Source organism: Falco biarmicus, chromosome 9 (assembly GCF_023638135.1).
Source record: "Falco biarmicus isolate bFalBia1 chromosome 9, bFalBia1.pri, whole genome shotgun sequence".
NCBI lineage: Eukaryota > Metazoa > Chordata > Aves > Falconiformes > Falconidae > Falco > Falco biarmicus.
This window is the reverse complement of record NC_079296.1, coordinates 45,757,809-45,901,987: the sequence shown is the minus strand read 5'-3', so window position 1 is coordinate 45,901,987 and position 144,179 is coordinate 45,757,809. Positions and strand designations below refer to the sequence as shown.

General features: G+C 40.2%; 1 protein-coding gene across 1 annotated transcript; it reads left to right on the top strand.

Annotated features, from left to right (window-relative positions):
- The first annotated feature begins 45,015 nt into the window (after positions 1–45,015).
- On the top strand, positions 45,016–133,238 carry RET (ret proto-oncogene). Its single transcript, XM_056352661.1, has 20 exons — positions 45,016–45,438; positions 90,232–90,483; positions 92,124–92,417; positions 92,901–93,142; positions 94,851–95,052; positions 95,489–95,688; positions 99,980–100,238; positions 101,410–101,535; positions 102,405–102,515; positions 106,318–106,437; positions 108,024–108,280; positions 109,435–109,582; positions 113,054–113,161; positions 114,757–114,971; positions 115,079–115,201; positions 118,124–118,194; positions 122,210–122,347; positions 124,288–124,387; positions 126,525–126,672; positions 128,591–133,238. Exons 1-20 carry the CDS (start codon positions 45,393–45,395, stop codon positions 128,746–128,748), a joined length of 3,318 nt encoding a protein of 1,105 aa, XP_056208636.1. The 5' UTR covers positions 45,016–45,392; the 3' UTR covers positions 128,749–133,238.
- Positions 133,239–144,179: the final 10,941 nt, after the last annotated feature.

Below are 144,179 nucleotides of genomic sequence, written 5' to 3'. Positions count from 1 at the left end.
TTGTAAACAAAGTGTTCATGGAAGTGGACCCAAATAGTCCATCTCCCGTTCCTTGGTAGTTTCTTTTCATGCCATAAGTATCTGCTCTGCTCCTTCAGGGTTTGCCTGATAGCTACCTAGCTCTGTGTGTCTCCATCGTTCTGATATACCTCTGTGAAGGTGGCATTGCTGCTTTATGCATGCAGTGCTAAAAGCAAAAGCAGAATTACTCCATACTTAGACTGCCTTGCTCTCATGTCTTAACAGTGTCCAAAGCAGGGATTTCACAGCTTCTAAGAGAGCAACAAAAATGTGCTTGTTCATATTGTTGGCATATTTTTTTATTGAGGCTGCCTATTAGAAGGCTCTGCAGTGGTCCTCTTCTTCCCACCCATTAATACAGATAGATGAATTCTGCTATGGTTAAGGATAGTTGTTTTTCCTTTCTGCAGGGATTTGGGAACTGGTTAATCACCCAGTAGCAGTTTCCATAGGATGCACTTTCCAGGATGATAACATGGTTCTAGTTCAAACATTCATGACTCAGGAGTACTCAAGATCTCTATATCTGTTCTAATTTATGACAGCAATAGAAGGCTTACCTCCACTATATTTTTCCTAAGCACATGTGTTTGTGAGTGGATGTTTGCCCACATGTTTATGTGTGTGTGTGTTTGTATATATAAATCAGAAGCCTTTCTTTGGGAGCAAAGAAAAGATGAGATTAGTGGGAGAAGTCTAATTCTGCTAATTCTGTTGCCTGTGTATGGAAGTAATTTTGACCAGCGAGGTCAGTAAGGGCACGCTCTGTACTGCATCTTTCCAAAGAATTCTGTTGTAGTTTAATTGATGTGACCCTAGGGCCATATTTTGCATTTAAAAATAATTCTAATCCTTAGCCCATTTACTTGTGTATTGTAACTAGTCATCCAAACATTCCTTTTAGCAATGGGCATATAAACTAACAACCAAACCTAGCCTGACTCTGGTCTCCTAACATGTAGGTTCTGTGTTTTTCACTCTGACAGGCTATTTTGTCTGATTCGAGTCCCATTCCTCCTCCAGCGTATACTCTGAAGTCAGCTGCAGTTGTCAGTAATACTTTTATCATTAGGGATATTTAAAAGCATAAAACCAAAATGACCATTACCCTAACGGGAACTGAAGTGCAAGTAACTATATCAAAATGTTGTTATGCTTAGTTCTGTGCCAGTCCTATGTGTGGTCAGTATACATGTGTGGAGTGCAAAGGAGAAAGTAGTTTTAGAACTGAAAAAGGCAGAATCTCTAAATGTTTCAAAGCACATTCAATTCTTTCTTCACAGAGTTTCTCCATTCCCTTTCTTCCTAGGAGACTGTAGAACCTAACATACCCACGGCCTAAATTAGGCAGGTCTTGTGGAAGAAAATGTATGGAAAAGCCATATAATTAAAGAGTGGCGCACAATATATTTCTACACAGAACCAAATCTGAGTTACAAGTCACAAAAGTTCTGGCATTTCCTAACTTTTTAACACACAACTCGGCATATTTGTATTTTTTTTCTGGGTTTTGTATGTCTAACTGTGACTAGCTGTCATTTATATGGAATATATGTACTGTATGTGTATATAAGGGCACAGCAATGTAAGTTTTCTGTACGTGGATAGAGAGAGTACTTGACTGCTAATGAGCGCTTTGCAGGCAGCTCTTCAGTTTGAAGCAGACTGCTGCTCGTGGGAGATCAGCAACATGACCAGCTTCACCTCTCTGGTGTCTCTTTGTGTGCCTCTTCTACCATTTCCCATGGCCAAGACGAGAAACATTTGAGAGATATATTGTGTTTTCATTAGCAAAAGTGAGCTTCATATCCTAATGGGCTGAACTCCTTTAGACACCGGTGAAATGCACTAGGGAGATAATAATCTTTTGTAGTAGATTTCTAAATATATGCTGAAATAGATCTGTTAGAGTTAAGAATAATTTTATTCACATATGTATTCAAATACGTGTACTTTTTCATCCAACTGTGTTATACTCTTCCTAGGATAAAACGTGGAAGTCAATATTGAATATTAATTCTGTCACACGAGTCTTGTGAGTCTCAGAACTAAATTATTCTGCAGATGGTGAAACTGATGCCATGGAATATTATGGTTGAGACTTTTGAAATGTAAAGAAGTGAGATGCTCTTTTGTCAGAGAATTTCGCTGGAATTTCCCTGTGGAATTCCTTTAGGCTCTGTTACAAATCCCATCTCAATAATAGGCCAATGATGACAGAAAACTTAATGGAGAAGCTGGAAGCAGAATCAGGTGTCTTTCCATCCAGATATCTTAATCTGAGATATAATTACTTGATAAGTTAATCTGAGGATATAACAAGCTTCACAAGCTGAAGTCAGGCAGATGGATAGTATGCACGGTAAAGCATGTGAAAACTTTTCACATTATATTTGAAGGTACCTGATTCTGTGCCTACCACCACCACTTGTTTTAAAGGCTTTATGAGGTTATCAATTAAGAGTGCTTCTCTATGTGTTATAAAACATTCCTTGCAATAACTTCTGTTTAGGAGTGGCTACATTTACTCTGGTATCGTAAATGTTGCAGACATTTAAGACTGAGGTCTGTGATAAGAGTTTTAGTATTGTATGAGTTTCAGAGCATTTTCTTCATCCATAGACATGAAATATGGCACTTTCTCATGTGGTAGTACTCTGTAATTTTGAAAATTATAGTTAGTTGGGTGTGAATTAATCTTAACACTCAGTACTCTAAACTGAGAATAAAGTGCTAAGCTAAACATCTCCTCTGTAAAAGTCGATCATGATTTTCTCTAAGTCATGTAAACACTATTCTGCATATTTCCAACATATTCCTTGTACTGTTCTGTGTATATTAACTGAGCAGTTGTTGATTTATTGTGTACACACGAGAAGTGATCAAAACCTATCAAGATCCCCCCAGTATTTTGTCCTCTGTGAGGACTGAATGAGTGTATTCCACATAATTGAAGAGATAATGGGTACCAGAGTGCTCAAGCTTTAACCTCTTAATCCTGATATCGATATTATTGCACAGACTTGAACTCCCCCTTGCTTGTTCCTCCCAACTACTCTGCTGATGTGATGTGAGAAGACTTTGATGACAGAGGAAAGCTATGAGGTTTCTGATAAGTGTAACAACAGTGTCTTCTCTGTAGTGATATCCTAGTAGAGTAGCACATTGCTTGTAGGTCAAAAACAGCGTGGCAGCTGGTAGTGTTTTCTGCCACAGCTTATCCCTTTGACTCTTGGCCCTCCATCCGGGGGGTCCTTAGCCCATATAATACAGGTCACTGAATCAAATGCAGTCAACATAAAAGGTAGTATTTACCCACTGGTTTTCTTTCTTCTTTTTTTTTTTTTTTTTTTTTTTCATGAGAAGCTGTTTGTATTGTAGCTGTGCAAGATAAATCCTTATTTTTATTTTTTAAAAAGTATACGGATATTAAAGCACACTCAGAAGAAGAGTCGATATAACTTCCTGACATAGCTGCAGAGGTCATGGCATTGGGCAGATGTGGCGATGAAGACAGCAGTATAAGCACCTTTAAACAGTAGGTTTAGCATAGGACAAAAGACATTTGGTGAATCAATCTTTGTTCAGTTAAGCATGTGCTAAATCTGGTGGCCTGTTGATGTACTTGTCACAGTATTCAAGAATAGATATGTCATTAGCTGTCACACACTTCACAGTGCACAGGCATGCTACTGTGGGCACAATTGAAATCCTGCATTTGTAAGAAAGCTTGGTGATACGTAATATGGACCGGAGTTCATTTACATGGTAGAGGGAGAAATAGGGAGAGCAGATGAAGTTTTAGTGCCTCGTGTGACACACATTTCTGGGAAAATAGCATCGTAGTCAGCTCTGTAGCATTCCCATGTCATGTCACAGCTGAATACAACCGAGCCAAGGTGGGTGAAGTTTTATAAAGTTTCATTCTGTATTGTAACTTGAATAATGCTGGAACCAGCATAAAGACAGAAATATAATGTATACTATTCAGAAAAAAGTTGCTGCAGTACGTGAACATTCACTCATTCCTTTGTTTCTGCAGTACTTCTTCCAGGCTTTGGGATGTTGGGGCAATTTTAAGAGCATCTTTATTTCAGAAGAAAGCGATATAAATACAGTTTTACATGTTTATTTGTGGCTTGGGTTAATTAAAGGTCAGTATTTTGGGAGGGATTAAGCAATACATGTCGTTTCCATGGGGTAAACCTCAAAAAGATTTCAGTGATGTATCCATTCATGTGCATTTGTGTGTGCATACAAGGTATGGTGCTTAAATGTCTATTACAGAAAACAGCACGCTGGGGATTTGGGTAATAGATCATTTTAATGTATGAATAGGTTACATTCCTAACTACTAGTTGGGAAGGGTTAGCTCGTATGGGAAGGGGAATAAAGTAAATGGACAAGAAAATTTATAGTGTTACAATTCAACAAAAATATTGATTAGAAGATGAGGAACTCCATTTTTATAAACTTAATCAACACTGATTGTTTGATATTCAGCTAGTAGTCTGTCAGGGAGAAATAAGAGCTATGAGCCTAAAGCGGGGGCAGGGGAGTGGTGGTGTGGGGAGGAAAGCAAGCTGGAAATATTTTAGGAAAGAACCTAACCATACAAAAAAACCCAAATCTAAACACACTAATGTATTTTTCCAGCAGATCCAAATGTTAAATATGCAAAAAGGAATAGAGACTGCCTATGTTTTGTTTTGTTTGTATTGCTATATAGTTGCCTGACTGGAAAGTATATTTCCAGAAGGAACTGCTGTATTTATTGGTTTATATTGTATTATGCTAATATTCTGCTAGTGTCCTGTATATTTCCATAGTAATCATCTAATAATACATTTCACAAAATAGTAGGTTGCTGAGATGCATTGAGAGCCGTGAGCGCCATGGCTAAAGGTCAGTGCTGGGGGAGCTGTGCCCCGCGGTGTGCAGGTGCCGCTTGCGTCACAGCCATTAAGCATGAACCTAAAATCAATTTTGCTGCATCTTTGCAAGCTGGCAAACGTAGTAGTCACCTCAGCAGAAAAAAAGACTCGCACACACGGTGTGCCCTTATAAAGAGCTGGGCAGAGTCTGAAAGACGTTTTCAAGAGCCTGTAAGTGGTTGTATCTCTAAACCCAGCTGTTGTGTTGTCTCTGCTGCCACCATTCAGGACCTTGCTGCTGCATTTGTGTGCCGTACCTTCAGTGACTTGCCGGTGACAGTCTGTTTGATAGATTAGCTTAATGCAGTAAGGTTTACAGTGGTGTCAGGGACAAAGTGTTTTAGACTGTGGACTCTTATTCTGGATTTAAAATTACCAATTGTGGCTGTTCCTCAGTATGTAATCCATCATGAATACATGCTTCCAGGTATTTGCATGCTAGAGATTTTGCTCCACCTCCTCTTTTGGAAAATTGCCTTTCCTTCTCTCATTGATGTCACAGAGAAGATGAACTCCTGAAAGCTTTTCCTCTTGAACTTGAGATGATTCATCAGAAGGAAAGTGATGACAATGTCTTTCAGGTCATTTAGTGAAAGGACACCCAAATAATTTATGTACCAATTTTAAAAAATCAGTTGAATGCCAATCAGTTGCCATGACAGTCTTGGTTACTTTAAAGTCAAAGTCTAATTCATGGTGAATTGAACAAAAGGGAAAAAAATCCTAAACGTGTTTGGCCCATGAGTGCAGTTCAGGTTAGAGGTATATGATATAGTTTTATTCGGTTCTTTATATGAGCTGGTTTTTATTTATTTCTTCAGAGTTTGTACCTTATTTTATCCTTATTTCTTTTATTTATCGGTGATTTGCACACATGGTGGTATAAGGCACTGAAGCACCAGTGACAAGGAGCCACCTACCTGGGTTATGTCACACATGTTACAAGTACTCATCTTTTACCTCAAAGCCTCATGCGCTTTCAGGATCCCAGTCCGAGGCTTCCTGCTTCGGCACAGCTATCTGGAGCAAGAAAGAAGCTGTAATTTTCCCCCGAGATCCTCTCAGTTTAAATAATCTTTGGGTTGGGGAGTGATCCGTGGCTCCAAGGAGGGGTGAGGTGTTGCTCCTGTGGTGCACCTCATAGGACCTGAGCTCTGTAGGATGCATGTTGGCTGCTGGGAAAGCGTTCCTCTTTTCTCTCAGGTGCTTGCTGGGTTATGGATTGACCGCTGGATCACTTTGGTTTCTAGTTCCTTCTGTCAAACCAGTTTTGGGCAAGATGGCCTCTACCGAGTTCTCTTAATTTGGCATTTTCTTTAGAAGCTATCAGCATCCCTGGAAATAACATCTGTCAGGGAAGTGGCAAGCTGGGAATTGGGTGCCTGCCCAGCCATAGCATCACAAGACTGCAGGGCACAATTGACTAGAGTGAACAGGAAAATTTCTGAGCTATTGATCCACAAGCTCACATAATGTGTGAAATTGAAAAAGTAGCCTGTCAGAGGAAGCTAGCCATGTATTTTTAGATTATCTTCCAAAAAATTACCCTTAACCATTGTTAAATTGAAAGCATTCTTTGGTTTTTTGCTGGGTACTGTTTTGTATTTGAGATTTATTTTTTTTAAAAAAAAACATATTTCCTACTGGTGAAGGGTAGTTTTACCTTTTAAAATAATTTTAGTAGTTTCTCTTTCGTGTCATGCAGTGCTATGTGTGAGCATGTATACATATGCAGTTGTTTACATAAATGCTTTTCAGAGGCTAGCACCAAGAAGTATTTTGCATTATAATTCTGGATGGTAGAAATGAACACTTGGCAAGACAAGAAAGAGCGCCGAGACCTATTTAACGTGCATTGTTACCAAGATAAAGGAACATGCAACTACATCCTTAGGAGAAGTCTAATGCTCTCCCCATTTACTTTTATATTATGCTTATAAATATCAATTGACTTCATAGCACATACATGAAACAGCCCCAGAGACTGTCATATATTGCTCTTTCGTCATTCTTCCCTCTTTTTGAAGGGTATTCCTGTGCTAGTATTATATTTCCTACTGGGAGGTTTCCTAGTGGCTCTGACCAGTTTGTCAGAGCCTGCAGCATGACTGCTTGAAGTAGTTTCTCCTCCTCTGACTGGATTATTCTGCCTCATTTGCCACAAGAATGTATGAAATAAGGCGGCTGGGCTGGGACAGCACAACCTTTCAGCACAGCTACCTTCTTGTTTAGTCCATCCGCTCCTGCTGAGCACTAGCCATGAACTCTTGCATGAAGCTTCTTGTCTTGAGTATGAAGCGAACATTAGCCGTTCAGAAAGGGTGATATTACCATCTCTGCTTACAGAGGGGGAAGTGATGGCTTGTTGGACGCTGACTGCATTTTTATGTTTGCAATCCTCTTTAATTTTGGGAGATTGTCTTTTGTACTACACACCGGTCTTCTACCAAAACCTTTTAGCATACGAAGTTCAGCATTTTTGTTCTTTTTCAGCATAAAATTGAATTAAAAAATCTTAATGATAGGTTTTCTTTTTTAAGCTATACATATTTTGAGAAATAGATGTTTCGATAGGTATAGATATGTACATACATTTCACAGACTGCTGTTTAGTGGTGTCTGTCTCTCAAGGAAAATAAAACAGGTTTACTACATGTTTAGTGTTAGTAATGGTTATTACACAGGCTATTTAAAATGAGAGGTTTTCTATCAACCTCACTAAAGATATCGCAGATCATTCCTGTTAACTTTTACACAGATTTGAGAATAAAGAACAGTTAAAGACTTTACAGTTGCCTCTGAGACTATGAGAAACAAACTAGAACTCTAACTTACCTGGTGGTTTGAAGAGTCTGTTGATGTAGAAGGAAACTAATTAACTGTGGTGTTATTTTGGTAAGAATTAAACAGTGAATCAGACCATAATAAGCACACATGGCTTTTCCTACCGTCTCTTATGAATTCCCCTACTTTTGAATACTTGAGCACATGTGTTTTGAAACTGTTAGTCCTGTAAATATTCTGCATTCTCAGCAGCAATTACCTAGAAAAATCTAGAAATTCTTTAAAACTTTTTTTTAAACTTTTTTTAATATGCAACTAAACTGAAACTTATCTGTGCATATCTCTACCCTATAGCCTTCAGTGCTTCTAAAAAGATTAGTTTTATTATTGTCTCAGTGTTTCCAATATTGCTGGTTCACATAGAAATTTATGCTATTTATAAATGACATAATTTTTGTTATTGCAGTGTCACATAGATAAGTAGATTTGCTGGATTTTAAAATGTTCAAATTTTGCTTGAGAAGTTAAGAAATGATACTAATTGTTATTATTTACCCGTTTTCCAGGACTTTATTGGTCATTTTGCAGATGCAGAAGAAAACTGCTTCTTGCCTCAAATATTTTGTAACTTAGGAAACTTTATTTTCAGGTGTAAGCTTTTCAGAAAATGTTGAAATTGTTTTCTGAAATAAAGCATTTTAAACTTGTATTGCAAATTCAGCTAAGGTCGTTCTCAGAGCTAGCTGCTTTCCAAAAGAAGAATTATTGCTAGCAGGAGTTCAAAGAAATGGAGAGGCACAGGACCATATGCAAGTTTTTTTGCCTGTTTTTAGGTTTTATCATATTATCCATCCAGGTAGCACTTCTATTCACGTGGCCAACAGGGCCAGCTGAGCCTTTGCTGATGGTTGACTACATGTGTTTAGTGTATCATCCTTGTGTTCCCTATGTTACTGCCTTGAAGGGCAGAGAGAGTCAAATTCCAGCAGTATTTACATGAAGACCATCTAATGTATGTGAGAAGTCAGCTAGAGGAGAGAGGCGTGTGGACTCTAAGATACTCATTTTTTGTTGTTGTAATGATTCATGGATCTGTCTGATCTCGCCCTTTTAGAGTACATGTCGTTAATGAACACTGTCATGACACAAAATCAAAACTAATTTCATTTTGTAAGGGACACCCACAGCTGTGACTCTTGCTGTAAATATGATCATGTTGTTTTTCTGTCATAATGATGAGTAGACGTATGTAATGTTAATAAGATAGTGTTTCTAGCAATGATAGGTGAGGAGTTCAAGCTGTATTGTGTAAAGCTTAGAGCACTTATGTATATATATATCTCTACTCATCGTATTAAGACAGTTCACGAATCCGATGCAGTGTTCTTTGCTTAATTCATAACTGTTGGATTAGGTATTTAAAAACCCTAAAATCAATATTATGAATGATGACAGAAGCCTACTATAAAGCTTTCCTACACCAGAGTAGGAGGGCTGCTCTGGAACAAGAGCAACGCACAGGATTTATCAGTTCACTGTGGTTATTTTTTCAGTACTCTTGTAAAATGAAGACACAGTGCTCTATGATTACCAGGTGTCACAATGGCAGCATAAGCAACTGAAAGGTTTAGAGGAAAAGATCTTGTATCACCTACTGATCTTGGATAAAATCACCATTGAAACATGATAAAAGGAATTTATCCCCCCTGTTCTCTAGGTAGTTTATCCATTTCTGAAATCTGCTGTCATCGATGGATGTATTATTATGTCGTAGTATAGACTAGAGAGGGACAGAAAGTTAAAAATGAGCAACTGCTCCTGGGATCCTACAGTCACAGCTGGCCGTGAATTTTTCTTTTTCTTTTTTTTTTTTCCTGTGATAAATCTACGTGGGAAAGTAATGTTTTTTGTGTGCAAAACTTTCTCTCACATGCTGAATGGCAGTTGTTAACAACATAATTTAGAGATTACTATAACCCAGACAGTCAAATCTGAATCTCCTTGTTCTTTCACTGGTGCTTTTTGAGGACTAGTCTTGACCATATACCTAAGTTAGGCTGCTTGGACTCATCTCTAATGGCAGCACATCTATTTTTGTTGCTTTTTTTTTTTTTTTCCTTTTCTTGAAGGTGATGACTTTATTAATCATATGTGGTATTATTTTTATTGTTCTTTTGGGTTTTATTATTATGATCTCTACTTCTGACCCCACAAATCAATGTGAAATGGCTTGGCACATAGATAGGTCAGCTATTAACTGCGTTGTTTTGAATGTGCGCGCATTGTTGGCATATCCACACAGCACTCACCCGAGTCAGATTATTTTTTTTTGCTTCACTCAAGCACCTTAAGGCTTTGTGCCATGATACTGTAATTTATTGAATAACAATATCAGCACACGCTGAGCTATTCCATATTGTGTCTCCAGAGTAATGTAGTCTGTACCAATGGTGTGATCTCAAGTTTAATTTTAGGAGGCCAAGATCAGAAGTCTGCTCTGTATTTAAATATTTAATTTTTTAACCAAATTGTGAGCTGGACACTAAGAGCATATTGCATTGAGGACCACATTTGACCTATTTGAATATTATATGCTTGTACTAAGAATAAGGGTATTTTGAAAAAGTTGCGGGGGTTTTCCAAACACATAATCAACATTTTAATTGACATTTTAAAATAGAGAATAGTAGAAAAAACCAACCAAAACCCCCAAAACAAAACAAACTCCTCCACACCATGCCTAAACCCCCCCATCCTAAACCCAACCCAACAGCAACAAAACCCCACTTCATTAAATTCGTCACCTCCTTAGTCCATGCCTGTGTGCCTTCCTACTCGCTGGTTAGTGGCTGAAAAGGAGAACTCTTGGAAACAACTGTTTCTGTTCATTCTCTAATTACAGAACATCTGTCCTCTTCCCTCTCAGTCATACCTCACCCCAAAGGTTTCATTTCAAAACCTTTGTAATCACTCTCAGAACATGAAAGTGTATTATTTCAACACGTCGGTGTGAATCATTTCAATCACAACCCTTATTTTCATGTTGTTGCTTCAAATAAAAACTAGCATTAGTCTCCACTCCCCATTAAAAAAAAAAAAAAAAAAGACCAGAAAGGAAATTTGTTATTGCATTTTTCAAAACAGATACAGATTAAAATTCTCTTATAGAAGCAATTACTAAAGTCTTTTATCTAGACCACATAACAGATGGTTTTGTTAAGCAGATTCACTTTCTCTTGAATGTACTATGATCTTCGCAAATGGGATGTTGACTACCACAACTAAAGAGAAACAAAATAACTATTCACCTTCCAATACAAATAGGTTGCAATTATCTAGCAGGTTTATGAGATCTGAAAATTAAAGTCAAAGCAAATGTTCTAGATCTGGGGTTTGTAGTTCTGAGGTTGTAATGTTAGTGTTAGTTAAAATTCATTCTTATCTTTAAGAGCTGAAGCATTGGTTTTATAAGTCTAAGATTTCAAACATGCCTAACAAATAACAGAGAAGGAAGAAAGGATGATAAGCTAATGAGTGGCAGGTATAAGGATGTACAGAATCTTTAATCTTTCAGAATTAAGTTTAAAAGTATGGTAGATGATGAAATGTGAAGGTAGAGTAACATCACATAACTTTTTCACCTCTGTACTGACCCTGTTTTATGAGGCCGGCTTCTGGAAACTCTTAAATTTTAATAGTGGCTCTGATTGTAATTAGTGTTCACCTCAGGACAGATGCATAACCTCTCTTTGCATGTTTCTGTCTATAAACAGAGGACGCAGACTGGGAAACTGGGAGGCACAGTATAGTTTCTGTGGTCAGGTACCTCGGAAAAAGAAATGCCCGTCTCTCCTTGCTGCAGCCTGAGCTCTGTCCATGCATACCATGCCATCAAGCAGTGCTCTCAGTAAAATGAGCGGGTTTCTTTGTCTTTTATTGTCTTTAGTTGTTTGTGTTTGCACAGATACTCGTGAGAACATTTAATATGTTACCACTGTTAATCCTCATTTCTAAGGGCAGCTTTAAGTGAGAAGTGGAGATGAGTCCCAATCTTCTAGAGCCTCAGCCTGTACTCTGCAGGAATCATTCCCGTTTGTCAGAGCATGGCACCTAGATATGGGCGTTTTCCAGATTCCCTAGTTCTCCTTTTCCTCCTGACTGATATTTTGGATGTTACCTTTCAATGCTTATCAGAGCTTGATGCTGATTTTGAGGGAGAATTGAAAAAAAACCCCACAAACTCAAGCCCAGCAAAGTGTGTGTGGAAGGATTTGTGTTGCCTTTGGTACACTTTTTTGGGTGAGACAAGAAGTTGCTGCAAACCAACCCTGTTTGATTCTTCAGCATTACTGTCCCTCCCAGGCCAGGGAGCAGCATCCACACTGGTTTCCCATGTGGAGGACAATGCACATCGCTCTGCGTTGTGCCATTTTTTTCCCCCTGGGAATCTGAAAATAGACCAAGAGCTGCCTATCACCCACCCGTTCTCCCACCTCACTGTCATGACTTAAAGAATGAAGCGCAGAGCAAAGCAGCTCTGGCAGTTTCCAGCAAGCTGCCAGGGCTACTGCGAGCAGTACTGTGTGCAGTAAATCCCTTGCACAGGCTCCTGCTCCCGGGAGCCTGGCTGGCAGCTTCACCTTATGCACAGCTATAAATTGTGCCAGAAACGATTTCCAAGCCCCTTCCATTTCCATTTGCGACATACTTGACTATTCAAAATGATTTTTATTTAGTATTTTCTGTTCCTCCTTGTTCACTTTGTGTGGTGTAAAGTTGAATTAAAACATTTCAGTTCTAGCTAGCCTTAAAGCCTGTAGTTTTCTGTTTGGGGCGCCACCTGTGCTGAGCCAAATCCAAATTGCTTGTTCGTACTGAAGCCTGAACTTCAGAGGATACAATTTCCCTTATTAAAAGAACTCTGTTTAATGTACAATGCATAATGAGAGGACAACAGGGAGGATCATTTAACTTCTTAATGGACTACATTTACACTTAAAGCCAACTTTTGTCCTCACTTCCACCAGTGTAACACAGGTGTTAGTGAACGAAATGTGAAAGGTACAAGTTCTGCAGCTGCTTTGTTTTCATGGAAGGTTTCCTGACAGTGAAGTACTGTACAAGAAGCAGCTGCAGAATCAGGCCCTTTGTACACATGTGCTTGTAGTAATCTTAAAAGAAATAGAATGGGACCAGCAAAATGGCACTTCAGCTCAAAGAAAAATCCAGTGTCTTCCATCTGCTCCCTGCTCTTGCAGCTGCAGTGAATTATGATGTGCTGTCACATTTATAGGGTGATTTCATCAACTGATTTATTTAATTAATTTAGCTTTAACATTGTACAAAGGGTATGTGATAAAGTGGTGTAACTCTTTCCTCAGCCACCGCACCAGGCAAGATTTATCTTAAGTATCCTCTGCCTCACTGTGTCCTCCCTTGTTCTTTTCAAGCAGCAGCCAAGAGAAAGTTCAAAATAGCTGATCGGATCTAAAGCTGCTTAACTAACAGTGCTGCCATGGAGCAGAACTGGCAACTTCAAATTTGTGTTATGATTCTAGAGTTAAAACAGCCATACATTCTCTCCACCAAAAAAAAATATCTGTCACACTGATACAACCCTAGTAACTCCTGAATCTACATGATGTTTCATGTAGAAGTATGGATGCACCTGTGGTCAGATTGTTACTTAGGGTGTTAACAATTGTAAGAATATGCTTCTTGAATGCTGCCTTGGAGATAGGATCTTGAAAGAGCATACACCACCCTCTTATTTTGTTTGCATGGAACAATGAAGTCTATGGGTGCTAACAGATAAAATCAGTAGCAATACAAATTGATGCTTGTCTTGAGATTTGGTTGCAAAAATAAGAGACTCTTTCCTTGTGATGGTTTCAATAATAATAGTGCATTTATATTATGCCAATATATAATGCATGATTTTTGGCAGCAGCCATATGCAGGCATAAGAAGCCATGATTCCTGTGCTGAAAAAGTTCATATCAAATAGATAAAGCAAGTTAATAGAAGCATTTTAAACTGAATATATTCTAATATACATATATATGTGTTTGTGCATGAGAAAAAAGGCAAGAGAGATGTGTAATTATGCTTTTTGGCTTGGTGGACATAACTGAGAACCCAGAGGAAGTCGCAGTTTCAAAATCTTTTCACTTAATGTTTCTCCAGTGCTTGCTTAAAATGGGGGCAAGGGTTATGCGGAGTATATTCCAGTAAAATACCAAGCATAGTTTAACTAAGTCAATGTAAAATGTCTACATTTATGACACTTATATTGTAGTATTGATCAAGCTGCAGTTATGAACCATAAGAATTTGGTGATTCTCATTTATGATGAAATAAAAACTGTTTACATGGAAGAGAGAATGCAAGCAGTCAAAAAGGACTGAATATTTACTGTAATGTGTACGTAGAAGTGGTCTCAGCGTCTTCTGTGTGCCTCTGAATAATGGACTAGGCTTTATGAAGCCAGAGACAGTAGAAATATTTTCCTTGTTTCATTTGTCTTGCAGTGTTTTTCATAGTCCTGAAAAGTATTCAATCTTCTGAACTGCATTTTGTTTTTTATTTTTCCATAAATGAATATTTACTAAAAAGTTAGCTTATCTCTATGGGGTGACACCACAGAAATACAAGGTTTTTCACTAGTAGCAAAACTGTAAAATAAAAGCTCTGTTAAAAATGTGTGTGCTTCATCTGAAACGCTTCAGTGCTCTTAATTGTTGGCAGTTCTGATTTCACAATATTGGATAAAATCAGTACAAAGGGAAAAAATGTTATTACAGAAACTAGGCTTGTTTCCACAGTGATAGAATTATGATTGTGACCCTAGAATTCTAGGCAAAATTAAAAAAATAAAATTGAAGCAAGCCCCAATAATTTAATGTGTGAGGTAATCATAAAAGGAGTCATCACGTGGTAGTTTGGAAAAAACATGAGTCAAAAAAAGTGAAGGAACTGTATCTTCATTTCAAAGTGACCTGTGTAATTTTAAGCTGAGAATGTCCTTGAGATACAGGGTCTCTTGGATTTTTGGAAGTTTATTAAGTTCATAATCAAAAGGTAGAGATGAGAGGGAAAAACAGCATAAGACTGTTCAGTGTACAGAATCATGAGCTAAGATTAAATTACCCAGAAGATCTATTTTTGTAATAATACCCATTTCTAAATAATTTTTACCTAATATCTAAAGCTAAATTTATGTATTTGTGCCACAATCAAATTAGGTTTGCTTTCTACATCAGTGTAGTTTGTTTATCTGAGTTAATAGAACTCCCCCCCCCCCCAAAAGAGTATCTGTAATTTTCATGTCGCAACAGAACCATGCCTAAAATCAGACTTAGTTCCCTGTCACTGCTGTATAGATTAACTGCTGTTCTTACTGAGCAATTCACCTTTTGATTATCCAGTCAATAAGAACACTTACAGCTTGGTATGGATGCTGATGCCTACTGCCTTCTTTACTATTTTCTGTGATTTCTACACTAGATATTGCTTGTCATGGACCCGTGTCCTGGTAGTTCTGGCTAAAGGGATTATTTTGGCTGCCCTAGCTGAGTGCATGCAAAGTCAAGGATTCATTCTTGTAAAAAAAGTAGTCACTGGTAAGTGCTTTCAAATCCAAAGCAACATGCACACGAGTTGGTAGTTACGGGGAATATAGTAGAAAATATTATGTTTAGAAATTAGTGTTGAATGGGGGGTTGCCTTTTATGATCATATCATGTTTGGCATATGCCTTCAGGGCTCTGTTTAGTCTTTTTTTTTTTTTTTTTCCAGTTTTACTTGCTTTTTCTTTTTCTCTTCTTTCTGCTAATGTTGAAGTTGAAAACTAGCACCACCCACATCACTTCCAGAGCAAACTCTGGTTCGCCTAGAAAGTGAAAAACAAAATGCTTCTGGGTCAGAAGTCTGATCTCCAGATGGATTCTCTCCACATTACTAAGAAGTTAACAAAGAATTATACCCTGCTGACAAACTTGGAACGTTTGACTTGCATATCCACCTTTAAACAGAGAAACATTTATGAACCTGTGAGATCAAACAATTCATAGAAATTAAGCTAATCCATTAAAGTCTAACAAAACAACCTTTAAAAATAACCTCAATACTATCTTTTAGTCCTTAACAAACATTATATTATTATTACTTTTATTTATGTGCTTTTACTAGTAGCAATAGTAGTCATCTGAGATGTCTTCATCAAACCAGACATGATTTGGCTAATGAAGTAATGGTGGGAAATACATTATTGCCCCTACTTAACAGAAGAGAGAAGTAGCTAAGAAAAAACGGATTGGTTTGTCTTTACTTATACTATGCAAAGCGACCATGAGACTTTTTGTGGACAAATCAAAATGTTCTCTATTAGACATGTTTACAGATTCCCAGTTTTTTACACTAAACCATTGGAGGAGCTTATAGAGAAAAAACTGCTTCAAAGATTTATCTATAAGGTTTGCTACTTTGAGGGAAAAGGAATAGTAAATTGCTTCCACTTTGAAACAGGATATTAGTGTAGCTATTCCAGCAGAAGACTAGACATAAACATAGCTGAGAAAAATATCTAGTATCACTGCAGTGAATATTACTGAGAATCAGAAAATATTTGAAACCATTGCTCATTCATGAGAGCTAGCATCTAATTAGTTGGCACATTAAGACCTTGGTCACAGTATAAGATCTAAGTTGATGTAAATGACACTATGTGCGCACACTACGCAACTTCTTGCCAGCCACCTCTAAAGTACATGTTGAAGACAAGATTCTTGTGGATCACCCTTTGAGCCTTCTAGTTTGCCTTTTCCAGCAGTACTTATCTCTTCACAATCATCAGCTGTGATGATCCTCACCACCCTGATTAGACTCCTTTTTCTACTCCTAGAGTTTTCCTGCCTCATGTACTCTTTATGGCTGTCTTCCTACTCCTCCTGCATTTTATGCCCCATAGCTTTTCTCTTCAGTGTTTGCCTCCACAATGTGTGATCACTCCATTCTCTTTCTGCCCTCAAAAATCTCATCTCCCGTGTCATGCATTTTAATTCCATGGCTGGTTATACATCAGTGGCGAAGGGGCCTGGGAAAAGTGCAGCTTTAATGCTCTGTAGCTATCTGAAATAGTAATACCCTTCTGTGCGCTTGCCTAGGCTGTAAGCACGCTGCACTTAAGCAAAAGGAATCTGTGCATCGCATTGATAACAGAAGCATGCAGTGACTGTTTAGGTCATTTGAAGCAGATGAACAGGAGACCGTGAGCAAAAATACCCTTTAACCAAAATCAAAAGTAAATGCTGTGAAAATTGCAAACTGCATAGTATTGGCAACTCTTGAGCATTCCAGCTGTGTAAATCCTTCTCCTGTTTGTCAGGAAAAGCAAAAATGCCACTTTGTGTCCAGACATTCATGCGGTCTTTTGTCTCTTTTTACTTTCCCTGGCCTTCCTTTGACTTTCATGTTAAAACCTTCGGAAGAGTACAGAATAAAAGTCATCCAAAATTGCTAAGATTTGCCTGGTTTCACAGTAAATGATACAAAGCCTCTGAGTTTCAGCATCATTTCTACCCAAAAAATCATAAATCTGCTCACAGTCACTCAGCCTGGGATCATGGAGAAAGTTTTTAAAGGGCCCAAATGTAGGTTCCATAATAAAACCTGTCAGCAGCTTTGGATTTCATTACAAACAAATTGTACAGTTCTTTTTCAGAAGCATGCAAGAAACTGAAAAACTAGCCAAAAGAGAAATCACAACAGAATCATGCAGTCACCAGAATATAGGACCTTAATTTTGCCCGCTGATGATGGGAAAAAAATGCTAGTAACGTTCACCACTGGTCTTTTTTTGGATAGAGCTAGTCACCTGGTGGTGCTCAAGATTAGAATTTTGGCAGTTTATCTAGTCTTCCAACAGAAACAAGCAACCAGATTAAAAGCTTTCAGAAAGTTACCAAACACAGCGCGTATCCTATAATGTGAAAAGGTGTCTAGTATACCAGAAGGTAATAAATGTGCTGTAAGATATCAAATCAGGAGCAGTTGTCCCATAACTGAAAAAAGACAGTAGGTTAATGTCGTATGCTGGAAAAATGCCCACCTACAGAATTCTCAGAAGCCATAAAGACTGGAGTTCCTCTGTCTGAACGTTCATGTCTTTTTGATCAGTTTTGAGATGAGCATTAAAAGAAAGCGTAATTCTAGATATTTCTGTCTGCTAAGAGCCATGCTGCCATTTTTAAAAATTAACTTTTTAATAAATCGACAGCACTCTGAAGGCCAAAATAGCTGATATCTTATAAAAATGGGGAAATTATTAAACCCATGAATAGAATTTGAGAAATTGTCATGAAACTACAGCATACTTGCAGACATATCTTCCATGCTCAAGATATATGACAGGACTCTGGGCACCTATGTGTAATATATCTTAGATGGCTTGCTAGAAAGGTCTTGCTAAAAATACTGCCGTCTGTCTTCATAATTGAATGGTTCTAATATGTGCCTTTTAAAATGCTTGTGTCCAGAAATTGTAGTAAGGCTACTGTACTTCTACAAGTTCCTTAAATGTGAAAAAAAAAAAAAAAAATCAACTATTTTTATGTGTTATTGATTAAAGTGTGATATATTAATTCACAATGTCCTGAATTTTTATTCCTTTAACGAATGAAGGGGATTTCGTTTAAGATACTGGTTTTGTTTTATATTCTTCATGAAACACGAGGAAATGTATTTCTCTTAATGAAGAATTAACTAGTCTTAAGACTATGAGTTTCTTTGAAAAACTACATACTGTCTTCCAGTCCTCTTCATTGGGTGTTGAAGAAAAATATTGGAAGAAGCCATGATGCTTTTAAAGGAGAAGCAAAAATCAATAGGCGGCTACTTAGAGTATTGCAGTATGCAGATAAGCAGCTTTGCTAAGTCTGAACTTTGCACAGCAACATCAATACAACTTGTAGAACAATGAACTTCAATACAAATGCTGTGGAGGGAAAGAGGAAAAATGCCTCTTATAAACGAAGCAGTAAAAGGTGTTAATGCATGTTGACAAGAGCCTGCTTGAGTTATTTACTGTGTTCAAATACTTTGCAAACGAATTCTTAGCAATAACTGCTTCAGAGAAAAAGGCATGGAACTGATGTGGCCTGTTTGTGTGAAATGCAACCTGCTACCAAAACAAAACTAACATGTTAAGAAAGGCTTCATTTCCACAGGGTGTATCAAGAGAATAATACACTTTTTTGTATCTGTGTAGAATTTAAATGCCTGTATAGAGAGAAGTATTTTATATGTGATAAACAATATTTCAGTGTAACAGATTTGAAATATTTTGTGCATCATAGCTTCTTAAGTGCATTCAATAAGTATTATATTGGCATGTGTCCTGGATAACTGCATTACACTTATGAGTGCTGAAGGCATGAATGAGTTATTGGTTATACTGAAGAAGGGATGTGGTGAGGTGTAAGAGTTTTAAGCACCCACTCTCTATGCCTCAAGAAAATAATTCATTGCATACCTGGCTATTTATTCAGCTTCCTAAAACGGAGTAGGGATAATGATGTAGCTTTCAGACTTTCCAAGCACCGAGTGGGGCTGAAATAGTAATTCCAGATGCAAAAGATAAATGCTTCTGTAAAAATGCTAGCTTTGCTGGGAAGGGTGGTTTCTAGGAAGTTCTTGGGCAATCCTTTGGAGAAGTTCAAGTGTTTATCTATCCTCATGCAAGGGTCTGGAAGGCCTAAGAGTTTGCTAAACTTCTGGATTCTTATTTTTGGGAAGCATTTGATGTCTGAGTTTTTCCTGTCTCTTAATATGTAAGGATAAGAATAATGCTGGAGACTGGTTTGGGTCAATCAACACAGTTGTTAAAATGACTGCTGCCCCCTGAACTAGTTGTTAGAAATCGCCATCAGAAAGCTCTTAAGGTCTTTGTAGCTGCTGCCCCGCTTCTCCATAACTTCATCTGCATGTATGTTGAGGTGAGCAGTTGCTCTTTCCCTGCCATTGCACCCCAAAGCCTTTGAACCTTGGTCCCATGGATCCCACCCCATGCTGGAACTGGTCTGGACAGCACTCCAGGAGCTGGTGGTTTGACCTTCCCTAAGGCGTACATTAAGGATTTTTAAAAATTAGTTTGTTTGTTTATGTTTTAGTAAAAACTGCCTACAAAAGTTTAGGTCCAGAAACTGAATTATCTCTGAATAACAAGATTTGTCCTTGTCCTCCAGTTCTCCCGCTGCTTTATAATATATGAGTAAACACTAGTGCTTCCCTACTCTTCAAGTCCACTGTCAAAATTAGATGAGAAATCAGCCACTGCTTAACATGCCATAAAATTCATTTGCATCACAGGAAGTCTTGGAGGTTTTGGTAATTACAGCATTTAAGTTTAAAATGGATAGCTAGAAAATCCAAGGAAAAAGGTTAGAATTAGAGTCATTAAACAAACAGTATAAGCATGGGAATCAGTGATCTGGAGACTACGTATCTTGGTTTGATTCCCAAAGTATTACAGATCCTAACAGAGAAAATGTACCTTCTCCCCCTGTTACCTAGATCAATTATAAGCAGAGAAACTAAATGTGTTTACTTTTATGAAAACGTAACAGCTAACGTTTCTACAGTAAATCTATTTTTACGTTTTAAAACTGTGAATATTGCGGCAGCGGGGAAAAAAGTGGAATCGAATGCTGTTCTAATTAAAAACAATGAAAAGTGACACTTCATTATGGAACAAGCAATTTCAGCTGCTCTCATTTAAATGTTCAGAACAATTTAATCTAATATCTCATTTTTATAGAATTGTAACTTTCTAAAGATTGCAGGATTTCACACATTGATCTTGACCCAGAAAAGAAAAAAAAAAAATCTTTTAGCAAGCAGTCTTCAGTGCACGAGGGAAAGCAAAGGGCTGTGTTGCTGTAAGACGCCTGAGATCAGATCCAGGGATACACCTTGGCACCTTTGTCAGTCTTGCGGATCCCTTAATGCCCGTGGCCTCGGAGAGCACTACAGGCTGAAGTCTTTCTGTCCTGATGCCTTCTGAATGTCAGCCAAAAGCTGTGCTTTCTCCACAGTACTTTTATTATGTAAGACCCGATCCAAAATGTTGTTGGGTCTTTTTTATTGCTCAGAACAATTAAGCATAAAACATTTAAGGTAAAATGACAGTATTACAAAATGGCCAGCTACAATTTCAGGTACGTATTTTTGGAAATGATTCTGACACTGCAATACTTCTGAATCAAACATTAATTCTGCGTGAAAGTCAGTAAGAATCAAACTGTTCTTGCTGTCCTGCCTTTGCTGGATACCCAAGTCTATTCAAACTTTAATGCATTGAAGCTTTCATTGTTTTGTGAGTCTGTATAATATTGTAAGATGTTTTTTGAAACTTTCTTGGAACACTTTCTATCGCTTTCTTTCAGAAATCTGAATTAAGCACTTTAGGATTATTTAAAAATGTTTTTCTGCTTCTAGTAGTGTGAATTAGTTTTGCTCATGGTGTCCCTGTTAGCATGGAATATTTTTAACTCCTGTTGTCTGGTGACAATCAGCTACAAACCTGCTGTTTTCACCTAGCTGCCTGATTTTTGGAACTTACACTTGCCTCACACGTAAGAAAGCTTGACTGGCCTTTGTTAATGGCGTATGTTAAAGCTAGCTGCATCTTTTCCTAAAGCTGAGGTATTCAGCTCCAAGGACAACTCCTTAGCAAGCCTGAAGACAACACAACTCTATCTGCTTAACCGCAGCAATGCTGTGGTACAGCCACTTGAAGGTCCAGGTCCGTGGATTTTGCTGATCATCTTAATGCCAATGCAGCAAGATACTGCTACCGTGTGCTTTGTTTTCTACACTTTTCTCTCCTGTAGCGGGAAAAGTAAATCTAAATGTTCACTGTTAATGGTGGTGGCTTATCAGCATTCCCTGCTATCAATCTGATGGGGTCTTTTTGTCTGTCACATCTCAACCCTCTGTGACTACAGTCATTTGTTTCTTGTCTGTCCTTCTGAGACTAATGTTCTGTGATGCTGATTTGGAAAACTGGTAGAGTGGCCAGCCTTTCATTTATCTGGGGGAGGATGCTGGAACTAAATCATCACTTTTTTGGTCAAGTAAAGGAATTATGCAGGAGCTGCTCAGCAGTGAGGACGTTAAGCTTGTTCTCAGGCCAGACTGGCCTACTGAAAAAATTACTGCTGTGTGAGTAACACCCCTGTTCCTCATCTAGTATGCCACAGTATCCATATAAATAAGTGAAAAGGCTGTTCTTTGATGTATTTTAAGTGTTGTTAACATGAACCACTTAGAAAATAGTGTGTGTATTTCCAAGGGAAGTCAGAGACAAATCACTCATCATTTTTGCTTAATCCAAAATCTCCTCTGAACTCATTTGGAAAAACTCTACTTAATTGTATATTTGTTCAGGGATGCCAATTTGTAACGTATGAAGTTGTGATGCCAAATGTACTATTTCTGCAGTAGGTCATAATTCAACACTCCAAGCACACAGCAGCTTACTGCTGGTGCTCAGCCCCCAGGAGAGGGGGTGGGCAAAACATTTGATAATCTGCTTTCCAGGACTGATTTCAGTAAAGAGAAATTTAAATAATCTATCAGTTTTCATGTCTTTCACAAGAATTGCTTCCCTTTAAACTCCTGTTTTCCTATATGGGAAGTGGGGCTTTATCTACAAATTGCTGCATGCCATGATTCGTGTTTCAGTTTCTGAAGATTCTTTTTTTTTCTTTCAGATTTTTCATCTATGGTGTTTCTATATGCTGTATTATTTAACCCTAAGGAAGAGCAAGTGGTTGATTTTCATAGTTACAAGGTACGAACGCTGTTATTTCGGGGCATCTACTTCCTTTTTGAAATTTCCAAACTTTACGTGCTCGGCTCCTCTTTCCCAACCTACTGGGCACATCTCCGTCAGATGTAGTTATATTTTGAAGAACTACTTCTTCCTATAGAGGGACAGGTACAAACTGCAAAACAGGCAGTTCCTTCTCTGTTTGAGGAAAAACTTTGTTACTCCAAGGGTGACGGAGCCCTGGAACAGGCTGCCCAGAGAGGCTGTGGGGTCTCCTTCTCTGGAGACACTCAAGCCCGCCTGGACACCACCCTGTGCAGCCTGCTCCAGGTGAGCCTGCTTTGGCAGGGGGGTGGGCTAGATGATCTCCAGAGGTCCCTTCCAGCCCTGACCATGCTGTGATCCTGTGAGAGATTAAACAGCAAACACCCAATGGTTCATTTTGCCTCTTAGGCTTCAGTGTTTGAAAACATTTGTTATATGGAAATAATGACTCAGGAAATGTCACGGAATTATTAATGGGTTATGGATGATATTCAGCTCTTTTTATTCTATATTAATAAGAAATCAAATGACCTATGAGGCCTTTAACAAACGTATAAGAACACATTTAATGCTCTGAACTTTGTGGGAGTGGTCATTCGCATTTAACATATGAGGAAAACATTGAAATTGAGGTTTCCAGTTTCAGAAGATTAAAAATACTGCTTTAAATAATGGAATATTTCCTCAGCTCTTTGGAAAATAGAAATGTAAACATGTTAAACATCTTTAAAAGGTGTGGTTCATGTGTTTAAAAAACGTGGCACACAAAATGTTGTAATGAAATGCAAACCTAATAGACAGGCTTGGTTCACCATTATTGGTTTTTGCATGCATCAACAAGCTGAGTCAGATTTTGGAGAGATTTAACTCATATATATGCTTTCTCGTTTGAGGTTATGATGGTAGGTTTGGGGGAAAGAGTCAGAATATACTATCTGTTTATTCTTTTAAGATGTGGTCTGAATACTTTAATTTTTTTAGGACATAGAGCAAGTAATTTTAATTTTACTGTCCGGGTTGCACTAAATAGCCTTTTCCATGCTGTATTTGCTAAGCAAATTGTATCTGTGATGAATGTAAGCAATGCGGAATGGAAAAATGCTCAGAATTTGAAACTTGCTCTGCAATGATATCCCACCTAATCACCATTATGGGTTTTTTTTGAGAAATGTCTCTGAAATGGAACTCCCTATACAGACAGTCGCTGACATGCATTACTAACTCATACGTTACTCAGTTTCTGCGATTTTCCCAAGATAAGCAATTGGGGCAGGGACATTGCTGTTTGAATTTTATTTAAATTAATCAATCAGGACAGAAAATGAAGGCATTATTAACATTCAAACTGCATTTTTCACTTCCCACAAAAATGTTTTTTATTATTATGGCTAACTGTGTCAGCAGTCAGACTAGACATAAACTCATTGCCAATTAATATAAAAATTCCTTTCTTTGATTTACTAGGAGAGGCTGAGGGGACAGAATTGTTTTATTTTATTTCATACATTTCCTTTCCCCAGGCTTCACCTGATTGAGGTATTGGCTCTCTGTGGGTCAGTGTACTTTAAAGTTATTAATTACTTCACTTCAATCTATAATACTTAATTAAAGCTTAAAACAGAAATAAATTGGTTATGTTTGGTGAAAATGTTAGCCAGATGGGATTGTAGCAACATAATAGAGCCGATAGGTTTGTTTTGTTTATAGCGATACTGGATGACCTTGAAGTGTTCATCTGGCCAATGTGGACTCTTTAAGATAAGAATGCAATTTCTTTTCTTCTCTTTACCTGTGTTAGGATTAACAGTTTGCATTATCAAAAGGATATTAGTACATGACAAGCCTACAGATATTTCTTACGTTATTTTTCTCACTGTCACTAGGATCCATCGTGAAGGCACTGTCAGCAGAACTGTACATGTTTGACTGCAGCTCTGGCTGTACAGAGAAGAAGGTAGCTTTAATATTCACCCTCCAAGATCTGCTATTGCATTTCATAGTCTCGTTTTGTGACTGACTAAAAGAACACTTCTTTTGTTGCCTGAGAGGCAAAATTTAGAAATGGAAAAGTTATTAGATTGAAATAGCCATTTCCCTGCATCCTTAGAACAGAGAGAAACTAGATTAAGAATTAGGCATTAAACTCTTCCAAGCTTACTCTCCTTTGCTGGAATGATTAAAGTCCAAAGGACTTTGTAGTCGGTATCATCTAAAACCTGCTGGACAAGAAAAATCTTTTCAAAATGCCACAAAATATTCTTCCTTATTCTAGCCATCAGTGATAACTGCTTTGCCATTTCTATACTTTTCCGTTGCCAGTCAGGACTAGGAGCACACATTCTTTCCATAATCAAAACAAAAAACCTTTTCAGCAATTAACTCCATTAAACTCTTACATTTTTATCCCAAATTCTACATATATGCAACATACCGTGACGCCCCAGTTTACATTGAGCTCTTTCTTTAAGGTTAATTCTCTGTGAAAAGAACTTGCTTTTGATATCCAAGAGAGCTGTATAGCTTTTAAATAACACAGGAGCTCTGTTTTCTTTTGGATAACAACTATGGCCCTGTGAGGTGCTTCCATCTTCCTCCCTTCTGTAGTACAAATGCACTCCTTTAAAGGCAGCACCTGGACTGAAGTTTTCTCCCGCTTAAATAATGCCAATTGTTTAAAATGAATTTTAAAAAGGTCATTGTACGGGCTACGAGTGGCAATCTGATGTAGATGTTACTCAAAACTGAACACAAGCAAATGCCCTTTTTGGCTAAGATCAAATTTCTCTCTGGTTCGATATCTGGTATATCTTGTATCTAGCATTTGCAAGGGTCACGTTTTTAAAAAACGGTATGTAATTTCCACTAACCTTGTTTTGGTATTGTATACTTTTAAAGATCAAGGATCCAGCTTTTGAAATGTCTTTAGGCACACAGATCCACTGTAAATTGAACACTTTTACAATACCTTGAAAATTTTGGCCCCCAACTACTCTGTCAACAATTGCGTGGTAATATAGGTTGCTATCCTGCTGATCCTGAAAGACAAACCTTCTCCCTCTACCCTGCTATTTTCAGTGTGTATAATCTTCACAGTCAGAACGCTGTGAGGATTTGGATTGTCAATATGTACCTTGCTGGTCGGAAAATGTCCTGCCTCCTGGGACTGCTAACACTCAGGAAGCAGGCTGAGCTGAGGTGCTAACAGACACAGAGGAAATAAAAGGGAGTAACAGGAGTTTGAAGAGGAAACGTACAGAGAGACAGAAAAGGCATGAAAATCTCTTCTCACCCTCCAAGTTGTATGTTTCTGTTATGTGGAGCCTTTGCTGCACGGATTTGGCAGGCCTTTAGTGGAACCCGTAGCTATCTGGCAAGAGTAGAGGCGTAACCTCGATTTATCTGAGTCAGAAAAAAAGAGCCAGAGTTTACTGAAGCGTGAATTTGCAGTGTACCTTAAAGGGGAGGCGTGGATATACAAGCAGAATTTCGTGTTTATATTCCCATTGCATAAGACAGATTTTCATCGAGATTTTCTTTGCAAACAGTATCGCATTCAACAGATTCCTAACACTAAAAAGGTTTGCACAAGGTATGCAAGTCCATGCCTTCCTTGAATACCCAGCTAAGTTACTGAATATTAAATCTCGTGTGCATACAAGGAAGCACTGAGGTGAGATGTGCAGAGGAACATACACCTAGGTATGTTTTATACATCTGCAAATATTTCTTTGGGGCTGAGCACGCAGTCAGCTTCATTTTTCTAAAAAATACAAAGTTGGGAAATAATATAAACATCATACACAAGTGAAAGGCAAGCAGCATGCAGCCAGCCCAGAAAAATGAACCTCCTGACTGTGGTCATTTTTTAAGATTATGAGGTATTTGTGGTGGTTTAACCTGTACAAAATAGATCAATAAATTGAAAAAATGTGGTTCAGAGAAAACTTAATCAGTTCAGGTTTGCAGTTGTCTTTGACTCAGTAATTACGTAACTCTGGATCCTTTGTACCTGTTGCATCCCCTCACAATTACTTTATTTCCCTTTTGTGTCATCATGTCGTATCTTAAATTAGTTGCTATTGACATTGGTAGGGTCCTATCTTGCATTTTATGACCTGTTACCAATTTTGCATCTCAAGTGTGGACCTCATGGTACTGTGCAATGTTAATATATTCACTTTGAATTTAGAATCTGTAGCTGTTTAACACTTGGCTCAGATAAAAGAGGAATTGCTGATCTGTTGGTTGTTTATGGGTTTCATAATCTGAGTCATCAGATAACGGTAAAAAGGATACTGAGGCTGTAAAGAATTCGCTATTGTTAAACATCTTAGGCACCACAGAGTTTTGTTTTGTTTTTTTTTTAATTTAATGCAAGATCTTTCTGACAGCTTACTTGAAAATGCACATAGGTACACTTTCTCAGTTGTGTTTGGTTTCCCCAAGTCTAAGCAGACAGTGCTTTAACTTTCACAGACTCCTAACGGGGGAAGGAGTGATCAGCTCGGGAAGAATAATATCCTCAGCCCATCTGAGAGAGTCACGTGTGGAGGGCCTCAGTTATTTTAAGCCGATACTTTTGTCTAGAAATAGCAAACCTACCGTGAGGAAGTTGATTACTAAAGCAACTGGATGGCGGCAGAGCGGACAGCAGTGTGGGTAAAGGTGTTAGCAGAGCTCCGTGCGTGGTCAGTTATGTCCTGCATGTCCAGAGCCTGGCAGCAGCACTGCACCTCACCAAAGGCTCAGGATAACGCTCCGATGTTACCCATATCGTGGTTCCTGGCGTTATTATTCACACTGTACTGACAGAGGGGTCAGTCCTCTGGAGGTCTTGTCGTACGATAGGGGATGCTGACATTACCGGTGGTCCCCTAGCAGAAGGCACTACATGGGTGTGAAGTAGGCTTAGAGAACATAAGCTCTGTACAAACATCGTGCTCTTTCTGCAGGTTAATCAGGTCTTTTATGAAAGACCAAGGAAATGTCAGCAGTCTGAGCAAATAAACCAGAATTGTAACTGCATGTTCATTCAAACAAAGAAATATAAACCCCTTTTTTATTAATGTTCTTCACACAGAGAGGAAATGGTTTAGAATTATAATAAGAAAAGATGTATTTTCTAAATATTATCTATGAGCTTCAGTACATACTTGAATATGCATTACACATTAATCTTACAGACGTGATCACACTTTAAGGCCTGCAGTCCAGAAGTTTTTAATGAATAATGTTGCTTGGTAAATAGATTCAATAAATGGAATAATTAACTAATTAAGCAACCCTTTGTATTGGATTAATTAAGAGATGATAACGATAGGACGAGGAAAAAAGTATTTTTTGTATTAAGGCAAAAAGCCAATCATGTTATCTTTTTGGTCAGAAATATAAAGTGCTTTTTAGCCAACCTTTTCTTGCAGGTAGTGGTGAAATACAGCTATCCATGGAAATATATTTTTCTGAACACTGGATGATGAGATTTAAGGGTGACTAATAATACCTGCTTTTAAATATCCTGTTATTGCACCTTGAATCCTAAATTAGATATAACCTGTTATCTCTCTATGTAGTATTATTCATGTGATATTTTTCGGGGGGGGTGGGGGTGGGGGGGTGGTTCATGTGTGTTGTGGGGTTTTTCTTAAAATATGAAAACTGGCTGACAAGTTGGTTTGCTTGCTTGCTCTTCTTGTAACACTTCTCTCTCCACTCTTAAAATGTCATCATGAAGTTTTTTCTGGTTTGCTTACCTGCAAAATAAGGTTGAAATAATGACAGATCTCCTAATCAGTGGGATGTAGATACAAAGACAGGAAAAAAAAATATATATGTTTTTTTGTCCACAGCAGATAGGTGGGAATACAGTTGCTAAAGCAAGATAGATTAAATTTTAACAAGGGAAATTTACGTTTGGTACAAGGAAAAACATTTCCTATCCTTTAATATTGAGGTTATGAAGCATTGGAACAGAAAGCCTAGGCAGGCTCTGTAATTTCTATTTCTACAATAAATCGTTAGACAAATATTAGTTAGGAATGACAGTCATGTCTGATCTTTCTCTGGAACAGGGGATAGACTGTATAACCTTTGTAGAAGAATGAGTGTGGAAGGAATTGTACATGATCTATCTAAAAAGACTGATGACAAAGTCAGTATGCACCTCATCATTTTTTACTTTATGGAATGGTTTCTGCTTTTTTTTTTTTTTTTTTCTACTTTACCCCACCCCCCCACCCCCACCCCCCGCCGCCGCCACCCCCCGCCGCCTTTCTTTTCATTGTTTCCAGGTGAAATGGAACAGGTTTTTCTAAAAGCATGCCACGGACCTTGCCAAAGTTGATCACACCTGCAGAACCATAAGCACAGCCTCTGGATCCTCCCCATACTCTCAGATTTGCCTCTATTTGCATTGCCTGGCTAGAGAGAAGTTATAAATGAAGATTTATACTTAGTGATGCAAGGTAAATTCTAACTGACATTTAGTTTGGTGCGAGGTTTCTCCTCTTTTATATGCTAAGCTCTGAGCTCTGGTTTTGGGCAGGTTTTGGCACAAGTGTGGTGTAGTGCCATCATGTGGATTCCGGGTGGGTGGAGACAGGAGATAGGGCTGAAAGATAAAAGCAGATGTGGGGCAGGTGTGCAGGTAGTTTGAATCACCATAGCCAAAGAAACGAAGGTGTTACTCCAGATTATCAGGTTCTGAATAGCCAGTCCTCCAAGATTTCTTGGATGCTGAGCATCATTTAATCAAGGAAATTGCAGAAGCAATAAAAATATTTAATTGTAATCCAGAATTTGTCTGTCACAAGCAAAACAATAGATAAGAATACTTTGACAGTGTTCTCCTCTCACAGACGCCTTTTTTTTCTTGCATCTCTACCATGCTTATTGCAAATGTCAGTGCAAGTTGGTCTACTTGCAAGAAATTTTTGGTCTAGCCATGACAGTCAGCTGACTAAGCTCAGTAGCTTAAACCGTGGACGCCAGGACAGTGGAATCCAGAATGGGACATTAAAAAGAGATACTACACAGAACAGTCTGTAGTATAAATACGGCTATGGCCGTGGGACTATAAACTGTTGTATAAATGGAAGCAGCTAAGGCTGGAATGGGGCTTTTCAAGGAGTCCACCAAATCAGACCATATTCTGGAGTCGCTGCTAAAGAGAAATACATAGATGAGATCACCAGATGGGATGTAGTTTAAAATATAATATAATGCATTATGTTGCAATTGCCCATGGAAGACAAATGCTTTATTGTTTGTTATGTAGAAAATAGTAGTGCATATTTTGAAACTTCGTAATGAGTTACAATAATAATCTGGAATTCATGCAATAACAGTTTAAAATCTTGTAATGGCTACATTGCCAGATGGGTGTTCTGCTACTGCGAAGCCGACCTAGCTTACTGATTTTAGACCAAAGCTTGTTGAGCAGCGTAAGAAAGTTTTCATCATCATTAATCTTTGCAGAAAGGTGTCTGAGTGTCTGACAGAGTTCCTGCTGGGTACTGTCCCTGTCGCTGAACATACTATCCAGACATTGATGTTGATAGCTTTGCCAGTGTGTTTATGAGAAAGGCCAAAATCTGAAGAGGTACAGACTAAACTAAATCCTTCTTTCCTTCCTTCCTTGTCAAGGCCGTGATACTGTACGTGGATAAGAAACCCAATATTACCTCTGCAGTGCCTGCCTCGTGGATTAATAGCAGAATTTAGTCTCTCTGCATGTTAACATGCACTACTCTCTCAGCAGCAATAAATTCACACAAAAGTAGCAGCAGTTCACCAAAAACATTGAGTCCTGTGCTCTTTTGATTCACCTCAGGTGCACTATGCCTGAGATTTCATATGAGTAAGTCCGCTTGATGACTAGTGCCTGAGAAGAGCCATATTACTGCTTTAATTACTTATAATGAAGGATCATGGGATGGTGATGTCATCATTTTAAGACTTGCTATGTCTAAGTGCACTGCCAGGAAGAGGAAAGATGAATGATGATTTATGTACCTTGGACAAAATTCAGATAAAAACCACTTCAAAAATGTTAATTATTTGAGGTCATTTTCTATTACATAGGATCTGTTCTTTAGCATTTCCTACAGGTTAATAGAGATGATTCAGGACTGTTCAGCCTGGGTTGGTTTGACAAGAAAAAGAAGCAACTATGTGGGGGAGGGAAAAGAAAGAGACAAAGGGTGTGATTTATCGATGTGCACTTTGCTATTTGTGACTAACAAAGAGATGGTTCACAAATGTCTCGGACTCAAAGCTGTGATCTGTCAGAACTGCTGAGCTGGGGAAATACTACCACTAAGGTGAAACAGATTGGTCAGCAGTTGCAGACTTATCTGGAAGCAGGTCATCCCGTGCTATCTATGTGTGCAGCAGGCAGATCATTGCGCTGGGTTAGGAGCAAGATAACTTTGTTGCAGTGTTTTTTGTTGTCAATCAATGGTTTTAATTAGTTACATGATTGACTAATAAAAGTCCATACTGATTAACTGATTTTTTTTGATCTGGCTAACGCTTCATTATGAGGTGATTTCTCATTTGAACTAAATACTTTATTATCAAAATGCAGAGGTTTTTTATCGTGTCTGAAGGAGTGAAGGAGTAAAAGGGTGCAGAGGGGAAGGAATACTGACATCTGCCAGGCAAAAAGATTTTAAAAGTACTATTGATCAGTGTTAATCTGATAAAAATTATTTGGAGGCTCCTCTGTGAAAGAGTTGTGAGGGTCCATGCCTTTTTTTTTGAATCTACTGCTATTTGCCACAAATCAACCTTTTTGTAATGATGAAAGGGTTACAGTTTAATATTTATAACACTTCTCCTATGCTCTGTAATAATGCTGATTGCATCATCATCTGTAAATTGCATTTACTAAACAATAAACCAAAGGCTTGTTTACAGTTTTCTTAGCACCTCAACTCAAACACCATTACATATATATACACACACATCCATTCTCTCTGCCTTGAATAGGCAAACTGTTATCACGGGTAGTTATGTGCATGTGAATTTGCTCATCATAAATCTGAGGCAGGCGTTGCTGCAGTTAGCAGGACCCATCACAGTAAACAAGTGATGACATTGACTTGGCTCATAAGATCTTGGTTCTCCACATATGTATGTCGTTATATCTTGTGGTAGTATCTATGGAGTGGCAAATATGTTATGTATATCCCAGAAACAAGTTTTCAGACTGCCTGGAAATACTGAGAGAGCAACAACCTATCTTGCATGGAGCAGTTAAGCTGCCATTTAGATTAACAGTCTAAATGCATACTTAGAGAGTAAGCTGTTAAACTGTGTCTTCCAGGGGGAATGGGCTGAGCTATATGACTTCTAAGGTTGTAGCACTTTTGGATGCTAAACTTTAAAGCGTGAGCCTTGAATAAAACAGAGCCTAAGTACATCAGATAAGCAAAGCAATTTCTCCTGGCCTATGGACTGACCAGGACTCATTTTTTTTTTTTATTCATCTCAGTGGCTTATACTGTTCTAGCGTTGGGTACCTTTTTATGTCATGTTCCAGTGTCTGTCACTGACTACATTGGCTGTTCCTCTTGATTGAGAAAATGTTCACTGTTACTTGTTTCTGTCTTGAGACATGCATTTTATTAGTGACCCAGAACATTAACACAGTAATGTGGTTGAAGTCCTCCAAAGACTATCATGAGTTCATCCACAGACCTAGCAATCTGACTAACCCCTGGCAGGATCAGAACGAATTACATCTTTATGTTTTTCAAGGGAAGGAGGCTCAGAGAGAAAACATCAAAGTGACTCAAGATGAAGCAGCCCAGCAACTGATTTTCAACCGTGTCAAGTAGTGGGTGCTTTGTGAGGACCATAAGACACAGGGAATGAGGAATGTACACAACTAAGCTTACCTGGGGATCTCTGCCAACTTCCAGCAGTCAGATGAAACTTCTTGTCTCCTCCTGCCTGCAAAATACTGTCGTCCACTGAACAGGTCTGTAGATGTTGACTGTGAGCTCTGCTCCCAGCTATGTTACTGACTTTGGGCAACTCACTTTACATCACAATCCACCTTTGCGGTCTCTAATAGTAAATGTATTTTTTACTGAATCCCTTCTGAGATGGGAAATATAATTCTGGAAAACAGAGAGCACGTTAATGCTTACGCAACACTAAAAGCAACGGATATGTGACTTATTTCCATGAACAATATTGTATTTGTACTACAGAAAGAAAAATTATAGGCTTTTTCACATAGTAGCAACAAAAGCAAAATGCATTGTTCCAATACTTGTAGTGAGCTCTGTTTCTGGCACCTAGACAGGAAGTAGTAGTAATGTTCTTGCCAGAGCAGCTATGTAAATGAGAAATACTCCACCCCTGCTAAGGCATGGTAGCTCTGCTCTTTGCTACCTGATGGTTTAAATGCCTATCATTAGCTGTAGTTTCTCAAGCCATTCAGCTATTTTGGGTAGCTAATGAATGATCTGCTTTCTGCAAATGAGGAGTATTACCATAATTACTTTGCATTTGTAATATTTCCAGCTACAAGTATTTGCTAAGCTTTAGATCACCCTTACGCAAGAGCAGTGAAGCAGAAGATGTGCAAAAGGGAAAACTGTCACTGGCAGATCCAGCATTTCAGAGCATGTCCACTCAGAGTGGAGACGCAGCGCAGCTGCCTCTGCCAGGCTCTGGGGCACAGCTGCCTGGTGACAGCCTCGCAGGGTTTATTCACTGGCACCCAGCATGGCCAGTGAAGCCCTCCTGTTCCTGCCTGTGGAGTAATCTCGGTACTGTGCTGGGGGATAAACATTTGAGCAGGTGAAATGTTCTGTTTGGGAAAGAAATTTCCTGATTCTGTTCCCTTTGCCTTTCAGCTCAGTCATCCCTCCTGTCCCAGACACTGCAGGCTCTAACACCGGGGCTAGCTTTAGATGCTGCATAGACTGCAGGCTGATGTGAACCATGTGTGAGCTGCTTGCCTACTTGTACTGGGTCATGGGTGGTGGCAGAACCACTTTCCCAGGCTTGCTGAGCAGCTTGGAGCAGCCAGGCTACTCTCGTGGGCTCTATCAGCAGGCTCTGGGCCACTCTGTCACCACTCTGTGACTTGCAGCTGGTCTGTAGCCACCTGGTGCTGAGGTCTAGGAGGCAACTGGGACCCGGACTTCAGCAGGAAGCTGATCCTGGTGGGCCCTGTGCAGGTAAGAAGACTTAAGTCAGTCCTGATGTTTCACTCACCATTGGCACTGGGAAGGTGGCTGTTGGACAGGACATCGACAGTGACTGAGCTTGTCCTTCCTGAGGGTGTCCTGCTGGATGGCATTCACTGCTCCATCATGCAATAATGCATGTCCTTAGTTCAAGTCCCTTCACTGTGCCTCATGTTAGCCTCACTGGTTTTCTGTCTGTATTATACAGTCTTCAGGGAAGCACTTGAATGGTCGTTAGCAGAAGACTTGTATAGTGAAGAAAGCAATTATATAGACAAGCAGAAAGAGTAGCTTAAAATTCAGGGAGGAAGGTGGAAGTACAAAAAAGATGATTTCAGAGGACAAATTTTTGGTGTGATCACATAGTGGAGATATTTTGAATTCCTATTCATGTAGGATTCTGTAGCGACATTAAGTCATCCTGTCTAAACTAAGCTCTAAATCATCTTTATGAAGTCACTGCAGATTTCTTATGGCAATAATCAATAGAAACTTCTTTTCAGTCCTATTTCAAGCATTTCCTGGAGGTAAAACTGTTTTCAGGAGTTCTACCTCATGGGTACTCACAGTGACTTTAAAGGGACAGACATGCTGCTGGTCCAGGCACAGTGGCATTTCAGGATGTATTTAGAAAGACTGGAGTGGACATAATGAATGCGCAGAGGGAGTTAACTTTGTCTGAAGACATCCAGCAAATAGATTTATTCGTATTCTAGAGCAAGACTTCTAAGCTAACACCAACCAATTCAGGACCGTGGGACGCTGTGAGGTGATGTTAAAGCCCTAAAGTCCAAGATGGAAGATGTTGAAGGCAGTAGGTATTTTACGATTATTTCTGGGTTGCAATTTGGAGTTTTTATTTAATAGCTTAGAAGCTATTAAACAGAAACTCATCAGCACTGAATATTACCAACTTCATGCTCTGATGGTGTGGTTACAGTTGGTTTGTGTTAGAACTCTTGTCATCTTCTATTTAAAATTCTTCAAGTCCCCAGTGACTTGGAAATCAGTTCCGGCAGAGCAGGCATTCTTGATTTTGATCTTCTGCTGAACAAGACGTCAGCAGGTGACAACCAGTGTTTCCTCAGTGTAGTTAACAAGGTTAAAGAGTCTTAATCTACGGCCCTATTCTCTTACTATTCTGACCCTGTTTCCCACCAGCCTCTTAGGTGGTGGGTATTGAGCACTGTCAGCTTAATGTCTAACATTGTACTTCAATGCAAGCTGCTTAATTTCATGTCCTTTTATCTGTAGAATTGTGTTAAAAATTGTTGCGTTAGGCATGCAAAATAACAGAAGCCGATTCACCAAAGGCAGTTTCCCATCTAGTTTCTTAGGAGACTCTACCAAGCCACTCTCAGGTACACTTAGTCAGCATTTTTCTGTTTTCTGGCTAGTGGCATGGAAAGATATGTATGCTTTGCTTCAGACAGGTAATTTTTTGTGTGCCATCAACATTTTTTTTTGTTTGATTTCATTTGACATTAAACATCTTTTAAATGTAGACATACAACACCCCTTGAAAAAAGCAGGTACAACACCTCTACAATATTTTCCCAATAGCACTGGGACTGTGGTCAAGTGCAGCTAAAATTCCCTCTAAATTAATATATAAATTATTACTATTACATGGAGTCAAACTGTATGTACAGGGAATCTTTATCAGTTCCGGCTGCTTCTGTGACCTCACCACAACTCGGGGCACCTTCAGGAGAACCAGCCTGCCAGTGTGGCAGGGGAGTGCATTCCCTGGCTGCAGAAGTTAATGTCCTGCATGTCAACATCCCTGCAATTCCCTGCTCTAGGATTTCTTACAGCCTCCACCATCAGTAGTTAAAGGGATTGCAGCTTTTTTTGTAAACCAGACATCCCTTTCATTCAGAGATGCCTTATGCGAAGCATTTGGTGAGGAACCAACATAAAAAACTTAAGACAAAACAACCTTCCCCATGGGAGCATTTTCTCACTACATGTTGATGAAACATGTCAAGACTCTCTAAATTGACTTCTTAGGTTCATTGCGCGGTTTCTCTTTCAATCACAATCTTTTGTCCTGTCTGTGCCTTAGTTGTATATATTTTGTTACTCCTTCAACGGTTGATTTATTGGTGGAGAGACCATCTGTGCCTAGTTTACATGAGATGTATTGTAGGAGGGCTAAAAAGGTCTGGTTTAACTTAGAAATATTGCATCTGTAAAAATGCTGATTGCAAGTTGATAGAGGACTGATTTACCTGATTTCTGTTTACCTGGATCAGTCAAATCAGCTTCTCCCAGGTGGTACTTGAGCTGTTTCAGTGTAGTAAGTGTAATGGAAAAAAAAAAAAAAAGATAATTTCAGATCGTATCTCGTGAATTTTGTTTGTCAGAGTCTAAGGGACACTAGCCAATACCCCAAAATTTTCTCTTCCAGTTAATGGGTGGCATGCCTGCTCCACAACTATTGCCCTGCATGAAACACCACCTGTGTGGCCTTGCTTGTACTCACTGGGCTCTCAGCTTTAGTTAAATGTTGCCGGACCTGTTAACAGAACTGAAACAGCTGTGTTGAATCGCTCTGAGTTACCAAGTGGTTGTGAGTTAAAACCAAGAAACTGTTTGCTTCATAGATGCTGCTTCAGAGAAATTCCGAGCGAGACAAATTTCTCTGAGCTAAAATACAGGGTGCTCCACAGCCCAAACAAATAGAAACAGACTTTCGGTAGCTGAACTGACTGCGCTAACTCAAAAGAGACACTGCCTAGCATCGAGTAACAGGAGATGTCTATACGACTGTCATCTTGTCTCGTTATATGCATAAATTAAAAATATGACTGTAACCTACTTTTGGTTATCTGCTTTAGGCATTTAAAGTTCTTCTTGTCTTTCTCTCCTGGGCTCTGATTCCTACTTTCAGTTCATGGAAGTCAAGACACAAAGGAATAGCAGAATGAACTTCTAAAGGTTTATATTATTCCTTTGTATGAGCGTAAAGGTAGGTGTATTTTCACTAAAACAGAAATATTTCCTTTTATCTGAAAACAGAAAAAATAAATATAAAAGTGTCCTTGGTGATTTGATTTGCAGAAGTGATATATATATAATATTTTGTAATATGTGTATTACAGGCAGAGTCTAGATTAAAGTTATCTCATGCTCTTGTTGCTGTTTGTACTAGAGAAAACTGCAGTCAGAGCCTTGTTGTGCTACATAATGGGTAGCTGCTACAGAGACTCCGTCTTTTCTCCCCAAAATACACCTTATACAATATTTTACACTTTTATATAGGTAAGTGTGCCTTTTCTAGAAGGAATGATGAGAAATACTCTGTCAGTGTATAATTTGAAATGCTGTCATGACCTGGCATTTTGAACAGGGACCTAAGAGTCCCACATCCTTGAAAATCAACCCACATCTGCCTGAGTGTTAAACTTCTAACTAAAGGAACTTGCACACTCGGCACTTTCTGAAGACTTCCTGCTAAAATCCCGGAGTGGTCCATTTGTCAGTAATGTGTTCTCCACTCTGCAGAGCCTCAGGGCCACGCAGGATGTCAGAGGGTCAGGGACCTCCTGCTTCGGGGGGAGTCTCCTCTGGGTTGGCCAAGGCTTAGCATCCATTTCTCCTTTTGCTGGTCATGATAATTTTGAGAACTTTCTCATCCTTTTAAAGTTAAAATTATGATCAAATTCTGAAGTTAAGGGGCAGATGAGTCATGGCACTTAATTGTTTGAGTTTTGTTGTTATTATTTTGGGGTTTGTTTTTTGTCTTGTGTTTTTTAATGAAAACCATGTTACACTAATATGCTTGGTATCTTGTATATGTCTACCTACAGTAACTAGTCCAACAGACTGCTATTTTCCTTTGAAATAGTGCTTTCAGCCATTTAAACTCCTGTGGTAACTTGTGCAGCACTCAGTGAGGCTCCATATGGTGCAATTCTGGAATCTTGATTTAAAAAAAGGTTTTAGGAAATGACGTACTGGAAAAGCCTATATTCAAGGACAGTATTATAGTATTAGGCACTCAAAACAGGAACAAAGTCTACCTTTCTGATCTGAACTCACCCCCTTTGTTCAGAGTATTTGTATACGTAACTGTATATTCTTGCATTTACAGGACTCTGGGCTTGCTCAATGCACAAGGAAGAACAAAGCAGAGCCCCCTGTTAGTCTCAGGTATGTTACTCAGAGGTTACACCTTTGGGCTGGACCTCAGGAATTTACAGTTGCTTCTGGTGTTAGTTCTGACACTGTCTTCTAGCTGTTCCTGAATGAAACTTGTAAGGCATATTAGCGATCAAATAAAAAATGTATGGGGCAATCTCCCTTCTCACATTTCCTCACAGGCAAGCTCTTGAGTTCATTTTAATGTAATGTTCTTTAAATGTAGAGACTGTGTGCATGTGTAATAGAAAAACACATCCTGTTAGATCGATGGAACACAGGGGCGAACGTGCCTCTATAAACCATGGTGCGAAAGAAGATGTGTGACCTGACTATCTGAGTGCCTTCTTTTATGACCATGATACCATATATTTAAAGATACATTTTAGTATGAATCCAGATCTCTTGAGTTAGCCTAGGATCGTATTTCCTGGTTTCTAATGATTACAATTTAGTAACATATGGTGCTGAAAGTAAATCAGATTATGTAGATCATTTAACCCAATACAGGTTAACTTAGAGGTGAAGTCCCTTGTAAGTCCTGAATCTGATACTTTTATACTAATTCCTATAGTGACAAAATTAATTGTTATTCCATTGAATATGATCTTCTCTTCATTAACTTTAGTGTGCCTTCATGCTTATGTTAATAACTGAATAATGGTTGTGATTTTGCCAGTTTTTCCCATGCAGAATTTGACCTGATGATTCAGGAGACTGAAAACTATCAGGTCACTGTTTCCCCACATGGTATTGGGGAAAATCCCCAAGTAGCATAAGTTATTGTAACTCTGTTGTGAACCTATGAAAGTTTACAACAACCGAGGACCTTGCCTGCTATTACCATAAAGCTGCTGTGTTACAATGAAGATATAGGAGCTGTGCCTTTTTTCCTTTCTCTTTCTTTCCTCTGGTACTAGATCATACATAGGAGCAGCGGGGCCCAGCACTTCTGCTGCCAGTGGCTTCTTTTGTGGAGGACAGCATGATGTGGGAGTTGATGCCTCGCACCCTTGCCCCTGGGCTCTGCAGAAGCTCTGTCGTGGATTTTGTTCCATTTGTATGGGAGCCCTGTAAGATGGTGAGTCAGCAACTCCATGCCTTTCCAACCACCTGGTTCCCACCGCGGCATCCCGTCAGGACTGCAGACTGCTGACTGTGGCAGAACCACATCTGCAGTTGCGGGTGACGTTGCCAATGGCACTGTGGCACGTACGGAACCTAATAGTGGGTTGCAGGAACTGGCAGGAGGAGTAGCGTGGCTGGAGGGTCTCTTAGCTTTCCCACACAGAGATGCCTGTGCAAGGCGAGTGAAGCCTCTTCTTAGGAGCAGTGTGGGAAAGGTAAAGCTGAAAAGATTTTAGAGCTTAGTTGTTGAACTTAAAGCAAATCAGATTTTATACCACTCAAGGAAGACATGGTTTTGCCAATCCAATTTAACTATGTTTCATATTGAACCCCAAGGGTTTGTGTATTTTGAATTAGTTTCTCTACGTTATTAGTTATTTTAAAAATTATCATATTTAAAACTCCTTAGATTTGCTTTTCAGATTTGAAACCCCTAGGGTATGCTCCGGTCATGTTTTCAAGTTCTCTGCAGCCAAGTGTACTATTTAATGAAGAAATACAGCAAAATCTGAGATTCACAAATATTTACCAGGCATTTAGAAAGTATCGCAGCTTTATCTGGCTGTTACTATCTTTATTCGAGTTGGTAATGGAATATTTTTTAGGCTCATCTACAAACTTCAGAAATGGTTTTGGTGAGCTGTAAAACACGCTGGGTATATCTGACTGTGCCTTGAGCAGAATCACTCTGTAAGGTGCTCACCTCCGCCAGGTGCCTGGAGGAGTACTTTAGCTGGATGGGGGGAAGGAAGGTTGCCTCGGCCATAATCCAAGCTCTCAGTTCTTTAGGAATAAGGTGGGAATTGCAGTTTCACATCTCTCAGGTGGGTTATTATATTTGACACCAAATTCTAAGAAACAAGGATGAAAATGACCTTTTTATTGTTATGATCGTAGTAGTACATTATCTACTGGAAACGGACCTGGAGAAGAGTCAACAAAGGATGTTTCATATTTTGTTAGCTGGTTTTAATTTATCAGCTGCCAGTTTCAATATATTTCTCTAACTAGTTGTACTGTAACTTCTGGAAAAATACCTACCCCCCACCATTCAAATTCTGATGGGGGATGTGTGAATGTACTTGTGCGTGTTCATAATGTTTCCAGGCAGATTCAAAATGTTTGTTTAAAAGCTAGAAAAATCCGGTCTTCAAAGTTCGGAAGAACTTTACTTCTCATACTGTTGTGGAGAGATTTATCATACTAATGTTTGTTAATACCTCAGGGAATGCCTCTTGAGTAATGGAATAAATGTTGAGCCTCAATGCCAAGGTGCCTGTGGGTTACAACTGCTGGGATTATGTTATAGTATGGTTCCAGGCAAAAAAGATTGTCTGTGCAAATGAGATAATGATGAGTCATCAGCCCTGTTGCAGTCCCTGATACTGCTGGGGGATATTCCTGTGGCGGTGGAATGGCAGCTGCTGGTGCAGCTCGGCTGGATGCCCTGCAACGTGCTCATCAGCCTTGCGACGTTATGGGCGCTCTCACGTGGGGCAGTGCGCATCATCGCAGTAAGAGGTTTACATCCTGTTTTAATCACGCTCCTGTAATCCTGCTGGTCCACAATAGTATACAAAATGTAGACCCGCACTTGACTCCGAGTTTTGAAACTTATGCTATTGAAAATAGAACAGTTGAGTGTCAGTGTGCATCACGGTGAACACGCACTCCATACACCTTTTCATGGTGCTGCCAGGACTATCCTTAGAATGATGGTAGGGAAACTGAGCTATAGCTTTCTGTAGTAACCAGCGAGGTGTAAGACAACATGAGATTCTTTGTGGAAATGAAAGAAGAAAACACTTGTTGGTTCACAGGTATTGGGAGAACTTGTTTTCTCTTTGCATTAAAAGAAAATAAATTTGCAAGAAAAACATTCTGGCATAGTCATCCTGTGCTTCACATAAACCTGCAGCAATAAAGTCAAGCAGGCGAAAATCTCAGATAAAACAACGGTTTGAGAACTATTTTTTTACTGACTTCTGATGGCATCAGACGTTGAGGTCTGTTTTGCCCAAGAAAACAGATGGCTATGATTTACAATTTCACAATGCTTTTCATAGTTAAGTTAATGCTTCGGTGAAAAAATCTGATGGGCAGAAACTGGGCATTGTTGTGGATTACTGTATTTTTAAAAGCTCTATTTTATATTCACAGTGACACAAAATAGCTACCTTTTGTTGGAGGAACTTACAATCCTACTGCCAAGAAGCAGCAGTGGGATCTGATAAGGGCAGTCCCTGTGGTAGCCAGCTCATGGGAGGGACAGTTTTGTCAGGTCACCAAAGGATTTTGGTTCTTCCTGGTCTAGTCCAGGCTTATGACCTGCTGTTCTGCTTTCCCCTTGCACAGCATCTTCACTTGTGCCAGTCCCTTGTCACTATTTTCACAAGGTTCCCAGTTTTGCTGTGAAATCTCTGTATCGGACAACGCTGAGCCCTTGCTTAAACTCCTTGTGATCAGGGCAGTTGGTGGTATTCTTTCTCCACAAGGATGATTTCTTTCTTCCTAGATTGAAAGAAGTATCTTCTTGGTTCCCTTCTCCCAGTGCTGTGATGGAGACACCCCTTAGTATAAGTGTTCTGATTTCTCATGGTAATGGGTGTTTCTGATCATTTCATAGCAGTTTTGGATGAGAACACCAGGAAAACATGCTGCTCTTAGCTCTTTGAGCGATCACAAATGGACAAAAATGAAATAGCTGGTGTGGATATTGCACAGTTTAAATGTTAGCTGTGCGTAACAGGTAGAGGAGAATGGACTAGACAGAAGGGTAAGAAAATAAAGCCCAGGGATTGTGGAAAAACATGTATATAACAACTTGAATTAAGTATGCTATGCAGATAAATTATTTATCATTGTCAGGATCAAAATTTGCTCTGTCCTTTTACCATTAGATCTGCCTCAGGAAGAATATCTGTCCAGTGCCATCCTAGTTGCAACAGAATGAAAGACCTGATGGCTTGATCACAAAGTAGTGTTAAGTGTTAAGCAATTTTTATAATTTTAAAATATATTTTTTTCCTAATATGATCAACAATAGTACTTCAGACTCTGAGACTCCACAACAACCAACCTCATAGCATGGGAACAAAAGTGTTTATCCTGAACTGACCAAGAACTGGATTTCAAACACAGTGTTCTAGGAGGAGTTTTGTCTATGAAAATGTTTGCTGTTCTTGCATGAATGTTTGGAAGACGTGAAAAGGTGGAACAGTCCTCAAGCGTCCTGCCCTGACGCCAAATAAGCATGACCTAAGACTTCTGATGAAACCAAGAAACAGTTATCAATTACCATCAGTTTCAGGAAGCATTATCATATCAAGACATCTCAGGGTGCCTTTATAAAAGAAAAAAATACAATAATTTAATAGCTCAGTCTGCTGTGCCAAATGAATGACTCAAAGCAGGAAAAAAAAAAAAAAAGAAAGAAAGAGTATGAGCCATAGTTTCACAATTGTACCAGCATGCGGGAAAGCGTCCATTTATTTCCGAAGTATTTTTGCTAGGAGAGTCATGGGAGATGTCACTATACAGCTTGAGCTTGTCTGGAGAGTTAAGGACACACAGCTTTTTATTTCCCATTTACTAGCACTGATTTTCATTCAGTTTTCAAAAAGCCTTCAGACAAAGAAACCAAGTGAATGACACGAATGTGTATTTTATCCACATCAGAGTAGAAGTAAACCGTTGGAAGGAGATGGTTGTTGTAGGCTTGTGTTCCTCTAGCAAACTCAGGGGCAGATGCTTCACAGTCTGTGCTGGGCCTCTTTAGGGGTCTAGAAACAAGGCTGGGCAGGAAAGGTTTCCTTTTTTCCCCCCCGAAGTTTGAATTCTGAGTGAAAATTCAAAATGCCTCCATTTTGATAGGCTTTTGCAAGGTTTCATGAGTGGCGGCAGTTATTTTTGTCTCCCGTATGGTAGGCTATGTTTCCTGGATTAACTCTGTTTCCTCAATATACCATCATGTTTCCTTGTTGAAGGCTTGCAGTGTACTGGAGACCATGAAGGAGAACAGCTCCAGAACGGATGGTGGCTACCTTAACATACAGTGACAATCCCAATCGCTGGAACACCGAAGACGCTAGTATTTGGCCCCTTTCTCATTCAAGTTGGCAACTTTTTCCCATGTGTGCTATGTGTAAACTGTGATCCTTGAAAACGTATAAATCTGCTTAACTTAAAAGCCTGGGAATCAAATGAAAAAATTATTCTGATGACCTTCCTTCTGCTCCTTGTATGACGAACACGATGGCATCTCAAACCAGTTTTAATACGCTGGAGCAGAGCCTGAAGTTGGCAGAAGAGTACAGCTTTGGCTTCAGTTGCCGAGATGCCAGAAGAGATTGGAAGTCCTTGAAATTCTTCCAAGAAGTCACTTTGTCCTGGATGGAAACTGGCATTTATCAGTGCAGATGATAGTGGTGTATTTTAGATGGCATCAATATTGATTTGTATACTGTGCGTGCTTTTAAATATGATTTAAGATAAAGCTCAGCTCAACGTAAAGACATTTCTCCACAAAGCATTGATTTAATGTTAATGTTTTATACGTTGCTTTCTTTGCTATAGCCTTTCCCTTGGTGTATGGAGACATCCCAAACACACTTCCCAGTTCCCCCTTGCGGGCATTTGTGAAAGCCCCACACACACTTGTGCACCTGAGTAAGTATTGGAAAGTTGCATTTATGCTGTTAGGTGGCTTCGAATGCGACCTATTTACGGTGGTCGCTAGCGTTGTTCTTGAATTCATTATTACCCCTTCAGGTGCTTGCACGTACTGTTTTCCCAAGCTTGATGGAGCCCATGGGAATGCCTGCTGGGAATCTAACAGGGCAGCTGAAATAGGCTGGTTCTGCTACCAGTTCTGCGGGGTGATTTTTGTATTTCGCCTCTTGCCACGCTGGTTGGTTGCAGCAGAGTCCTTGCTAGGCTCGAGAGAATTTCTCGTTTGATACATGTGTGAGTCCCCCGCAGCCGTCCTTGCTGGGCAGGTGAAATCGCAGCGCTGCCGCGCTGCTGTGCGGTGCGGGCTCGCCCCGGGGCGTGCGGAGCGGGGGCTGCCGAGCCGAGCCGGGACCCGCCGGGAGCAGCGCGGCGCTGCCGAGGCACCGGCGGCCATGGGGCGGGGGCGGGCAGCGCGTCCCCCGCGGGTGGCGGGTGCCCTGCGCGGAGAGGTGAAGGGCACGGGGCAGGGGTGCCCTCGGCCGACTGGCCGGGGCGGCCCCGGGGGGCGCGGAGCCGGCGCGGCGGGGCTGTGCGGGGGGCGGCGGGGCTCGCCCGGGGAGGGGGGGTGGGGGGGCTCGGGCAGCGGGGCGCGTTAGCGGCGGTTTTTGCGGGCTGCGCTTCCCAGCCAGCCCCACCTGCGTTGTTCAAGCGTATTTTTGGTTTGTCTCGGTGAGAGTATTTTCTTCCTGCGATGATGATGGTGATGCTGTTCTTCCCGCTGCTTGCGGTTTAAAAGTGGCGTTTGGCCGCCCGGCGGGGTGCGCGCCCGGGTACTTTGGGCGCCTGCCAGGCAGAGCGCATCGCTGAGAGCATCCTCCCCCGGCGGGGAGGCACTGCCTCCTCGCCCCAGGATCAATTATTCAACACGGTTAATGTGTTTGGGGGGGGAGGCGGCCACTTGGCTACACCCCGGTGCCGCAGCGCCTGTCCCTGCTTTGTCTCGCACCTGGTGTGTTTGCGCGGCTCGCGTGCTGCCCACACCCCCCCTCCCCCGGGCCGGGACCCCGCGCCGCCGACCCCGCCACCCCGGCCCCCCCGCACCTTGCCCGCCGGGTGATGCTCGGGGCGGAGCCGCCGCCGCGGCCCCTCCGCTCCCCTCCGCGGCGGCTCCGCGGGCGGGGCGGGGGCTGCCCGCCGGGCGGGGCGGGAGCGCGGGGCGGCCGGGGGCGGCCCCGGGGAGCGCGGAGCGGCGGCCTCGGCCGGGCGCGGAGGAGGGGCCGGGGGCTGGCCCGAGCCGGGCGGTGCCGCCGCCCGGGCAGCGCGGGGGTCTCGGTGGCAGGCGCGGCGGAGCGGGGCTTCGCCGTGACTTCGGCTTCTCCCCGCAGAGCCCGAGAGGCGCCGGTAGCGCAGAGGGGACGCGAAGGCTCTTTCCCGGCCGGTGGCAGCGGGGCGGGACGCGGGAGGACCGAGGGAAGCGGCCGGCGGAGGCGCATCCCGGCACGGTCCCTCCCGTCCCTCGCCCGGCTCGGCGCGTCCCCCCGCGGCTCGCCCGGAGCCATGGGCCGGCCCGACTGAGCCCGGCGCGGAGCGGCCCGGAGCGCGGCCGGCGGAGCCCCGGCGCGGGGGAAGATGCGCTCGGCGGGGCGGGCGGCCGCCGTCCTGCTGCTCTGCGGGGGTAAGTACCGAGCCCGGTCCGGCGGGGGCTGCGGGGCGGAGGGCAGCGATGCCACCGGGCTGGGTCCGGCTGCCACGGCCGTTCCCCGAACGCCAACGGTGTGTAAATAACCCCGATAGCTGGTCTTTGTTTTTTAAGCGGTAAGGCTAAGTTAGAACAGATGTGAGTTCCCTTGTTCTTAAAATTTATGATGTGAAAGGGCAGAATATTCAAGTGTATTCCTATTGTAAGTTTCTACAACATTAGTACTCCGTTGTCCCCCTCCCGGAGCTTTTGGCATCATCAATTTCAGTGGGGCTTGGATTGATAAATAGAAAGGACCGAAATATGAAAAGTTACTGGGTTGTAACTTAGATGATGCTGTCCACAGATGTCAAGTTTCTAAAACGGAGGAGCCATTATATCTCTCTTTCTTCCATATGGCTTTGTTTGCTAGTGCATTTCTGATGTTTACACAAATAAATCAAAGTTGTTGTGCGCCAGAGAATGCAGGACAACCTTGCACACCAAAAGTGCGTTTATGAAAAAAAGCAAACCCTGAACCAGCCCAGCAGTTTGTTAGCTGGTATAACAGAGAGTAAAGTGCAGCATTAATTTTATACTTGTGATTCTCTGTAAAATGTGCAACTTGTTCCTTCTCATTATTGTTTCAAATTGATTGTGTTAGTTCACACCACCTTAAACTACTTTCTGTAACTTGCAGAGATTATAAAGCCTGTTTTATTTGATTTTTCTTTTTAGTATGCTAAGATGCCTCAAGTTGCTCATATTCTTTATTTTCCTAGTACTTTATTGTTAAGGCCTGATCTTCATAACTCGCTGGTGCTCAGACCTAGGATGTCTGGGAATAAAATGTGATATATGGGATATATGTCTAAACACTTACTGGCAAAAAAAAAAAAAAAAAAAAAAAAAAAAAAAGAACCCAAGCAAAACAACGAGTTCTATCCCAAGTCATTTCACTGTCAGGAAGAATTAGCCTTACTTGTATTGCTAATGGATGATCTATCATGCCTACTTTGCTTTTCTCTTTGGCAAATCCATTTTCTTTAATGTTTTTGGCAGAATTAGGAGAAATGTAATTTACTGAAGCTCTTCAGTTTGAGGGGTACAGTTTCATTAGCCAAAATGAGTCACATGCATTTGCTTGAAAATGATTTTCAGTGCTTGCTGTTTAAGCTGGACAGATGAACTTGCTGCTGTTGATGCTGTGATGCCCTAGAATATTGCACGTACTGAACTGGTGCTTGGAACTCCCTAGGTGCTTTCTTGTGTGGTGGTTTTTGTTGGGTTTTTTTTCCCCTTCATTGTTTTTGTTTCAGTTGGACCGTTATTTGAGTTTACTTTTACTTGTATAACTTTATATGTATTTCACTCTGAAATTCACGGGTGGGAAAAGGAGTTGGGTTTGTGTCTTCTGGGTCTTCTACCCACTCAGGAAAGATATGTAAATCTTTCTTCTTTAAGTATTGGACCTAAGCAATTGGAAATCATTTTGAAAGATTTTTTTATTATTAAATGTGACCATAAATTGCTAACTCTTGGATCTGTTCATAGCTTGGAGGAATATTATAGGAGTCAATTTATTTGAGTAGAATAGACGGCCAAGTAGACTTTTTTTTTTCCATACCACTTGCTTATAATTTCAAATAGTCATTTTGTTTATGCTCTCCTCTTTGACTGCTGAGGCTTAATACTTGATTCTCCTTGATTTTTACTAAAACTATGGGGAAGAAAACTTGTATACATTTAGGATCACACTTTAGGGTAATTGTATTCATAGTTATTTCAAGAAGTCTAACATGTTAGCAGTGTCACATGGGTGTCTGTTGCTGGAGAAGCAGTGTTTCACATTGTTTAGATGTGTGACACTAATTCCTATTTATATAATAAAAGCCGACTTGAAAACAGGGGTAAGGTGAGTAGTTATGTCTCAGAGGTGTTAGCAAAACCCCTGCGTGCATAGAGTTCCAGTTTAGAAACGGAGCTACCTGGTGTGATGCTGTGGTCCCCTGGCAGGAGGAGGAACACAGAGGAACTTCAGTGGGCTCCGTCCTAGGGGAACGCCAGAGATTCTTCAATGGTAACTATGTTGTGCTCTTGCCAGGTGTTGTGATGGAATCTCTCTCGCCTGGGCAAGACTCTGTCATAGAGGATTCCCTCCCAAAGTCAGCACGCAGCGATACTCTTGCACTTGCCTCCTGTTCGTACATCTTCAGTTTGTTTAACCCATGGGGTTTTGGAAAGCCTAATCTCGTAGTTCTTGAAACACGTGCTCCCAACTAACCCAAAGGTTTTCTCTAACTTGGAATGAGTTTGCATTTTACCAAGTGAGCTGGATTAATCCATCTGGTGAGCGTGCCGTTAGTTGAAAGGATTAGATCTGGTTCTTTTGTATTGGTGGGCTTCAAAAAAGCACACGGGGCTGTTTCTTCCGAAGCAGAAGGGCTGCTGCCTTGCTGCTTTCACACCGTAAGCAATGTGTGAGTCTCTTGTGGGCACTGGTATTAACAAGCGGCAGCCTCGAAAACAGAGAAAATAAAAGGAACGATTCTTTTCAAATTAAGACTTCTGTCCCTTTCAGCGGTATCAATTGAAAGAAATGCAGATTTGTATTATGGAGTGTGCGCATGCGTATTTCAAAAGTTTTATGTCTTGTCAGTTGTAGGCTTCAGGGTGTTTACTTGCACAGCATGCTGCATGGCTGCTTGGCACTGGAGTTTTGATTCCTTTCTGGAAGCTCATTGATGAAGGAGAAGGACCTTGTCCAGTTAAGGGTAGAGAAGAGTACCTGTGGGAAAAACTTGGTAGGATTGACTTGTCTGTCATTTATGTTATTAAAGGGAATACTTTTGAAGAGATAATCTATTTTCAGTGAATAAAACAAAGTCTGTAAGCATTACAGTATGCATGCTTTGTGAAATTGGAAGGGAAACCTGCTTCGATGTGGAAATGACAGAGGTGCTACTTCAGCAAATGTGCTCTTGAATACAGGTTATTCAAACTATTTTATTGACTGCGATATGAAACTGCTGATGAATGTGTTGGTTCTGATACTCATTTAAGCACTGTATGGGATCGATGCTGCTAGGGTTACTGTTAATGTTTTATTTTAACTGGTTACAATTTACAAGTCCTGGCTCAACTCATGCATCCAGATCAAGGACAGACCTTAGAAACCAACAGTGCAAATATTGACATTCTTCTCCCCAAAGTTTAGCTGTTTTGTGTAATATTTATATTTAATGATAGAAAACAGATGTTTTCCCTAGGAAAAGAGCACCTATGTGATTCTTAAAAAAAAAAATAAAAATCACCTGTGCACTAACATTTTCAGGTGAAAACAGTGCTAACCAGATTAAACCATGGAGCACAGATCATTGACTTGAGTTAGGGACCAGGCTAAAGACCGCCATAAATTTGTTTGTGTGCCTGTCATTTTGGCAGTGATCTGGTCAGACAGACACCACTGTAGGGTGTGGGCAAAGGGAATCTGTGGCGAAAAGTGAGAGGCACTTCATTAGATCTTACATGTCTTATTTGGAGAGGGTCTGAGAGTTACGAAGAAATTTCAAACCTTGTTGTTGGAGGGAAAAAAGAGTATTAGTTATACACTTCGGTTCTTTACTCCTTTGGTTATTTTTCTCTGCCCAGATGTTCAGCATCTTATGCGCTGGCTCTTCCCCAGGTGCCTTGCTGCTGGTGGTGCCGGTGCTTCCCCTCACTCCAGTCGCCTGCTTCCACCTGCATGGACTGCGAAACTGCTGCTTCACTGCACAGGACTGATTGCAGGGTTCATCCCAGAGCTCCTGCTAATTCGCAGGGAAGGTGCCTGGGCCCTCTGTGGCCCTCTAGGCTTAGTATCTCTCCTCACTTTAATGCTATTCCCAGGTCCTTCACTTTCCAGTTCCTCCACAAACAAAATTCTGCACTGAAGTTCACAATCAACAGCATTTTCCATAAAAAAAGAATGTTGGGTTTTTTTAATTAATGCTAGTAGGATCCATGTTTGCATTGTATTTAATGCCCTTCACTTCTCATTGTTATTTTTGCTATACCTTCTGTCCCGTGTTTTCCTATCTGCCTGTCTCCTCAGGGTGCATGTCAGGGCAACATGCAGTATTGGCTTGATCAGTTGTGCCAATCAGTTTGTTGGAGTCTTGGTCTTTGGCTTCATTCATGAATTTTGTTACTATCATAAAGGCAGTATAAAGGAGACTAATGTGAAGATTACAAAAAGCCAGCATTTTAATGTTAAAACCCTCATTCGTTAGGTTTTGACTAACAAAGATTTCTTGTATTAACGTAAGCTGTTTGTTTGTATGGCAGCGTTGGTTCAGCACCTGAATACAAGATGCACATTCAGTAGCATGCCCATGTTCAGTTTTCCATCCCTATGTCATATTATAGACCTTTAAATTATTTTTTTTTTCTTCTACTGAGAGGACAGACGTGACTGGTGAGAAAACATGTATTTTGTTAATCTCTGTTGCTTCCCTTCTCCCTCACTTTGGCCCCTGGCAGAAGGGAAAGGATTTGTTCGCTTGTTGCTGTACTTGCATTCTTGGCACCGCTGCTCAGGCTGGTAACGAGGCGAGTACTAATTCTAGTCTTTTTAGATTTGAACTGAGGTCACTGGTTAGAGGGAAACTGAGTAGTAGATCTCTCCTCAGCACCTCATTTAGCAACTGTACTGTTTTATGCATAGTGCATATTTAAAGGAGACATACTATCAGTAAATGAGAATTCATTGCTCGTGTTCCTCCTGGGCTGTTATCTCCCCTATCATGCAAACTAGCAAACACAAATATGCTATAGGTTGGAAAAAATCCATAGCATAGGCGTGTGCTGTGTTCTAGAGAGCCTTTTTGCGTAAAGGTCGCTTAGAGTCCATCTGCGGTGAGGAGAGGCTTTGCTTTATTCATACGTTGGCATCCCTCAGCTTTCCGTCAGGACCAAACGTGGTGCCAGTTGGTGGTTGACTGGAAATATCTCTCGGTTTTGAAATGCAGCAGATTGCCCAACACTGCTTATTGGATGCAAATGTTTGTATTAATAAAGTTGCAAAACTTACTTTAAGGCAGGTGGTGACTCTCTGCATGAACAAGGTGTATGCTAAGAGCATGCTCTTTCAGGACTGAGGCACGCTCATGGTGCTGAGGCTGTTACAAGCCCTTACTTTCTACTTTACTTTGGTTTGGCAGAAGCAGAAATTCTTAAAAATTCACCAGATTATTCAGAGGAAACTTTGGAATTGTTTATTCTTCAGATGATTATTTTTTTTAAAAAAACTTTCTATTACATTTTGGAAAGCAAATAACTGAAGCATTGCAAGGATAAATAAAGCAATTACTGTAGAAGGATAGATTTGAGGTTTGCATATTAGTTTGGTTAGATCAGGATTCCAGTTCCATTAACAGCTGTGCTACAGATTTACTCGTTGTCTCACACTCTCTCTTCATTTTTTGTCAAATACAAAATCAGTAACATTTTCCTTTGCATGTCATATGCATTGATGATTGCCTGTCGCATAACCCCATACTGGAGCTGACATAAAGTGGGGGAAAAACTTTAGAGAATCTCTAGAGTGTTAATGCATCAACAAATAACAATATCAGAGAAGCTGTAGGTAGCTGTAGAATAAAATCTGTTCAGAGGCTTTATTTTTACAGTTGGATCTTGTCTTTTGTTAGTGGGATACATTGGTCGCTTTCAGAACGTTAGTCTTTTGACAAGTTTTCATGTAGATATGTTGCTTGTTAATAAGGTTATTAAGAAGGTTTTTGTTAATAAAATAGTAAGTCAGCTGAGGTGTGAATAGACAGGTGGATTTTGCTCCTTTTGGAACTTAGTTTTTTTAAAAAAGGTATCTAAAGCTATCTTTTTCTTCAGATGTTTTGTCTCCACAACTTCCCCCCCCCCCCCCCCCCCACACACACACACACAGAAGGAGAACATAAAACTGGTTTTCTTGAAGATTACTTCATTAAAATAGCTGAATAGTTTCAGACTTCTGGATCTTGACATGGGACTATAAACATACCAGATGTATTTTTACCTGAAAGAGATGCTCTGTAAATCACCTGAAATGAAGATGATCTTCAGTGCTATAGAGCTTGAGGAAAAATTACAGTGATTACAGCCGAAAAAGGGAATTGGAAACTTTACTGGCATAATAGTGCCAAAAATGTTTTTTGACTGAATTACTTCAGAAATTTGGCTAACTAAATCAGGTGATTGTAAAAAGAAAATGGATATATTACTCCTAATGGCTGTCTAATGGCGTTTCAGCGTATGCATTTAGAAAACGAATTAAACAATATATTTAACTGATATAACAAAGTTACTTGTGTTGCTGTAATGGTTGTTTTTTTTCCTGTCCATTATGGCTTTCTTCTAAGTAAGACAAATTTCAGTCTCGGATAATAAAATTAAATCTAGGTTTTTCCCCTAATTCAGAGTTTCCCCAAACAGCAAGTTTTCTGATAGGAACAATTCCGTTATCTGTTCTTTTCATGTGAATAATGGCAAAACTCATGTAGACATCAGCAGACCAGAATTTCACGTATCTCTGAAGCCCCCGAAAGAGTAGTGTTGCATTGAATTAGAGCTGGCATCCAGGAGCCTGGTCAGTGCCATTCCAAAGCTGGCTTGGAGATGAGACTTAAATCTCCCAGTGGCTTAAAGGCACAGAGGAAGTTTCTCTGTTTTTTTGTGAGGAGTAGATATGTAATTATGGATAGTTCTTTACACACCTTTCCTACATCAAGAGCTGAGACTTTCAGATGGGTCCCTAACAAGGATGTTGCAGAGCAGCTCCCTTTGACTCCCATAGAGGATGTTTCTATACTGACTGGCTTCTGGAGGTTTTTGCCATATCCTATTATCAATCAGTAGACATTGAAAAGCATTTCTGTGCAAAGAAAAATGAGAGTGTAAGAAATATGAATGGCTTACAAGATGTTGGCGAGAGTGGATTTGATTCATCTTCTCCATCCCCTGCCACTGTGTTCCTCAAAAATTACCTATCAGGTTGAAAGCAGCTTTTTGTGTTGCTGCTGTGTGTTTGGGAAGAAGATAGCAGCGTGCCTGCTGTTTTGCACGGGGGGGTGAGTGGGGTGGGGAAGAAAGAATTCAGATTAATACAAATAAAATGGAACATAAAGTCAAAGAAAAAATGTGGCTTACTGAAATTTAGCCCGTAACAGTCATCTATGGCTTTAAACAGCTGATTTTTATTTACATATTTATATATTAATATGCACGTGTAATATATATTAACTATATTAATATATATTATACATGTATATTAATATATATTATACATGTATATTAATATATAAATATATAAATAAATAAATCATGTCTACTTAGATGCAAATACCCAGTATAGAATGATTAATACATACATTCATGGCAGTCATCTCAAAGTAGGAGAGGGTTTGAAATGTGCATGTGCTCTAGGGCTGCAATCAGGCTTTCTTTTACGAAGAATAAAAATAGATGCTGGCAAGTTATATGAAAGTATTTCTAAATTATATTGCCATTGCTTTGCGGTCTGCAAGGCTGTAAGGCAAAAGGGTGCTGTTTGTGAAATCCAAATAACAGCGAGGGGAAAGGAGAGAGGATACAGAAACTCATCAGGAAAAGGCTTAAAGTTTTTATTTTACTAGGAAAAGGAGAAGTTTATTTTCCAGGAAAAAAAAATATTAAAAATTCAAGTTGGGAGTCGGGAAATGGGAGTGTATTTGGGTAGAGCGCGTTGACTGTTTTGATACCGTCATGTGAAATGGCAACGTGATAACTGGGAAGTTCTGACAGGACCTTTGGAGAAAGTATCTGATGCTCATTAACAACCTAGTGCTGCTTTGGCACCTCCAGCATGAAAAATGTCATTTTGTAAAGCACTTTAATGGAGCCTCCTTATATCTCTGAAGCACTTAGGCATATGCTTAGGTTTACCCCATATTAGCAAAGCATGGCAGACGGGACTGCTGAATCAAAGCGCTGTGAGGAATGGCACAGGAGTTCCCAGAGTTAAAACTGTGGCCGTGCATTCAGGTGCCAAATGTGCCTTTGCTACCCTTTGATGTAAAGTTCCCCTTTCCTAGTGTGTGCCTCTGAAAAGCAGGCTTTCCTGTTGTGTGAGTACTTGCAAGTAAGTGTAACAACTCGAACTTCTGTTGCTGCCTGCAGAACACCATGATGCAGCTGGTCTGCAAGCAGCATGTGCTGTTACTGCTCAGGAGCGTCGGGGAGGGTAGCTCGCACTGAGCTCCCTGTTGCCTTAGTTCACAGTATCTAGGCTGGCATGTTTGGAGCTAATTTGGATTCTCTCTCCTGCCTTGTCACCTGGAGACCAGATACAATGCTCCTGGCCACCTTCTCCATGTGGCTAAGGTACTCATTTGAGATACTTTTCACTGAAGGCATGAACAAAGTTCTATGTGTGTACGTATAATTATTTACGTATTTATTTAAGAGAGTTTTACTGGGTAGCCCTTTTAATTGTGTAACTAACTTCCCTGAGTTAGACCAGGTGAGATCTGCCCTTAATCCTTTCTGTAGGCCTGTTGTTTCTTGGAGCTGTTGATGTTTGGCGACAGTTCCTGGTGCTCCGCTACCCTGGATCACTTGTGCTGCTGCTGTTGAACTGCGAGTTCTGTACTAGGTACCCACTTGTGTTTTGAATAGTCACAGTGTCTTTGGAAAGAAATACAGAAACAAATACGAAGAAATGAGGATAATCGCCTTTCCTGCTTTTGAGCAATTCAGGGTAGAGGTTTCTCTAGCTGAGCCCATGGAGGTCATTGAAGTAAAAAGGACCGAGGGAGATGATTCCTGTTCAATGGCTCATCCCGATCCCAGTTATGAAACAAAAAATGCAGTGGGTGTGTTTGAATTTTGGGTTTGACCGTAGAGGTTTTAAAGTAATGAGGGGGAACAATATGGCTGTAATATAAATTTTATTGCACATTTCAGTGCAGCATTGCTGACATGCTCTGAATGAGAAAGCATTTTGAACAGTTTTATTGCTTTGATAAACTTTTGCCTTTGTGAAGATCAGAAGAGTTGTCCTAAATGGCTTTGCTAAGGATTTTTTGGATAGTGAGAGCTTATAATATACAGTTTCCAGATTCTCTGGTATTTAAAAAAGAGAGAGAGAGAGAGAGAAAATAACCCAAACATTTGAAAAGTTAGTTGCTGCAACTTCAACAGCAAGCAGGATCATCTTAAGAGACTGTGGCAGATATCTATAAAACTGTGTGAAAAATGGAAACATTTATAAATAATTTTTTTCCTTGCAATATTGAGGCACTTAAATGACCCTGTTATTGTTGGGGAAAGGGTCTTTATTTAACTCTTTCTCTTCTTAGATTTTAGTCTAATAAAAGTTGAAATGAAAATTGGGCAAAAGTTTCAGGGCAGTAAATGCCTAAAGAAAAGAAGCAAGAACAGAAAGCCCAAGGTTTTTCTTCTTGCCCTCTCCCCCATTCTTCTTTAAATCTGGTTGCCACAGGCCCTATTTTTGTTTGTATTCTTATAATTTCTGCAATAATTTATTGAAGTTTTGTCTCCTGGCGTCATGCAGCTGGGTGGCAATTTTTCACTTTATCAAAAAAATTCTGTCCACCTCTGCACAGGACATCCTGGCATTGTGACACAGACATCCGAAGTACCTGACAATTAGAAAGCAAATTAGAAGACTCTGTGCACGTCTCGGCTTCAGCCTTTCAGAATTTTTTGTCCACAACATAACTTCTAGGAGACAGTAAGGGAGATTATTTAAGTATTTAGGTTGGTAACACAAACTCATTTCAGCTTGGGTATAATAGTTACATATGTCAGAGTAATAAGGAGACTGGTAACAGGGATGTTTTACTTATTTTTTTAGAATACTCTGTTGTTAAAAAATCTGATAAAAGATTCCTCCCACCCCCTCCCGCTGTTAAACCTTGGTGGTGGTGATAGTGTATTACCATGTGGAGTGACGTAGCCCGTTTCCTGAGGATGGCTGGCAGTACCCAGGTTTGAATGGTGTATTCTGGCCTTTGTGCTGCTTGGAATGCAAAAGATAATAACAGGAAGTTTAGGAAATGCTGTATTTGAAGAAAACCAGGAATGACTGGCAATATTTATTCTCAAAGATAAGACAACTGAGAAAACACAGAGTCAAAATTTTTCAGTTTATGCAGTAGGCAGATGTAATGGTGAAAATGGAGTAATGGTTGAAACACGTAGGGCTTATATATCATAGCAAAGCGGATTCAGGGAGCTACAGGAATCAGTTGTCTGCAGTCACTGTGGGATTTCTGTTACTGGGAGCATCTTAAGAACAGGTGGGACAGCAGCATCTATGTGGGTTGTGTATAACTGGTCCTACCTTGGGTGAGTTAAATGACTTCTGTTGGAAACGATTGACTTCACCTTCTTATGGTTTTGTGCTTAGGGTGTAAGAAATAGGGCAAATGCAGCCTTTGTAAGTCCGCTGAATTTTAATGCCTGGTATTTGCTCTGTCAGGGCTCTTCAAGAAAGTGTGATAACTTGAGTCTGTGGTCAATGCCAGTTTGAAAGTTGATATCAAAATACTTATCTTGTTAATCATTAACAGCTGAATAGACAGGAGCTAGACGTCTTTGATGTCAAGATGAGCTTCTGGAGTTTCTGGTTTCCAGAAAATCCCCAGGGATAAATTTGATATGTAGTGGTCTTTGTCATTTTAAAAATCGAGTTCTAACACCATGCTCAGCGTTCCCATATTCAAGACAATGAGTGGGAGACCTCCCATGGGCACTGAGAATTTCCAGTTAGGGCCTGGAAAAAGGCTCTATGTGTCTGGCCTAGCCTTGTCACCCAGAAGGCTAGGGAGTGTGCGGTCTTCTTCGGACAGACAGGGAAATGCATTGGAGTGATAACTGTTGAAGTAGACTCAGGATTTGAAGATCTGTTTTTTTAAGAGTTAAACACATTTTATGGTTTGGTAGATGTTTTGTATTAAATGAGAATTTAATGATTGCAGAACAACCATGAAAAAAATCAGTATTATACCTCTACTGTCAGTATTTTCCACCCTGAATCCTACATTGCTATTGCCAGGACCATGTGTCTGCCTGTGACTTCTGCTGCTGAGAACTCGCCTCTAGTTTTGCCTTTATCAGTGCAATGCTTTGCTAATTTGAATTTTTGAAGAACTGCAGCTTGTATTTTCCCGTTGTTGGTTGTGTTTCACAGTTAATATCTTTTGCAGCAATAATGCATTCATTGTAAATCCACAACATTTTCCAATTAAGTGTTTCTGTTTAGATGTGCTTATTTTAAAATGGGGTTTGGGGCACGAGTCGCTTAACTGCTGTTGGCTGGCAGTACCGGTCTCGTGGAAGGAATTGATAAGGTGTTTTACAAAATAAATCTACAGAGGAATACGGTGCAATCCTGTAATGTTATCCTATTTCCCATACTGAGAAGATTTTCATGTACCCTAGATGTGCCAGCAGAATGCAAGGTAAAGGCAGGAAATCATGATGAAGAAGAGAGAGACTATTATTCCTCTTTTCCAAGGAGTGAATTCAATCCTAGTTAGTCTTGATTTAAAGCAGAATTGTTACCTTGTCGCCTTTTCTGGCATTTGGACAGAAACCTACAAATGTGTGGAACTGCCGTTGAAAATGAAATTGCACTGGGCTACGTGAATACCTTTCCAAATGTCCTGGTAAAGAGTGCAGACACTGTCACAGCACCTGTGATTTTTTAGACATATGATTTTCTCTGGGAAAAATGTTTTGTTTGGATTTACACCCCCCCCCCCCCCACACACACACCCCCACACACACACCCCATCTAGCTTTCGAGCTTCTGAGAACCATCGGTCTTGAAACAGAATGAAAACCTTGAGCCTTAGTTCTTTTTTCATTAAATAAAAAAACCTAGAAAGGAGCATTATTGTCACCGAGTTGACTTGGAGAAGCTGTCAAACACCTCATCTTTCCCTTTCCACAATGGAAACCTCATTGTAACAACTTTAATTACCACTGCCCTTAGATATCACTAGATAACAGATGCAGATACACCTGTGTATCATGGAGTACGTTGCCTAAACTGTGAACAAGATGGATGTTTTTGTGCAGAGACCTGCCTGTACCTTTTTTTTTTTTTTTTTGTTAGAAGCCAATATGTAGTTAGGGTTGACCAGAGCCCCAAAGTTTAGCCCTGCTTAGAAAGAATGAGCTTACAAACACGTTGTCAATGAGAGAAGAAACTAAACATTAAGAAAACCACAACAAATTAATTCAGGTACTACACTTCAGCCCTTACCTTACTTGCTTGGGAAGTTCCAGCAAAGTTAGTGTTAAAATGCATGTTTCTTTTCCGTTGCTAATGTCAGATCCGCTTAAGGAGGGGAAACAGACTGAAGTGTAGGGAAATGGGGAAACGGTCAATGCAGAAAGTACTGTCAAAAGCAGGATGGGCAAGATTTTCCTACAGTAGTTCGCTAGTGCGTTTAATGGGGTCATAGTCTTTTTTAGCCTCACTTAACAAAGATTTCTTTTTTCCCCTAGATTTCAGGTAGCCTGTAGACTGTAAAGTAATTAAAAGAAGAATGAAATTGCCACTGTTATTAATAGCGGTTTGAGTTTCTTTTTTTCTTCTAAATATGCTATACTTGTTCTGGAGACCACGCTGAGACCAGTTTCCATTTCCTCTGCCACAGTAACTTTTCCCAGCATTAAGTAATGAAAACCAAATTTGGTGGCATCTTCCAGAGTTTGCAAATTTGGGATAAAAGTTGTAAAAGGGAGGGATTGGTCCATTTATCTCAATGAGACATTAAGGCTGAAATCTTAAAAAGTCATTTAAATGTGGTCATTGGCAACTCTCTCATTGCTGATTGTTTTAGTAGAGCTGTCTGGATAAACAAGTTACGCATTTGGATTGTATGGGAAACGAATGGCCAGTGATGGGCATCATGATCACTGCCAGAGTTAAATGAATATTTACCAGGGTCTTCAAGCCCTTGGCAAAGACCATCTAGCAATCCTACCAGTGGAGTGTGACACAGAAATTTTGCAGTGGCTCTCTATTTTAAATATCTATGGTAGTTTTTCAATACCAAGATGCTGTAGAGTAATATATAAAGTGGGAGGTTGCAGACGGTCATAAAAATGAGTATAGTACAAAATTAAATATGCCACATGGACTGTTTTGCAGATTTTTATCCCACTAAGTAATGTTACTGTTATTTTGAAAATGCTGGAGGAGAATCAGGTGCATTTAGGGTGCTTTGTGTCTGCAGGAGTCTGGATTTCTCATCATAAAATTAAGAGTCAACTTGTCACATACACAGATAAATATGTGGAGTTTTATTTGGTTTTACTCTCTCTGGAGTGGTGGTGCTTAAATTGTGGTTTAGTTCAGTACACGATCCAGAGATGCTGGTGGTCTTTCTCTCGATGTCAGCATTTCTGTATCGTGCCTTGGGCAGCTGAATATTCATTGGGAAATGTGTTACGTGTTGATCAGTGGTTCTTGAACTGTGGGCTTCCTGCTACCGACAGTCTGTCAACTGTAGTAAAGATGCAAGAAGCCATATTAAACAACTATTTCAGTAGTGCTTGCAATTAAAATCTTAATGATAAACATGCATATTGTCATAAAAGAGAGGATGAGGACTGAGGGACATATAGTGATACAAAATGCTGGGAACCCCTGTTGTAGGTTATTAGATTCCATAGCAAAATTTTTGTTTAACAATTTCGAATATGCAGCTGCACCTCCTTCTTGTTTTTGGGGGTGTGTGTGTGTGCAGGGGAGGGGGTTGGTTTTGTGTGGAAAAAACTGAAGTGTACCTATTTAATGGTGTAAGAATAACAAGCCAATCCAAGAAAAGAGTTGAAGCAAATAAAAACTTCTGACTGCCAAATGACCTGGGGGCATTGTTTGCTGCTGTTCTTAAGGCACACAACAAGGACTGTAAAGTGACTTTATGAAACAATGGACACATTCATTGTAGGAGGCTTAAAAATATGTTTAGAAATTAATTTAGAATGAAGTCTTCTCCCAAATACTAGAGATTGGTCTGGTCTGTCTGCAGCTGTCAGGTTACTTGGTTTGTTTAAATAAGAAGTCTGTAAAGTAGGGATTAATCTACTTGATCTGTAAGGTAAGGATTTCTTCTTTGCACACGTTGGCCTGTCAGATCTGGTCCAGGATAGTTCTGGGCACTGATGCCATAGTTTATATATTATATTTTAGCAACAGTTGATTAACGCCTATTCCTGTCAGCAAAGCTGGATACATTGGTCGAGTGAGAAAGTGAGAAACTACCGTTTCTCATCATACTGTCACATCTCCCAGCAGCTGTGGTATTCAGCCCTGCTTCCCTCGCACTCAGTATGCAGAATGAGTGAGGCTGCTTTAGCATGACTTCTGTTTTTATAGTTAACTGAGCTTTGAAATTGTCTCCTAAATCATCCTTGCCAATAGCATTAACTACCCCTTTGCTGGTAGTCAGAGATTGTTCTACAGTAAGTTAAAGGGTAACTCATCTTCTTTTGTGATGACAGGGAACATGGAGGGATGTAAAAGATAATGGCTAATTCAAAGCAGATCACTCCACTCTGCTTCTGGAAATCCATCAACTCCGTTCAAACACAGGTCTGAAATTTTGCAACAAACTTTGAAAGCTCTTTCCCTTTCGCTGCTTCAGTAAATTGTTATGTGGGGGAGGACGATGCTGATGCCCTTGAATTACGGTGCCTTTCATTACGAAGGGGTGAATTGCACATTAGCCTGGCATTCCGGAGCCCGAAGGGTTCAACCACTGTGATTTTGCTGCTTCAAAAAAGGTAAAGAGGAGATGCAAAATAGATAAATGATGTTGTATTAAAGAGAGGTCTTTATCCTTCTCCTTTTGCAGAAACAAACCCCTGAAAATACATCATTTAAGAATGCAGAGATGAGTCATCCTGCTGTACGGCTGGCCCAGGTAGTGGGGAGAACAGGGGCAGGTGGAGCAGCAGAACAGCAGGTGAATTGATCCTTGAGTAAACACCTGTGTTTGCTTTTGTAAATTTTCTCTTTTGAAGACAGCTGCAGCAAAGGAACAAGAAAATCTAATGTAATAACAAGCCATAGAAGGGTACTTCAGAGAGGTAATCTTTTTTAGAAACACGCTGTATCCAGCTTTCTTCATATGGCAGTTTCATCCATACTTCCATGCTCATCGCCTGGGGTTGCTTCTGATACACAAAAGCGAAAGCTCGTTGTTTTGTTTGACAGCCGGATTGTTGCTGCTGTTGTTAGCTGCTTCAGAGAAATTACATTCCTGCTAAGTTTCCCTCAGTCTAGATCGAGAGCATTGCCCCTTGGTATACTGCGTTCTTCTGGAGCAAGGCATCTTTGAAGACCTCAAGCAAAGCACGTGAAAATTCAGGATCAGGCTGCTTGCTCCTGGGGAAACTGGACAGTGAAAGGACCAGTTTGAGACTGGAGCAACCCACTCTTTAAGCACTCCAAAAGCTTTTGGAAAACACTGTGTCCAAGACAAATTTAAAGACAGCCACCTGTTCTGAGAGGCTTTCCTTGAAGACAGGGCCAAAGACTAGATTCTTCTGTTACAGCCACTTTGAGTATAGAAGTAATTTATTTAGGTCTGCATTTAGGTCTGACAGTGACAAACACCATAAAAAATTATGAAGTAGATTGTTTTTGCTAGGCCATGATTATAATTACTCACTACTCTAGATATGTATCGTGCACCGTGAACCATTTTTAATTTCCTGAGAAAATGCAGCTTAAGATATCTTTCTTCATCATGTGGTTTGATTTATTAGAAAACTGCTATACCTATGTATCAAAAACTCTGTTAATGATCGTTGTGTGTCATTCCTACTGTGAAAAAGTGAGGAACAGAGTAGCTTGGGGGTGTTAGAATGTGAACATACATTTTACCATGATGTACTTCTCTCTCTGTAAGCTCTCTCCAAGATAAAGTAAATATTCAGTGCTGTCCCTCTGCAGTCATTGTAAAACAGAGTAGGAATTACCTGATTAAAGTGGTATTTCTTCCTAAGGTACTACATGTGAGAAATGTAGTGAAAATAGAAGAAAAAAACACTAATGAAACAAACAGATTTACAGTGAAAACCATTATCACGACATAGCTATACTGTTTAATAAACACCATGTTGAAAACAATACAACATCCCAGCAAGGCTGCTTTTATTTTCCAGTGTTTCTTTAGAAGCTAATCGACAGTGTGCTGGATAAAATTAATCTTGTTATGATAGATGTATTTCCATTAGAAGTAAATTTTACTAAATGAATTAATTAGTTTCACTTACTCCTAACAAAGTCAATATGTTACTTGAGAATCAAGCAGTTCTTTGGTGCCACTATGTTAAATGATTAAGGAACAACAAAAAAGAAGTAAATAAATAAATGAATTAGTAGGAAAGAAGATAACCATCCACTGAAAAGAGTTTAAGTTTTGTTCAAACATTATGACAAGCTCTGCTTCCTTCAGAGGGCTTGGATCAATCATTATGACTCACGCTGTTAAAAAAAAAAATTAAAATTAAAAAATCCCCGAATGTTTGCATCCACAAACTTACTAGCCATGGTAAATAAGGGGAGGATATTTTTGCACAAAGTTGGCTATTGTCTGAAAAGTTTATAGCTGTTTAAGAAAACAAGTAATCAGTATAATTGTGTTGCAAGATTGTACTTGTTTCTTCCAGATAGTACACTTGCATGCTTCTGCCCTGTAGTATGGTTCGGGCATTTTCTTATTGGCAGCTTTCATGATTTGTGGCTTGCTGAGTGACATTTTATTTCCTATTCAAGGTAGTAACAGCTCAGATTCCTCAATTAATCACTTTTGTAAGTAAAACTGATGCACTGGATATTTATAGAGCAATTTCCAGGCCAGGGTCTTTGAGATACTCAGATTTCCAAGAGAACCATGTGGACAAAACACAACCTGGTGCATGCAGATATATGTGAGTCAGAGAAGATTAAAGGAGGAGGCTGAAGCTCTAATGTCTAGACTAGCATTTGTGACTTCTAATACACTGCTAATGTGGGTCTGTTTTTTCAAACAGAGGTGTTCAAAGGGAGCTTAAGGTCTATTATAAATGTTCCCCTTGTGATAGAAGTGAAATAACTTTAGATAGGATCAAGCCTTGTGGATTTTGGCTGCAAAACTCTCATTAAGTTCAATTTCACCTTTTGTGTTGGTTTTGAGACCCTGTCAGAATTTCATTTGGCGCAGAGCGAGCGGGAAGTTCCTCGAGGCAACACAGAGTTGTAGGAACCATGATGGTTTCCTAGCCCTGTGGTATGCAGCCTGGCAGGACAGGTGTCGGTGCCCAAAGATGCTGGAGTTCATATCCCGGTTGTTCATGATTAGATTAATTTCTTAGTAAAAACATTGTGTGGTGTGGTTTAGGGAAAACACTGTGGTGTCAGATGATTAGTGGTAGGATGAAAAGACGTGCTCTTACTGGAAATCGAGTGCTTTCCTCTGATTGTAAGGAGTACAATGATGAATATGATGCTGCTAATGTGCATTTTTCACTCAGCCTTAGAAGTAGAGGAACACTTAAGAGCCTCGCGAATATAAATGCCTTAGAAAGAAAACCAGTGTCGGTATCTGAAGGGAGGTTTCTTCACCGTTTGGAAAATAAGAACTTAAATGAACAGGTTATTGTCAGAGGTTTTGCATACCGGGATCCTTTATGTGGAAAAGAGTAACCTACGCGATCGCATGGGATTCTGGCTGCTGAGAGGGCATCACACTGGCTTGTTAAGCAGTGCTTGACAGACTGCAGAGGACAAAATGTCAGATGAGGAGTTAGGAAAAATGGTTTCCTTGTCATTTCAGTTCTTGGCCAAATCTCTCCCATTTCACCCTTTATTTCCTCCTCCAATTTATGGTGATAGAGATCCAATATTGTAAAAGCTCTTTGTGGTCTGTGAATGGAAAAGAACTCTTAGTTCTAGTAACTAAATATTACAGTTTTCTTGTTTGCTATTTTTGAGCATTGCTGTAAATTTTTAACCATTTCAGTATACAGCTTAGTGGAAAAACCTGTCTTTTTTGTTTCTCTTAGAGATATTTCTTACCAGTTTCATCAGGCGAGACATTGCAACATTGTTGGGAAAGATGAATGCTGTTAATTCACTCTTTTGTTGGTTTAAGCAGGATTCTCTCTTGGGTATTTCTTCCATTTGGAAGAATCAGGCGGTACTTGTGCCTGTTGTAATACGGTGTTTGCTTAAAGGCAGAATTCCAAATACATTTGTTGGCTTTTCTCCTGAAACATGACTGTAACAGGGACATGGATACCTTAGAGAGCTAAATATCCTGCAGTCTGGTTTGCTACTGATGCACATGCATAATTTCCACTGACAGTAATGGGAGTTACATGTGTACAGAAAGCAAAACAGACCCTTAAAAAATGTTGGTCAAGTAATAAAAGCTAGTCTAAGGAGAGGGTGGAAGTAGAGAGTGGGAGAGTGATTTTTTTTTTTTTAACTTGCCTTCTCTTTAACTTATCCTCACTCCACTAATGTTAGCTTAATATTATTTTTATGGATTCACTCCTGATTTATTATGGCATGAGTGGTAAGATGAGATCCATGTGGAATAGGTAAGCAGAAGATGACTTTAAAATATAGTTACTCTGAGAGAGAAAACTAAAAGAGTCTGGAAAAGGTTTCCCCTTCCCTGCTCCCAAAAGAATTAGAAGAGAAGTTTTCCCATGTAGTGGTTGTACAGTGGAAGAGTCTGCCATACCGATGTGCTGCTCGACATCCTCTGCACAGTAGCAAAGAGCAGTGCTGAGGCCGTACTGCCAAGGCTCCGTGTGCAGCCACCCTGGCTGAGCACTGGTGCATGGAGTCCCCGTGTAACCCAGTTACTGGTACCAGCGTATGGCACATTGGCTGCAGGGATGGAGCTCAAGCATCCTTAGCCATTGCCATGCCTGGGGACTGGGCTCTGTGCCTTGCTCCAGGCCAGGGTGCTGCTTGGCCTGTGTAAAGTCACAAATGAAAACGTAAAAGATTCTCTTCAGCAAAACAAACCGGCACTCCTGCATCCCAGTAGCATCCAGTATCCGAAATGTAAAACTGTATATCCCAGTGTATTTGTTGGGAACTTTACTGTCCTTCGCACGGTGTGGGTCATTTTGACCTCTGACAACAGGAAACACAACTGCTTTGGATGCTGTCAGGATTTTGAGTGTTTTCCTCGAGCTCTCAGTGAGAAGGGAGAAGCAAATTCCTGGGTAGTTAGACCTGGCGTTCTGTAGTCTATGCCCTAATTAAATTTTCTGTAACCAGTGTGTTTTCATTGTTAATCAATGGACACTTGTTCTCAGAAGAAACTAACTCTGGGAAGTGTAAGAAAGGATAAAACTATTGAGAAAGCTAAATGTTACGCAAAAGGCATAAAAACCAAATTGTCCTTTTTCAAAACAGCTGAACGTCATGGTATCTTAATAAAGGGAGTGCTAGAGTATGCTCTCCTAATAAACCTCAGTAAAACCTCTAAAAATAACTACACAGATATATTCTAAGTTGATTAGCAGTAATTGAACTGACTTAATGTAGTTGGATGATGTCATGTATAATATTCCTCTAAAGTAATTTCTGTAGACAAGCCATTTGAAGTCCTCTTGCAGCCAGCATAAACATCTTCGTGTTGCTAAACTGAGCACTCAGACTGAAGCACTCAGCAGGAGAGCTCTGACATCTGTTTCATCTTGTTTCTTTGAGCTACTGTGGCTTGCCTGTTAGAAGCATCCTTGCAATGACAAATCTCATCCTTGTTTTAGTGAAAATGTGGAAACTATATAATTGTATAACAATTTAGACCTGTTAGTTGTAGAATAAGAATAGAATAGTAAATGTTAAAGGTGGAAAAGACCTTTGAAAGTTTCTAGTTTCAGAATTTCCCTGCAGTATGCATTTCCAGTGTTCTGTCCAACTTGGTTCAGCCTGCACAAGCATCGGGCCTGATCCATCTCAGTAGAAGGAAGCTTGGAAAACAATTTTCCTAGGTTTTGGGCTTTTTTTTTTTTTTTTTTTTAACCTCTGCTTATGCATTGCCTTGTATATCTGCTCTTCTGTTTTTACAACCCTTAAAAGCTTGTAGTTGGTTAATGCAGGTGGTGTTGTCTTCCAAAATTTTTGCAGTTTGGATTGTTGCTTTTGTGGAAATGGCTGTGTAGGGTTGTATGAGGTTGGGTTTTTTTGTTTGTCTTGATTTGTTCTTTGAGGGCCAAGACAACCATAACTGATTTAAGTATTCAGAGTGTGGTACAGGGTGTAAATGTGGTTTCTACGGAAAGAAATTGCTGAGTCCTTGCTGTGAGGTTTTTCCATTTACCGACCTAGATTTCTTTAATTTAGAAGCGCCTCTAAGCTTTTCTTGATCAGCTCTCTCTGTTATTGACTGTTTCTTCCTTTGTGCCATGGGGTACTGGGGTATCAGTCATTCTTGGGCCGTATTTGATTGGGGTACCAGTATATCAATTACTAAATATTCATTTTGCTGATACAGTTGAGAAATTCAGCTGTCTAAGATTTGCAGCTGCTGCCGTGCTCTTTACCACATCTACAGGTCAGGAGCAATACCTTGTGAGAAAATGTCATAATTTTGCTGATTTATTTCTGAAACCACAGGAATTTTTAATTATTTTTTTTTTGAGGGGGGGTGGGGAGGGGGGTAGAATGGTTGGTCAGTGATTCAGTAAAGCACTGATGTGCAAATCCGGTCAGAAATTTGCACTAACCTCCTGAAACTGACAAAGTGCCAAAGGCACTGTTGGTTACAATGCTGCCCTTAATCGAGAGGCCTGGCGAGGCCAGGACTGTAGCTTCTGTTTCTGTATTATTAAATATCAACAGCTAATAGCATGCTTAGTTAGTACTAGTTGATTCTTTAAATGATAGCTTATGGGGGGAGGACACATCCTGTGGACCAGGGGAAGGGTCATTAGCTTCCTCTTGAATAATGACATTTAGGAGCAGGCCTCGACATGCCCGTGTTTTGCTCCTTTCCCTGCTAGACTTTGAGGGGGTTTCCTCTTTTTCTCATGTGTGGCGTTGCCAACTGTCGTGGGTTGCCTGCCCAGGGCACTTAGCTGTCCAGTTTTCCCAGAGGGGTTGCGATGTGTTGTTCTGGCTCCTGCTGGAGCAGGGACCTAGCAGGCTGAACGGGTATCCTTTATCAAACCTCTGTTCTCTGTGCACTTAACTGACATGTCAGTTGTGACTTTTGTGGAATCAGATGCGTGTCTTGTAGGTTTGAGAGTTGCTGGTGAGTGCTATTGTCTTCTGAGGAGTGGAATGCCAGCAGGACAAGGACTGACAGATTTTGGAGTCTTTCTGTCTCTTAAAGACAAGTTTTAGTCATTCAAATCAGGATTGAACCTATAGTGTTTTCCGAGAGGCTGACAATGCCATTTTTATGTGCAACAGTGCGCTCTCTATTCATCAAGGAAATGACCGCAGAAATGTGTACCCAGCTGTCTCCATATCAGTAGCATCTATGCATAGCAGCTGCTGATGTTTGCAATGATCATTTCCTATCAGGCCCTTCTTATTTTGGTGGATAAGCATCAAAAAAATTAGTTAAAATCTTGGAACTCAAGGACACCTAAGAGCTAAAGCCAGAACTATTTCAGTTACGCTGCTGTTGCATTGCCTTAATCCATTAAATGTAAGCCAACATGGGATGATGTTCTCTACACAACAGGGGGCTGGGCAGTGTGCTCAGCAGTCCTTGCCCTTGGGTATGCCCTGCTGCAGCCCTCGTCTCAGGTCACTGAGACCTGAGGAGCCTCTGGGACCCCGCAGCACCCTGCAGACCCTAGGTTACTTCCACAGGCTGGGTGGGAGCAGTGTGCTCTCATTGCCCCTGGCTGCTCGGGAGATGCCTGCAGGGCTCACTGCGGAGTGCCTTGGCCACTAGCAGATACCATCTGAGCAAAGTCCTGCTCTGATGCTTTGATTTTTTCACTGTTATTTTTAAATCTTTGTATCTGCTTTCATAAAGAGATTTTTTTTTTTTGAAAGTCCTTTTGGTACAATTTTACAAGAATCGCAGCAAGAGAAGAGATGATATCGCGGCCAGGGCTTTAATCTATTATTTATGAGACCCCAGTTAAATGAGGTGCCTGTGACAAAGCAGGGTGTGTGGTTTTGGTTAAACCCCTGGGCTCGCGGGTATGCAGTGTATTAGGACTGTCAGCGCAAAGCACTCCTGGAGAGAAACTTTGTATTCGGACCATAACCCCCCTGACTACTTCCAGCTCCGCTTTGCAAAGGAAATGATAACCTTAAAGGCACAGATTGTAGATGGATTAAGTCTGTACTGAAGACACATCTGTGTTAGGGATTTTACCTGATGGACGTAGTTTTGCCAGCAAAACCCACTTAGATATGGTCCTTAACTTTTCTGTGCCCCAGTTTTCCAGATGTAAACCGGGGATAAGATTCTTGACAACTCCAGGAGAAAGTGGGAATATGTTAAAACACGGTGAGGCTGCGTAGTACTACAGTGACAGGGAGGTATTCTGTAAAGAGAGGATATAATTTCACATTTATGTTTTTAAGGGCTTGGGAACACTAATCCACACAGGGACCACGCTATGTAATTTGTGTCCATTATTCTGTGATAACCTTTAGCATCTTAGAATAGCTTATAGCTGTTGTAGAACTGCACATTCAAACTTTCCTGTGCTTTTCTGATTGAGTGAATGAATATGTATCAACCTAGTGTTGGAAATGCTTTTTATTGTCTTTAAGTCATATGCTGTGAGAAGAGCATAAGGTCTGTGAAAAAGGATGGAAGAAATATGCTGCCGATTTAAAAAAAATTGTTTACACTACCAAACAAATATGCATGCATAAACCAACGTGACTACTTTTTTTTTTTTTTTTTTTTTTTTCCTTACTGTTTATATGTTACTAGACCATAGGAGTAATTCATCCAGTCAGCATGAAAAGTATTCAATCATTTTATGCTGTTGGGGTTCAGGCAGGAAGAAATGTGGACTGGGAGACCCTGGACTGTGAGATTCTTTGTGGATATCTTGGTCTTCAAAGTGGTAGTACCCCATCAGAAACCTTATTTTTTCAGTAACCGGAAAGGCAGGTTTCAATGAATGTTACTTCTTTGAGAACAGAAGTAACATACTGAATGCTTACAGGGGATTCTTGGGGCACGAACAACATTTAAGCTCAAATTTGCCTTTTTTCCAACCACCTGACAATGTACACAACCAAAGGAAACTGCAGTGATCTAGCTGACGGTGGGGGATGATCCGGCAGGCCACTCTGAGCAGGTGTTTTTTGAACCAGTTGTTAGAGCTCCAGGTCCCGGCTTTGCTTCCCGAGCTACTGAAGCCTTTCTTCTCTGTTAGATCAGTGACCTGGAACAGTGATCAGTGCAGCAGGCTTCTTGGTTGCGCGGTTTCCTGACAGGAGGTAGACTTCCTTTATTTATAAGTGCCGATAAAATCAGGCGTCAATTGCTAGGCTCCCAGCTGATATCCGTGTCAGCAATGTATTGGTAGAACACCTTCATTTTCCAAGGTTTGGGTTGACATTAGAACGTCACCAGCGCACAGCTCGCCTATCTTCTTGACCGTAATTCTATTAAATTATTCATTTACTTTGACCCTTTTTTATCCCGTTAATAAAATCTAACCAATAGCAACAAACTGTCATCTTAATACTTCAGTTTCATGGTTGGTTTTGTGGTTTTGCTTTGTTGGTTTCCCCTCTGGTTCTGCAAACAGCTGTAGTAGTTGCCCTTCCATGGAAAACTGGCAAATTTGTAGTTGCTGCAAGTTTTTAGCCTCTACAAATTTAGTTCAGAAATCAAAACCTAAAAATGGGGAAGAGTTCAGCAGTATGTTTCTCATGTTTTTAAGAACATTCAGGAAAATACAGAGAGAGCAATTGGGGAGCAGTGATGCTGAAGTAGTATACACTGACTGGACACAGAGACGCTTTTCTGTTTAGGTGTACTAATTGATGATTTGTACTTGTAGCCACCTAACTATACAACAGTATCTTTTGTATGATACCCTGCTAAAACTGTAAGCTTTGCAATCACCTCAAATTTTTAAGAAAAATAAAGAACAAATTCACTGAGTAGAATAGCACACAGAATATGGTGCTTGCCTGCTCAGTCTGGTGTTGTGGTATCAATGAAGATGGATTTAATGGTATTTTCTTCCTAAGAAGTGTTCAGGAAAGCAATTTCCCGTTTTTTCCTAGTACATTGTCCAGGAAAACAGAGTTGGAATGAATTCTGTTAAAGTTATTGGAAAAATCATGGCTGCTGTCCTCCTGGAAGGAATAATGGCAACTTTCACTGGGACAGCTGTATGATTATTTGGAAGAAAAAAAAAGAAAAAAAAAAAAAAAAAAAAGAGTTGGCATGAGGTTAACTTGATTTTTTTGAGAATGGTTATTTAAAATATTATTTGATTGAAAATCAATATTTGGTATTTTAATTAAAAGTACATCCAATGCTTTTCTGGGTGCACATGTTTATACACATGCAAGGTAATAAAAGGTCATTGTTGTCTTACTTAGCTGCTCCTTTGTGACACAGTTTTATTCCATTCATGGGAGAACAGAGAAAATGTAATAATAAATCAAACTTTATTGTGGTTAATGCCTTAAACATTGGAAATCATCTGGAATCTGTGATCAAATTACCAACCCACTATTATCATTATTTTAAGTACCCATTTGCTGTTTCCATGTAAATAATGATGAGCAACAGGGAACCGCTACATTACTTAACATGTTTGTTAGTGTTTTTCCTTTTGCTGGGACTTAAAAAAAAAAAAAAAGGAGGGGAGGAGGAGCAGAGTGTGTGAAGGTAATGCTGACTTGGATTAACTTAATAATGCTATTTCCATTTGGAATGTTCCATGTATGAATGAAGTACAGACCCAAATTAAACTCTATGTAAATTCACCCTTTTTTAAGGCTGAAGCAAAAGAGGCGTTAAGATTTTTCATGTGTCTCTCTTGAATTGTGGTAATTTCATGAAATTACTCTGCAGCTGATCTGGGCAGGAAACCAAACCTCTCTGAAGTCTGATCCAGATCTGTAACTCTGAGAGTAAATTTGGATACATAGACCTCAGTATCACCTCTTCACTCATTCAAAAAAATTTTTAATTAAGACATCATTTGTAGCTTATTTGTAATTTCAGAAGCTTATTCCCACTAGTTTGCTAATCTGCCCTCTCTTGCCTTTACCAGATTTATGTAGCGAATTGTGCTCAATATAAAAAAAATACATCCATTAAATCATTTGAAGTATTATAAATGTCATGTTCTGATCCACCAGAATAATTCTGAGATGCTTAGAACATGTTTTCAAAAACTACTTCACAAAAGTAACCCAACAATCTCCAAACTGACGATATGTTGGAGGAGACGGTCTCTGTATTTTGTGGAGCCAATGTTAGCAGGCTGCGATGCAGATAAGAAATTGGAAACTGTAAGAGTGCAGTCAACCTACTGGAATATTCGCTGAATTCCTCCTTAGATGTTTGCTGAACACTTCTACTTCAAGGTGAGAAAAGCATGCGGTAGCTGTGTAGCCTGATTTCTGAACAGCCTGTGGCTGCCGTTCCCCTGAATGAGTTTCTGCTTTTCAAGGTCTGCTGTCCTGGTGGAGTTAGTTTTAGAAGAACAACTAGTTTAGATGTTAAAAAAGTCATGATGGAGAATCTACATTATATCCAGATCAGGTTTTCCATTGTTATCTTCATGCTACAAATGTTACTCCTGTTTCCCTAGCTGTGTGCACCTAGTTGTTGGATGGGCTTAATCTTGGTTTTCTAGTTAAAAGTATCTTGTTTTGTCTGGTAGCTTCGGATGGCTTCCGAGTTGTTCATTAACACATCTTTGACATAAAAGCACATTCATAGATTTTCAGTGCAACCGCTCCATGAAATACTGCGTTTCCTCCATGTGCTATTTTGTAGGTATCCAAACGGACTGTGCGGGTGTGTTGTCTGTTGTTTGAAGTGCAAGAGCTGTTGTTCGTTCTTTAGGAGCATGAGGCTCAGGGTTGCAGATTAACCAGCTGCACTGCCTGCATTCATGTGGTCACAACCTTCCAAATTTACCCCATCATGAGAGGAAGGATTAATTATAGTCCTAATTGACTGTTTCCTTGGATATAAGCAGGAAGGAACTGCTAGGAGGCAAAGTGATTAATCAGTTAAGCCAGTTACATCAATCAAATGTGTGAGAAAGTTCATCATCCCAAAGGCAGAGTAAAGTAATGTCAAAATACAAAAGCCATCGACTCTTTCATTGGGGTTTTGCTGTGTTTCTTTTGTCAGTTCTCAGAGGAACCGCAAAAAAACCCCAAAAATAAAAATGCGTGCGACTGACCCAGCCCGTGCTCGGCAATCTGTCTGGGTTAGCATGGAAGAGGTAACACAGCAATCTGTTCTCTTACCAGACGTTGCATGTAGTCCTCACTAAAAGACCTTAGCATACGTTTTTCATGCAGATGGACAAGTCACACGTTACCTCCCAAATAACTCAGTGCTGCTATTTCACCACTCCTGTCAGTTGTGTCAGTGAACTTTCAGCCCCTTGGTTGCAGCCTGGGTGAAGCCCTACCCAGAGAGCTGGGTCTAGTGAAACCGTAAAGCTTTAACTCGCAGCTGGCAGTGCCTCATAGCGTTCCCCCTGCTACTCCCAGCTGCCGGTCCCCAGCCCCTCTGCTCCCAGGGAACACGTGGTGCTTTGAGGGCAAGTGAAAAACTCCTGGAAAATCCCCTTGAACCGCGATCATCTTCAATGCAGGGTATTTTGTAATGGACTGGATTGTAAACGGCAGCTTTAAGTTCTCCTAGCTTTGGCTGGCAACCTCTGTCAGAAGGGAGAAGAGAAAGGATGGGTGACCACTCCTCTCGCTTGCACTGGAGTGCCTTTGCATGGGGCTAGGCACCCCAGGTCCAGGCAGGGCTGGCTTAAAACCAGCTTGCTCCTCGAGGCACCCACGGCTTTGCAATGCATCAGCACAGCTGAGGTGGCGGTGCAGGAGGGGGAGTGAGAAATGTGGCTGAGAACTGCTTTTGCTGGTATTGCCAACAATGGCAAAGGTCTGTGGCACCAAGGTCCCAGAGCCTCGAGGCACAAGCTCGACACTGAGCATATGAGTAACTTCCTTTGCTTTAGGGGAACCGCTCGTGTGCTTATATTTAGCGGCATGAACCGTGTTTCCAGGGCTGGAAACACTGTTTCAGGGCATTATTTTAGGAAACAATCCAGTTTCACTCGCTTTTATCTGTCGATACCCAGAAGCCCAGTTCAGATGGAGATAGAAGGCTTTCTGTCTGCTGAGCTCTGGAGCGCTGCGGGTGCCAGTCTTGTGACAGTTCAAAGGAGAAAACTTGGGAAATAAAGCTGCGCAGGAGGTTAGGAAGGGTGTGAAGCTACAGGAATAATAAGGCTTCTATAAAGTGAACATCGGAAAAAACTAATTATGACTTTATAAGGTCCACTGGATGTGGTCATGTATTCAGATATAAGATCTGTATACACTGAATACTATCGAGAAAAAAAGCGTATGAACAGTTATGCTAAACAGTTCTTGATTACAGCTAAAAGATTAGGGTTCAAAGTCTGTGTGTATCAATGTTACTACTTTTGTTTGATTTTCCCAGATGTGTATTCATGCTCATGAATGAGCATGTACTAGTGCATAGTCTACTCTGTGGGTAACCAATATGAAATCTAAGTGTTGAGGTGTAAATTGTTTGAAAAAAAATAGAAATGGGAGAAGTGTTAATCTTGTCCTTGCTTTGTTTCCATATTTTAAACATTGGACCCTCCAATGATTGATGTGCTGGATGTTAGCTAGTAGGTTTACTTATGAGCTTTCCAGGCTAAATTAATCGTTTTAGAAAATGGTATTCTGTATGCTTAAGAAGAGAGGTTTAATCCAAATCAGTCCAGAAAAAAATATTATTACAGTTTAAAAAAGCAATTTTTGTTTTTCCTGATTATAATTAAAATCTATGCAGTCCTGTTTGTATTAGCATATATATATTTATTAAGTGTAGATTTTATTTATATGTGCTTACGTTTATAAATATCAAACCTAGAGCTGCATTCAGAAGTTGTTACTTCCAGTCTTCTGGCATGATGCTACATCTTTGGCAGATGGTTCTCATTTTGTAAAATGAAACATTTCTGGGAAGGTCATCTTTCACTTGAGTATAACTTTTTTAATTTTCTTGAATCAAAGGTAAAATCTAGGAAATATTACTGGGATGGGAAATGCCTCTGTGTGATCAAAGTGTCTTTTGCCTAGCATTCTTCTGGGCTCAGTGTAAGAGACGTTATCTCAAGTAATAGGGCAAGTGGCTCTAGTTGGCCTTCTTTGAGTTTGGGGCGTTGGACCAGATGATCTCCAGAGGTCCCTGGCAACCTCAAGCATTCTGTGATGTGCTGTTCTTAAAAAATCCATAGCAGAAGACAGCGGGTTCAGAGCAAGTGCCATCTGTTTGTGCCTTCTCTGCTTTCCTTTGGGAGTGGAAAAGATGGTGATAACTGGATGTGATAACCGTGGCTAGGATAATGCTGAGGAAACAGAAATAGTCTGCAGGTGAGCAAGGCACTTTACTCTGGATCTGAGCCATACAGCCACGGAGGTTGCCCATTCTATTTTGGACCTCAACCTTATGGCCACGAAGGTCAGTTGTATAGCTCTACTCTCTGTCTCTTGCTCCAGAAGAGTTATATTTTGCTCATACAGCTGTATAAGTTGATTTACTCCGCCTTTATTCAGAGAAAAGTGAATTAAACCCATAATGAATAAATCTAATTTTAAAATTACATTGTTGATCATCACTGCAGCAACATGCGAGATCCTTTCTGAGGTTCCCCAATCAAATGTATAAAGTACAATACAAAGATAAAATATATGCAGCTATGCATTCCCGTTTTGAGTCAGATCAAGGTGATCTTTCTAAAAAGTGCAATTTTAGCAAGACTGGGTCAGCCAAAGAGCTTGAAGTTGAGTAGGTCCACAAAGTGCTTATGGTGTCCAATAAAAAATAGTGGGTTTAATGATACATAGACCGACTGACTCCACTGGGCTTTTTGGTAAAGTAGTGTTCATTCAAATGGATGGGGATCGCTGAAGAATTACAATCGATCTGCTACGTTAATTTTGGTTTAAAAGGGAATATTGTCCAACCTTAAAACCAAAATATTACTGAATTACAGATACAGAAAAACACATTAAGCTCAGAATAGTGCTAATAATTCATTTTGAACCTAAATTCTGGACAAAGATGTTTAAAACAACATATATCGTAACGCATAGAGTGGGACTTGAGACTTTTATATATGTTTTCCTTAGCATAAATTCTTAAAACGTGGCACTTACTCATACTTTTTGACTAAACGTTTTTATGCAACAGCCCCCAAGCGTACCACTTTCCCTCCTTAGGTGTAACCCATACTCTCACACACTTTTGTCATTGCTGATATGCTATAAATTTTCTTGTTGTCCTGTCTGCAAGTATTTACAAATTGTTGCCTGTAGCCTCAAACTTGGTGAAGCCTATAGAGTTCTTGACCTCAGCAAGTTTGGATGAGGCAAGTGATTGTATTAAAAATAGATATTTTTGTAGGGTGTGCCTGCACTGTCAGTTGTGTCTGCGGTCTGGTACAGGCTCAGCGTTTTTTACACAGCAGCGTGAGCTCCCGTGTGCATTTAACCTGCAGTCTCTGGGGAGGAGAGCCGGAGTGCCGCATGGCCAGGGCTCCTTTGCGAGGGCTGAGCAGGCTTGGCACAGCAGTGCCAGCTGTGAGATCTCCCAGCCAAGCAGCCTGTACCTTCCACCCAGCTCTTCTCAAATCATTTCCAATCTAAGAGCCAAAACTGCTGCTGATCCTTAGAAACTTGAAGCATTTAAGGAAACTTTTGAGCTCACTGTGCTTCCTTTAATAAGACATAGTTGTCAGTCTGTGGTTTTCCAAGATTCTTCTCTTCCAGTGAGACCAGCGAGATGGTGAGCTTGAAAATTAGTCAAAGGTGTCGGCAAATAGGAGGTCTGCTCCTGGGAATTTTACCCTTATACATTGCTACTCGAATTTCCATTATCAGTTTAGTGCTAACTATAATGCATGTAACTAAGCATCTGATGCCTGTTAGCTGTTTTCCTTCTGTTCCTGAAGCATTCAGTTTTATATGCGTGCATAGAAGCACACGTGGAAGGCCCCACGGCCAGTAAGGGATGTATACTGGTTTTGCATCTCAGGAAACGGGGCTGCAGGCCGAGTGCTTCCAGTGCTCTTAACACTTTTATGTAGTACAGAAATATTGTATGTGTGATGCTATCTCTAAAAGTGTTAGTGAGGAGGATGCCTTTGGAGCAGATCAGATAGCGTTCATCTAAATTGCTTCCCAACGCGTCTCATCTCTCAGAGGACCACTGTATGTGCAGCATGAGATGGGACTGGTACGCTGTGGCGCTCGGAGACAGACGGACATGGAGTACCTCCAGAGGAGCGGGCACAGCGGTGTGAGGGTGCCAGGCTTCACTGGAGCGGTGTGAGGGTGCCAGGGTTCACTTGTGCCAGGAACCAAGGCGGGGTTTAACTCCACATTGTGTTCCAAGTGCACAAATCGATTGGGTTAGCTAGCTGAGCAGAGTCTCTGGTGCATGGAAAAATATGGGAGGTCAGACCCTTTCTAGTAACATATAAAAACTAGGAACACCCACTGGAATCAGCGGTGCCTTCGGCCTGAATCATGCAAGCCTAAAGCCGGACTCTTATCTCTTTCCCTGAAATCAATGTTTATTAAATTGGCGATTGCTTTAAATGGGGAGAAATATGCGAGGGACTGACACTTATTTTCCGTCCGACCGCTTTCGTCTTTGCCAGCCAGTGTGTGGGAACTCCCAGCCAGTGCCAGCTGAACTTGTCAATGTTCATTCCAGAGCAGAGCAACAGGAAGGCCACAAAATACTTTTAAGCAACTCTGCTGTCACTGTTCTCACTCTGAAGTCTCATTAGAAGAGTGAGCAGCTGTCCAGGACATTTTACCATCCTTCACCCAGAAAAATACTAGCGCATCAACAAAAGAAATGTGCACCAAATATACGTAAAAACTGTCACCTGTGGGTGCTTAATGCTCTGGGAAATGGCGTTGGTGCTCATCAGTCAACCTCTGGGACGTGAAGATTGATTTATACACTGGATCTTTTATTCTGCAGCCTGAAAATAGGAGAATATTATTCGAGGCAGTTCCCAGGTACCTGGCTCAGTCGGCTGCAGTACGCCTCTTGCATCGTACCCGTAAGCAGCAGTGTTTAGAGCCACTGCAGGGTCACGTTAAAACTGAAACTGAGTTTCTTATTTTCAGTAAAGCCTGGGTTACCAGACATGCTTTACGGCGCTTCTTTGGTTTTCCAGAGGAGTCATCTCTGGAGTCCTGTTCAAGTTTTGAATACAAAGACACACAGATAACATTTTGGTACGGACATTTCATTATGTTACGGAGATCACATTGCAGTTCCTTCTTCTTTCCTTTCACCATTTTTTTTTTTTTAATTGCAACTGCAAATTGGAACTTTGCTTGAAATTTCCTAATCCAGCATTTTTTTAGGCCTGTGCAGCGTGAGTACCCCAGGAGTTTAGCCCAGCAGGTTAGGCTTTTTTTCATTTCTTTTCTTTCTGTCACACTGAATTAAAAAATTTTAGGAAGGTTTAGCTTCAGTCTTGAGTCCTGAAGCTGTCAGCAGGGAAGATTTATGAAAGGAAGAGCACATCCTACTGCAAGCATTTTATCGGTAGCTGTAGCGTAGAAAGAAATCTGAAAGTTATAAAGGTTTGTCTGTTGTGGTCTCTTTTGGGTGTGAAATGTAACAATGATCATTATTGATAAAATGGGAAAAAATAAGTGTATGCCTTAAGTTTAAGCTTTAATTTTTTATTTTTTTTTTTCCAAAAAAAAACCCCCTTCAAGCCAGGCAGTTATCTATTCCTGATCTAGGGGTGCTCTGGTTCACGAAAAGTGTTAATGGAAAAGTCAATGCTCTTGAGTCAGCCATGACATAAACCCCTGCTTGGTCTATAGATACCAGTTGGTTTGTGGTGGTGGGTGGTTGTTGGATTTTTTTTGTGTGTGTGTGTGGCTTTTTTGTTTTCTTTTCTTTTTCTTTTTTTTTTTTTTTTTAAAGGCACAGGTAAGTGTATCTGAGCAGAGAGACTGCAATTTTGAGTTTACATTTCTGTGGTATTCTGTTGAAATCTGAACTTCTCTTTTCATTATGCATTACAGTCTTTTAGCCTGGGAATATTACTGCTTCGGTAAGGAAAGAGGGGAATCAGAGGAAATGAGTTTTTTTGCTGACACTTAAATTTAAAACATGAGCTCTTGATGAAATGATGCAGCAAGCACCTTTGCAGAGGAGTTGAAAAATCAAAATGCCTTGATAAAATGTGTGTGGAGAAGACCTGATTATTTCTTTGTGACTGGAGATGCCGCTGGAAGTGTTTTCAGCTCACAAACAGAGCCAAAAGCATCGATTTCACCATCTGAGCAAAATGTAAATGTATAAACTTTGTGCTTCAATATCCTTTTGGGTCGGGTTGCCCAGGGGCCAGTTGCTGAATGACAGCAGTACTTGTTTGGCTCTGGGACTGTCACTTGCATTTTGTTTATACATCAGAAACGTGTGAGCAGGGTGACTACCCTGGTAGTCTTACAGTTTGGAGTAAATGTCACCATGGAGGACTGTCTGTGTGTCAGTGCCACCCAGGACTCGGTACAGACCTCGATGTAGTGGGAACTGCTAATAATTAAAGACAGTAAGCAATCAGGAGTTACACAACAACGGTTCTGCTGCTCTCTTGTTGGTGAAACGCCAAAAGTGACTGCATGAGAGAGACAAAGGAGTTGTCATCTTTTCGGTTGGCAGCGGAGGATGTAAACATGAGGCAAAGATTTAACTTTGTAGTAAAAAAGTCTTTGAAGTAAAAAAGGTATTGCAATAGTTATGAGCTATGTGAAGCAAATTCAGTCTTTCATAGTCAGAGGAGGATTGTTTTGTGTCCATGATGGTTTGGCACGCCCTCTGGCAAGGGACTGGGCTGCAACCCAGAGGTTGACTTAAAGGAAAATAAAGCTTTCGTACACTCCTGTAAAGGCCCCCGCTAGTCCAGCTTTGCTGCTGCTTTTATTACTGTTTCTTCTAAACTTCTCTAGTTCATTCCTGTAACTTCACAGGAATACCGTGTAGTCCATGTCTGTCTTAAAGCCGGTTGAACAGAACTGTCTGGAAAAGCTGTCGGTGTCCAACACGTGCCATGAGTGTTCTGTCGGCCCCATTCCAAACCTTGTCAATACCATTTGTGCCCTCTTGCTGACAACAGCTATGCTTTAAGACAACAGCATAATGACTAGCTACTGTGCGGTAATGACTAAAAATCCCCAGAGGAAAAATTCTTTTGTTTTATTAAACAGCGAGGTTCACAGGTTTCTTGTCTTTTTGTTTTTTTTTGGTTTTGGGTTTTTGTTTTGTTTTGTTTTTTTTCAATGATGGCGTTTAGGTATAATATAGATTTTTATGAAACTATTTTAAAAGCAGGTCTGTATTGTGAAAGCACTCAAGAAAATGTATTCTCTGCCACGGTGTCTTAAGGAATTAGAGGTTCAAATGCAGATGTGTCATAAAAGTATTTTAGGTCTTCTCATATATTTTTTTTGAATCATATATGCATATTTCTTAAAGGAGATAATATAAATTAAAGATTAAAAAATAACAAAATTATCACACCTTATCTTCTGTGTTTCATAGGTCACTTAAGATGTAATAATTTACACCTAAAATGTAATAATCTAAATGCTTGTTAATTCACGACAAAACTTTAAATAAATAAATAAGCTCACAGTTATACTGAGATTTTACTTCCTGGATTTGAAAAATTGAATTGCAGGCTCACAGCTCCCTTGAGTGTTTGGAAGGAGAATAGCAGCTCTCAATAACAGAGCACTTTCCTGGGAGAGGCAGACGTTTGTGCCATTACCATTTTTTCTGGCAGATTTTCAGCCACCGGCAGCAAAAGTTCTCATTGATTGCCTCCTACTGTAAGGCAGTAGTGATAACTGCTGTTGCGTTCTTTCATGAACTGCAGGAATTGGAGAAAATGAGGGAAGCTAGAGATACCAGATATGGATAAAACACAGTTCAGGCTTTGTCACTCCATGGGGTCTCACAGGCTAATTTTTGCACGTCTGCACTAAATACAGGAAATAGGATTTCCAGTGCAACAGTGGAGAATCTGAAGTGAAAATCGATCAAGATGCTAGGAAGTCATCCACTCCCTAGCAAATGAGAAAGTGTCACATATGCCTCTGCTCTGAAAATCAGACCCCTCTTGCCGTGGCTTAGTAGAGAGGCCACTGCTGTTGATCAAGAAGCGTTAGGCATTGTGCAATTACCCCAAACCAGTACCGATACCGTTTCGCTATTGTTGTGATCCAGTGATGGGGGGTGGGGGGAAATGCTATTTGTGAGAAACATTGGTACATGTTTCACTGGAGTGGGTTTGCCTTACAAAGATGGCTTAGGCGTTGGAAGTAGGTGGAGGTGTTTGTGGTCGTTAGCATCAGAATTGCACTGAGCTGTCAGAAAGTGATCCCTAGTGTCTGACTCGTCTATTTTTAATTGACAGGAAGACTCGCCTTGATTTTGACGATGCAGAATCAAGTGCAGCTGGAGGAAAGGAAATGGGGAAACTTGAGCTAAAGTAGTAATGGAACACAGGGGTTTGTGCATATACAAATCTTTGTCATAAATCAACAGTTAATTGGTTTTCGTTCATTTTCATGACTTGGGATTTTGAAAATATAGTGTTTTATTAAGCTGCACAGTGGTCTAAACCTGTATCTCAGTGTAGGAAATGCATTATGATACTGATGTCCTTTTGACTATGATAATGGATTTAAGCTTATTTGTCTGTACGGATCCTTTGATCTTATCAAGTATGCGGAACAATTTCCGCGGATAAGAGCGTCTTGTGCTTTATTTTGTATTTTTTTTTGTGAAACAAATATATTTAGTTGTCCATACCTTGTTCTCCAAATCAGTACTATAATGTTTGCCTTGCATATGAGCTCAGCACTGTTGGAGTAAATACATGTGAAAGCTAATTAAAGTATAACAAGAGTTGTATGTCACTACATTATTAACTGAGGATTTTATGGCTTGGAGATTTACAACTAGTGTGTCAGTTCTAGCACAGAACAGTGATACATACATTGCTGATTTTCTCTAGGTTCTCATTATCACTGTCTCTGCATATACATAATACGTGACCACATTCTAGAAGGCACATAGAGAGTGCACACAGAGAGTGAATAGAAAAACAGGTTTTTATTCTTAAAATCAGAAATAAAACAGGAGACTGAGTCCACCTCCTCGTCTTGGCATCTCTTGCAATATAATGCAGAATAATTCCATTTGCCAGAAGTAAGAGCAACATGAATGAACCTTGAAGGTGTTGAGTTGTCAGGGTTCACTGAAACTAATGAAAGCAAAAGAAACACTAAAAAGAAGTGGTAGGTTAGGGTGACCCAGCGGTTGCAGAGCTTGTGTAGGACAGAGCTGGGACTTTAGTAAAGCTGGTATTGCAATGCATACTCTTCAGTTTTGCCTTTCTTTTTGATAATCTCATCCCCTTTCTACAAACCGATATGATGCAGAAAAGAGAGGTCTGTTTAAAATGTAAAATTGACCTTTGATTGCTTGAATCTCTTATGTTCATGTCTTCAGCAGTGCTAGATTATTCCTTAGTCCTATCCAGCTCCTGCTGGGGAGGAATATGTGGAGAGAATGCATGTCGTGAGCCATTATTATTCCAATTTTTAAAAAAAGGTACATAGGATTGTACAAGATGTTTCCAGCCATAGGGAAGTAGTTATAGCAATGTCAGTGGAGAGCCTTCCTGGGTTTTGATTGTGAAAGTGTCAAAACTTTTGTCTGTGTTCAATGATTGAGCTATTATGTTTTTAAATTAATTTATCTTACCCTTACTGTTCCTTTTGCTTTAGACAGATTCATACTAAATAAGGTTTCATTTAGTTACAAAAATGTGATTTACATTATCTCATGCAAAGATGAAAAATCATTGTTTGAGATATTTCAGATTACCCTTCCATAATAAAGTTGGAAAAGGCTGCATAGTTTATGTATGGGGGCACAATTTGAGCTTATCATTAAACCTATTTCTTTTGTTTGTGTAACTGTTAGAAATGCTTGTATAGATGCTACATCAGGATCAGGTAATACAAGAAATAATGTCTTGACATCATGGGTTTGTGGATCAGTATTTCTTTTCTGTTTACAACCATGGGCTTTGTGGTCTCACAGATGACTGTTGAGTTAGATGTATAGAAAGTTTCTTATATAGACATTGGAGTGTAACTTTTTCCCTTTGCCTCTGTATAAACAGACTCAGTCACCTCCAGGTTGTCCTGATGGTTATTCTTGCTGAAGGATTTAAAGAAAAGGTTGAAAATGTGTCTCTGTGTGCTTACACATGTATGTTTTCACAAATTCTTAATCCAATTAAGTTTTTTAGCCTCTTGTATGAATCCTGATACGTACATAGCTATGTACGTACACATGCTCTACCTTCACATGTTTCAAGTGAAGAGTTGTACCTGTCACCTGCCACAAGTAAGCCCAAACAAACCCTCCAGCTTTGCAGCTTTTAGCACAGGCTGTCTTTGTGAGGTCATTTCTCTTGTGCTTTTAAACTCAGGATTAGCTGTCAAAGCAAAATAAAGAGAGGGCGTTGGGAATACAGAACTATGGAACATGATAAATTGTGTCTGTATAGAGCTGAACTGGAGCGGTATAAAAATGAAGCATTGTCATCTTCGTTTTTTTATTCTGCCTTGTAAACACCCTAAATTTGACCCTGATGTAAATAAGTTATATTAAATATTTATTCACATAATTTGTGCTGCAATACAATAATCCGTCTTGTCTTACATTTAAGAAATTTAAAAGTTTCCTTGTCTTACATTTCAGCCCTGTACTCATACAGAGCAAAATTATATCCAGCTCTTCTCAAGGAATTAAGCCATACTTTAAAAAAAAGAAGGCGCATTTAATCACGCAAATAAGGAGCAGTGACAGAATCAGGATCTGATGACTTTTCAGAAACCCCCGCAACTTCTTAGAGAAGCTTTTTGTGCATGTTAATTTCTGTGAGGGATGGTTTAAGTTTTAGTAACACTGGTATTTAGGACAGTGCGGCATCAAAAGCATGCCTTCTTGCTAAAGTAAAAAAAAAAACCCAACCAACAAGCTGTAAGAAAGCAAGACAAAGGCAGCTTCTAGCCTCCTTTGTATTCACAGAAGTTCAGAAGTGAGTCTCTAAGTCACCTACAAGTTACAGGCTGAGAAAGGAGAGTGTAGGGCATAGCTTTGACCTCAGGCTGAACTGGGCATCAGTGAACTTGTGAGTAGAGTTTTAGCAGAAGCATTGTCCCATCCGCCGGTAGATACAGCGCTGCACTGATTTGCCATTCTTGACTTGAGATGAAAATGCAAATCTTGACAGTTCTCACAAGTCCATTTGAAATTGTCTCTTGTTGACAAATTCAGGGTCTGTCTTTGATCTTCACGTTTTTAAAATTTATGTCCAAAATACCTGGTACAGGAAGCAAAATTTCTTTTTGTTTGAGCCATCTTTTGGCTTTACCAGATCTATCTTACTAATGTCTTGTAGAATTTATTCCCATTTTCCTTGCTAGCAGGTTAATACAGGTTGACTGAGCTATTTTTATGTAATATTTCTATCTGCTTAATTTCTATGTTTTCAGTCTAAAATTCAGGGTTGTTTTCTATATGAGCATGGAAATCTGGTGAGGAAAATCACAAGAGAGGCAATTAGCATGGAGCAGACCAGTTTAACAGGTCTGGAATATATTCTAGTTAACTATTGTTTCTGCTTACTGTCACTTTGTAAGGACTTGTTCCCTCTGGAAGTGTCATATTCTGCAAAACACATGTATTTCACTGGTACTGCTGCTATTTAAATCCATTCTATCATTCTCTAACAGTCGTGCTACCATTAAATGTACACACAGGTGAAACTTAGCAATTATCCAGCTCCGTGAAGTTTGAGCATACTTTCAGAAAATTCTGTATGAAGCTCTGCAGTGATCTTTCCCCAATTCACTCTAACCTAGGGCCCAGACCAGCAGCTTTATAAAAAAAAAGGTATTAATTTCATTTTGACTTTAATACAGTTTCTTATGTTCTCTGGTTCACATCGCATCTGTTACAATTTCTGTAGTGCTCAGCTTAAAAATAAATAAACATCATGCTGCTGAGCTGCATTAATGGCTTGCTAGTTAATTAAGTGTGTGCTAGTTCTGTTCGTCATTATTCTAGCAGCTCCCGGGTGCACTAGGGGTTATACCTGGGCACTGGTGCTGCAGCCTGGACTCAGTGAGCTGATGGCAGAATTTGGCGGGACTTCTCCCTGTGAAACCAGGAGAAATTTTTAGTAATGGTGCAAGAAGCCGTCTTGCCCGAGCAGTGGTTTGACACCTAGTGCGGTCGGGGAGGCTGGCTCACCCTGGTGCCGCAGCGAGGGGAGCACGGCGGATCTGGGGTCCCTCCACCACCGGTGCCGTGTCCCTGGCTGGCACAGGCTGTCTCCTGCCGTGACTGCGTGGTCAGCCGAGAGGCAAGGGGTGACTCGGGCTCTTCCCCAGCCTGCGGTTTCTGGCACTGAGACTCTCACCCTGGCTTAAAAAAGGGAACTGCCAGCTGGTGGGGTGCCATGAACTGCCTGTGCGAGCCGAGCTCCAGGGCTGCTCGTTGGTGGTGGGTCCCTTTCGGGGATGTGCACCAGCTTTTGAGGGTGCGTGCTTTAAGCCATAGTTACGTTTTGCCCTGGTGAGTATTAGTTCTCCGAGTGGCGCTCTCAGGTGATGTGCAGCCAGGTCTATTGGAAACAGCTTCTCCTGTGATCACCTGGTAAATGAGTCCCAGGGTAATGATGGATAGGGCAGTGAGGAGTTCCTTATTTAAAATCCTGCTGCTGAATGGAAGGATGGGTGATTCCCTGTGTAATGTGGAGATTGTTCTTGCCTTTTAAACCGTCCCTGACTGAAGAAAAATTCTTCTAAATGCTGGCAAAAACATTTTCTTCTTATGGGATGGATCAACCTGTGTGAAGTGGTGGATACTGTCTTGAATAGCTGGCAGGGTGTGCAATCCACACAGTGTTGTTTTCAGCTGTGCTGTTTCATGCTACCTTTCCATTAAGTGTCAGGGCTTTTTTCTAAATTACCGACTTTTTGAGGTTTATGAGGGCAAGTTTACTTCTTAATTCTGTAGGGGCTAGATGGGCATTAATTGGCCAAGTCCTTTAATTTAAAATATGCAAGTGCATTGCTGCTCTTGTTCTCTGATGAATCAAATATTTGGTGTATTAATACTAGTAATGGAACATAATGGTTACTTACCAAAAGTAAAGATAATTATTTCAGGAACACAAAAGTAACCTTGCCAGATAATTGCTTGTTGAAATCTGATGCTATGCAACAAATGGGTGTTTATTAACAGCATACTGCCATGTTCATCTGTTATGTCATTAATTCCTGTATGTTACAATGATAGGGCTATCATTGCATTAAAAGCATACCCCATTTCTTGGAGAGGCATGTCAGTTCTCAGTGAAGGATTTTGATTGAGTGAGGGTTGTTCTATTCTTAATAAATTGTTGTGTTGTCCTCTAAAATGCTGGGGAGCTCTGGGTGAATTTTGTCAGATGTGGGTTATACAGGTGTATTTTACTTTCTGAATGGAAAACAACTGTTGTTCCATTTCCATTTTGCTGAATTTTTAATGTGTTTTTTTAAAAATGTTTTCTTAATAACACAAAGCAGTCCTTGTGTTATTAAATGCATGTTCATCCAACAGGGACCATGAGATCTGTGAAGATATTAATCTCCTAGAAAAAAGTGTAACTTATGACATGAACTGGTGAAAAGGTGGAAGGTAGCAAATACTCAGGCTAGAAACAGAAAGTTCAGATTACATGAGTAATGAAACCCAAAATAACGCTGAAGAGATATGGTAGGTTTCAGTCATTTGAAGTCTTTAAATCAAGAGCGAGCCTCTTGTTTGGATACATGGTGTAACTTAAGCCAAGCAGCAGTCGTTTAAGCTTTGAATTTTCACTATGGGCTATGTAAGACACCTGCTTACTTAGCTTCGGGCAAATGGTTTGGCTAAGTGGAGAGCCTTGCACAGTGCACTGTTTCCACCGTTTCTGTGGCTTTAGCTCTCAGGTTCTCAGTCCCAGGTTCAAGAGCAAGCTAGCTGATGTGGGGTGCTGGCTGGCACTTCGCTGGCTGCTACAGCCTTCACCCACTTCTCTTCCAAAGAGGATGTTGTGGATCAGTCTTTTGTCTTGTGGACCAGGGATGCTCCTGACTAGTGACCTTGCCGTGTGCTGGTTGTCCTCTCTTCTCACTATCTCCAGGGTGCTTTGAGACTCCACAAGTGATGCACACAGACCTGAGATGGTTTTCCATTTCCTTAAGCGTGTCCCTTCCCAGAGCAAATCTTGTGACTGGGATAATTGTCCTCAAAACAGGTTTTCTGAAGTCTGTAGTTGTACTTCGAAAGATGGCTACAAACTACTAGTAAAGTCTTCCTCTACACTAGTAAAAATTTGCATGCCACTTCATTTTGAAACTTGAAAAGTGAAACTTTTGCCATCATCACAGTTGATGGTAAGAGTATAATGTTGCTGTGGTCTGTTTAACAGTTTTCATCAAGTGTAGTCCACCAGTGCTACTCAAGGCTATAGTGGCAAGCATAAAAAGCATTAAAAACATGTGAAGTTTTCTACAACAAATTTTATACAGAAAAAAATAAATCAATTTGTATCTAAAAAGGCATTATTTACCTGATCGTTCCTGACTGGAAGAAGCCACATGAAAAATTGCTTTATTTCAAAAGGCAATCATGAAGGCTTCCAAGTATTATATAATCTCGTTTCTCCACTCTCATGTTATCTGCTTTCTCTCCCTGAACTGGAAAACTGCGGGCCTATCTATTTCCTATAGGAGCTATTAGTCAGTAGCATTACATCCGCTTAAGCATGATGGCTTTTCTCTTTCGTAGGTTCCTGCCATGCTATTATCACGTAATATTGCTCATCCATCAGTTTGCTGTGTTTTCTGCACTGATTGTAGAATAGAGAGCTGAAGGCATCCTCCTCCAAAAAAAAAAAAAAAAGTGCAGATTCCAAAATATTACAATAACTCTGTCTGTCTGTTACTTATGTATGTTACTGAGCACAACCTTCTTGTGATGTATTTCAAGGTTGTGACGTGAAATGTTTTTCTGCTTTTAATTCCTAAGCAAAAGCACTTTAACCATCAGTTTTGAGCGTGACCATCTCAATTCCTCTTTATTTAAATGGCAGATTCAATAAAAACTCCATCTGGCTTCCATAGGAAGCTTGCACAAGTCCTTGGAAATTGATTATTATTTTTTTTTCAGGACACAGGGAACTGGCCAGGATTAGAACCTCTTCCTCCTGCAGCATACTTGCCAGATGGCAAGTTTATTGAATCTGGTTTTAACTTACTAGGGCTTAAAGGAATGAATGCAGCTCAGAGAAGTGGATGCTGTGTTTCTACTTCAAAGGTCTCCTTCAAAATCAGTCTCCAAAGATTTATATGCAGAGTGTGGTTGTGACCTGGGCAGTCCGATGCATACCTCTCATCTCTTTCAGTGCTTGAAATGGAGTTAGGGAGCAACACAAACCAATTCTTACAAAATCCCAGTAATTTCCAGATCAGCAGGGCTGGGTGAATCTTGTTGCATGGCTAAATCAAATTTATGTATTATTTTTATTTATTTTACCATCTACGTTTCTAGTGTTATAAAGTCTGTCCACTTGAAATACTTGTTTCTGAGTAAAGCATGGAAGTGTGTCGTATTGCTGGGGTCACGTAGAACTATCCTTAGGCGTTCTCCTTAATGTAGCAGTGTGCTCTGTACAAAAACTTAAGAGTTTTGATAGACAGAATTTAGTTTCATCAGCTTTTAGCTTAGAATCGAAGAGAAAAAGTTCATGGTTCCCCTTAAACGTCTTACAGCAGCTTTTCCTAATTTCTTAAAGTGGCTTTTATGTTTGTGAAAAACATTTCTGGTTAATTAGTGATGCAAATTCTTACGTTATAAAGGAATCCTCCTCTTCTCAAAATACAAAGCATTGTCTCAAAATACAAAGCATTAGTCTGCAGCCTAAATACTAACTTTTTCTTTCGAATGCAGAGCAGTCAGGATGCTGACCTGTGCTGAGGGGTAGTTGCATGCACAGGTTCAGACGTTTAAGTGGCAGTGCCTCTCATAATTAGTCATGTGCTTTGTTAATCACAACTGTGTACATACTGGCATGCAGTGTGGGCCCAGCTTTATAGAGCAAAGCATATAAAGATTAATGTGCTGGTTTAAGACAAGAAAATAAATAATTACAACTCAAAATGTCCATTTTTCTCTTTTCCAATTTCACACTTGACACATCCATACTGTTTATATATACTCTACTTTCTGTATGCTCATTTTACTGGAGGTAACTTCACGTCTGTGCTGTGGTGCTGGTTCTTGCACAACGTGATGTGTCTGTGATGCTGAGCACCCCACACTGCTCACGTTAGAACTGTTCACCCCCTCTTAGAAATAAGGAAATCGGTAAATACTCTTCTGTCCTGTAGCTAATGTTGTGTGAGACTCACTTGTATGCTTTAGTGGGTTAAAAGTAATTTTTTAGTTTTAAGCAGTGAATTTTATGTGTTGAATTTCTCATGGGGAAGTTTTCAGAATTCTAGAATCGAGTTTTTGTAGAAAATACCTCAAGGAAATCAATTTGAGTTCACTAGAATTGGGTTTGCTATTTGGATATCACCTTACGCCTCTTGTTAACGAACCAGTTTGTTAGGACTTCTAGCAGTGCATATTCAGCAGGTTTTCCTGCACTTCAAAAATACAGACAGATGACTGGAAAAATATTATGAACGTTCAGAAATCTAACTTACAAAGAAGATGGTGACAGCACCAGAATCGGAGCCGTTTTCTTCCAGCCAGGGGACATCAGGAGTTAATGTTTTTCTACAGCTCTCAAAAAGATTATTGTTGGCTTCCCTTTGCATGAATTACTCTGGAGCAAACTCACCTACTAATTACTTTACCACTTTATTCGTATATTGCAAAGTGTGTGTAGAAAAAGTAAGGGGCCTCTGTACATCTAGGGATGTAATTGCATCCAGGGATACTGACGATGTCATGAATCATTGCAAGGTACAGCGGTTTCCGTGGTATTTCCAAATGAAATTAAAGGTCTCTTGTTTACAGTTTGCTTGCGGTCCTCTCCATTCAGTAGAGAGTGTATGGATTCAATAATAATAAAACATAAATACATGCTACAGCCTGATGCTGTTTTGAAGATGTTTTGGCATTATATCCCTCTAATTTTACCACTGTGTTACCATCATTTCCAGTTTATCTGGCTTAATTAAACTAAGATAGTCTTGTGTTGGTAACATATGGAAATTGTTATTATTTTCATTTGTTCAACAGATGTGTGATCCTTTTATACGTCTCGCTTGTTATCAAATAAGATTAAATGATGTAAAATTCTGCAATGTGCAAGTATCGTTTGTATGGGAGCAAGTACTGACTGTCGGTGCAGGTGAAGTACAAGAGTGACAGTTCCAGTACTTCAGGCACATGAGTGCAACGAGCATCGCTTTGTGCCTTCCTTGGTTGTCAAGCATTCCGCTGTGGTCGTATTTGTGAGCAGTAGAGTTGGAAGGGAAGCGCTGGAAAAGGGTAGAGAGGCCATTGCAAAGTGACCTGGTAAGATGAAATCAGCTGAAGAAACAGACACCAAGCCCTACTGAATGGAAATGTCTGCAGCGTCAGAGGGGGAAAACTGGAGAAGAACAATGGCTTTGTCACAGCCTTTGTATTAAAAATAAATGTACGTTGCCCTCTCCACTTCAGGCAAGTCAGTTCTCAGCTTTCCATTCTCTCATATTTAAAATACTTGTAAGACTTTCACATCAATTTTATTTAAACAGCTCCCATTTTCCATACTGAAAGCATCACGCTGGCCTGTTTAGAAAGGGAAGGAGCCGCAAAAGGATTTGTGTGTAAGACAGGTTTTATATAACCCAAGGAAAAGTGTGTGAGACATTGATCCGTTTCTGTGTTTGCTCTTGATGGAAAGTGTGTTTAGGCTTTTAAAGTGTGTGATTTTATCAAAGTTTTTTCCTTCTTTTGAATATCATCTGTGAGATAATGGAATTACAGCTGAGAGCTCCAGATATGAACTTAAGTAAAATTTGGCAAGCAGAGCTTCATTAAGCGTTCTGCTTAAAGTAGGCCTTGTTTACAGCAAAGCAATTTTGCTTTCAAAAAGCAGATGATTTTGTAACTTGAATGTAAACTATAGGCCAAATTTTTGGTGGCTGTGTCCGTGGCTTGAGCACAGTAAAACTGTATTTATTTACAGCAGATGAGGATCTGCCTTTTCCCACATCTTTTTTTAATGTTTCTTTAATCCTTACAGAATGAAGCCTTTGGTTCTTTGGAAATTCATCTTGTAAGAAAATGCCAGTACAAAAAAACCTAACTTGGAGCACCTCTCATGTGCTTTCTTTTGCAGCTGCCTTTGGTCTCTACTTCCCCAGGAAAGAGTACTCAGAAAATGTCTACATTGATCAGCCAGCAGGCACGCCACTCCTGCGCATCCATGCCTTGAGGGATTCACATGGGGAAGTGGCCCACTTTCATCTGTGCCAGAATCTCATCGTTTCTCGAGCAAGATCCCATGAAAATCATTGGTTTCAAATCAGAGAAAAGACGGGCCTTCTCTATCTCAGCAAAAGCCTGGATAGAGAAGACTTCAACATGCTGTGTAAGTATGAGGAGGCTAGCTCTTCTTGCTGAAGTATCTGTTGTTAAAGTGTATTCAGGTTATGAGATTTATCTATTGGCATATGAGCATCAAACCGGGAAAAAACCACACCTGCCTTTTTACAATGAGGAACCAGACCCAGGGAAACACATGCCAAGGCAAGCGCTGACCTGGGGCAGGTCCAGTTGCTCACACTGTGGGAAAGTTGCGTTACTTGACGTACTTTTTTCTGCATTTCAGACCTGTGTAAGTCACAGCTTTGCACATATTTATGGTTGGTTCATCCACTGATGCACGTTAAGTGGATCACAGCCTGACTGTACTAACACTGGGCACTTAGGGCCCGGACCAATGCAGTTTGGTGAGTTCAAACTCTTTTATAAAAATGGTACTTGAATTCTGGTAACATGGATCGACAAAGTGCATCTGCATGTAATGCCAACCAGCTCTTGGAAGAAATGGTTAAGCGTACCTCTCTCCCCCTCTGGGGATATGGCTTTGTTAGTGAAGCTCGCTGTTGAACTGCAGAAATGAATTATCTCAGTTTTTTTCTCCTTCTTTTATGCTCTAGCAGTAAATTGGTTTTGGTGATTTTGATCTATGAGGAAATTAGTTATCATTAGATGGTGGAGGAGGAAATGGGTGAGGAGTTAATGGCATACCACTGCGATCAGTTGCAGAAATTCTGCTGTTGGAGCGAGTCTGTAGTAACTGTCTTGAGTTTGTAGGAGCCATATATCAACGCTGCCCTTTGACTTGGGTGCCTTGATGTTGAAATGTTCAACTTCATACGCTTACTGCTTTATTTTTTAAGTGCCGAGTGTTTGATATGTTGCCCATTTCTGCTGCCTTTTTAGTACTTGGTGTTCATGAATATCAGATAGCTATTTGTAACTGAACAAAGGAAGAACAGCTATCCAGAACTTTAGAGCCTTGTTTTGTTCATACAGATCAAAGTGACCTAGAGCATCTTTTCAAGTGAATTAGATCTGTTACAGAGATACTGTCATTCTGTCTGTAGTCAAACCAAGGCAATCAAAATAATTAAGGCTTGAGGGTGTATTAGCAGATGCCACAGGTTGACGTTAACTTCTGTGTTATCTTTTGACCAGCTTTTTACATTTCAAAATGATGAAGCAATTTGTTCTCTAAACATAAACAGCTTGGCTCCTATCCTCAACTGGTCTAAACTGTCAGGAAGCTGTGACTTAGATGATGATAGTTACGAGTCTGTCCTGAATACCTGTTGCCATTTCATGCACTCTCTTTCCCTGCTTCCACCCCACCCTCCTCTAGTCCCTCCAACACAGTCCTATCGTAAAGCTGGTTACTAGTAGTGACCTGTTTTACGTCAGTGTCTCACAGACAGAATGCTGCTATCATTCTGTGAGGTTCTATAATGTAAAATTGGTGCTAACACCTATGCTTTTTTGGTTTACTGGGGTTATTGAGATTAAGATTTAAGGTCTTCCCACCAGCAGATAAGGTACTGAAGAATTATTTCATTACTTAACAGGGCTATATGGTTGTTTGTGGAATAACGGGCTAGAGTACAAAATGAGTAAAAGAAATGTGGGCTTGTCTTATGTAAAATATTTTTTCTGGTGTGTTTGGTTTTGTTTTGGGTTTTTTTTCTGTAGCTGTAGGAAACTGGATGCCGTTATCAAAGGTGATGCTGTATGTTTTCCTTTCGTCCCACCCTTTCGAAGAGAAGGAATGTGACTCTGCTACACGCACCACAGTTTTCTTCTCCTTGATCAATGCTACTGCACCAACTTGCAGTTCCCTGACAGCAAGGCAGCATTGCTTCACAGAAATGGATCTCTCCTTTCACATCAAGGAGAATAAACCACCCGGCACATTTCATCAGCTCCAGTTACCCTCAGTTCATCATCTGTGTCAGAATCTCAGCATTTCCTACAAACTGCTGGCAGGTAAAACTGGAAATGAGCTGCTTGTGTACCAGCAATAGATGTAAACAGCTGCACTGTTAAGATATCTTTTGTAGTAGATCCTCTAGGTTGATTCTGTGAAGGAATTTCTGTTGCAGACATTAACTGAGCCTAAAGATTTTGCCTTTGAGATATACAGAGGGGATGGGAAGGACTGTCCCGTTCCCTATGGAAATGATTGGTTTTAGAAGTTTGCACCTGCTAAAAGCAGTCTGGGAATATCTTGAGCTTTTAATTGTGCTCCTTCTAGACCGTAGGACCTTCCCATCTATTCCATGTTTTCTGCCTACCCTAATATAAGCCTGCAATTTTCTTCTGTTTCACTTCTGAGTATGCCTTTTATCACGCAGTCACGATGTCCAAATGGATTTACGGGATTGCAAAAGAGTATTAAGGAAGCAAATGATCAGATTCCGACAATGGGAAAGTGTTTGTCCCTGTTTATGCTGTGGCTGTGTTTTTCAGCTGAAGGCATGCCCTTTCGATACAATGAGAACACCACCAGCGTGAGTGTGACACAGCGCCTAGATCGGGAGGAGAGAGAAAGATATGAGCTGATCGCCAAATGTACTGTAAGAGAGGGCTCCAGGGAGATGCAGGTGGAGGTGCCCTTCTTGGTGAACGTGCTGGATGAAGATGACTCTCCTCCCTTCCTTCCCAATGGCACTGATACTGCCGATGCTGTCGTGGAGTTCAACAGGAAAGAGGTAACGTTCTGCCTTACCGAGGCGCTGAAGCAGGAGCGAGGCGGTGGGGTCACAATTGCTGGGGAGCACCGTGCTCTGGGTGGTGGAACTCCGCAACGAGCACAGCATCATGCCGTGCTCTGCACCCTGTGACTGGAAAGTGCTGAGTCTCCAGGATTCCTCCCCCCGAGTTTTAGGTTCTTCAGACCACAAAGAAAGATGCGTTAAAGTTAGAAACGGCGTAAAGACGTGCAAGCAGTTCCTGAGGTGGGGAAGGACCGTTGTGGAGACCGTGGTCAGGATCTCTGTATCTCCCCATCCTGAGCTCTGCTCTGTATTTGTTACAGGGTTGCCTCCCCAGGTGACTAAAACTGAGTGTTGTTAAAGCCAGTGTATGTGTGTACCCTTCCCATATGTGCAAATCTACAGAAGATACCAGAACTACCCGTAGAACACTTATTAGGGTGCTGTACCAGTGACACAAAGCGTGAAGAAGCGGTTGCCTTCTGCGGACAGACATGGCACCTGCAAAGCTGTTAAAACGTTTCCAGCATCAGGCTGGTGACAGCTCCAGGACCTGGGTTTACCGCTGCCCTCCCACGCGTCCTGCACTGCAGCGGGGTGCCCCTCCAAGCACCCTGAACCCCCTGGGCACCCCAGGCACGCGTACACCCCTTGCTTCGGTAGACAAGTATACGGGTGGGCAATTCGTCTCTTCCACCAGAAGAATCTTTTGTAAGTCAGTGGTATACTGAAGGCACTTTTGGGGCCGAAATGATGCCTTTTCCACGAGAGGACATCTGTTTCATAACATCGGTTTTTTTAGTCCGATTTCCCTTCGAAGTCCGTTTTGCTCATACCGGTGTCTGGACGGGAGAAGAATGATTTTGGGAGGTTGCTGCCACCTCCCGACTGGAGTGGGTGTTGGCAAGATGCCTGGGAACATCACTTCTGCCAGGGTAGAAAGCAATTCCTTTTTCTTTTGAAAATGTGGGGAGTGGAGGGTTTCATTTAGCTCTGGACGATACAAAGTGGAGGTGCCATAAACATTCCATAAAGTAAAATATCCTCTTTGAAATTACACGCCTGCAAAGTGTTCAGAACTTAGTGAATTTTACTGGCATTTTGCAGTAGGGAAAAAAAGAAAAGCCTTGTATTTGGAAACTTTCAATCTTTTCTAGTAACGAAACGAACTTGAAGCAACAGGATTGCTGTTAAAAATCTTTATGGCCTTGTGGCTTCAGTGTGCAGGTAGAGAACAGCAGCCTAGCAGGCTAAGGAGCAGACAGGCAACCCAGGCCACTTTGCTGGGAAACATTTGGGAGATTACTTTGATCTGTCTGAACGTATTTCATGTCTTTTAAATGTGCCTGTTCCTCTACCTGTCTTTTTTTAGCGGTGTTGTAGAATAACATACGTATATATTTTTTTTTAATGAAAAAGTCAAGAGCTGTGCATGTGCACTCATTTCCTACCTGAAAAGTTTTGCACTGTATTTAGACGTAGATTAAAGTGATTATATGACAAGTTCTTTCTCATTGCCATCTTCTTTTGAGCTTTTAACTCAGATCCAAATAGGTGTGAAATAGTGGTAACCTGAAACTTAAAATGAATTTGAATGGAAGTGGGCTTGAGTGAAAGTTGTAAGATTTATTTCAATCTCCCAAGGACATACCAGAGGAAGAAAACTCCGGGTCATTCAGCAATGTCATTTCTGATTTGCTTCTAGGGAACCGTTCTTGCAGTGCTAGCTGTATATGATGCAGACACCACACCTATTTATCCCCTTGAAAGCAGCAGAAAGAAATACACCGGAACCATCATTACCGACGATTCCTGGATAGGTGAAACGTTTCGGGTAGAGCACATCTTTGATGAAATCCACTTCAGCCCAAATGGCAGCCAAGTGCGGGGAACTCGGCATGAGTACAGTAAGGTCCCCTTCTTCAAATAAAGCGGTTGCTTGTTAGTAATTGACCAATAAGCCCTGGAACTTTTCCAGACGTTTTGTAAATATTGAGCCAAGGAAAGCTGAGAAATTTCAAATTAAGCAAATGCTGAGCTTTAAACATGTAGTGAAAAAATGGAGTTTGTGCATGTCTGGGATAGGGAGCGTTCTGGGATGATGCTGTGTATGCTGATAAGCAAGAGGTTCCAATTGTAGAAGTGAAAGAGGACCTCTCCAAACATCTGGAACGCACAGAGCATAATTCCGTAGGAGTATGTTTTTATATTTAACTCACCTTCCGATCCCTGTTATAATAACGTTGGTACGTATAATTTTGATACGCATAATTTTGTTGGGATTGCAGTATCACACATTTGCAGATAACGTGGCTCGCTAATAGACTAATCTTTCCTTTGCAGAACTGGTACTGAATAAAAGCATTTCAGTCACAGAGCATCGCTCCTTTCAGTTGGATGTGTTGGTGAATGACACAGAATTTCATGGCCCAGAAAGATCGGTGATGCTTCATTTCAATGTCTCCATCCTCCCTGTCAGCATTCAGTTTCCAAACGTGACTTACCAGTTCACAGTGAACAGAAACGCTGAACGTTTTGCACAGGTAAGGACTGTGTTAATTACATTTTCATTGTCTCTTAGAGCCTAGTAGATAGATCACTGGGGCAAGACACATTAAAGCTTTGGCTTTAGCTGTTTTTCAGTAGAATCAATGAAAAATGTGTCATCAGTATGACTGTTGCTGGATGCAGTGGATGGCAGGTAGACTGGACACTGGCTCTCCCATCACATAATAACAGAAAGGAGGCCTACACATGGAATTATTAATAGAGAGAAATAAAGTATTGTAGGTGGGAGGTCTTGCGACCATGAGTGGCTTAGCCATAAATAACTGGAAAAATATCAAGGGCACAGAAAGAAATTTGTCCCAGCTCTACATATTCCAGTATGTTAATGGATTTTCTCTAGATAATGGCTAGTTAGTAATTAATGTGTTTCCTAATTTAACCCTCATTTTTGCTTAATCACCACCATTGCCATTAATAATGCCTTCCTGAAACACTTTTGAACAGGTTGACATTAATCAGGTGAATATTACAATGTAATTCCTACAGAGCATGTATATTAATAAGGAACTAGTTCAATATAAGTAATGTTATGAAAGTGAATATTAAAAACATCAGTCATGAGCCATTTCGAGAGAGCTACTGGAAAGCAATACCTCATAACTTAATAAAACTATAAAACCGCTGCTGTATTTGTAGCAGAGAGGAGGACTGAGGCTAAAAGATAATCACCCAGAGAAAACCAATTCATTAGAAGACTTCTCGGGAAGAATTCAGTTTTATTAATCTTTAAGCCTCTGGCTAATTGTAAAAAGAAAGAAACCCAAAGGCAGATAAATGTAAGACCACACAATATAATCTGATGAAATGCGCTGTGGCCTGGTAGGTCTGCAGAGTACAGAACAGCCCTTACACAAGCAATAGAAACGGTACTGCTGCGCCAAGGGACATTTTACCTGTAGTCTGCACTGAATATCCTCAGTAAGAGAAGGATACCATGTGTGCTTACATAGTGGGCTCCCTCCAAAAAGCTACTCCTTTATGACATTTTGCGACGCCTTGTGGCTGCACCTTCTAAATTCGCAGTCTGTTGGAAACTTCAGAGCATATCCTGGCCTGTGTTTTTTGTGCAGATCACAGTAGTTTTGGTGTTAGGTTTGGGGGTTTTGTAGCAGCAGATTGTGAAAGCTTTAATCTGAGCAGTGTGAAATGCTCTTGCCTGGAGACAGGTGAAATCAGTGGGTTTCCTCCTAAAAGGCATAACAGCAAGGTGTGTAAGACACTCGCAGTCTAACTCTTAGCATCTAGAAATGGGCTCCAACTGTATGTACGTGTGTCATGACATTGTAATTGTAAAATATGTGGAAACTTAGCTGTTAGGTATGTATGAGTAGAGATTCATTAACTGATTTGTGTGTGTGTATATATGTATACATATATACACAGATTTTATGTATAGGTGCATGCATACAACAATATTATGGATGAATGAGTTCCAAATTAAGTTTGGTTAAACCATGATTATCTATGCATATCTTAGATTGTTTGAACACATTCGTTTGAAGTGTGGGAATATACAGAACACAAAACTGAAAAAAGCCCTGGTTATACTTTTAAAGCTGCTGGGTTTGCAGGACAGTCAAGCATCCTAAGGGGAATTTCAGGGTTTCTGGAAACAGTGGTGCTTCCCAGTAACTGTGCAGTTTCACTGGGTGGCAGCAGCAGCAGGGAAAACTGTTCCTGGCAAGAACTCCCAAGTCTGTGGGAAGAGATCTTTCTTTGTGCTGCCTAAACACAAGTTCACAAAGAGATTTTGTTCCCATTCTCGACCAGAAAAGTGCAAAACTCATCCTGGCTCTGGAGATGGTGTTCTCAGTTAGTGTCATCTGCTTACTACATACCGAGGCTGGGGTTGAATTTACGGTGTGCTTGGCTTGGAGCACAAGTCCGTGTAAGCAGCTTAGTCCCCAGCGCTTCCCATTATTAAAGTCATCTGCATAATTAGCCATGATGTGCCAGAGCAGTGAGGAAAAGTACTGGGCCAAATCAATATGAAGGCTGAACTGTCTCTTGCCCTAAGGAGAAAACACAAGAGCGTGAAGAAATGATTAACTGCTGGGCTGATGCCATTTGTCTATTTGAGCAGCTAAATGAATTGAGTAACAGAGGCATGGCCTGACAGTACAGGCTTGCCCAGTGGCATTTAACTTATCAAAGGACTTGAAGCTCTATTGACATTTACTGAGAAAAATGATGAATAAAATCAGCTGAGATTTTTAGAGAGGCTATATATCCAAGTGTCCCTGAAATTCAGTGAAAAAGAACATTATAATTATAATTTTCCAGACTTTATTAAACTCTGGAGCTCAAAAGATGGATTTTTCGGTTCCTACTTCTGATAATGGTATTTCTGTGTTAACTGTTGAGAGTTTTACAAAATGCACCTTTGTATGTGCCTCCTTTGTTATATTGATGTTAATCCTGATTACCAGCGCCAATTTTTCTACCCTTAGGAGAAAGAGGAACGGGCTGGCCCTGGCTCCTTCCCCTGGGCTGTGCTTTGCTGCACCTGAGCACCCTGCCAGCTCCGGAACCTGCAGTGCACAGCCAAGTTACAAGCTTGGGCTTTCCCTATGGAATCAGGCAAAACCAGCCCGTCTGTCTTATAGAAATTTCAGTGTGCGTGTGTGCATTTTTAACTTCTCACATTGTACAGAGAAAGCAAAACTGTCCCATGCACTACTCTAAGGATAATCTGCTCTTCAGGGACCCTGACTTTATGGGGTCTTCTCCATCCCCTCTGCAGGAAATGGCTGTTAATCAAAGAGATGCCTGGAAAAAGCAGTTATGACAGAGGAGGCAGAAAGGACAGTTTAATTTAGTCTATATAAAGGTTAATACCATGGAACATCATTACATTCTCCTGCTGCCTCAAAGAAACACCATCTAAGCAGCTGCAAATCACTGCCAGTTGCAACGCAGCACCACAGCTAAGATGACGTGGTTCTGGAAGGGACATGTCTAGACCTTCTGTCTAGACAGTTTATGAACTGTTGAAGTCTTGCCTTTACTTCTCGTTCTTCCTGCCAGTCTCAGCATGCTGTGGAGAGGAGGCAGCATGGAAGAAAAAATGGCCTAGCTTCTGATTGCTTTAATAGTCTGCGTGTGTTATCCTGCCACCAAAAAACCCAACAAAAACAGTGCCAAGTGTCCAGTGATGTGAATGGGAATACGTTAGGTGGAGTGGGACTATCCTGTAACAAAGTATGCTCCTAGGACTACAAAAGCCTTTGCTCTGACTTTAAATAGTGCAGGTTCTTAGGAAGGGGTCTTCATACAAAAAAAAAAAAAAAAAAAAAAATTACATTCTTTAATGAGAATGGTAAACCCAAGATGTACAGATATGCTTTTACCAGCAGTGGTGTTACATGAAAACACATCTTAACTGCAGCATTTGAAAAAAATCCATCACCAAGTTCCCTTCAATAACACCCCACCCTTCACATTGTGGTTTTCCCTACAAGGAAAGCCAATGCCTCTGGGCCTGATCCGAATCCCGCTCTTGTAAATGGAAAAACCAAAGTGAGCTTTGGATGGGTTCCTATAGGAGCTGGACAGAAAACAGGGCTTTACATTCCTGTGCTGCTCAAATGAATTGTTTCAGACTGAAGAGTGCTCTAGCATAGATATTCTGGCAGGCACAAGTTTAAATATGGCAAACCAACATATTTTCATTTTTAGATGAAAATGTTTTAAAAATTGCAAATGGGGAACGATGAGGTTCTTATTCCTTTTAAGGCTTTCAGACAACTTGGCTGGCTAGAAACTTTTTGACTTTTAATATTATGAAAAATATGCATTAGCAATTTCTATCTTATTTTAAAAGAACCTCAGCTTTGTTCACGCTGAGCTCTTTGCTTTCCCAAGCAAGACCAACATTTTTCTCGCTGATCAGCCTGGGACAGAGCAAGGACTGAAGTCAGGCTTTCCCAGATCACGGGGTCTTGTTCTCACTGCGTGCTGCTGACCATCAGTAGGCACTGAATACCGCTGAGCCTCTGGGTCAAGGCTTTTTGCGGTTCCACTGCTAGCCTGAAGACAATGGTAATGCTTTGCCTCCCGTTTTCATTAAGAATAAATCACATTTGAAGAACTCGTGTACGGCATTGGTAGTAAAATATAAACTCCATAAACCCAAGATAAATGTTGAACTCTGCAAGGTTGCATATGCTCAGTTTTCTTTCAGACATTTCTGGGCAGCACAGAATATTTTTAATGTATAGTGTTGTTTCCGCTGCCTGTGATTTCTTTGTTGGTGTTTGAGCCTAGATAGGAAAAATCTGCATTGAAAATTGTATGAAATTCCGTGGGGTGAACATCACCTACAAGTTACTGTCCCCCAACGTAAGCTGCTATCCTGTCAACATACTTCAAGGCCGAGAAGAAAAATACGGAAGCCTTTACGTGAACGATTCCTCTGTGCTGCGCAGACCCGAATGCAAGGAAATACAGTACACTATTCAAGCTACAGACAAGCAGAGCAGGAAACATACCAAAACCCTCTTCACCATTGTATTGGAAGGAAATCGTAAGTACCTGAGTCAATGGGATCTACATATTCACAAGTGTTAGCAGTGTTAGGTGATGCATTAGTAGGGTGAGCTATAAACCAAGGGAATTAACAATAAAAATGAGTCTAAGCTACAAGGTATAGATCGCGTTTGGAGTTCTCATTCAGACCTGCCTGGAGCAGATACTTGTGTGAAGAATTAATGCACAGAAGGGTGGTGTATCTTATGCAATTCCTAATGATCATGATTGCATTTCGTTTAGAAGAATATTTTTTGTGTGTCTCTGTGACCTTTATTTTGTATTTCTGTATTCCACATACTCCTATGGAAGAAAAAAAATGCGCGCGCGCGTGTGTGTGTGTGTGTATATATATATATATATGAAACCACAATTCTCTGGCCTAACTATATTTATTCAGTCATCTTTCTCCCCACTTCTCACTCCAGGTTTTCCTTTTTTAAGAGAGATTTTTGCTTAACATTCCTGTAGCAATTGCACTGACTTCGTTTTACTGAAAAATTCATAAGGGCAGAATGTTAGAAATATTCTGTAACAGCCAGAGCAGAGGAGGATACATACACTGGAAGCATACTTATTTCTTTCCAAACCATATTGCACTTTATGCAAAACCTTAGAATTCTACCTGATAATTGCCTCCATTCCCTTGTGTCACATCAGAACTCGTATGCCAAGAGTGAATGGGCTGAAGAAGAAGAAACAACAGCTTGCAGTGGACTTTTCTTTTTTTCAAGAGCCTTGTGCTGTCTGAAATCACACCTTTCTAGCTGGTGCTCTTTGGACTGCTACTGCATTAGCCCAAGAACTAAGTGTTTTCCCTTAATTAAAAGTTTTGTATGAAGCTATAAGTACTTACGGTCTCCGTTTTTCTGTTATCAGTATGTTAGCACATTCCTACAGTTCTAGGCATTGACAGTGTGCTAGCAAGCAAAGATAACCATGCCATCATGGTCTTGCTGTATATCTTGTATTTCATAGAAAAGGAACACCTTGACTTTTCTTTATTATCTAAGTTTATGGATAGTCGGGTCAGTCAGTGTTCAGTCTTCCAGTCCTTTCTTTCCTTCCTGGCTGCCCTTAGGGGCAGAGGTTTCCTTCTGATCTGAGCTGACTTGCTTGTGTATTCACCACCCTTGTCCTGACCTGACAGCACGCACTTTTCCCAACAGTTTTAAAAAAAGAGGAGGACTGCCCTGACTCTTGTGCCGTGAGTAAGCACCGTGCTGAATGCGAAGAGTGTGGTGGCCTGGGAGTGCTAACAGGGAGATGCCAGTGGAGACAGGGCAGTGGAAAAGGTAATTTCTGTTGTGTGAAGCTTCTGTTTAGTTGTAGTTGTGCACTTGACTTCCATAGATATAAACTGATTTATTCTAGCTGGACAATGTGGTATAGTAAACTACACAGAGGCTGGGGCTAAAAAAATGAATTGTATTACCCAAATGAAATATGCACTGGGAAGGAAAATGAGGTTAAGATGGAATGGTCATTCTTGATGTTGCCTGCCGTGATGTCGAACGTGATACATAAAACGCCAGGTAGTGAGTTGGGTTTGCAGCAGTGTAACTGGGATGGCTAACTTATGGGTTGCAAGATAATCTCTGCAACCACGAATTGAGTTTGGAAGATAGCAGTGAGCCTCTGAGCAGGTTATATGCCACAGACAGTGGGTGAGCGCAGGAGCAGTGTTTCTGGTGTCACTGGTTTCTGTGGGCTGGCACACAGATCTGACAGTGACTCTTGCCTCTTCCAGAACAATGCTTCTGTGCTGATGCTTTACCCCTTCAAACCTCACGAGTGTCACAAATTTCCTTCGACTGCTTGTACCCTTCATGTTCAAGTATGTGTGAAATTGAGTAGAGACATCCTCAGCTGCGAAAGCCACTTTTCAGTCTCAAAATGGTCAGCTAGCTCGTTTTCAAGTAATACTGTAACTGCAAGTGACATGCCCGAAGGGCTGTCAGAATCAGAAAATATAGTGGAAAATAAGTTTCTTCCACTTGCTTTTGCCTGTTACTTTAGCAGATGATATTTATGTTCATAGATCTTTCCTTTAAAAAGAAAAGCAGCCTGTGCTTTGGTGTGTTAGCGTGCACTGAAGAGATGCAATAAGTTTTGCTACAAAGCCTGGTGGTATTTGTGCAGCTGCCTATTTCTGTGTTAACAGGGATCACCACAAACTATTCCACGTGCACCCCCAGCATCAAGACTTGTCCGGACGGCGTCTGTGATGTGATTGAGAGCAAAGACCCGGCCGTGTGCCCCCAAGACTGCACAAGTATGGAAATGTTTTAGGGTGGGCTTTTCCGTGTCGCCGCTGATTGCCGTTCAGTTTCCACTTTCTTGATCCCAGATACTTTTACAAATACTTCATGTATGTAGCATCTTTGCGTTGTCATACCTGCATTTGAGTCATACAAGAGTGTTAAGGCTACAGGGACCTGTTCTTTTTTGAAGCCAGTCAGCCAACATCTATTGTCTGGCAGTGATGGAAAGATGAATTTCTCTCAGTAATTCCCGTTTTGCCCCGCTGTTAATTGGCAGGTAGTGCTTTTCAGTGGAGGTATTTGCTGCAACAGGTATAGATTTTAGGCAAGTTAATGCCCGATTTCCAGACTTTAGCGCAGTAGGGTAGAATCCATGCCTATTTGAACTCCAATTTAAATAAGCACGAAGAAACACATTTCAATTTAAAATAAACGTGCTTATGGAGGATCATCTGAGGAAATGCACCTGGCCTTTTTTGACAGGTGGCAATCAAAATGATCCAATGCCTTATCTATTTGAGGGTACAAGCAGCGATTCATATGAACAGCATCTACGAAGGAAAAACTGAAACGCGTTTGTGTTTTTTTCTTGAATACATCTTTCGTCATTCCACTCGTGTAACTGCCCATACCTGCGAGTTCATAAATCACCCTGAAGATGTAAAGGTTAGAAAAACAGTGTATGGCACTTCAGCAATTTCAGTCTTCCACGAGATGATAATTTTTAAGTGGATCTTTTAATCTATCAGTATCTAATTCGGGAATAAAGCATAGATGTTTCTTGAATAATTCTTCTGGCTCTGACTTTGTGTACTCCAAGTTTACATTTTAAATTGGAGTCTTAGAGGAGCTAGCATTTTCTTACAGAGCAGGATTTATATTATTGTGTAAATCGAATAAATAAAGAGGCATCTTTGTATTTCTTACTTGCAAGAATGGGGTTTTGTATTGTAAATGACTTAGAAAAATAATTATTTCATTAAAGTGCATAAAAACAATCCTCAATGTGGCAGAAATGCTTGAAGTGAATGCAAGTAACTTATCTAATCATCTGAAAAGAATTCTTTACTGGTAGTAACCACAATCAGTTGTCGTGCTAAAAGTAGAAATATTTATGCCAGAGGCTGCAATGCTAAAACATGTAATCTGCAACATATGCAGCATCAGATGTTTTGCTCAACAGAAGCCTGAAAGAAATACTGTTTTATTAGGTAATAGAAGCAGGCAAGTAAGACAAGCTTTCAAGATGTTATGTATGCCTTTTTAATGCCTGAGTTGGATAATTTTATACATAATTTGATGCAATTCAGAACCTGGGCTGGTACCCAAAAGCAGTATGTTTACAGACAAAGAAATGAGTGTGTTTTGGAAGTTCAGAGATGCAGGAGTACCATTAATAAATCAGCTTTTACTGGCAGGGGACATTTCCTTGGGAATGGCAAGCAATAAATAGAAAGTCCTAGATGTGTTAAGATCAAGGATACTCTTTAAGTACAGACAGTTGCTAAAATACTTCTTTTTTTTTTTTTTTAATTCATCTATCATTATGATGGCTATGTACTTAAGTCCCAAAATTGCTTTCTCAAACTAACACTATGAATATTACATTGAAGGGCACTCAGCTGCAACAACTGGTGCTCTGGCAGTGCCTATCAAATAGAAGCAACCTAGCAGCATCCTAAGCAAGAGGCTTTCTTGTAGTAACTGCTTCAGGGCTGCTTGCAGTGTGTGGATCTGGCTAAACAAACAATTATAAATAATCTGACCTTTGTAGGTTCCTTTGAACTTTGGCTTTCTGATAATGGAAAAAAAAAATTACAGCACTTAGGCTTCTGCCTTACTTTGTACATGTTTGTCTTCAGTGATAGCGAGACATCATCTTTGGTTTTGTCCAACACTCGATGATTTTGCTGTCTGAATTTCTGGAGCTTCTACACAGTGTGGTATAGGGCCATGTTTTTTCCTTTTTTCAGCTGACCTTGGAGCAGGGAAAGCTCTTTCCCACTACAGGGCAATGGAAACAGATGATGATTTAAAACAGCAGCATCTGAAGCACTATGCATTTCAAAACAACATTGATAACTCTTGGAATTTTCCTACCAGCAGCATGTTGGTGAAAAATATACTTTTGGGTCTCTGGAATGCATATAGGATGCTCCATGTTTCCACTGTACACCTGCAATGACAATGTACTGCCCCTTTCCCTGCTGTATAAACCCCCTTTGTCTCCAAGTCTCTTGCGCAAGAACAGTTTCGCTAGGACCTGTTCATCCCCTGCTTCCCCCTTCTTCCAGGTCCTCAAACATTGGCGGCTATAGCTAAATACATATGACTTTTGTGAGGCTATTGGAAACTATTTCACCACCTCTTCAGAATAAAGTTGGCTGGTGGGGGAATAATGGAGAATTTTTAGGAACGTCAACACTTCTTTGAACAAGAGTCAGCTCAGAGAGCAGTGATGCAGCACAGGCTCTCCCAAAATTAACCAGCTGAGCTGCACAGTTTAGTAGATGTGGCCTCTCTAGAAAGATTGCCAAAATCTCTTTTACTTAAATACTCAAGTCCCTGTCTCACTTCTGAAAAAGAATGTTTACCTTTATGTTGCCAAAAAATACCCTCTGCCTCAATTTGCATTACACATACAGAGTAATGTAAAAGAAACAGTCATTTGCTGTACTGTCAACTTAGATGGGATAGAGGAAAATGAGCTGAAATAAAGAGTATATTGAAGTCAACTTTGTAATCTTGTGAATCCCTGTCTGATTTAGTGTTTTTTTTTCTGGAAGGCAGCTGGATTTGCAGAGCTTGGTTGGCTTCTGTGTATACAATGCTGCTTGTGATTAAAGGCAGTTTATACGTTAAAAATGTCACAACTGATGGTCATTTTTGTAATACAGGCAGAAAAAAAGTTACTTACTTGGAAATACAGTTGCAATTACTCTGCACGAAGAGCCCCTGCTTGAAATCAAGGGTAGTTCTGTACGAGTTTTTGCACTTTTTCCTTAATATTAAAAAATGCAGTTTTAGATAAGGCAAAATTCATTTTTTGTCACTTACACTCGGTGCTTACTCTTAGTGCTTTCACTAGACTGTCCCATGGCATTTTACAGATGTGATTAAGTAACGTTACCTCCACTTGACAGTGGAATAAATGATTTCTAGAACAGTATGCTGACTTTTCCAAGGTAAGAGGAAATTGGCATCAGAACCAGGAACAGAACTCAAGTCTGTGGACCACTGGTCTGTACCACTGGACTGTACATCAACTCATGAGTGAAAAAATACCTAAACCAATGGTGGAGATAAACTAAAATAAGTGGACTAGAGAAGGTATTTTAGGGAGAATTTTAAAATGTAAGATGACCTCACTGCTACAGAACCGTAATGCTTTGTTGAGGACACTTAGGACAGCCATGAGATGATCATTTGAGGTAGATACTTGGCATTAAATAATGGGATTCTAAACAAAGTTTAAGAGGGTACTTGAAATTAGGTAAGTATCCCAACTATGTAATGCAAAGATAATGATTATGTTTTTATTATAGATAAATTTTAATGTAGAGTCTTCCATAATGGAAATAACTGCTAATCAGGTCTAATGCTGAAGCAGTCCAAGGTCCCCTCATTTCAGGATGTCAGACATTTCAGAATTTAGACTCTCCCCTAATTCCCAGGAATTGCTGTCATTAGCGCTGCACAGTTTGATTTCATATACATACCAGGATAAACCCATGGAAAACTTTGAGCTTTTTTTTTTTTTTTTTTCCATTTAACTACATGTGAGATTCTTAGCTTGTGTCTGTATTTGATTAGGTGGAAACATTATTGGTGGTCATGGGAAAGGCACTGGAAATCTTGGAATTAAGTCAGGACATGGAATTTGTTACTGCTTCCCAAGACAGAACTGTTACTGTGAGAAAGATGATATCAAGGGTAAGTCTAAACATTATCTGCTGTTCTCATATGAATCTATTTCTCTGTTTGTATCTACCATCTGTATATATACAGCGATCTAAACTTGTGGGCATGTTAATAAGCAGTATCTTTGGTCAGAGACTGCTAATATAAAATTAATTAAGAACTGGCACCTTGACTTCTACTATAGAGTCTGAAAACTTCCAGAGGGGATTATTTCTAGCCTTGGCTAAAGATTCCTTTTTACCCATTACTACATGACAAACAGGTTGGTCGTCCTTTGATTTCCAGTAGCATTTGCATTTCAGTGAGACTCACCTGATATTTGCAAAGACAGCTAGGAGAATTAGAATAACGACTTCTGTTATTTTCAGGTAATTCCAGCTTCCTAATCACCTCCTGAAAATCTTGGCTTCAAAATGTCAGAGATAGCCAGCACCCCTTGTGTTAGGCAGAGGAGTGGATTACTTTTCTCACTGACCTTTGTTTAGACAGAAAATCTCTACGCAGTTGTCTGAAACGGATTGATTTAATTGGTGGGGGTTTTTACAATTTAAAATCAATTTTATTATTGCTAATAATAAACACAACATGAAATATTTTGCATCTCTAAACCAGAATTGTTTAGAATTTATCTTAGTTTGCTCTTTTCAGTAATTTTTCTATTGACATAAGAAAAAAAGGAAGCGTAAAGTTCTTGCTTTTATCCTTTTTTTTCCTTCTTTTTTCCACACCCCCACCCCCACCACCCCACCCCCCTTCTACAAAGGTATTGTGCTGTTGCCACTTCTGAGGTGCAGCTTGCAGGTGTAGCTAGATTCACTATGTATCTGAAGTCAGGATTGTCTGATGGACAGCAGTACAAAGACACTATTTTGGATCTTGGAGTTTTTTCATTAAGTGACCGCCTAGGATGTGGTCTAGGGGTGTTTAGACTTCAGGAAACTTCGTTTCCGCAGTAAGACACTAAAAGTGGTTCTCCAAAAGGGGAAGGAGTAAATGGAGAGGAAAAAACCATATTACTTCAGAAGCAGTTGCAGCATTAGGCAACGTTTTCAGAAACAATTATTTAGTTAAATAAAAAGCAGAAATATTCAAGGTCTCCTTATAATCTAAAAAGGTGAAGAGAAATATTCTTTAATATCTAACAGTTGACATAATGAATTAAATACATATGTGAAGATGATTTTGTTTGATGGGTTGCATGGCTCCAACATAAACTGTTTTCCCCAAGCAAAATTCAGTTAGAGGTCTCCAGGGAGACAAGTGGTATCAGATCAATATATGGTAGGCTGGGTCTAAAGAAGAGTGTCAGAAGTAGCCTACATCTATCAGGATAAGGAACAGGGGGTCAAGCTAGCTATCCTTACATTTACAGAGGCAGTTAGGCAGACAATTACCTGATGGTGTCCAAAAAAAAAAAAAAAAAGAATTGGTAGGTGCAGTGGGCGTATTTGCAAGTTCTCAAATTTCACTCAGAATTAGCTTATAAAGTCTTCTAAATTATTTTAAGTTCTGTTTCTGTTTGCACCTGTGTGCGTGACATGCACTGCTAAATCAGCAAACAACAAGCAAAGTTCTAAGGAGCTCTTCTCGGTCCACAGAGCAACTATGTGATGACGTATGCAAGACTGTGATAGCAGGGGCAGTGCTGCTGTCCTTCATCATCTCCGTGCTGCTTTCCTCCTATTTCATCCATCGTTACCACAAGAACTCTCCAAAGGCCCCTATCGCCTCTGCAGAAATGACGTTCCGGCGCCCAGCCCAGTCCTACCCCATCAGTTATTCTTCCACTAATGTCCGCCGGCCTTCTTTAGATTCCATGGAGAACCAGGTGTCTGTAGACACCTTTAAAATACCAGTAAGCCTGATGTCATTTTGCACGCTCTTTTCTAATGTCTGTCTTGTTCCAAAAGAATGTTGTTTATGCATGCAGGAAATGTTACAAAAATGCAATTATTCATAGAAATATCCAACTCAAGTAACTAAATTGGAAATCAAGTGTACTGGCCAGGAACTGAATATATTTAATGAGTAATTGGATAAACAGTATAATTTATAAGGCCAGTATATTTTTCCACTTTTGTTATGTTTTAATATACTGTAACATCATATTTCTGATTTGAGCGGATGTTTTTTTCTAAATGTAACTGTGCATTTGACAGTAGTGTTGTTTTACTGTAATATCATGAAAATAATACTAACAATCAGCAGGTTTGTAGTCTGTGATGAGCCATAGTACTACTACAAAACAAAACCAAACCCCTGCTAAGATCTGTCCCTGATCTCTGATATACAGACTGTAGGTGTCAGTTGGAGTGGGAGTTTTATCCACATTTTACGGATTTTTGCCCAGGCATGTTGTCTTACCTTTCTTCTGTGTTGAATTGTACACTACCCAGATGCTTGCCAGCTGGTATGTTTTCACAGACCAACACGGTAGAGCTGCCACTTTGGATGACATATGTGGCAGCATCAGAGCTATTTGAATGTTAGATATCAAGGTCTTCACAGACCTTGTGCTCTATTCGCTTTAATTTCTTGTCTGGTTTGTACATCTGTCATCCTTTTGTATCCTTAAGACTTAATAACACTAATTTCATAAGAGGAGGATTGTTGTCTTTGATGAATTCTTAAGGGAAAGCCTTATGCTGTGAGGAAAACTGAGTTACTTCTCTGTGAAGTCCAAGGTCACGTAATCTTAGTTATTCTGAAAGCAAGCATTTGCCCTGTGTCACTTCATTTTTCGTTTATACCCAGTTTCCCAGACCCGTAAATAAAATCCATTATCCATAGACTACATGTATAGTGTGTTTTGAAGGAGTTGTTTTTAAGGTAATGGAAGAAACACTTGCAAAATGCCTAGAGATTCAGAAGATTTTATAGGAATACACTGATATTGATAAAAAGAGCAATCAAACGTTTTACGCTGAAGTGTACCTCTTCCTGAAAAATGCTCTCCTATTGAACATTAATGCTTCGGGTGTAGCTATTCACTCCTTTTCTCTCATGCAGGAAGATCCAAAGTGGGAATTCCCTCGGAAGAACCTAGTTCTGGGCAAGACTCTTGGAGAAGGAGAATTTGGAAAGGTCGTCAAGGCAACAGCATTCCGACTCAAGGGAAGGGCTGGCTATACCACTGTAGCGGTGAAAATGTTAAAAGGTACATTCCCATCGGGGTCTGAAACGATCTGAAAACTATTTGTTATAAACTCTAAATGGATGTTAAGAGGGGTAGCGTGAAAGTGAAAGGTCAGCTAAAGCCAGCCGGTGCTGCAGCCTCCATTTCTTCCAGCATTCTGTCGTATTCTGACAGCTTTTTGGCTTTAGGAGCTAGCATCACATTGATCCAAGAAAGTAATTTCCACAAACCTAGTTAACAATGTGCAAGGAGCCTGTGTCTTAACATAGCAAATCTATTATGTTTTGTTCGGAATTGATGGAAGTATTGCAAGGCTTTGTTAAAGCTTTCTGATATTTTTTTCCCCTCTACCCAGTTTTCTTTGACAGAGCTTTTAAAATAAATCCTGTTATAATCATGTCAAAAGACAGCACAGGCCTATTAAGTTACTTTTCTGATTGAGAATTCCATCTACTTTTATACTTTGTGATCTGCTTTTCAATTACTAGGAGCTCTGCCAAGCTGGCTTGAGTAGCCCAGTGCTGTCTCCTGGCATCTTCAGTTTTTCCTATGTTAAAGCTGGGGAAAACAAAGTATGCCTAGATAATGTTAAGATGATAAAGTGAGACCTTGAGCTCAACCATTCACGGCTTGCTTATAAGTAAAACCATGGCATTATAGAAAAAATTTATAGTCATTACTACCATTTCTATTATGTGCAAGTATTTTTTTTAACTGCTTGAGTGGGAAGATGCTGCATCTCTCATCATTATACCAAAGAAATAAATGCGTTATGAAGTGCATGCCTGCGCTGGGAGAGCTTCAGTGGAGAATGGGTCATATGGAGGAAGTCTAGGAACTTTTTTCAGAAGGGAAGAGTAGTTAACCATTACCTGTAAAACTCAAGTAACGACCTGTATATCATTATCAATAGAATAGTCTCAGTTATTGGTTTACTTCACATTTATTAGTGCACTTAGCGTCACTGCTTTTTCTAGCACGTTTTCATCAACAGCGTGTGACTGAGTTAAGATTCCGAGACTTAGCGGTGAAAAAAGTTGCTTTTACTTGCAGGTAATTTAACATTCAGCTTTCCCCAGCTATTAAGAAGGAAAGAATTGACAGAATTGATAATGTGAAGGTGTAACCCTTTATTTTAAGCACCTTATTTTAATAAATTGATCTGACATTTACAGTAATACTTCAGGCTCTAATGAGTCCCCTTGTAATGTAAATGACATTGCAGACAGTCACCTAAAATTCCATTTTCCAACCTGACTGTGGAGAGAATTTGTCATTCTGCAAATATTTGTCTGTTGTTATGGGTTTAATAACTTCATTGTTAACAGGACAACTCCCAAGTACAAGAAATATTGCAGTAGTCCACTGTGGTCTTCATGATGCTGTCAGAAGTATATAAAGGACAGACAGTTTGGATTCAGGCCAGCCAACATCACCCATTTTTTCCCTGTAACAGAGGCAAAAGTGGGTAATTTTTCCAAGTATTAGGGACTCTGTGCTGCCTGATCTTTACAAGGGAGGTGTGTATACCAGTATGTTAATGGAGAAAGCCTCTTGCTCGTTGCTTAAAAGATACCTCCTGCCCGGGCTGTGCAGCTGGGCACAACCTGTGGTTAAGAGCATACCAGGCAGGACCTGCTAGGTCAGCTTGGTGTTATGTGCTGAGGAGGGAACAAGGAGCAGTAAGTAGCTGAGCCAAAGCAGTTTTGGAGCTATGGATGGAGATTTAAAGGAACAGAGGGATGATTTTTTCAGCCCGTTATTACCACTTTTCTCATATGAGTTAAATCTGACCTCCTGCATGATAGGAATGGCCTCGTTACAACAAAACTGAAGGGGGAAACACCCACCGACATGTAAATAGCCATTGTTTGCAATCTGTAAAAACAAGGGGCATAAAACTTCAGAGCTAATTGTCTCCATTTGTGTGCTATTGAAGCTAGTTTTTCTGGCAAACAAACAGGCATGGTACATGGGGAACACTGTTCTGTTCTTGCACATACCACACAGTTCCAGAGCTAGAAAAAAAGGACTTTCTCACAGGCATTAAGGTGATGATGTTCGTTTTTGGTTTACATAAACATTTTTTTTGTAGTCCCTCTCAGCAGTGAGAGACTATCCGATATTGCACTCCCTGGGGCAGAAGACTCTGAAGTCTGAGTGAAGGTTCAGACTATAACATAATATGACAACAGCAGAGCTGTTCCCCATATATGAATCAATATTATTGATTTATAATTCTTATAAATTGGAAATCAAGTGTACTGGCCAGGAACTGAATATATTTAATGAGTAATTGGATAAACAGTATAATTTATAAGGCCAGTATATTCTTCCACTTTTGTTATGTTTTAATATACTGTAACATCATATTTCTGATTTGAGCGGATGTTGCGGGGAGATTATAAGAATATATCAGAATAAATGTTCCTGGCAGATACAAACATATAGTAGAACAGCATAACAAAATTATCATGACCAGGGCCAACTATTAGCATGTGTGTTTTAAATGTATAGATAAATATATCTTTTGTGCTTACAGCCTTTATGGGAAAACAAACAGTACGACACCAACGAGCAAAAGCTAAGCTTGTTTTTTATTAGCTGTAAGTAAAGGTGATTATACACTTGTCAACTGCCCCGTAATGATGCTTTGTTGGAACTATCCAGGCAGGTTCTGTGTGTCAGAGAGATTAAGGATGAGGCAGCAAAAGGGTTATCTCTGACCTATGGTATATTTATGACTAGGGGTTACCTTCAAGCCCCAGTGCGTTCAAAGAGGAAGTTTGTTAGTCAGAATTCTGCAAAAACAAAATGCTTGAAAGGCTAACAACACCTCTAGGGACTATATATTGTCACATGATTCCCACTGACATCAGCAAAGTCAACATAGTTGTCTGGCAGTAAAATCTATCCGAACTGGACTTTGAGCTGCTAAACTCCAAATCTGGATGTGTACTACAAGTGTAAGCCAGTAGACTAGTGGATTTTTAGTCCATCAAAAAAGGTATTTAGGAGGAGGGCTACATCATGGGAGCTAACTGAGCAGTCTTTTTTTTTGTTTGTTTGATCAACATAAGCGTAGGAAAGCCAAGATTTTCTGAAGCTTTTTTTTGCACTGATTCACCCTAAAAAGTTGCTTTAGAAAACTAGAAAATGTCTGTAATAATTTCATGGCATCTGCAAGACATTACAGACTCTGGTCCTGATTCTTGGCTGACCTACACTTTCTGTAGTCATCTGCATCAGGGCAGGGTGATGATTAGAGCAAGTTACCTAGCTAGAACAGCAGCAGTCCCATTCCGTTGGTTCTGACGTGAATGACTGCAGGACCCTGCAGATGGGGAGATTTCTCTCCTGTGGGGAAGTATGGAGTTTTTCAACCTCGTGCTGATTTCAGGAGAAATTGTTGATCTCATACTTCAGACAGTATGTAGAGTTCTTGAGTAATGCTTTCCTAACCGCAGCTGTGTGTTTGGACTCTTTCTGCAGAAAATGCTTCCCAGAGTGAGCTGCGAGATCTGCTTTCAGAGTTCAACCTTCTGAAACAGGTGAACCATCCTCATGTCATCAAACTTTATGGAGCCTGCAGTCAAGATGGTAAATATTAGAAGCTCGTTATTAAGATGAAAACACGTCAAGCAAGGAAATAAAGAGCAGTTTTTTGACAGATCATTGCTTGGCAATCACCGAGCACCTCTTAAATTCGTCGCTGGCTGAAAAAATTAGGGACGTGTAAGAAAAGCAATGTTTGAAGGGAAGGGGAAATGCTAATTCGTGTAACTAAGCATGCTTCCTGTGTTTTTCTTCAGTACATGATTTTATTCTGAAGCTATTTTAAATGTCACGAACCTACTACCAATTCTTTTCCAATCAATACAGATTTTTATATTATGTTGATGCCCAGTGTCTTCAAATGTGGATTATATTTAAAGTTTAATGGAGTTGTTATTATTCATAGTAAAACAATGCTTTGAGGCCTGATCCAGGGAGTGAGATCTCCCTTTGAGGAAAAAAACCCATGAAACCAAACAAAAAAAAGACAACTACAGATCCTTTCATTAAAATATAGCTTGATAGTTAGATTGTTAATCAGTTTTCTTCCTCTTTCACAAAACTATTGTCACCTTCTTGTTGTGAAATAGTTGTTAAAAGCCACAATGATTGAAAGGTATATTTCAAGGGGGGAAATTTCACACACATGTATTATATACTGCCAGTGAAGCAAATTTTCATTGTTGTGCATAGGAACTGATCTGAATAATTTCTGCTTGTTTTAAATGAGGTTGCGTGGCAACACCCTCTTCCTTTTGCCATCTGTAATTATGCAGCCTAAAATCACGGTATGCATGTTGCAGCCTTGGGCAGGGGCCTGCTGCCTTTGCCCACCCTGTTCCGTTGCAAGTGGCACTTTTAATTGTAGGCAGAGAATATAATTCAGGGCTGAGTCATCTCTGAGTCTTAGTAAGGTAATGAACCAGCAGGGTGGGATATTTTTTTTTTCTTTTCATTACAATGTATTTTTTTCATCCCAAAGGGAGTTAATTGTTTCTGAGTCATAGGCTTTTAATAAATATCAAGTTAATTCATTAGCATATGAGGTGGGAGGGCTTTGATACAGTGGACAAATGTATTTAGCATTAAAGCACTGAGTGTATATTATTCATGTGGCTAATGAGGAGGAGAAACTAATGGATTGAAATGTCAGAATGCTTCTAAGTGCTCTGAAAAGGCACCTTAAATACAATACTGGAATTAGCTGATGATTTGTGAGCTCAGTATCTCATGCTCCAGAAAAAATTTGATCTTTTTTTTTAAGTTTTTCTAAGTTAGCCTGTTTCACAGATCAGATTTGTAAGAAGATTGTCTCTTTTCTAGTCTCAGATTATCTGGATGAGGGAATATGGGCAAGAGCCTGAATTATGCTTGATTTAGGCTGAAACCCACTCACTTTGCATAGAGGATGTAAACTAAAAGTATTCTGTGATTCCACGGCTGACTAAGTGCCTTTCACGTAAAGGTCAGAGATGTCTGGAGCCTCTGACTCTGTTCAGAACCATGTGTTGATTAGCAGAGACATTTTTGGGGAGGAAAAAACCCAACCAAAACCAAAAAAAACCCACCCCAAAACCAAAAGAAACCCCAAAATGGTTACCTGGTAATTGTTTACTGATCAGTGTGTTTGTTTATTTCAGGCCCACTGTATTTAATTGTGGAATATGCTAAATACGGCTCCTTGCGCAGTTTTCTCAGGGAGAGTCGCAAGGTAGGACCAAGCTACGTGGGCAGCGATGGCAACAGAAATTCAAGTTATTTGGATAACCCTGACGAGAGAGCCTTGACAATGGGAGATCTGATTTCCTTTGCGTGGCAGATATCACGAGGAATGCAGTACCTTGCAGAAATGAAGGTAGGGCAGTGCAACAGTGATCAGAGCGTGTCCTTGCGATAGATGGACATGTCAGCGGTTGGTTCCTCACAAGTAGTATAAACACTGTTGTTGGTTTCTTCCAAAAGCTTGTCCATCGTGATTTAGCAGCGAGAAATGTATTGGTGGCAGAAGGACGCAAAATGAAGATTTCTGATTTTGGCCTCTCCCGTGATGTATATGAAGAAGATTCATATGTCAAGAGGAGCAAGGTACAGTGCACATGTAGTGGGAATTATTACCTCATCAAGAGAATGAATTTACGCTGCAGGACTTGAGCACAGAAGAAAAAAATAACAGCTATTTTTATTAACATGTTTAGAAACATGTTTAGAAACATTCCCTATTTTAAAGAAATAACAATGAAGATGAAGCAAAATTATGGGGTTTACCAGTGGGTCAGTAACATACGTGTGTAAAAGATGTGTCATATTTAAGTCACCGTTACCTCCTCCACCTCTTTGTTGACTCATCAACAAAAGCATTTTGTTTCTAATGCGTAAGAGTTAATAAAAGTAGAAGAAGGGTCGCTATTATGACTAAGGCCTTGGAGCATAGGTGCAAGGAGAGGCTGGTAGAGCTGGGTTTGTTCAGCCTGAAGCAAAGAGGTCCCAGGGGGATGTTACTGCTGTGTATAATGCCTGAGGGGAGGGAATAAAGCCAGCACAGCCAGGCTCTTCTCCTTGTGGTCCGCTCCAGTGACAGAACAAGAGGCAATGGGAGCTATTTGAAATACAAGAAATACTATTTAAAGACAAGAAAAAAACTTTACTGTAACAGTGATTGAACACCGCAACAGGCTGCCCAGGGAATCTTCATCCCTGGAGATACTCAAACCTGGCTGGAAAGGGTCTCAAGAAGCCTGCTGTGGCGGGGCCTGGCTGAGCAGGGGGGTGAGCTCCCTGCCCACCGCAGCAGTTCTGTGATGCTGTGAAAAGCTGCAAGAAAATATGTAAAGAGCAGGGTGAGATCTGCTAGTTTTTAAAAGCAGGGTGTCAAATAGACTGTAATAAATTATTTCTTTTTCTTGAGGCTAGAGTGTTCACACAGGATGCTTAAAAATAGCGTGTGTTTTGTTAACGTAAGTACAGAGGAATGACACCTTTTTGTCATTGCAGGAACTTTTAACTGTGAAGCTTTTTGCAGGTAGAGGGCAGTCCATCTGTAAATGAGGTGGGCCCTCTCATTTATCCAGTTCCTTACCACACTGCTTGAAAACACAAGCAAAAACCACCCTAATTTTTGTCTGTTTCTTTTCTATTCATAATTAAAAATATAAACAAAAAAATCCTAAGGAGCTGAAAAAGATGCAGACAGTTTCTATAAATAACCTTATTCCAGGAGTTTACCACATCTATGTGGAGGACTTGAAGCAAAGCCCTCCTACAAATACTTCTAAATGTATGAAAGATACCAAATCTTAATCAAAATGGTAGATCAGAGGTCGGGGTAGATCAGGAGTTAATAAGTGCCAGAGGTTATTTAAAACGATTGTATTTTGCCTGCCACAGTAAATTGTTGCCAGGTGCCCAGGTACAGGTCCGTCTGCTCGCAATGCCCGCGGCAGGATTCAGCGTAGGCAACGTTTCACCTGGAGGACAGTGCAAAATAAATGCGATGGGAAGACGAGCTGTTGAGTCACATCACTGCTGCCCTGAAAAGAAATGCTTGAGCATAATCACTTTGAGACTAAGATGATAAATTGAGGCTTGTCATTTATTTGTTCTTGTAAGAAATACTGTCAAACACAGCAAATCCTGCTTTCTGCCGGTTTGCATCCGCCTGTCATTGGCAGCAGAACTTTTACACGTCAGTCCCAGGCCAGGCCGTGACGTTCACTAACACTACTTTCTGTTGACTCTTTCTAACATGAGTAGTGTTGGTTCAGTTCCCTCTATGACTTCATATGAAAGAGTTAACAACGGAATTTTTGTGTGTGTGAAATTTTTTTATTTTTATGAAATCTGTGAATTTTTTATGACAAATACTGTGAATTTTCAGCTCAGCTTTCCCTGTTTTTTCAGGCCAGTTTGTGTGAATGTTTCATAAGTCAAAACAAGCTGCAAAGAAAAAAAAATCCCACCTTTTGAGAGACGTGATCATATGTAAAAGGGCTTTGCTATGTTCATTTAGCTATCTTCTGGTGTATGTGTTTCACACTGATCTGTACCAGTTGCTCTGTATTTTAAGAGTGATGCATTTACATAAAGGCAGTTTCATTTTATTTGGTGGGGTGTTGATGTACTGAATGGATATTTTCTCTTTACTTCTGAGAAGCTCGCTGCTGTAGTATTATTCAGAGCCTAGCAAGCATCTGTCTGCTTGCATGGGGAAACAGGGAAAAGAAAAAAATTTAGAGGAAGGAAGGATAAGTTTCAAATCCTACTGGAACAGTTGTTGCGCATATATATATATGTGTGTATATATATATATATGAATCTCATGAGAACAAGTAAGGCAGATGAATGCTAGTGATATTGTGAAGGTTATGAAACATCTTGGAAATTTTGCAAAGCTGGGTTTTCATTAATATCTGGAGCAGATTTCTCAGATTTTATGAGTCAATTTCTGCCAGTGGGAGGTAGCAACTTGTAGATTCAATTTAGTAACCAGTAATCAAATATGACTGTGCAGGTACAGTTCTGAAACCAAAGGTATGTTAACATCTAGGCGCTTCTATTTATGCATCATACATAAATGAGTTAGCTCTTCCTCTTTGATCCCCATGCCCCACCAGTTTTGCATTTGCACATTTCCCAAAAGCAATGGGAAGACAGACATTCATGTTTGAAGAATATAAATAACTATTTGGATGAAACTCTTTGTTAAGAGGAGAGTTGAGTTTATCTGACTTACACTGATGACCATCTGGAGAAAAAAAAAAGCACCCCACCTTATCGCATGTAATTAGATTACTGAAGTATGTGGAATGACATGAATGAGTGATTTTACAAACTCTTAGAATTGTTCTCTTCACTGTTTTTCTTATGAAATTCCAAATTGTTCAGCCCATTGGAAAATAGTAGAGTATGGTTAGGGTACCTGGTACAGGTTTGAAAATAAATACCTTGGTTTTCCACTTGGAAACTTAATTTTCTGACCAGTAATTGCAGTGTTGCTTCTCTTCCTCCCAGGGTCGGATACCTGTTAAATGGATGGCCATAGAGTCCCTATTTGATCATATCTATACAACACAGAGTGATGTGTAAGTGTAAATTCTTGCATTATTTATGGTTTCTGTACTTGTTTAAGGAGATGAGGGAGGAAGCACAACAAGGTACATAGTAGCTAAAGCTGTTGTTCTTACAAAGAGACGTGAAGAACACCAGCTGGCAACAATACATATGATTTCTGCTGTTGAACTAAATCTGAAGAAAATATTATCAGGTATTTAGGCACATAATTACTGTTTAAATCAACGGGGGTTGGATGTGTTCATGTGACAAGGTCGGCTTTGAATATACAGACAAAAATCATTAGTCTTTGCTAAAGGTAATGGTCATACCCAAACATCCCGATTCCTGTTAATCACTTGTCTGTAACACTTGCTGGTAAGTAAGGGATGGGGTGGGAAGAAAGGAAGAAGAATTTAATGCCTGGCCTCACTCCTATTGAGATCAATGACAAAACAGCAATTAATTTTAAGGACAGCCAGCCCAAACCTTAGGGGAACAGTCTGGCTCCGGTGCCAAGATGCAAGTTCATTTGCATGATTAGGGACACAGAGATCCTGAAGATGGATATGCGCTTGTCTCCACCTGTGATGATTAGGTGGCAAAGCAACCACAGCTGAGCTGTTTTCATGTCTGATAAGCAAGGAGCTAGGCAGAGGAGTGTGTATACACTTAACTCGGGATCAGATACTTTCATTTTTTTCCTCTCTGGGATGAGTGCTTCTTGTGACTACTCACCAGGCAGACACTAAACCTAAGTATTATTTATTTAGGAGAAAAAAAGTCTAAAGCACTACAAAAGCAGCAGTACTTATGTCTGATTTGCTGCTAGGTAGCATTTGGATACCTTCCAAATTTCCTGTGACTCAGAATCTGACTAGTATTTATTTACATTAAACTCAGCTGGTGTAAAACATACCGGTCACAGTGACATTCCGCTTTTGGGGAAAACACTTTGATAATAGCAGCATGTGCAAATAGGAACCTTTTGATTTGTACTTCTAAAATTATTTACATTCACTTTTTACTTTTCTCTCTGCAGGTCAGAGCAGTTTTAGTGACATAAAATATTTTGCTTGCCTTGGAAATTCCTTACAATATGAATTTCCAAAATATTTTCATTTACTTTGTTTCGCTTGGAGTAAGAAAAGAGAAAACATGGGGGTGATTCTCAGAAGAGTGTCAGTTCCACTTAGGTCTGCTTACAGTTTTTTCTGGGTCTTTTTTTATCCTCCTCACAATATCTGTTGTGCTGACCTGCTTCTCTACAGTGACTTTTCCCAGAGAATTGATAAAATTCTTTTAAAGACTTCTTAGCGTATTTTTAATTTCATCATTTTCTGCAAAACAGATTTGTCACTATGGTTTGGGGCCAGAACAGATTGTGTTGTCATGTAACTGCGTCTTCTTTGATTGTTGATTGATCTTCTGGATCCAGTGCCATTCCTCCCCGTTTGTTTGCCTGATGGGCTGCTATTAAGCCCAGGAGCCCATCTCTTATACACGTAATACAAAGCCATGCAGAGATTGCCCAGCTGGCATCGAGCAAGCTAGCTCAGAGCCCTGGGCAGCACGCTGGTGCTGCGTAGCTTTGCTGCTTCCCAGATCTGGATAAGCATCCCCGTGTAAAGACATGCTGATTTACCAGCTTTCTTGGAGATGCATCAGGTATGCTTAACAGAGCGCTGCGTTGCGCTTTGTATGTCCACTTCAATACGATGACATTAAAGGTCTAAATATCTTATGTGGTGCCTTTGGCTCACTGGTGAGGTCACCTTCACTATTCATGTCATTATACATGAAGTAATCTAAGAGTGCTGTATAGCAGCTCCTTCAGGTGCCTACAGCACAACACTGAGACACACGGAGAGAGCTGCAGCGCAAATCCTCTCCAGTGCCAGTTCCATCAGTGCCATTCCAACAGCAGCAAACCCATAACTTAACTACTTTTTTTGCAGCAGTGGTTGTTAATTTAGATAATTACATTCACTGAAAATACTGTTTTATGAATATTCTTTGTTGTTTGCGGTGATGGAATTATATTTTAGTTGAACATATATATATTAATATACTCAACAACGATTCCAATATGCTTTTTCCCCGATGGTCTGTGTTTATGTTTTCCAGCCTCTTCCTTCTAAAGCCTTTCTGTATAGTTAGTGGTTAGCAGTGCTTAATAGCAGTACCGTTTCCCAGCATTTGCAAAATCCCATTTTTGCTTCAGAGGTGTATGACATCAGTGGAAAGCTAGCCTACTGTCTTCCTTTTCACATACTTTTCTTTCCTGACCTTCTCTGATTGCATTTTTATTCAGCAATAAACATAGCACAATGGGAAATTTTTCATCCCCCGTTTATCTTCCCATAGTACTTAATTTGTATAATGACCTGAAATCATTGCAGCATTCTACAGCGTTCTATTCTAATATGCCCATTTACTAAATAACTTTTAATTAAGAAATTATGCGTCTGATCCCTCCTTCTGTATTTTGTAAAATTCCTCTTACGCAGAAGAGGTGGATTTTAAAAATAAAACCTGCCATGCTACAAAGTTTATTTGAATTAATCATGGACAGAATTATAAGCTGATGGCAGAGCATAATTGGCCTCAAAAAGGGTATATGAGGAGGTATAATAATAAAGTCTATGAAAATGCTATAAATATTCATTAGCTTTCAAGAATGTGCAGAGTGATTAAAAATTAATTCAGTGAATGGCATTAGGGAGAAAAATGGCAGCATATCACTTGGGGCTGCCTGAGACTTGCTTTGGCTTCTCTGCCCATTTTGGAAGTTTTATTGCTGTACATCCAGGGTTCCCGTTCTTTTAAGCACAGGTGAAATGTGGTCAGGCAGGAGGTGAGGTTTGTGGCTAACATTTTGAGATGGAATTTTCAAAGGGAGGTAGACATTGCCATTTGGTTTGGCATTAGGTGTGTAACGCTTCCTAAAATCTTCTTAAAAGCAGAGTTTTCACAGATATTACCCAATGATGAGAGCACAAAACCTAACATTTCTCATAAGCTGTATGTACTTTTGCTTCCAGATGCATCCTATTGAGTACCCCCTTTGAGTGAGACAGTGTTGGCTGGTTTCCTTCAGTTTGAAGATGCAAATTTTGGCAGCTCGGTCAGTTGAGCAGCTTCAGAGTAATTTCTAGCTGCTTTGTGTCTTGAAAAAAGCTTTCCACTAAGGAAAGAAAACCATTTTTGCCGCTCTTCTCCTGGCCTGCCCTCCAAAAATGGATTAATTTAATCTATCTAAATACTTCCAACTCATTGAGCAAGATCTTTTGGTTTGAGCTCATCAATAAAGTAGGTTAAAGAAGTCACCATTTCTTCTGTTCATTTCAGAAAACAGTTTCTTCTGTCTTCTGTTCTATGCTGAACTATTTTAGGCATTTGGTATTTCAGAAATAAATTCCTTCTGCTTCTTTCATCAACTCTAAGATGAAAATTAAGTCCTGAATCACTGAAATGACCCAACAGACCAGCTGAAATCAAAGGTGTTGCTTATGGTTGAAATAAATACATTGTGCACATGAAGAAACACAACCTCATAGTCAAGACAGCAAACCAGTCCCTTGGTAACTGGTTGAGCCAGCCTGTGTAAATCCAGACAGTTATTTCTGAATAGGCCTATAAGGGCTAACTGGGGAGGTTAGACTCCCTTTGTAGCCAAAGGAAAAAGGGAGGCATCTCCAGGAGCACCCTACAGAAGAGGAATAAGCCTTTGGGCTGGGCCACCGTGGGAAGGACTTTCTCTTTCTGCTGTCTAGAGATGATGTGCCTTCCCAGGATACAGTTAGCTTTTGTCAGTGGATACAAGAGGCATATCCCTTGTCTTTACTGTCTTGGTGGGTAACCTTTTTAATGAACGGTATTTGGGAACAAGATGGCCCTATACGCATCCGTACAGCCCCTCTGTCTTGGCAATGTCTTGGATTTCATTGGGCTTTCAGAACACTAGGAAGAGTTTTGTTGTGTGAAAGCCACACTAAGTTCTTGAAACCTACTGCTCGAAATAAAGTCTCATTTTCTCTTTTTCAGATGGTCATTTGGAGTTCTGCTATGGGAGATTGTAACTTTGGGAGGCAATCCCTACCCAGGTATTGCTCCTGAAAGACTCTTTAACCTCCTAAAAACAGGCTATAGAATGGAGAGACCAGAAAACTGCAGTGAAGAAATGTAAGTAGCTCTTGATCTTATTTAGATTCATAAAACATCTCTTGACTAAATAATTTTTAAAGGGTTTAAATAAATGCCACAGAAATACTATTCTGTATTATCTCAGAGGTATAATCAAAATATGCAGTCCTCAAAAGAATGTAACGAAGCTAGTGAACAGTAAAGTGTAGGAAAAGAATTGCCAACAGAATGCTTGCAGCCACATCCAAAATATTTGTAGGATATTGAGTAACACGCTTACCAAACAATTTAGAGAGTTTGAATGTTCAAAACTCCCGAGGGTGGGGGGAGGAGGAGAATTTCATAAAACATAGTGGTAGCTGGAATACTCAAGCAAATGTTTCAGTACTTTTCTGCAAATGAGACAGATGTTCCATCCACACTTATTGTCTATTAGTTGTCCTGGCATTACATAGGAGAAATGATACACTGACACAGGAATCTATGTCCTAGAAGACACAAATTTTCTGTGACTTGATAAGTCCAGATAAGCCCATGGCAATTTCTCTTCTACTTGGAGACAGTTCGTACTTTATTGGCTGATTTATTAAAACACTCTCAATGTGAAATATCTTCTCTCTGTGGTTCTTCCATGGTATTTGGAGATGAGGCACGATTTTATGTTCAGCCTGCAAATGTGGTCATGGTCAGGTTTTTTTTAGAAAGTTACCAGGCTACAATCACTACAACATCTCTTTTGACTGATTTTCAATATGAAGGATGCTTTGGCCACATCCGGGCTGAGAAAATACGGTATAAATAATAACAGTTTGTTGGGGTTTTTTAATACTATATAACAAGAAAAAACATTTAAGGGTTTCTGAACTTAGAGCAGGGTAGAAGTTTACAAGTGTCACTGGCAAATATACTCTAGCAAATACTTAATATTTAATTTTTTTCTTTGTGTCATCTCAACAGGGAATAAGACTTCATTCCTCAAACATATGTTGTATCATTGATAATTATTAGGTTAGGCAAGCTGATCATGTCTGAGTTTCTTTTTTTACTCAAGCCACATCGTGGTTTTCTGACTTCTTCAGATTTTTTCTGGTCTACTCAGAAATTTTTCTGAGAGCCTTTGAGAGCCCACCATGTTTCTTAAATTGTGTTCTTTGCTTTACCCAGTCAAGTAAGAGAGCGATCATAGATGAGGGCAAAAAACCTCAGTGCTTTCCAATAGCTTGCTGCAGTGTTTGTAGCCAACTGTTTCCACAATTAGAGAACTTTTTTGACTAGATCGCTTAGTCCTGAAAACACTTGAGCTAGAAAAACAACATGAAAGGCACAGGTTGGAGAGTTACACATCCCAGTGTCTGCCTGATAGTCATTCAGCTATAAAACTTTATTCCTGCTCCCTTTTGTTTCCACTCTGTATGCTACAAAAGACAGTTAAAGACAGAATAAGAACAGATATAATCAAAAGAACAATGATAGAAGTAATCAAAAGAATGTTAGTTTCCACCAATAGTCTTAGGTTAGGCTTCACTTTGAATAAAAGCTCACAGACACTTTTTAGGATTTCAACAAATGAAGAAAAAAATTCTACTTTCTGATGTAACAGCAGAGTTCTTCAGGTTGAGAGACTCACACCAGTCATATGCAAACAAAACCAATTAGAAATCTGGCATGCTGCCTACACATGAGGTGGCCCTTTGAGAAAGTGAAAATAAAGAAAGAAACCTAAGGCTACAGCCCTTCAAGGACAGCCAAGTGCATCGTTCTTTGAACTCATAAAGGCCCATGAAAGCAACAGCCCATCCTTGTGAATGTCAGTTGTTGATTCAAAGGGATGTTTAAGAGAACATATCGTAAAGATTGATGTACTTGTGGATAGCTTTCATGCCACGGTTCAGCTTCGGTGCTATACATTTTTTGAGCAGAAACACGACCCACTTCTAACGATTCTGTTGGGGTTTTTTTCACCTTGTGGTGGGTCACAGGTACAACTTGATGTTGCGCTGTTGGAAGCAAGAGCCTGATAAAAGACCAACATTTGCTGAGATCAGCAAGGAGCTAGAGAAAATGATGGTGAAGAGTAGGGTAAGTGTGGGAAAGTATGAGTTTTTGAAAGTTTTTGTGATCATCTGACTTTGAATATACAGAAATAAGGATTATTTTTTTAAAAAAGAAAATTAGTTTACTTTTCATCAAATTCTGAAGCATTTACATATCTAGTTTCTTCAAAATGCACCCAGCTTTTTGAAAGCAGTGTTACTTCATTTAGTGGCTTTGGTGACTTCAACCCTAAATGCAGATGAGTTATCCTTAATCTTTCTAGCTTTCTTAAATTAAAAAAAAATAATAATGAAGTGTTAGTCCTAAACTGAAGTCATGAATAAATAACTCTAAGAAGCCTAGAACTAGAAGAATGCAGCATTTTCTTGAATCTGATTTAATTATATGTTGACAGCAACAGAGGTACGAAAGCTGTATGATTCCACCATTCTCAGTTACTTCAAAACTATTATAATCCTGTATGGACTTTGTTTGAATGAATGGATGCTGAGGTCTAGAACTAAGTCCAAGTGGCATACATTTATAAAAGTGTATATGTACCTGCTTGTGCATAGATACATAATATAAAAAAAAAAATAACCTGCTGGTTATGTGAAGGTGGGCAGTTACAAATGAAAAACAGAGGAAATAAAGCAACCACTGTCAGGCTTGAGAATGTGATGGCATTTACACTGGGTGCAAGAAGTAATAAATGGGAATGATTTTGTTCAGGATGTGGATGTCGAAGTAAGTTCTAAATTAAAAAGGGCAAAGTGAAAGGTCTAGGCTGTACATTAAATCACTCTGACTTGTCAATCATTAACTTATAGCTGCTGAGAATCAGTATGCGTATGGTCTGCGTGCTCAGTGACAGACTTGTAATACAGAGGCTGGCAAGTTTTCTGTAATTTTCATCATAATTAAAATCAAAGATAATCCAAAACAAAGCTCGACAAATTAGTTGTTAATCTTTCCGCCTTTCTGTCTGAAAAATTCTGAAGATTTTTCAATTTACTAAAACAGGTAACTTTACCTTTATGAAAATTTTCCAAAGGAAATTTCCAAAGGAAAAGCCACTTTGAAAGGAAAAAGTATATTTTAGATTAGTTGGAAATGCTTCACATTTGGTTTTTGCATCAAAAAAATTCATCAGTATAGATGAAAACCTAAGAATTATTACGGTTGACCTAAATACTTCATTTTAGAACAGCAGCAGCAGCAAAAACTTTATTTGGCACTATTTACATGGCTAATTTTATACATGATTATGTAATAGCTTTTGTAAAATGATTAGATGATCTGAGTACCTTCTCTTTAAGTGCACATATGTATCTCTCTATATTTTTTTTCAGGCATACATATGTATGAGGTAAAACAAAGTGAAGGTCAAACAAATCAGTTAGAACAGCCCTTTAACTTCTTGGTTACTTTACTGATGTACAGAATTAAGTAAGGGAAGTATTAATGTCTCTAGTGTGTTTAGTGTTCTGTCAGCCTTGAATATGGTGTTCAGCTTCGTGCCCCTTGTGTCAAGAGGGACGCAGAGGGGCTGGAGCGTGTCCGGGGCTGGGGAGGGGGCTGGGGCACCCGTGGGATGGGGGGCGGCTGGGGGGGCTCAGCCTGGAGAGGAGGGGGCTCGGGGGGGCCCTTATCGCTCCCTGCAGCTGCCTGACAGGGGCTGTAGGCAGGGGGGGTCGGGCTCTGCTCCCAGGGAACAAGGGACAGGACAGGAGGGAACGGCCTCAGGTGGCACCGGGGGAGGGTTAGATTGGGTGTGAGGGGACATGTCTTCACCGAAAGGGTGGTCAGGCACTGGAACGGGCTGCCCGGGGAGGTGGTGGAGTCACCATTGCTGGGGGTGTTTAAAAACCTTGTAGATGTGGTGCTTGGGGACGTGGTTTAGTGGTGGGCTTGGCAGTGCTGGGTTAATGGTTGGACCTGATGTTCTCAAAGGTCTTTTCCAACCTAAATGCTTCTATGATTCCAAATTGGATACTACCAAAGATGCTATGGTCGCAGAAAGGGAAAGCCTGCTCAGGTGCCAGAGGTACTATCAAAAGAGAAATGCAGTGGGGTCTGTAGTTACTTGCTTTGAAGAAACCAGATGCACGTGAGGCCTTTATACCCAACCAGCAACACTGCCACCTATGTTAACCCAGCCTTTTCTGTGTTCACTCCTTAGGACTACTTAGATCTTGCAGCTTCCACACCGTCTGATTCCTTACTTTATGATGATGGGCTCTCAGAAGAGGAGACACCACTCGTGGACTGTAATAATGCTCCCCTCCCTCGAACCCTCCCTTCCACATGGATTGAAAACAAACTCTATGGTAGAATTTCACATGCATTTACTAGATTCTAGCAACACAAAAAAAATGATTTTTCTTCTGCACTGTTCTCAGACTCTGTAACCCCATTACAGTGTTTCTTGTCTGAATGAAGCCAATCAAAATTTGCTTGGAAGCTTTTTTTGGGTTTTTTTGTTTGTTTGTTTTTTCTTTTGGTAAATGTCAAAGTTTGCATCAGGATCATCCTTTAGTCATTTTGCAGCTGTGTTTAAAATAAACGTTTTTAAAAGGATGTGAAAATAAGTAAAATGACTAGATATCATACAGTAAAAGAAAAAAAAAATCAGGGAAGTATTCTCAGGGGAAATATAAAATGCTAATGAGTAATTCAACTATCCTGTTGGGGAAAGCTAGGAACATTTAAAGTATGTTAGAATCTGCACCTCTAATTTAAGCAATAGACTTTTTTTTTTTTATATATATATATACTGTTTCTTGCCATAGCTCAATGATAAGACCCATCTGCAACATTTTTCATTTATCAAGATGTATTTCTAAATTTCAGCTGCTGTTAATGCATTCTGGATCCATAAGCTGAAATGTCTATTTAATGTATCGTAGACTGAAACCCAAGTATTATATACAAAAGGTCAAAATACTGTATATAAGTATTATATACAGACTAAATCAACATGTAAAGTCTTTTGAAAATTGAAGTAACAGTGGGTATTTTCAAAATACACTCAGCTGTTTTCACGTCCTTTGATTTATTATGAAAATGTCAGTACTAAGCCTTGATTGAATGATGTAGCAAGTGTTTTTAAAAAGAACATATGCTTTCATATTGTGATGGTGAGATGGACAGTAAAAATGGTTCTTGCCAAAACTCCTACATTTTGTCTCCTGATTAAATATTCTACATGGTTTTAGATATTTACTAACATTACAGATACATTTTTTTCATCCTTCAAGCAGTATGACTTTTGAAAAGTTGGATCTTGTAGTTTAAAAGTTGCCATTAATACATGGCTTTGGGTCTTTTTTTTTTAATCTATACCCTAGCTATGATTTTCTTTAACAGGTTCCCCCAACTCAGGTTCACTTTGGGGCACTTAGCAGCCAGATTGTTCAAAGAATGCAGTAACACAAAAAGTTGCCACCGAGGCTGATGGCAGATGCTGAATGCTTATTAAGCAACAAAATCAGAATTCCATTTTGAAAATCTTGACCCTGGTACGATTCTCTGCTTGTGCAGCTGGATCAACATGGTGCTAAGCACTCTGCTTCCATTTTGGTGATCACTTGTGCCTAAACCGAGAAGCAGTTACTGGACTCAATACAAGTAATTGCATGCCTGAAATACACGTTTAAATGCTGAATCAAGACAAGAGTGCTCAGGACTTTGTTGGGCTTTACTCAGTTGTGCTCCTGGGATTTCCTGAAATTAAGCAGGGGATCCCTGGTGAGGGAGCGAGACTGTCCCCAAAACCTCACTGAAGCCAAAGGAAAGACGCCCATTTAAGTAAATGGAAATACTCTCAGTCATTGGCACGGACTTTGGATCCTGTCCCAAATAGGTTTATTAATTCTTGGAGCACTTCCTGTACAGCAAGAACTTCCTCTTGCAAAGCAATATACTGCTGCATGATTGTTGAAACCAAAAATTACGGAAAGTTGGAGGCTTATCAAATGATAAAAAAGCTATTAGCTTTTTATTACGCACACGTGCATACACACATGCGATTTTTTTATCAAGCAAGCACTTTATTTTTTCAGGGTTTTTGCCTACTTCTGAATTTGTGCTTCAAGGATTTCGAAACATCATTTATATGAATTGATTTGGGACAAAATCCAGTGGACTGGCTTAAAATACTGAAGGGAGTTTTGCCAAGGGCCTTACTGTCTGCACATGAAGTTATGGTTCTTCAGTGCAGAAAAAATTATCTGTTTTCATTTTTAGGCATGTCATACCCGAACTGGCCTGAGGAGAGCCCCGTTCCACTCACAAGATTCGATGGCACTAACTCTGTGTTTTCAAGATATGCAAATGATAGTGTATATGCTAACTGGATGGTTTCACACTCAGCGGCAAAATTTATGGACAAGTTTGATAGCTAAAATTTTCTTTGTGAAAGGTAATGGATTCCTGAGGGGAACAAAGATGCAAAGAATGGAAAGTCCATTGGCTCGTTCTTTGTACGATCAACAACTAACTTTTAAATTGGCAAACCCTTTTATTGGTAGTTTCTAAAGTGTGTTATTCATGCTGGACACTAGGATTTGTGATCTCCCCTTTCACATAACATATCAAGCTGGATAAGAGTTGTGGTTCCAGTACGTCTTTCTAGATTGCCATTTTGCATACGGTTCCATTTGGCGACTTCTTACTGCAAATGGCCTCGCAGTCTATTCTCGCTGTTTTTTAGACTAAACCTCCTGTGATGCAGCTTTTTTGGATGGGAAAATGTACTTGAACTGCTACTTTTATAGTGGCTGTTAGCGTATGACCACTTGATCTAAGCAGGAAGCACAAACAATATATGGAAGGGAGGGGGGAAACAGGCTCCCAGATTACTGAGCTTGCTATCAAATGAGAAGTGTTACGATGATGTTGGCACTAACGAAACCTGTGTCTTGGTTTGGAAGCAAACATTAAGTAACTCAATAGAGGACTTGAGATTCAACATTTCAAGTCTTGTAAAATGTATTGTCTTGTCTTAAGAGAATTTGTTTTATTAGTCTTAACTTCTCTTACCTTTAGCACAATGGAGATAAATTTGATACAAGATAAGCTGTATAGACTGATGGCAATCGAGAGTGTTCATCTGACATAATTTACTTTCCATCACCTACATCTTACTAATGTTAAATCTTGTACTATCATAATTCCTCTTATGAGTTCAAAATAGACCGTACAGGACTTTTTTAGATTGAATTCGACTGAAGAGATTTTGTTTGCATTCATATTCAGTGGGTTGGAGGAGTCCTCTCGGCTCCAAATTGGATACACTGCCATGCACAGGACACTGCCGTAATACCAAATAAACCTATTACCTTGAAAGTCATGTCTAAACAACACTTGCACAGCAAAATTGGTCTAAAACTCTACTGTTAATGAGACTATATCAAGGAAAATGTCATCGGAATTTGTTAAGGTGAAATATAAAAATGTGCTTACAACACTGACTTGATATTTGGGAGAACGATCAAACTGTGGGTCGTGTTCTATGTGGAAGAGGAAAAGTTCAGCACTACCTTTTTGTCTTTATTTGTAATCTAATATGGTTAAAGATAACTTTCTGTTTGATACAATTGTTGGGACGTAAATCCCGAGTGACTCGTTGTTAGCGTTGTGATGGTTATTCTAAATAATCCAGTTCTACCAAAGCTTGCTCCTGTCACTTACAATCCAATTTAGCTGTTTCCGGCTGTTGTTTTGTGTATCAGCTTTATGTTTCCATTAAAGTCTGTGATTTCAGAAACAAAGGAGTCAGACTGCCAAAACCCAAACACAGATTTTCATTTTACGAAAAAGTGGGATAGAAAGTGCTGTGTTGGAATTTAAATACCTGCACTGTTGGGTATCATACCGGATCCTGTCCTGGTTTCAGGCAAGCACCAAGCAGAGTGACTTTTTCTTTGTCCCAGTATTTGCTGTGTTGTGTAAATGCTAATGTAGAGTAAACAGATACAGCTATGTATCCAGGAGGGGTTCAGCTGCGATACAATGGTGGTCTTCCCTGGCACAACACAGCTCTCAGAATGCATACTTTTAAAATAAATGGCGCTGAAAATTAAGCCCGTTACATGGGCTTTTTTTCTATTGAGAGATCTATGAGAAAAGGAGAGAAAAATGGCACTTGTGGTAACTTTTTGCTTTGTCCGGTCCTTTTCCTATATTTTGTGTCTGTAAATGGGGATTCTTTATTTGCCACGAGCAATCAAGGCATCAAGATTTTTTTTAATTTTTATTTTTCCTTAAATTAAGAATTTCTTTTTATCAGCTATCTGCAGCAACAGTATTCGGCTGGGAGATGTGAAGTGTCCAGCTGCTAACCTGAAAAGCCCTGCAATACCACCACTGCTGTAAAGTAGGTGAGCGGGGTAGTAAGTGATGTTGAAATAACCGGCAGATGCAGAAAGTATCATGTATTTTAGACTTCCAGCATGAGTTAATGTTGTTTCAACCATTAATTCCTGTGAAAAATTTATTGTCACCTGTGTTATCGGCCATAGGTTCTGCATATACAATACATAAACAGCTCATCATTATACTTGCAGTGCACAATTACCTGCATTAATTAATGAAAAATTCTTAACAAGTGTTTCCTAATCCAACTAAATTTGACTCCCTACTCGTGAGTGTTGGTAAGAAATAGATTATTACTTTCAAGAATTCATTCGTATTATGAAAGCTTCTTATGTCTTCTGTGTACACTATTTTTGTAAATATTTCCCTTGAAGTGTTTCCTATTTGTTCTGTGTTGCCAACAGTCAGAATGGTGACAACCTTGTTTCAGTTCCCCATTAGAGAGTAAATGTACTTCCCATGTGGGAAAAAAAATGATACTGCAGATGATTATTCCATCGGTGCCAGAAATACTTAGGCACTTGGCTGCCCTGAGTAAAGTGAATTTGAAGGGAACAAATGACTCACCTAAATGCACAGGTTGGAGGGAATAACTTTCTAAAAATTTCTGCCAGCCTTTTCTAAATATCTGCAGAGATGACATGGTTTACCTCATCTGTGCTTTGAGTTGTGACAGATGGGGGAGAGGGTGAATCTCATGTGTCCTTCCAGTCATTACTTACAGCAGCACAAGGCATTTATTGTAATATTCATTTCTACAAATTTTTCCAGAGGTATGATACTCAGGAAATCTACTGTGAGGTTGCAGATGTTAATCTGAAGACATTAGCCTGTTTCATATAATAGCAATTTAAAAAAACCTTGTCCTCTGAGTATGAGGTACATAATACTTAAATCATGTGGGTTTATCTACAATTTGTCATGCAAAATGTGTAAGAATCTCTACGGTTCGCTCAACTGGACCTAAGTAATTCTCAAAAACATACAGTGAAAAAACATAAGCTTCTATTCCTTGATATCTAATAATCAATTTTATATGAATAACACAAGCCTCAAAATATACCAAAAAAGGACATTGCTGCTGTAACTTTGAAAAGTTAAAAAAGAAACCACAAAGTTGTAATTTTGAAATGCTTTGTTTCAAAACTCAGCCCACCTATAAGCCCTGCGTCTCTCACTGCAGCTATGATGGTAAACTTACAACAAAATACTAGAGACGACGTTCAGCAGCACCAGCTCCTAGGTAGCGCCAAGCAACTCCCTCAGAAACAAGGTGCAGACTGTCCGTAGTGAGATAAATGGTTTGCCTTTTTCAGCCTGAGCTGTCTTTCTGAAAAAAGAACCCTATGATTCCCTAAAGATGTATAAAAGTATGCAAAATCTTCATAAGAAAACCTAAGCTGTTCAGGTCCCCTGCATCTATCTTCATCTAATTCAATTAGCCCCTCTGAAGTTAGTGGAATCATTCATGAATAAATCGGTCATAAACATTTGCTGGTCTAAAATCAAATATCCCAATAATCTGCTAGCAAAAGTACAAAGGATATTAACAAAATATAACGTAGGAGTAGCCCAGGTCTACCCACCCCTAGCACAATGTTGTAACTCGTCTATCTAATAGTAGTATATAGAAGCAGGTACTAGACCCTAGAAGACAGGTAAGCACAAATGTCTCTCTAACGTATATCTAGAAGAGACAGTGAATGAAATGTTGTTCAGTATTAACTGCTTCAGTAAAGAGATGATGTAAGCTGCACTTCATATTTGTTTCTCATTTCTAATTCTTTGGGACAACACCTGTGTCTTCCAGTTATGATACAGAGAGATATAGACTCCTAATGCATTTTGAGAAGGTGACTAGTTCCTCTCTTCTCATGGTGAATTTTTTGGTTTTACCTGGTTTTGTAAAGGGTTGCATGGTATCTCAACACAACAGATTTCTTGCTAAAAATGTATTTCTTTGAGCTGTTATGAAAGTTAATTTTGCTGATAACGTTCTGAAACTAAGTAAAAAGGTTTTGCCTACCTGAGTACAGATAAGTACACCTCCTCTTAAGCTCATCTGAAATAATTGGCTCCTTCCTTTGGGCTAATAAGGTACATTTCATAAAAATCCAACTTCATCTCATCTGGGAGCTCTTTTGCATGGATTACAGGCCAATCCAAAATGGTATGAACAATCTGAGAGCATTGCAGTTGTACGTGTCAAGAAATAACTTTCCCAGTTTCTCTATTAGAGAAGAGAACGAACGAAAAGTGCGTTCATGTCCAAGGTAGTTAAAAAAATCAGTAACTTTTGAAATAACTGACAATGTAATGATTATTGTCATTAGGTACCAACTGAGAGTTCAATTTCTATCATTGCTGATATAAGAAAATGTGTATTAACATATAAGGTAACTGGTTCAAGTGCATTTTTACCTTGCCACAAGAAAAACTTTCCATTTAATCAGCTAAGCACAGACGTTTGTAGAAGTGCAAACCATTACACTGATAGCAAGTAATATGCATATTTTGAATAAATAGTGATGTTTACAATAGGTGTTTTGTTTGGTTCGGGTTTTTTTATTGGCTGCCAAATATAAAAATGGACTGGGTTTTCACAAAGCACTCAGCTTTGACCTAGGTCACCTCCCCTTATGTCCCCGATAAACCTCTGCTGCTTTTAATGGAGAGAAAGCATAGACAATGGGCAAATCTTGACTCAAAATATCAATAAAAAAAGATAAAAGATGCTTATTTTATCACAATATCGATGCAGTGGAAAGAACTACTAGTTGCAATGGGCAGAATTACTGAATGTGGCTGCCCATACCGTATTTTAAAACGTGAGTAGGGTATGAGGGTAAAGGCGGTCACTGTAGCTGGCACACCTGTAGTTAAGGGGTAGGTCCCATCAGCCTGGCACCTGCAGAAGCTCCCATGGAAGTTAGGTTAGACCACTGTTCGGTATAAATTTCCTCTTGTATTTACAAGATGACATACAAATAAAGCATTAAGTTAAGACTTGCGGGGGAAGCTGATCTATAAGCTTCATTTTCTCACCCTCTCTGGAAGAGATTGTTATCAACAGAGCCATAAATTATTATTTCCTAAGTTCAGAAATGTGTTGGCATGTCCTGAAAGGGACATAGAGGTCCTTGGCTCAAAAGCATGTCTATTGTAGCGGGACTGGGGTTTTATGTATTGCATAATCTCCTCTACCTGGAGGACAGAAAAGAACGTAAGCCAACACGTCTTGGCCCTTAGTTTTAGAAATATGTTTGTGAAATAATTTAATATTGAATTCTGCAGACATGTAAGATTTTAATCTTTCACAACGCTGGTGCCAAAAGTAGTTGTGGAGTTACTACAGACCACACCAGCACTACATCTGCTGGACAGGAGTCAGCAGGTGAGACTGCAAAGACTAGGGGTGTGTTCTCTTTCTTCTCGGCTGTCACCCCACTGTTCCCTCACTCCCCATGTGATCCCATCTGGGCAGGAATGTGAATTTGCCCCCAGCAGACTTTTCCATATACCGAAGGGACAGAAGGATTTGAGATGGTGAAGAGACGGGGACCTCTTCTTCTATTCGTAGTCTTCTCACCACTGAAGCTTGTGAACGCACAGGCTACCGAGTGGGCAGAATCAGCAGAAACGTTGTGTCTCCCAGGCACAGGCCAACGGACGGTGTCAGGGGAGGGCTCCAGGGAGGCGTGCTGGGAAGCACAGGTCTAGTCTTACACTCAGTTCTTAAACCTTGCCATGTAACAACAGCAATCTGAAGTTAAAAATGGAGGTTCGCTTTAAAAGTATAGTCCTGATCTGAACTGAGAAGTTGACGTACGTGGTAGGTTGGTACCTAATAAACAGCGTGGTTTGTGATTGTATATGCCCAGAGCTCTGAGGCTATTAAGAAAAGAGAAAGTTATTCTTACATCAAATCGTAGAATCGTTTAGGTTGGAAAAGACCTTTAAAATCGTCCCATGGGGTTGTAGCTAACACATCTCCTCCCACAGAAAGCTGTAGCTATTAAAACCCCTTGGTAGTTCCAGCACTGGGCTCCCACTGTTAACCAATCTGTTTATATGATTCTCTCCAAATGTGCAATTATCACTAGCCAAAAACATTTAGATTTCCATTTTCAACAAATGCTTGGCAACAAAAGAAAGGTTTGGAAATGCCAAAACAAACCTTCTGCATCTTTAGGGGCTTCAGAGACGTGAACAGACCCAGTCTGGGTTCAGACGCAAATGAAGCTGGTTTGGTTGGAGCACATATGCATTTCCCTAAGTTTCTGCCTGATGTGTGCTGGTAGAAACCTCGTTCAGAACAACTACAGAAAGGTTGGACTGCCAAACTTCATTTTTTTAGCCCATGATACGGCCACAGATTTGAATTCCTGTAGAACCTCAGCCTAGATCTGGACATCGGTCAAACGTTGCAGTTTCCAGTCTGATATCTCTGCATTCTGCAGGTCACGTAAGTACTTGTTAAAGCCCTTATATAATTTTTCAGCTGTTCAGGGCTTTCCCTCCTGATGTGATACTAGCCAAAAGAGTTTGATGTCAGCACCAATTTTCATTTGCAACATCTGCCATTTTTCATAGCTCCCTGCCAATGCAATTTCCTGACTGAATTTACTATGCTTAAGGATGGAAGCGTTTTAAATTTTTTAAATAAAACTAAATCAAATGAACATGTATTATAAGAATTTGGTTTGCTAAGATTCTTGCTTGCCTTTATTTAGGTAAATTTTAAGGTTATTTTTGGGGAAAAAATAACAATCCCACTTCCTCTTTCAGATTTTTTAAGTAAGCCGCAGCCCAATGCAAAACAATAAAACAGTAGGATACACTGTTACTACTCGTTTACCAAATTGCTACCAATAATAAGAATAGTATCCGTTTATTCAAGAGTATTTTACCAAAAAAAAAAAAAAAAAAAAAAAAAGGAATAAATTTGGAGTAACTTTATTACAACCTTCCAAGGAAAATATCAAAAGAGTGGAATCCCAAGTACACGGTGCCTAATATGACAGACGAGGAGGCTGCTTGAGAGGGCTGCTCTCATTTCTTGAGAAAGCTGGTAAAGATGATAGAAAAGTTTGGAAGAGCGTTGTGAAGACTGAAACGTGGGAAAAGCCTACGGAAATACCTAGGAGATAAATACCAGGTTTGTAGTATATTTTCATAAATGTGTATGCAGCTTCAAGAATCAGGCAGCAAGAAGCAAGTGGAGCTCATTGTTCTCCGAGATCATTTTTGTCTGGCCAGGCCTGCCAGTGATTGATCTGCCAGCAGAAGCCTAGACTGCTTCTTTCTGCTACAGGGTATAAATAATTGAGAGAGATTTTAGCCTTGAGTCAGGATATCATTCAAACACACGCTGAACTGGTTTTCCTGTGTAGAGAGGCTTTCTGAACAGTGGCCTGGTCCAGATGTAGCAAATAGAAAAGCATTAAGTTTATGCTGATTATAAGGATTTTTGTTTTAAAACGTGACTGCTGGAAGTCTCACCCAGTGCTGCTCTTCCAGGATCATTTGTTAAAGTGAACTGCGACGATTTGTTAAATACTGAGCAGAAACAGATGATGTGGGGTTTTGGAAAAACACTACTGAGAATATTTTCATTTATACTGAAAGATATTTATCACCATTTGCTATGCACAAAGATAAAGTAAGCAATCAAATTAGATTGCAGCAAGTTGTCATCAGAGACAACATTTTAACCAAACAGAAATAATGTTTCTTGAATCATTTTGACTTGCTTAACTGAGTCTCCATTTTGGTTTACGAATGTTACAAAATGTGAAATGAAGGTTTTGAAATGCCAGGCTTTAAACTAGAGATTACTTATGTTACCATTTCCAACGATAATTGTGTATTTATTAGGCAACACAGAACACTATTTGTGGTATTAGACCTTGAAATGCAGCAATATGAGTAGCACATACTATCTTTATTGCTATAAAAGGCATCGGACATAAAGACCTTGTCCTACAGGATTGGAACATCACTCAGGGAAGCAGAGGGAAAGGTACTGTACTGTACCTTGCATATCGCCCCTAGAATCCACACTTCAAGAGAAAGCTCACAAAAATACTGCATCCCCCTCAGCAGTTAAACAGCACCTCCCTATGTGTCGCAGGTAAACACGAGTCCCTAAATTACTCTGTATACTGGAGTTAAATTAAACCCCGAGATTAGAGCTTTTAGCCTACTTGCTTATTCCATGCAGTCCCTCGGTGCTTCCTCATCCCCAGCGTCAGGTTCGCTGTGCTCTGACCTCCCTCTGCAGCGTGGAGGCTGCGGCGGGCCCGGGGGAGCTGGGACAGAAAGCTGTGCTGCTGCTGGCCGTTACCCATCTCGGGCAAGGGATGCCCAAGGACCCCTTCCTTTTGGCACCACCGCATCCTCCCGGAACCCCAGCCCTGCTGGGGTTTCCCCGTGTAAATACCCCAAGTAAGTGTCATCCTAATTGCCTGTTCTGCTTCGTGGCTCGTTATTAGCTGGAGGGCTCGGGACATGCTGCTTGCCTTTAGCCCGGGTCTTACCAAACCTTAGAGCCAGCCTGTACCAGTGCCAGCTATGAAGCAGCAGGCTTGTGCCCAAGAGATCAATGTTGAAGATGTTCACCCCCCACAAACATACACAAAATTAGCAGCAGCCTGTTGGCATGCGCAGGTTAAGCAGGTGGGTTTTTTCACCTGCTATACACAGCCAAATTTTATAATTTGCATTTGTAATGTACATCCTCATGTTTTGGGTGTATGTCTAACTTTAACACAGCCTGCACACCGTTTCTAAGATGCTTGTGTTGCAGAAACAGACAATTTAAAAAAAACAACAACTTTTTATGTCTGTACTTATCCCGTCATAGATATGATTTGTTTTGAAAAACAGTACAAGTCTAGCACAGTCACAGAACTGGTAACTGACATTCTTGAAATTTAAACTAGAAAGAGAAAAAAAATGGAATAGAAATGTCATTTATAACCATTCAATTCCATCTAGTAAATACTTCTGAACCTGATATTTCTTAATTTAAATGGGGCACAGCTGCCAGATCATGTCTTTCTCATTCTAGTTCTAAAAATAGGAGCAGGAAAGGAGAAGCAGGAACAAATTTTCCTTGCTCTTGAGAAGGAGTGGGAACAAACTGAAGTGAATTTCAAAGTGTTTTGCTATTCAGTTCTCCTATGATTGCATTTCTAATGTTAAATCTTGCTTCAAAATTAATTTGGAGTCCCATTTTACCGACGGATGTAAGCCGTTGCAAGATGCTCATTAGCAAAGCTTTTTCTTAACAAAGATAAAGATAAAACAGATAAGTAAAAAATTGGAGAGGAGCTTTTTTGACTGCTAGGAAGGTAGTGCAGTGACGTTTGATCCTGCCTTTGCAGATCAGTCCATCTTTACCAACGGGTTTTGTAATGATAATAGTGAAGTCTCAACAGCTGGCTTTAACACATTTAATGAGCCGCTGTTTTTATGCACCACAGGAACAGATGCTGATTTCCATGAAAATCTAAACATAGTATTTTCAGCTCCTCAGTTGAGGTATGGTATTTTGTTCTGGTTGTCTGTTGATATTCTGCGGTACCCAGGAGGGTCCCTCTTGATGAGGGACCAGCGTACATCTTACCTTTCTTTAGCCTTGCCTTACACTGTTTCAACATCGTAAGAATTTTCCAGCCATTGATAGTAAAGCACTACTAATAAAATCAAAGTCATAATGTGATTTCACTATTATTTCCAAGTTATTTTATGGGAGGAACAGTTTACAAATATGGAAAATGTTGCACCTAAAAACATTTTAATGATGTATAGGCAACAATGGGTGGCACCAGAAACGAGAGAAACAAACATAGCTTATTTTATGAACTGACTGGAGTTTGGACTCAAAGGAAGGGAGACGTTTTTTGGGCAGTGACAGACAAGCCTGGAGCTACCGCTGGCAAAAGATACTCCACTCCGGAGTGGAGTGGGTACGTATTGCCAGGAATGGGCCAGCACAGTACAGACAATGAATGCATGAGAAGTTTCTTTGTTTCTGGCCCAGTCTGTTGCACAAAGAAATGAACACCAGCTTTGTACTAACTGTTTGCTAATCTGTCAGCATGGGTGATCGTCTCTGTACTGTGCCTCCTTACAGCTTGGTCTTTATTTTGTGTGGAAGGTGGTGGTGGGTTTTTTGACTGCTGGACAGGCTCAGTGGGTACAACAGATCATGCAGCAAGGCATATTAAATACTGATATACTGAAAATTTTGTATGAAACATGAAGCATCTCAGATGAAGGAAGCACAAATATTTCCCTCTTATGAAGATACTGTATTTAATGTAGATATTGATCTGAATAGCTTGAGCTTTGGTGCACGAGGTTTTCAAGTACAAAAAAGAACCCAGCCAGATAACCAAGCAAACGCCTTGATAAATTATACTGTTATCTTCTTAGGCAAGGAATGCTCATGAAAGATTGCTTGGCTTAAATCTCATCTATAGAATGATCTAACGTATTTATCTTTCTGCATCTTAGACAGAGAAATCTATGGTTTAAAAAGTAATTTAATGGGACTGATTTTAAGTATATTACTTTATAGTTTCAAGAGGTTACTGTTCTGCTATACTGGAGAAGGAAAAAAAAAAAAAAAGGAATGTGTCGGTTTTGGTATGCTTTGCATAATATTGAGTCCTCTAGTCAAAATCCTCCTAATGTGTTTTCCATTCTACGTACAGAATATATACAGCTGCCTGGACTTGTTTCAGGGATGCTTTATAGTCAACATATTTGTGTCAAAATTGTCTTCTCTTTTTAGATAAATGCCTAAAGTGCTTCTCGGTGTCATTAGACGAGAAGCTATACAGTAAAGGTGTCTTGGAATAGTCAGAAATAAACCCAAGCAGAATTCCAGCGCTACATATGTGGATTATTTTCCAGATGTGTCGTAACTGGTTAGTCTGCTGTGATACCCTAGTGCAGTTGCAAGTGAGCGGTGGAGCCCTGGGCATACAACCCATTGTGCCTGCCAGAAAAAATAAGGCCACGTGGCCAGGAAAAATGATCAGCTGCTGCTGCAGAATATTGCCTGCTGCTCTCAGGTGGAACAGGCAGCGGAGCCCAGGCACTTAACGCAGCTCCCTGCAATTCCCCTTCTGCATTCTCATTGCTCTGCAGCACAAACAAAAGTGACGCTCATACTTCTTGTACAGTAACGTTTCTGGGATCTGTTTGCTACCATCAAAAAGCTCAGAAAACACTTGTGGCTAACAGTGACTACATACTGATTTAAAAAAGAGGAAGTTATTTTAAGAGATTGTATCCAAGCAATTCTGATATATCCTTCCATACACTTTTCCAGATGCCAAGGCCATTAATTAAGTTAAATTATCACGATTCAAAGAAAAAGCTAGTGGACTATGGTAAGCATTTTTGTTACCAGCAGAAAGCTTTTTCAGATAATAGATAAAATTAAATCTTATTTACATTCACTTACAGCTGTGATTATATCAGTTAGCTTTTCTGATAGGGGATGTCTTTTGTTTTCATGAATGAGTAGAATAAGTACTGAGCCTGCTTTAATTTATAGAAGGACTCTACATTAAACTTAAAGTCAGTTGATACTGTGGTTGGTACAGTCTGTACAGGCTGTTTTCTAACAGGAATTTCTGAAGGGAAGTGATTTAGCAAGCATGATCCCAAAACAGCAGGAAAAAACAATCTATAGCAGTTAATTTCCCAAGCATTATATAAATTATATGCTTCTGGGTCCAAACTTTAGTACACTATCATACCAAACAATTAGTATTTATTTGGTACAAAACCACTACATAAATAAATGTAGTCCTTCAGCATTCAAAGACGTAGAGGCCAAAAGTCTAAGCATTGCCAAAATCAAAATGTCGCTACGATGCAAAATAAAAGGGAACAGTAACAGTAAGTATAGGAAGATTACTGCATGGTAGAGTTCCTCTGGTGTTCTGGGACAAAGTAATGTTACATACACACCATGTCTCCTAAACCTATTGTAAGTCAAGAGATTATTTCAGCCCCTAAAGCAGTGAAGTAAAGTAGCCAGACCTTCCAAGCACCTTTAATACTCATCGTAGATGCCCCATGGTAACAATAAGACAGTAATGGTGTCCTTTTCACTTTGGGAGGCGCACACAAAGCGAGCCCCCAGTTAGCCTTTTGGTCACCTGGTTGACGACTACAGTGTTGTCAGCAGAACCTAAGGTCAAGGTTAGCATTCCCCAAGCCAGAAATAAGTTAATTCTACTGCAGCACACCACCTCTCCTATGACCCCTTATTTCATTGCCCATAGCAACAAGATGTATTTGGACAGGGCCAGTGACGAAAGGTTATGGAATATAAGTTAAAATAAAAGCTCAAAATGAGGATTTTAAGGGAAGAAAATATAAATCAAGATGATTAAAGTACTGTAGGATGGTTTATTTCAGTCTATGAAAAATTCTTTGTACTTGTGGCTGTGCTGTTCAGTATCTGTTATAAATAATCTTCAACAATTAAAACAAGGATAGAGAAAACGGCTTCACATGGAATCATGTTGGAACTGTGCCATCAGTAAGGCTGAGCTGTGGTATTTGACAAAGCGCCCTGTGTCAAGGCAAAGTAATGACTATTGTTTGGCAATTAAAGCTCTGAATTTTCAGGCAAAATAACAGATCATTTTTCTTATTCCGCATACACATTTCATTTCAGCTCGAGAGGATAAGAGAAACAAAAATATCCACTGTTGAAGGATTGCTTTTTTTCCCTTTCTCCTTTGGTCTCATTTACGTTACTCCTTCACTTTGGCATCATGTTCTCAGATCAGCTCCTCTCTTCCACACACCCTCCCCCATTGTTTCTTCCTCTCCAGCCCACACATACGCTTAAAAAAAAAAGGGGGCAAGAAAAGAAACCCAAAACCACTGGAGGCTGGAGCTAATGCTGTTCTAGAAAACTCTCCTTTCTCAAATAAGCTATCGTCAGCCACTTCCTTTCCCCTAACTGTACCAATTTAAGAACAGCGTTTACCATAGTTTAGCAAAACATTTTCCAAGTCTGTCTCGGTGTCTCTAAAATAATCATCCTATCATAATATTTTAATAGAATCCAAAGCTGTCACCTGTGTATATACATTTACTGATTTCAGATGCTAGGAGGTCTGCAAATACCTCTCTAAGAAGAATCCCCAGGCTGAAATAAATTGTATATTCAATCACAGGCATTTGCTAAATTTTTTATTGCCTGCTTTATTCACAAAAAAACCGGGAATTCCTCTGTAGGCCTGTAAGACTAACTCCAAATAGGAACTACAACATCTGTCAGCATAAATATAGGTCTGAGCTGTGAAGGAATGTCTGATCTTTGAATAGCTCATTCTGAGAGAAGTGTCAGGAAGTTATACACAACATAACTGCAAAAACATCGTTTTTCCTGTTGCGGTAGACCTCTTATACAGCGATGACCATGAATACCCAAATTGTTATTAGTGGAGTTTTAGAAACCTATCTTTCTTTCCTTCTCTCCATCTGAAAAAAATTAAAATAGTCTTTCTGGAAGTGAAGGAACTCTAGAGGAAAATGGCACTCAAAGAAGTAGTATTCTGTGTACAATCTCCTGTAAGGTGCTGCAGAGATCTCTCCGTGTAGTGGCAACCAGCTCTTGTGCAGAAAAGCGGTACCTGGGAAGCCGTAAGGATGGTATTCAGAGCCTGGTTGCTCTTTGTAGACTGACCAGTGGGTGATGCAGGGTTGTCACAGTTTGTTGGAGATCTATATTGTAGCGTTTGTTAATGAAGTCAGTAATTTCCATTCTGTTACCTTCTCGTACTTCCAAATACTAGTATGTCTACAGAACACTGCAGTCTCCAGTATCAGTGAAATAACACAGGTGTCGAGTAAACTCCCGCTGATTTACCTCAACACAGAAGCCACACAGGAGCTGATGGGTACTCAACAGTCATCTGTAATATGCAATACTGAAACTTCGCATGAGGTCAGGTTTAAAATAGTAGTATATTTACATACTGTTTAAAAAAAAAAAGAATGAACCCATGTGCAGCTAGTTTCAGGAACAACTATGTGAAAATCTATAATCTTCCGGTAACTCCTCCATGAGCCCCTTCAAATATATTTTTGATGGGTACCTAACTTTGATGATCCAGTCCCATAACAAGCTTCAAAGGATAGGAAAGGGCGTGCATGGATGGCTGGGCACACCAGCCTCATGTGTGTTCCTGTTAATGGACCAGTACAGTGAAGTGGAACCTGACAACAAAGATTAAGAACAGGGTTCTCAGTTCACATGGGAAAACCCTGTCTATTCAAAATCACCGTTTATTTAAGGTATTCCTTGGAAAGACCTTTCTTGTCTAAGGGCTGGAAATCTAGACCTAACAGACCAGGCCCTTGGACACCCAGCCCCTTCCCAGGCTGTGCGGTGTCGCTATTTATGAACAGGTCCCCCCGTCTGCCTGAAGACAAAGGGCTGCTCTGTGCTAAATGGGGTGCAGCCCTCAACAGAGCAGTAACGGGACAGGGGCGGCTGCCTCTGCTGCCGAGACCATCGCGTGCTCTGCTCTGGAGAGCACCGAGCGCCTGCCTTTCAGACAGGTGAGCAGTCGCAGGCAAACCAGCAGTGACGTCAAGTGGGGGGTTGCACGTCTTTACAGAATGAGCCTTTACTTGGTTTTGAGAAAGTAAGATCCTGTTTTTGATGAGTGGGGCCAGAAACATTTGATATATGGTTGTGAAAGAACTTTACTATAATCTCACTCGCCCCCTGAGCTGTTCTTGGCCTTAGCCTTTTAAGCTGTTACAGGCCACCCTTCACACAGGCAGCTGAACAGTGCATGAGATCCTAAGCCACGATTCCTTTCAAGTCGATCCCTGCAGAAAAAATAAAAAAAAATAATAATATAACAGAACGTTCTGGAAATAACAGAACTGTAAATAAATATTCGGGTAAGTAGAAAATAATTATCAGTGAATTCTGCATGTGGTAGGCCCTGCACCTCCAGCATGAAGGCCGCATCGCTGTTCTATGGTTTCGTTAGCGCTGCAAAACTCTGCATCGCTGAGCTGGTGCCAGACCCCTGTGGCTGGCACAGGACATGTGCCGCCCGAGCCCGCCGGTGCCTGGCTGTGCCCAGAGAAGGCACAGGCGCCGCAGGGCACAGGACACCACGCGGCCTGCAGAGCTGTGCGAGACGGGGTGGCAGGCCCAGCGCCACGCGGGTCCCCAGCACCACAGCGGCCTCCCCGTTACCGGTGTGCAGGGTGTGCCCAGGGCTGACACAGCGGCGAGGGGCCCGGTGCCAGCCTGGCAGCGCTGGCCGGGGGGCTGGGGGTCGGTGGGCCCTTCGTCCCCTCACGCCCCCGGCAACACGCCACGCCGCGGCCTGGGCCGCTGGGGTGATGCACAGTCGTGCCCAGGCCCGCGCTGCCCGGCAGACGAGGGTGAGGC

Bases quoted from the DNA above. Each gene is read 5' to 3' on its own strand.
- RET (XM_056352661.1), top strand. From the start codon at position 45,393: ATGCGCTCGGCGGGGCGGGCGGCCGCCGTCCTGCTGCTCTGCGGGG. The intron at 45,439-90,231 runs GTAAGTACCGAG...TTTCTTTTGCAG, and splicing joins CGTCCTGCTGCTCTGCGGGG to CTGCCTTTGGTCTCTACTTC. The intron at 113,162-114,756 runs GTAAATATTAGA...TGTTTATTTCAG, and splicing joins TGGAGCCTGCAGTCAAGATG to GCCCACTGTATTTAATTGTG.